Here is a 115,307-nt window from a genome sequence, read left to right as displayed (position 1 = left end):
AAATTTATATATAATATGATTGACACAAGTACAAATTATATACAAGTTTAATTAGCACATTTTCGTCATTGTAAGACAGCAAAGTACATAATACACTTTCTTAAATTTTTTTATAACAAAGCATTAAGTAAAATATCAGTTGTTTTGAACATCACTTTTTGAAAACATTATAAAAATTTAAAGAATATCAGACGATTTTCTCGAAATATCAAGCTCTATGTTTGCAAGCAATAAAATTTAAAATGGGGAATGTGTCAAAGAGCATAAAGCAGACAACAGCCAAAGGCCACCAATGGGTCTTCAATGTAGCAAGACAAACTCCCACACCCTTAGGTGTCCTTCTGCTGGCCCTTAAACAAATATGTATACATGTACTAGTTTAGTGATAATGGACGTCATACTAAACTTTGAATTATACACAAGAAACTAAAATTAAAAATTGCACAAGACTAACAAAGGCCAGAGGCTCCTGACTTGGGACAGTCAGTTTGTATTTTTGGTTATATAATGAAGTGCTGTTCTCTTTGACTAGATGTTCACAAAATACCATATAGTCTTTTTGTATAAAATTAAAAAAAATGAAATTCTATATACCCGGTACATAACTGTAGCATAAAGATATTATTAAAATAATGATAGAGATAGGCATAACCAAAGACAGTATGCTTATAATTTGCTTATTATCTTATCCATTTATGTAAAGAGGTTCACAGAAAACTGACAACTTGTACAAAAGGTCTGTACAACCACAACTGTAACATATTCAACAGGTGGTTTAAGCATTTAAAAACCAAATAACACCATCCTCAACTGCTGTGACAATAGGATTGCTGATATCCTTCAAAAGACATAATTTTGAAGTCAATGTTACATTCTCTGCAAACCAAAAAGATCCACTTGCCTCTGGTAAAGGAAATACATCTAGTCGTACCCAAGTAAAAACATTGTCCATGAAACAGTGTTGGTATATCTGCTTGATCTTTCCAAACAGCATTGTTGGATGTCTTACACATACAATATAGTCACATGATCTTGAGACTGACTGATATAAATAAGTAGTGAAATACACCTCTCTCTTGCGGTCTTCGTCATATCTAAACACTGTATTTTTCTTCTCTACTGTGGGATCTACATCAAATTGTTCAAATTGTAAGTTTGGAAAAATTTCTTTGTATCTACGATGTAGATCTTTAATGTCCTCCCGTTGTAATAAGCTGTTGGATAGTATACTATTGACACTGGTAACAGGATATTCCTCACTTGGCAAAACTTTCTCTGCAACTTTATGGAGTGCATTCTTCCTGCTACTGTCAGATTTGACTGTTCCATTGAGCAAATTGAAAACACTCCAGTCATATATCTGGAAAAAAAGACAAGACAATAAAACAAAATTGTAATATATTATCTAAATTGTACGACTGAGGACATAACTTATTATCAAAATCCTATTTTTTGGGGTTGGGGGGTTGGGGGGAGGGGGGGAGCTCTTCAATACATATTTGATAAGTGGAGATACTGGGTACTGTAACCCAACCCATTTTTTTATTAAAGTTAATCTTAAAAAAATATGTCTTTTTTTCATATATTGTGCAGACCTGCCAAATTTGTAAAATCTTTACAGGGGATTTAGTGCAATTTTTGTGGCGTTTCAGTATGCAATATCCTTTACTCTTGAAATGGTCTCATTTTCTTATTTTTCCTTTTGGTATTCTGATGATAAGCTAAGGAGCCAAACTTGTGTTGAAGGCCGTTCATTGACCTATAATGGTTTACTTTTATAAATTGTGATTTGGATGGAGAGTTGTCTCATTGGCACTCACACAGCATCTTCCTATATCTAAGGAGCCTTGATTTCTTGATATGTATGATTCTTGTTCTAATTAGTTGGCAATATAACTGGTCTAATTGTATCGCTGAATAATATTTTTTATATGTATGTCATGAACATGATTTTTTTGAAATAAATATGTTTGAAGTTAAAATATCCCAATCCATTAAACCCAATTATAGTTTCCTAATTTTAAGCTCAAGTTAAACTTCATAGAAACCCAACATACTTTTGCAAGCTACACACTTGCACCTCACATATTCGCCCCCAAGTCTGTTCACACACTACAGGTTCACACCCAATTTGTTTTCGAACTTCAGTTGAATTATGAGATATTTTTTGATTTTTTATATGCCCATATGAACAATTTGAGAAAGTATCATCAGGTGCTTTTATTTTTTATATGATCAGTAATTATTAACTTTAAATTTTTTGAAAGATTACTGGTAATTGGTATTTATATACCATGTGTACATCCTAATGGATGTTTTTTTTTTAAGTGTTTTAAAATCATGATTGTTGTTTTTTGTTTTTTTTGGTGAACCTGAAATTTAAGGCCAAAAATGGCCCTTACCTTCTCCAGAAGGGTCAAAATGGTCTAAATGTATTTCTTCAACAGTTTCATTTCTGAAATTTTGATGGTTATTTTAAAACAATGACACAAAAAGCACTAATTTTGTGGTTGAGTAAATTTTTTTTGAGCTTCCTAAAATGACGACAGAATGGCAGTCAAATTGAAACTAAGGGCTTATGTTTATTTCACTAAATGAAATTAAGATGTTGAATTTACAACCTATTCAAGTATGTCTTATGTCAAAAATTTGAATTTTATTTTTCCTAATTCATTGAAAAAATTGCACTCATTTACAAATTAAGGTGGCACCCAACACTTTCACCTTTCACAAAAAATTAATTTATCTTGTATAATTTTCAAAAAATTTTGTCAAAGTATTTACTTTGACACTTAAACAAAAATATTAAATAATTAAAAATTTTATCTAACCGTTTTGTCAGAAAAATTATACTGGTTATATAGCAGTTTGACAAACATCAATTTTGATCACTGAGAAGCTTAATATTCCCTTTACAACACAACGTAATTAAAACATTTATCTGTCTTTATAGAGTTATCTCCCTGCAGTGTTAGCTAGGCATCATATGGATAAAAAAAAAATCCTTAAATTAAAAATTTGTACTACTTTAAATTTTATGCATCTTTCTGAACAGTGATCATGGTGATATTTAACCTTTAAAAGAATAAGTATATTGACATCTCGAGACACTTATGAAAAATCAAGCAATGCAAAACAAAATCACTTCTTTGGTATCCTATTAATCAAGTGTACCTAGAACTAGCTGAAACTCTGTTCTGAACAAAGTGCCATTTTATTATTGGGATGTACAAGTGCCCTGTCCCATCCACTCTATTATTTTTGTTATGTTTATAAATTCTATTTGTATCCATCTCATGAGTTAAGCCTTTTTCATCTGACATGTCTGGTTTTATAAGGCCTTTTTATTACCATTGTCCCAGTTAAGTGATGTTGGGGCTTTTCACAGCTGACTATGTAATATGGGCTATGCTCGTTGTTGAAGGATGTACAGTGACCTGTAGCTGTAAATATCTCCATCATAAGGTCTCTTGTTGAGATGTTTCATTTGTAATCATACCACATCTTCTTAATATATATCAATGAGATACTTAGCCACCATAATAAGGTTGAGGCAAACTTAAGTTGGAGAAGGGAAAAAAAGAAATATGAATTATTTAATTATATGTATTAAATTATTATTAGTAAAGGAAGCATAATTGTAGAACAGTTAAATTCAAACCTGATCTGTATTATTGGTTATAAGCATCTACAATACTTAAATAACGAGGCCCAATTTGTCAGCCTTCATCACATCAAAACGATGAATCAAAGAATTTAGCTTTAACTAATAGTAAATTATATAGTATATTATATATCATGATATATAGTAAAAATATAGGAAGTACCCCAGGTATGATTTCAGAGTTTGATTATTTAACAAAAAACAATTAGTGTTTATCTTTTATAACAAAAAAGTTATGTCTTTCTTTCGAAAAAGAAATTATGGCCACAAATCTGAATTTTGGGCAAATATAAAAAATTTTGACCGTTTAATTTTACTCAAAAAGTAGCACATGAAGGTATGTTTTTTATTACATATTTGATTTAATCAGGTAAACTATAGCCCAATCTCAAATGTTCACAAAGTTGTAAATACAGGATCAAAACTGTATCGTATGCCCTTTAGGCAGCAAACATTTGTTTTTCTGGAGCGGCTATGTTTTTTTTTTTTAAAGTTTTTTTCCAGGTTTTGGTGAGAAAAAAAAATTTTGTTTTGGACCCTGAGAAAAAAAATATGTTTGTTTCACCCTCAGCTGTCACGTATGTAATGCTAAAATTGAAATAAAAAAATTATATTCGGTTTGTCGCTAAAAAAATAGCTAGTTTTTCGCCGAAGGCCAAAAAAAAAAGTTTCCAAAGAAAAAAACCCATAGCCCCCCTCAGAAAATCAAATGGTTGCTGCCTAAGAGGGTCCTGCTTCAGTAATTCCCCATATATATAAGCAACCAAATTTTTCATACTTTTGTTGTTTGACAAATGTGGGTACTTACATTTAATTTTGACTCTGCAGAGCAAATATGATACTTGGCTGTACATGTTAATTAAGTTTATGGTTAAAAATTTATAATGTTGCTAAAACAATAGGCTTGTGTTAAGGGAGGTAAGTCCGGAGAGAACAATATCTTTTATGAAGGGGGACTAGATAAAAACAGTACTGCAAATGGGGTTCATGCATAAACATGTCAAGCTTTCTGGCAATTTTAAATTATTCACATGTGGATCTTTAACCGTGTAAATATAATTATTAGCACTTATTCATAGTTCAATTGGTTTAACAAACATTCAGTAGTAAAGATGTTTGTATTAAACTATAAAAAGTAGCGACATCCTCTTACATTGCATAAGGGGCCGCATTGAATCATATTAGTGTATCCAATAAAGGACAAATATGACATGCAACAAATTTTGTAAAATAGATTCCATGGATAAGGTGACAAGGTCTAAAGTAGGAATTATTCATTTTAATCCACATATTCCTTTGTGGTGATCAAACTTACGTTATTTCTAGTATATTTTATATGTTCATATTTCATAAGAAAATTCTAGTGGAAATAAAAAAGTAATGTTCTTTGGAAAAATGGAAATCCTGTCCAAAAGATAAAGAGAGTGTGGAAAGGTGGAGGGGGTCTGTTATTCTGTAAACATTTAATTTTCACCCCTTTATTCTCTAATCTTCCAAAAATTTACCTTTTTTCTCTAATCTTCAAAAATTAACCCCTTTTTTTCTCTAATCTTACTTTTTTTGGCCCGTTATTCTCTAATCTTCATTTTTTAAGGGCATTTAACTCTTTTATTATTTGACCCCATCCAAACCCTCTAGTATAACTATGCTTAGTCTGTGCAAATATGTTTGTTTTTTACTATTGGTAATCAGGGGCTGATTTAGGCAGGGGCGGGCTCCCCTCCCCTAAAATTTGCAAAGCATAGGTTAACTTCAACATATTTAAGTATCAGAAGAGAACATTCAATCTTTTTTAACATGACAAATTGAAGTATATAAAACAGTCAGTTTAACAGAATCAACATGATTTCAGCTTGAAACATTCATTTATCGCTAATTTTACCACACAATAGTTCAAAATATCTACATTTCACCCCTTTAGAAGAATATGTCAATAGTTAGAATGTGTCAATAGTTATACCTAAAACAACCTCCAAATTGTGCCCCCCCCCCCCCCCCCCCTAACTGAAAATCCTGGATCCGCCCCTGGTAATTTGAACAATGCTAATTTTAAACTGTTTGATAACCTGGTAAAGTGTTATCTCACATGGTGCAAATCAATTCACTTCATTTAGTTAGCATGTTAAATCATGTTTGTATCACATTGTTTTTATAAAAATTATTTCAAATCTTACATAAATATGCCTTCTGTGATAGCCCAAACATTCCATATACATTTTGTAGCATCAATTGTCAATTGATCCCATGTAAAAAAAGTGACATTATCCAATCAAAATAATGGTTACAAACTTTGTTGCATTAGAAAACTGCTTAGCAGTCATTAATCATATCTGGATATACTTGTGAGGCCCCTCATGTGGGGGTCCTAGTAATCACATAATCACCATTTTTTTGCCAATATAATCACATAATCATTAAATATTTGCTTATCTTTAGTAATCAAATAATCATAAACTAAAAATACAGTCCTAGGTAATCAAATAATCATGAAATATTTGGCTTAATAATCAAATAATCATTAAAAAAACGGCCAAGTAATCACATAATCAAAAACCCCATGAGGGCCCTCACTTGTCAAACATAAAAAAAGAGATTTGGTAAGATTGTCAATTATGAGACAACTATCCAACAAAATTAAAATGAAGTGAATGTAAGTATTCATTAACAACCATTCAGTCTTCCTCAAAGAGAAAATGCCATATCCAATGGTCAATGATAATAGGCTAAATACATGTTTATAAAAGGAATGAAAAAAAAAATGAAATTATTCCACTCAGAAAACTTAACGACCTAAGCTACTGTTCATGTAGGTATTAAAAAGATGTGATATGATTGCAAATGAGACAACTCTCCACATTAGCGTCCAAGTTCACAGAAATTGACAGCTATAGGTCACTGCACGACCTTCAACAATGAGGAAAGGCCATACGATTTCACATAAATAGGTGTAAATGGCCCTCGAAATATCATTGTAAAATAAACGAGAAAACTTTAAGCCTAATCTTTGTACAGAAAACAAATATGTAGTTCATTATTAACAAACAACAAAAACTGTATAACAGTCTCCTGACAAACACATATATACAGAATGTGGAAGGGTTAGTCTTGTATTACAATTTATTGATACTTTACAGAAATTCTCAATTGAGCTTTATGTATCAGTTTGACGATTAAAAACTTAGTGAATAAATTTAATTGAATTTTTGCTTGTTACAAATCATTTAGGGGTGTTAAAGCATACCACTAACTTAAAGTAACCATAACATTAAAGATTGTTCTAACTTTCCATTTTGCAGATGAACCATGATTCATTAATATGGTAGACAGTGATTTTTTTTAAGGAGTTTTAAATAACACTTCTATTATGTTTTAACATGCTATGCCAACATCTTATTTAGGGCCTGTTGTTTTCAGTTTTTTAAGTATATATGATAATACTGAATACTTTTAAATACATTTATTTTAGTTATGATCATTCCATAATGGCAGTAACACAATATTGAAATTTTGATCAATTTTTATATTAATTTAGACTGTTGGTTTTCCATTTAAATGCTTTTACACTATAATCATGTGTGATGCCCTTCATGGCTTGCTGTTTGGTGTGAGTGAAGGCACCAAGTTGAAGAGCTTAGTTTGACCCATAATGGTTTAAATGCTTTTAACCAAAATTTGCAGACATATTCAAATGTTGGCAATATGTCATTTAACATTATAGAGTAACACCCCTTATTAAACTGGCCAGAGCCGGATTTATAGGGTTTTTCTGGGGGTCGCCTCCCCCTCTTTTTGGAAAAAAAATGGTTGATTATATAGAGTCATTCAAGCATGATTGGAGTGGGCCCCTCTTTGGCAGTCGGTGGGCCCGACCCCTGTATGAAAATTTCTGGATCTGCCTGTTTATAGGACTAATTGGGGAAAAAAAATTGATACTGCACTGCGTAGCTGAAGTTTTTCTCAACCAAATTATAATGAAAGCATACAATTACCTTAAAACACAAAATGGAGACTTACAGTTCAAGTTAAGGTTGTGAGTCATTTATCATCTGTAAGTTTTGCCCCCTTTTAAATTTGAAAATTAGCAAATAATGAGCAAGGGCATTTGTGTTCTCAGACTCATTCGTTTTGTGACAATTAAGCACAGTTTAAGGTTAGACTTCAGTTCTAAATAATCTTTAATGGCTTTAAGTGTTCATTTATTGAAGATTTTGGACTTTAAAGTATAATTTTCAATCTTCTTGTTGATAATCATTATGCCTGCAGATATTCAGGGCAGGCAATAAGAATAAGAATTATTGTCTTAGTTTTTATGAAATGTCATAAAAATTCATCATAAAACCATGAAAACTGAAATTTTCTATTTTGATTTATACTAAAAAAAAAATTTTTTAAAAATCAAAATATTTGGCTCGTGAAATGCAAACATATGAAACAATTTCAAAAATAGAATTTAGAATGGATATGGGGAATATGTCACAGAGACCAGTGTTGGATCCATAAATGTTTTTAAAAAGGGGAGTTCTTACACAGGAAAAGGGGAACTGGCTATCAGACTATGTTCCCATTCAAATGCATTGATTGTCCCAAAAAAGGGGGGGGGTTACAACCCTGGAGACTACAACCAGACCAAAGAGCAGATAACAACTGAAACACATTCATTGAAGGAAATTAAATAACAAAAGTATAATAAAAGTAGTAAATTGATATATATAAATGTTAATATTGAAATTTTGAATACTATTTCTCTTAAAGCTTTATTAAGATCATAAAGACTATATATGTATTATATTAAGTTTACAGGGTCAGGAACGTATAACTAACATAACTAATATACGTCCTTGACAGGGTGCATTTCTGCCAGAGTTTTTCAACATCTTTTTATCTTAGGATGTAGTGGATTTCTTAAATATTAGCTTATTGCATTTAATAAATTTCCAGTACTATTTACATGTCTGTAAAAAATCTACTGTCTGGGCATCCTTAACCCTAAAAATTATATTTGAAATTTATTCAAACATAATTTGTAATAGTTTCCAATCGATATTAAGGTATTACAAAAAGAAAAAAGAACTGATTAAACTGTTTTGTTACATTTGTTCATAAATGATTAAAACAATATTCCCTATCAAAAGTTTTATTTATTCTTCCACATTTATTAAATTGCTTTTTTAATAATTTTTTCCTTACAAATTTTAATTTTATCCTTGTGACTTTTACTCTGTTAACCTAAGATATATGTCCAAGGGGAAAGAATGCATAACAAAAACCATAAGATATAAAGTTTCTTATACCATTTTGTACATGTTTAATATAATACAATATAATTGTATTATATGTATTATATGTTCTCTATGTGGATAGGATTAAGTTAAGACAAATTTTTTGACCTTTTAGTCTATTCAGAGACAAATATATACATATATATCTCTTGTCTATTGAAATAAAACAAGCTTTAAAATTTACTTACCCACACAATTATTTCACATCTTTCACATCTTTTTTAAATTGAACATGCACAAATAAAATCAACAAAATAAAATAAGTCATTGGAAAAACTACTTCAAGATTATGAAAAATTACACAGGTGATTTTATTATATATAACCCTTAAAGGTGAAATATACTGACTCCACCCACTTAAATGGACCACAGCTTTTCATTAGCAGTTGGAATATTTTTATTGCTCAGGTTCAAATTGATTGGCTGAAACAAAACTGATGATGCAGAGAGACAGTTAAGATTTAATTAAAGCAGATTAAAAAAGTAAATAATATATATTTATTTTATCAAATGTTAACAGAATATATATAAAGAGAAATATAAATTTACTCAAGATTTATTATAATGTAGTTTCTTTTCATTATGACTTTTATTATAAATTTTGTTTTAATTTCAATTTCTTCAAAAATTTATATACAGAAAGAGCATACATGCAATTATAAATGTGGTGCAGTTATTAAAGATGTGTAGTTTTGAAATAAGACTGAATGTGTTGATAAATATAAGAAACCTGAGCAGTTCTCAAAATTAGTGATCTTTTTCCAAAATATTTAAACTAATTTTGAAAGCTATTCATATACATGATCATGTTTTCATTGCATAATGTGCATCAAAAATCTTTGGAAATTTTATCCATCATTCAAATATTAAAGATGGGATTGAAAATATTTAGAATGGATATTTAGAAACTTTTCAACACCAATTGAAACTCAGGTATAAATCTACGTGAACAATTGATTCTAGTTGATAATGCATCAACTGTAACAGTTGTTTTATTGTAAATTTTTGAAATTTAAATATGAATAATAGCAACTATGAAATAAATTTTGAAAATGCCACCCTTGATTTATGAAATCAAGGATTTTTGTTATTAAATAATTCTCATAGCTTTCCTACTTCTATATAAAGCTAAAATGTAAAATGAAAAAGGTTGCTGAACTTTGTTGTCAAGTTTAAGACATGAGATAAAAGAAATACTTAACAAGATTTAATTACCTCAGTATTTTTTACAGGTAAAAAGAAAATCCTCTTTTTCCTTAAACTCGTGTATTACTTTTCTAGCTTATTCAAAGGGCCTTGCAATTTAAGTTTTACAACATGTTCTGTAAACCCTATCCAGACCCTTTTGAGGGCATACAGTCCTACGTCCAGTTTTGATCCCATATTTAACTTAACTAAACAGGTTTTGAACTCTTACAATTTTTGTTGAGCCTTCGACTTTAGTCGAAAAAGCGAGACTAAGCGATCCTGCATTCCGACGTCGTCGTCGGCGGCGTCAACAAATATTCACTCTGTGGTTAAAGTTTTTGAAATTTTAATAACTTTCTTAAACTATACTGGATTTCTACCAAACTTGGACAGAAGCTTGTTTATGATCATAAGATAGTATCCAGAAGTAAATTTTGTAAGAATAAAATTCCATTTGTTCCGTATTTTACTTTTAAATGGACTTAGTTTTTTCTGCGGAGAAACATAACATTCACTCGGTGGTTAAAGTTTTTAGAATTTTATTAACTTTCTTAAACTATCCTGGATTTGTACCAAACTTGGATAGAAGATTGTTTATGATCATAGGATAGTATCTAGAAGTAAATTTTGTAAAAAAATAAATACATTTTTTCTGTATTTTACTTTTAAATGGACTTAGTTTTTCTGCGGGGATACATTACATTCACTCTGTGGTTAAAGTTTTTAAAATTTTATAGCTTTCTTAAAATATCCTGGGTTTGTACCAAACTTGGACAGAAGCTTATTTATGATCATAAGATAGTATCCAGAAGTAAATTTTGTAAAAAGATAACTCCATTTTTTCTGAATTTTACTTTTTAATGGACTTAGATTTTCTTCCAGTTAACATTACATACAGTCTGCAGTTAAAGTTTTCAAAACATTTATAAGATTCATTAGCTATCCTAGATTTTTATCAAACTTGGACAGAAGCTTCTTACAATCATAAGATAGTATCAAGAAGAATATTTTTATTGATTTTTTTCCTCATTTTGTTTGAGCCTGCGATTTACAGCAAAAGTAGGCGAGACACTGGGTTCCGCGGAACCCTTACAATTTTTTTTATAATGTAATAATTTGGAGTATATTTTAAGAATACTAAGTAAGAACTGTTTAGAATCTACAGTACAACTTGTATACATTTAAGTTTTAAAATTAGATTTTTCAGCGTATAAATATAGGTAAACGGACAGAAAGTCACAGGACAAAAAGTCACAGGACATAAAGTCAATATATATAGGAATTTATTTGTCAAATATATTTTGAGGGGGGGGGGGGGGAGAATACACAATTAGGAAGAGTTGGGTATTGATTTTTCCTTGTGCAATTTGTGTAAAACATGTATATATACGCTTTTAAAATCTATTTATTTCAATTGTTTTTATGTTTACCTTCTGATATAAATTTAGTTTTAAAAAAGAATAATCTTTTATATACTTTCCAATGACCAAAGTCAAATCGCCGAAATTTTTAAAAGTGTCTAACATGTCTCATAACTGAATGGATTAGTACTTTTGCACCATTTTTTGTAGTGAATAAAACTGATAAATTTAAATAAATGCAGAAAATAATCTATAAATTAAATTTCATGTTTAGATTATTAACTGTTTATTTTAAAGAAAGTTCTTTTTTAAATATGAAATTGAAAATATGTTGTGAGGTAAACATTTTTGTCAGTATTTTATAGGTGTGTGTGTTAAATACACAATATATTATAGGTGTGTGTGTACAACACACAATGTCAAATCATTTCTCTATTCATAAATATATATATATGTATATAAACTGAAAATCATTTCCATTCTCTTCTTATTCCCTTGTTGTGCTAATTCTGGGTAAAGCAATCAACAACAATTAATTCATTCTCTGTAATAAATATCATGTATATATATTCATTTCATATAAAAACACAATATTACATACGTTTCAGCCAATATGTGTGTATGAATGTATGTGTGTGTGTATATAAACAATGTATATAAACTGAATGTCATTTCCATTCTCTTCAATAAATATCATGTATATGTATGTATATATTTAACATAAACACAAAATATTCCGTACTTTCAGCCAAAAAGTGTGTATGTATGTGTGTGTGTATAATATTTAAACAATGTCTATTCCATTCTCTATTTAGTATATATTATACTAGTATACACTATTTATCAAAATATTTTTGATATTCAAAAAAGATATATGTCTATTGATAAATTAATCTGTCATTAACATACTTTTAATTCTTGAAATGTGGGAGATATTTACATGCATGTTTATAAATTTATATGATAAAGAACATGTTACTGCCAGAAATATCACTCTGTGTATTACTTTAATAGTATAGCTTTTACATATTACATGTATTATGTATATATTTGCTTTTCATCAAATCCTACATATTAATGACATTTTAATTTCTGCATTACATTCATGTATTTTTGTTAAAATATCTTGTATAATAAAATCATTATTTATTTGAAAATGTTTTGTTTTTACTTATGATTAAGGTATGACATTTTTTGATGCAAAGGGATGTAACTCAATTTAAAATAATTTAAGTAATTTTTAATTTATATTAGTAAACAGTTAAAATTAATATAAGTAGGGTTTTGTGGTCGAGTATGGTTCAGACTGGTCGAGTATTGTTCAGACTTTGGTCGAGTATGGTTCAGACCTTTGGTCGAGTATGGTTCAGACCTTTGGTCGAGTATGGTTCAGACTGAAAAAAAAGGGTCGAGTACAGGTCGAGAATGGGTTCAGACTGTTTCAGACTGGTCGAGTACAAGATCAGACTGTTTTCAATGGCAAAAATAAGGGTTTAGTACAAATCAGTACAGTTAAGTATGGTTGAGACTGTGGTCGAGTACTTTCAAGTACAATTCAGACCAATTCAGACTAGTCGAGTAAAAATCAGTACAGTCGAGTACAGAAATAGGCCATTTCAGACTTTACTGGTTTGTAGTGTATTCTTCCGTTATATATGACCTTATCTTTTCGTGTTGTTAAAGTGGCGTAAAAAATGAAGATTGAAATTTTGAAATTTCATATTTTTCAAGCGAAACATATGATAGATAATTATTAAGTTTAATATGTGTTTGTATCAGTGATTTGAAATAGTTAATGAACAATTTTTAAACTATAAGTCATTTTATTTTTTCATTATTCGCAGAAATTAACATGACTATACAGCAATTAAAAGCATCTTGAATACAGGATTTCACTTGATATTTGAAGACAAACACATTTCAAGTCGGGAATATCAACATATTATTATTAGATTTCATTGAATAAACGCATACTGTGGAGTCATCTCTTTTCGTGAATACTAATTATTTTGGTTGGAGTAAAACTTGCATATTCGTGGGTATTTAATTTCGTGGTTTCGGCAAAGTCTGTATGTATTCTTTTGTAATTCGTTGAAGATTTGAATTCGTGGTTCTCCTGTATTCACAAAATCCACGAACATTGGTATCCAACGAATATTAATGTATCCACAGTATGATTTGATAAATTAGCCATACTAAACCTACTTTCATATACATGTATAGGTAATGGTACACAGTAGTAATCCTTTCCATTTGGCATACATGTCTGATTTAGTTCACAATGATTACCATTGCATTGACCAGCTAGTTTCTGCAATGTAGATATACCAAACTTATATGAAAATGAAACTTAAATCTTAAATGTATGCAAGTTTATGTCACACTAATTTCAGTGCCGTATTTCATACTCTGATGTTCTATTGAACTAAGTGTTTATAGGTTTTAATATATGCCGTAAATCATACTTGATATTAACCATAAGGTATATCTAACGTGTTTGGTATTGATTTATCAATTATTAAATGGAAATATACCAAAGCATTCAATAAGCACATCTTTTTCTGCAAAAATAACAACTAACTGGTTAAACTCATTTAAGATTAATTGAGAAATGGTTCTGCTTCTTACGTCAAAATGTAAATTACAATACACACTTAACCTCAAACAATATTACCGAAATAAAATATGTATTTAAGCTTACTGACATGTTTGAACAGCAACCTTTACAGTTAGTTACTAGATTTTTAATAGTTAAGATACATGTCAAACATTTTGTTTTGTTATGACTTCGATAGAGGAATATCTCATGGCACTCATATTAAATTCTCTTACAATGTATATCTTATAACTATTTTAAAGCATACAAAATAAGAGATCATAATTTGTGTGCGTTTTCATTAATACCCTACAATTTCCCCCCCCCCCCCCCCCAATAATTACGTATGAAAAACTACTTATCTAAATGGCTACAATAACTTAAAAAAGTTCAAAGTTTTAAATATATATCTCTGAACAATCTTAGGCTTAGCTTCCTGTTTCTAGAGAACAATATGGGAAAAAAATAATTATACATTTTTTCATGTTTTTTTTTTAAATATTTCAATAAAGTTTTTCGAACTTTTTTATTTTACCTGTGATAAAGTCGACGCAACAAAGCTGTTTCCAACACTCTCACGGAGTTCGCAATCATCAATTCCGTGTTCAGCATCATTTATCTGACAAGTTTTATTCAAAGATATAAAGTTGATAGACTTGCATACTTTAACTCTCGAGCAGTACTGAGCACATATAGACCACATCGGCATTTCTACTTCAAACAGAACATGACCTGTATAAATTCTGTCCTTTTGTTTCTTTATAACAACTATTTCACATAAAGCCCAAACAGAAACGATAACTAGGACACATGTCAAGCGGTACATGTTAATCAATTGAATCATCACAAAAGGTAGTTATGTTTTTTTCCTTTTCCGACAAGCGTTGCATGTAACTTGTTAACAGTATTCATTACATAGCACTAACAAAATAGGTTCTATACTTTAAACAAGTCGTTTGAATGTTTATACGCACGTGAATGTTTCAGTTAATTGTGCAATTAAAATCAAATAGATTTCATATCCTGATTAAATGATTCTTAATGGAATATTCACAATTTTCATATTAAATGACTTTTATACTGTTTCAAAACTATCAAGCGGATGGTTTAACATAGCAGAAATACAGCAAGAATAGTCATACGTATAGCAGGTGATTGTTCATGAATGCCTTTGTCACAGAATTTAACCACAGTTTAGTTTTAAAAGTTTAACATATTCGGGTACATGTTTTTTTTTTCAAAACTTATTATTTATAATTTGATTTGATTTTTGGTGTTATAACGTCACTTTTAAGCACCGCATTTGGGCTATTTCGTGGCGGTCAGTCTTTATTGGCGGAGGAAGCTGGAAAGCTTGGAGAAAACCACCGAACTTTGATAGAAAAACTGACAATCCTAGTCAATTAAGATTGCAGTCGAGTGAACCCGCACGAGCCGGATCCGAACTCACAACCTCAGTGTTGACTGGCTAGTAATTACAGTAGTAACTACTTAGACCAGTCGCCAACCAAGGCCCCTAAATAAAAGTTTTCTGTAGGAGAAAACATGCACGTGTAATGTTCTTAATTATAAGTCTGGTGTCTTTGACATGTTTTATGCGTTTCTTCAACGTTAATAAAAGTATAAGGAATAAGGTTCCTACAATGTTCGTTAAAACTAACTTTGACCTGTTATCATTCAGCCAGTATTTAAAAAAAAAATACCAAAAGATTATTTTATGAATAAATCGAAAACTCATCAGCTTTAAATGTAACGAACAAATTTACTGTCTTACACATTATTGTACAACATATTCAACCATTTCTTCAAGATTATATTATAGGTTTCACCAAACATATATTATAAATGTTGTGTTCATTTTAACAAAAATGAGTATACTTAGCAGAATTATTTAAGACCTAATTTTTATTCTTATCTTAGTTTTTAACTAAAAATTATCCCAAACATTAAGTGTTTACGAGCTCAAAGTCAAACATTTGAAACTAAAGATACATGTAGGTAAGTACCTAAAATTGCTGAAGAGCTATATGTCAAAAATACCTAAAATAAATAGCCAAACTCATCTGAAGCCAACTTTGCATGAGGGAGTTGAAACCTTAGTTTCAAAATAATTTCAAAATTTATTAACGGACAATTTTTGTAAAGTTGATGATACCCTCGGGGACTGATAGTCCACCATCAGAGATGGAATTGAGATGACAAGATTGCAGCAGTCACTCAATTAACTCTATGCATGCCATTTTGATATATATATTTTGATAAGGCAGTAGGTAATCAGCTAAATGTTGTTTCAGTTTTCAGGAAATTTTCCAAATGAGATAGAAATAAATGTAAATAATTATATATGGTGTTTTATTTTAGATTCTATCAAAACAATTAAGCAACGTAGATTGAATCTAAATTTATTCAATGTAACACACCATACAAAAACAACACCTCACATTAAAATGGATAACTAATATACAATGCATGAACATGCTTAAAACAGTGATACTTTTAAATTAAAATAAACGTTCCTTGGCATTGCAAAAACTAATAGTTAAAATTAACAAAATCAAAACAAAACAGGGCAACAAATTGAAAAACGAATATAAAACGAATAAGGAATTAGTTACGAATATGGAACAAATAAGTAATGAGAAATGCGTATCGAATAAGAAATAATTGAAATAGCTGGTAACTAGTTGAGGAACATATTTTTGCATTACAGATCTTTTCCACTGAAATTTAATTGTCTTAATATATAATATCTTACTTACACACAAATATACTAGTATTTATGATAACTATCAACCAAAATTTAATGATTAATATTATCATTATTTATGATCTAAAATATCATTGTTTTTTAAAGGGGGTTGAGGGGGTGTATTTCAACTCAACCCCCCCCCCCCCCCCCCCCCCCTGACTAAAAAAATTCATTTAAATTTTTTTTCAATGTGAAACTATTACATGAATCACGAGTAAAATTACCTATCTTTTGACAAACAGCCAGTTTCTTGTTTCAACAGATTTACTTAGTCTAGCTTTTTGTTTATCTTTTGTACATTGTGTATAAAAAAGTTTCTGTTTTTTTTTGTTTTTTTTTTTTTTTTAAATCAATTAAAATAGAAGGTAATTTTTGTTAGTGTAAATAACAGGCATTTCAAAATTGTAGTATTTAATGCCATAAAAGCTGCAACACACCAAAAAGAACATCTATATGGATGTGGGTTATCTTAACAGTATGAATGTGAGAGAGAATGATTGTGTAAATGATTGTGCAAATGTAGTTTATTTAAGTTTATTTCATTGTATTACATTGTTTTGCTTGCTCTTGTGTATAGACAAAAATATTGTATCTCAAGTCAATATAACATAATGGATAATCATATAAAAATGTTGTCAATGAATGTTAGGGGTCTTTTCTCTAGTGCTAAGAAAAGATCTGATGTCTTTAACTGGGCGAAATCAAAAAATTGTTCGATTGTGTGTTTTCAAGAGACACACAGTACAAAAGATATTGAAACTTTATGGGGGGATGAATGGGGTCATCAGTGTTACTTCAGTCATGGTGATAGTAGAAGTGCTGGAGTTTGTGTCATGTTCAGGGGTGGTTATGATTACGAGGTTCATGAGTCTCTTATAGACCAACATGGACGATACATCATATTAGATTTGACTCTATACGACCAAAGGTTAACTTTGGTATGTTTATATGGGTATAACACAGATAAACCAGATTTTTTCTGTGATATCCTACAGAAAACTATGATATTTTCGAATACAAGTTTCATCTTCTTGGGTGACTGGAATGTAGTACAGGATAAGAATGATGATACTTATAATGTAATACATGACAGAAACCCTAACACCAGGAGAAAGATTGATGAAATTAAGGACACACTTTTACTGTTAGATCCTTGGAGGACTTGTTATCCTAGTGATAGAAAATTTACATGGCGTCAGAAATCTCCCATTAAACAGAGCCGTCTTGATTATTATCTTGTATCTGAGGACATTTTTACATTGATGGAATCAACAAAAATTATTCCTGGATACAGGACAGATCACTCTGCCATTATATTTACTTTTGCAGCATCCTTAGCTAAGCGGGGCAAAGGATACTGGAAATTTAATTCTCAGCTTTTAAGAGATCCTGCATATGGAGATTTAGTTATAAACTGCATCAGAGACACTGTTTCTGAGTATTTCTCTGGGGGTGATTTCGAAGATTTTCTTCATGTTCAGTTATCTTGTAGTGATCAGCTATTTTTAGAGGTTCTAAAAGTGAAGATTCATAGTCTTACTATCACCTATTGTATTAAAAAATCAAGGGAAGAAAAAGATGTTTTCAAGGGACTGGAGTTAGAAATCCAGTCTTTAGAAAACAGTGTAAATCTAAACCCTTGCGAAATTAATATGACGTCACTTAATCAGAAAAAGTGTGAATTAGAGAAGCGACGACAGACATTAGTTGAGGGCCTCATTCTCCGTTCTCGTGTCAACTGGCATGAGAATGGAGAAAGATGCACTAACTATTTTTGTAAGTTAGAAAAGAAAGCCTTCTTAAATAAAACCATGACTGAACTCATTGATGACCAAGGTAATCAAATTTCTGACCAATCTAAAATATTGTTTGAACAGGAGAAGTTTTATAGGACACTTTATACGGCTAAGTCATTCAGTAGTGATGACAATCAATTTTTTAATCATGACATAAAACTCAGTGCAGAACAAAAACTTCTTTGTGAGGGAAACTTATCTTTTAGGGAATGTGGGGAAGCTTTAAAACAGATGCAAAATGGCAAGTCTCCTGGATCTGATGGATTTACAGTGGATTTTTTCAAATTTTTTTGGAAAGATATTGGTCCATTTGTCTTTAGATCTCTGCAATTTGGATATGAGTTGGGCCATTTTTCAGATTTTCAATACCAAAGTATTATTACTTGTATTCCTAAGGAAGGGAAAGATAGGAGGTACATGGGTAACTGGCGACCCATCAGTTTGATGAACACAGATATGAAAATTGCATCTGCAGTTCTTGCTTGTAGAGCTAAAAAGGTACTGTTCGCCATTATTAGTGACACACAAAAGGGCTTTATGAAAGGGAGATTCATAGGAGAGAACACTAGACTTCTATATGATTTAATGCACTATTTAGAAAAAAATGATATAGAAGGATTGCTATTACTAGTAGATTTTGAAAAAAGCCTTTGATTCTATAGAATGGGATTTTTTAAAGCAGGCTTTGATTAGTTTTAATTTTGGTCCTTCTTTTTGTAAATGGTTTGATGTGCTTTATGCAGATGCTAAGAGCTGTGTCATTAATAATGGTAATATGTCCCAATTTTTCAACCTTGAGAGAGGCTGTCGCCAGGGGGACACGTTGTCTCCCTATTTGTTTATTATTGGGGTGGAATTACTTGCCATACAGCTAAAAGGGAATCCAAAAATAAAAGGGGTGAATATAAATGGGAATCTGCCACTCATTAGTCAGTATGCAGATGATACGTTTCTTACACTGGATGGAAGTGAAGATTCATTAAAGGAGACCCTTTCTTGTTTTGAAAAATTTCACAAAGTCTCAGGATTAAAGATAAATACAACTAAAACAAAAGTTGTGTGGATTGGAAGTAAGAGATATTCTGACTTGGTTTTGTGTCCTGAAAAAAATCTAAGCTGGTCCTGTTCAAACTTTAAGGTTTTAGGATTAAATTTCTCTTTAGATCTAGAGTGTATGCCCAGTTTGAATTTCAGAGCAAAAATCATTGATATTTCAAAATTGTTGAAAAGTTGGCAGCATAGGAAGCTTACACTACTTGGCAAGATTACTGTTATTAAGACTCTTGCACTTCCGAAATTGATTCATTTGCTTACGTCTTTACCCAATATAGGTCAATCCATGTTGAATGAAATCAACAGATTATTCTTTAATTTTATATGGGATGGAAAAACAGAAAAAATCAAACGTTATACACTGATTGCAGATAAAAAGGAGGGAGGTTTGAAAATGATTCATTTACAATCTTTCAACTTTTATCTTAAAGTCGGTTGGGTGAAAAGATATTTTGCAAATTTGAATGGGGACTGGCAAAATATTCTTAAGTTGATATTGAAAAAATTTGGAGGTGCAAGATCTTTTTCTTTACAAAACTTCAAGCTTTTGGAGATTGGAAATCAACTCAGCAATCCTTTTTGGAAAGATGTCTTTCAAGCTTTACACTCATCAAAACCACATGTTAAAACTGATGTCAAGGAGTGTCTCTCGCTTGATATCTTGAATTTTGTGAAAACAGAAGATTTCCCATTATATAACAGATGGGGAGTTGCTGGTGTGCAAAACCTCTGTCACATTTTTGATAATCAAAGGAGAGATTTTTTCACATTTGATCAGAATAAACAAAAAGTACAGACAAATAATTATATGCACTATTACAGTTTGATATCAAATATCCCTATGGAGGTAAAACAGTGTATTAGGGAAAACACTGACACTGACTTAGAAAATTTTACTCCACAGGATATTTTTTTAGAGAAAATTACTAGGAGTAAAAATATCAAAATCATATATAATAATCTTATTGTAAAATGTGCACATCCTCCAGATGTAAAATTTTCAAAATGGGAGGATGAGCTGCATTCTAACATTGAAGACTGGAAGAAATACTTTTGTATACTTCAGAAAGGTTGTAGAGATACATATTTGTATAATTTCCAATATAAGTTTTTACATAGGACTATTCCTACAAATACATTTTTATATAAGATTAAAATCAAAGATACAAAGTTATGTTCTTTTTGTAGATGTGAAGATGAAACTATTGGACATTTATTTTATGATTGTCAAGTGACATCAAATTTTTTATATTTGTTTTGTGCTTGTCTGAAAAATTTCTATGTTAACATTGAATTTAACAAAAAAAACTTTTTTCTTGGTTTTGTAGAAGAAAGCTTATTTTTAAATTTTCTTGTAATTTTTGCCAAAAAATACATTTATAAATGTAAGCTAGACAAAAAACTTCCAAATGCAATTGAATTAAGAAATAGACTGAAAAACTTTTATAACTTAGAGTTATATACAGCAAGAAAATACAACAAAGTTCTTGAACTTGAAAAACTTTGGGCCCCTATGCTTATTATTTATCCTGAATGGTAATCTTAAACAACAAAATTTATATCAATATATATCTTTTTCACCTATTTATGGAACAGAGCAAACAACATGTAATGTATGCATAGCACATGTAAACTTTTTTTTTCTATTATATAATGTAGATATTTCTATATGAAGAGATTGTGAAAAAAGAGAGAAAGAGTCTCAGAAAGAGAGAGACCGAGAGAGCGAGAGAGTGAAAGAGAGAGAGGGAAAAAAAAAAGAGATTTTCACAAAAAATATATTTTTGATTGTTTTAATCTTGATAAAACAATAGTCCTATGTTGTTATATATTTGAAACCCTGTACAACCTTAGTCAGGTGGTGCTGTAAGGGTGATGTTAAATCCTGACTATTGAAAAAATAAATAAAAAATAAAAAAAAAGAAATAAGGAGTCAGTAACGCATAAAGAACAAGAAATACTTAATGAACAGGTAACGAATAAGGAATAAGTAAAGAAACTGTAATGTATAAGGAATAAATAATAAGTAACGAGGAATCAGTAATCAACAAGAGGACCCTGTTGTTGTCTCCCTTTTTAATTATTTTACTTTTTGTCATGTCGGGGCTTTTTAACTAACAATACGGTATTGGTTTTGTTCATTGTTGAAGTCCGTTTGCTGACCTATATTTGCTTACATTCACACAATTTTATCTTAATTTGATAGTTGTCTCATTAGAAATCTCATACCACATCTGCTTTTATCAAATTGAGAGGAACAATTCAGATACAAAAAGTTTGAATACGTATAGGTCAAGAATCATTCCTTTCAATTAAGTTTCAATTTGGTTAATTTTATCCGCCTGGACTAAAAAAAATGGGAAATCTCGCACATTTTTTACTTATATTTATCGTCTTATGCTGATCTGCAAATAAATGCTATAAAATGGTATCAAAAAGGCGTTTATTTGGCGGTTTAAAAAATAAAAAAAGTCTTGTATCGTATAACATCAAAATTCATCATAAATGGTATTGGTTCATTTGTTTAATAACGACTGGTATCAACTGATATCCGCGTACTTTAAAACTTATACATGTATACCATTTATACAAACAAACAGGATGTAAGGTGTAGTCAAATATTGATTGATTTTAGATAAGGACTTTACTTTATGTGCAATACTTAATCAGTGGTTATAAATATACAATTGAATTTAATAAACATTTTTAATGCTATACAAATGTCTATGAAACCATCAGCTACTAATGCATGTTATGTTGCCTTCTGTTTTCACATCTTTCTATATCCATTTATATTGTTGAATTTATTAAAACTCCTTGTATTCTTCTGAAGTTTTGTTTTATTTAATTATGACATATTCTGAATAATGTCAGATATAGATGGTTATTTTAAAATGTAGAGAAATTAATCCACACTTTCATACCCTAATTTGTTTAAAAAAACATTATTATAATTGATCGTAACTAATACTGTAAAATTAAGATACATTAAACATGTATCTTGATTTTACATTACTCGTTCCACATGCGGGTGTCGGATTGTTTTTGCTGCATAGAGGACACATTGGTGTCCGTTAGCTGTTATATGCTGTTTGCACGGATTTTTGTATCGCTGACATTTTCCCAATGTCTTTTCTCATTGTTATGTAATAGTCGACGACGCAGCAATACTTTATTAATTGGTCATAAGAATAAAATACCCCATTAAAGTCGTAAGCCAAATTTGGTAAATATAATCTACATATAGATGTTATGCTAAATTCACAATTATCGCACCATAGCTTTTAACATAACTTAACACTACCTGGATAAATAGGATAACATATTTTCTTTTTATACACAATTGAATATGAAATCAATATGATCTATCAATGCCAAAATAAAGAAGCCATATGGCATTCATGACAGGTTCCGCATTCAATTTCAAGTAAGGGTCAAATTATTCAACGATGTTCTCTGGTTCTTTAAGTGGGACATGGGACATATAAAGAAACAAGGCATTAAACTAACAAATATATAGTAATCATTTGCACCATACATATTCATACAATCATGCCTGACATCTACATCTACTTTTTTTCAATGATCACCTTGAGCTTGAGATCAAGGATACAACAGATACCGTTAAGTCTACCTCAGATCCTGACTTACACATAGATATTGCCAATAAGGTAAAAGTGAGAATTAAAATGGGGAATGTGTGAAAGTGACAAAAAGCTATTAAACCTTGATTTTTGAATAATGATGTTGAAATCATCGCTTTAGACATTTTTTACGACATTATCATGAGTTTGTTAACAGTTATGGAATATTTGCTTCACAAATGACGACACATATTTTCCAATTGTCGTTGCTACAAAATTGTCTCATTTTCCCCGAACGTGACATATTGCATTAGACGATTCACTTTGTTTGTACAGTCAAACACAACAGAAGGGGTGCCACATCTTGACCAATGTCTGCTCACCCTTCCGGAGCACCAACATTTTGTGGTGATATTTGTCTTGCTTAATCTTTGGTTTCTATCAGTTTTGTTTAAACTGAATGCTGGATAAACTTGAATGTGTCAAAGTGAAAACAATCCGACCAAAGTGCGGTAAACAGATGAAGGTCACCAATGAGTCTTCAATACAGCAAGAAAATCCCACACCCTTTGGCGTTCTTAGCTGGCTCCTAACCAAAATCGTGTATTAGTTCAGTACAATGAACGTCATACTTAACTCCGAAATACTGTATAGGAACTTATTTTCGGTAAAACCTTATTTCGCATTGATCCTTTTCTAGTCCATGTCGCGGCGATTTAATTTCGCCATCCTAAAATCTAACTAATATAATTAATTAAGAAATAATCTAAGTTTTACATATTTGCGATATTTTTCTATATAAATAAACTCATCATAATATCTATAAAATACAAAAATTACAATTTATTTAACAAAAACAGTATGTGTTTATCTTTCAAAAAAAAATATGTGTTTCTTCGAAACGGGAAAATACGGCCAAAAATCCGAATTTTGAGCAAATATACAAAATTTTGACCTCATTTACCTCAAAGAGTAGCACATGAAGGTATGTTTTTTATTACATTTTTGATTTAATCAGGCAAAAAATAGGCAATATGGAAATTTTCATCAACCTTTAAATACGGGATCAAAATTGATCGTATGCCCTTAAGCCATTCTGTGTAAATCAAACTTAATTAAACTACACATAGGCGGTTGCCTCTTACGCTAAATGAGATCGCGTATAACGATTCATTCTCTGTGTTTTTTTTAAAACTTTTTTAAGCACCTTTATTTGTACATTCGTGTACTGTTCGTTGTGAAAAAGCCTATAAATAGGAATACGTATGGCACGGCGTGACATACTTGCTAAGGTTATTTAAGCGAATTCGAAAAATTTTAAAGGGAGATTTTCCATAGAAATAAGTTATTTTCTTATCTGATATCTCACAAAAAGATAAACCTATTTCTCTATGACGCATGAAAAACGATCTAATATACCATTTGTATAATACTGTTATTGGTTCCGGAATTTATATTTAGTTGGCAGGTTACTTTCTCCTCTGGTAGGACATCCTGGTTTCCGGTCATGCAAGAGCTATGTTCAATAATGTAACTAAAAAAATTCAAGATTTCATTCGTTTCACTTTTGAAGGAAAAGTTAACTTTCTAATGCTTTCTATACATGCCTCAATCATCAAAAAACAGTCAACGTCACCTCCACATTGCAGATATGTATTGTTCATATTTTTTTTGTTTGTTGCATGTTCATACAAATGAGAGGTTTAGCGCTATAAAATTAAGATAAATGCCTGTACGAAGTCAGGAAAATGACAGTTGTTGACCATTCGTTTGGTGTGCTTTAACATTTGATTTTGTCATTTGATTAGGGACTTTCCGCTTTGGATTTTCCTCGGAGTTCAGTATTTTTGTAACTTTACTTTTGGCTCATTGACCAGGATGTCCTACCAGAGAACATGTTTTAAACAGGTCAAAAAATTTATATAACCCGGAGTTGAAAGTTGGTTATTGAAATGGTCTATTTAGAACTTCCTATTGTGTAACTGTTCGGCTATCAACATTATTTTCTTATGTATATTTCGTTTGATAATTAAAAGTATAACATATTGTCTAATGATTTGCAATGTGGTACATATATATCAATATTTTCGTACTGTTTTGATCAAATGTACGTAATGCTCTCTCTTTTTCCAGTAAGTTAAATATCAATAAACAACATGCTGATTTACAATGTGTTGCATGCATATTTTTTTTTTATTTTTTTCATATTGTTTAAATGAAATATACTTTATGATCTTAATGGAGAAAGAAAAGAAAAAAAAGGTTTCTGAAAAGCCAATGAAAAAATTCAATGTACATTGTAGCTTTTTCCTTCTTCCGTATACGCAAATAATTATCTTGCTGTAACATATGCTAACTAAAAAACATCTGTACATATGTATATATAAGCAGAATAATCTTTAACTATTTTACTTAAAGAATTATAAGTCATTCGTCTATATCAGATTGGAGTCAATTTCACTTTTCTATTATCTTGCACAGGAACCGTAAGTAAATAACAATTTTGTATTTATAATTATGTACTTTGCTATACATTAATTAATACACAGCTATATTATACAATATTCAGTTGATATCCTAATTTCTCTAATTCTAAAAATATCGTAAATTAAACCAAAGAAGGCAAAACTTGTTTAAGACTGCCTTCATGTTTTTGCATTATTTTTCAAAACCCGAGTTTAACAAGTAATTTACTTATTTGGCAACAGGTTTATTTGTCCTTTTGTGTTGGTTTTAAATTGTATTCCTTTGTAGATGCCCCTATTTTTAAACAAATATAGTATGTATTACTGATTATAAGGGCACATTTAAGCAATCACTTCTGTAAATGGTTGTCGAGGGGTTGTTAATAATAGATAGAATACCTATTTCAAACGTTCTAATTTCTTTGGAGATCGCAAAACTGTTGTTGGTTGTTCCATTTAACCCTTTTTTTGTTTACTGCAAACAGACGCTGTAAATGTTATACTTCAAAAAAAAATCTATTTAAAATCATAATTTGTAAAAATAAAACTACAATTTTTTAGTACGCAAAACTAAAATTGATTAAGGTATGATCATCGAATTAGATGTCAGTCCAATATCTGAAAGGACATGGTATGATTATTAGCCAAGTTGACGGGTGCCGCATGAAGAGCAGGATCTGCTTACCCTTCCGGAGCACCTGAGATCACCCCTAGTTTTTGGTGGGGTTCGTGTTGTTTATTCTTTAGTTTTCTATGTTGTGTCATGTGTACTATTGTTTTTCTGTTTGTCTTTTTCATTTTTAGCCATGGCGTTGTCAGTTTGTTTTAGATTTATGAGTTTGACTGTCCCTTTGGTATCTTTCGTCCCTCTTTTTTTGAACCAATAATAAAATGTATTTCATACTGTCCTGTATAACATCATTAAATGATGAATCTGCATACTTTATTATAACAGTTTTTGGTAAAAATACCCTTATTATTAGTTATACAGCTGCGGAGTCATCGTTAATTATATTACATTGCAAAATAACGAAATTATGCCAAATGTGGCTGATCATCTTTATGGAAAGTGTTCGTATATGCACCTAGAATATCAAATTATGGAAACTTTTCTAAATTTACTCTGCTAGTTTAAGATTTGTAACAGGATTTATGATACTTAAACTTTTCTATATAAACATTGTCAATTGAACTATACTCATATAGAGTCTGCGGTGATCATCATAGAGTCTGCGGTGATCATCATAGAGTCTGCGGTGATCATCATAGAGTCTGCGGTGATCATCATCTTTCTTGTATTTACAGCATTGATAATGAGTAAAATCACAAAAAATACTAAACTAAGAAAAATAAAAAAAACGGAAAGTCCCTCATCAAATGGCAAAATCAAATGATAAAACACATCAAAGGAATTGACAACAACTGTTATATTCCTGGCTTAATACAGGCCTTTTCAAATGTAGAAAATGGTCGATTGATCCTGGTATTATGGAAATAATCCTCTCACTTGTATGACAGTCGCATCAATAGCATCATATTGACAACTATGCGTGAACAAAACAGACATAAAAGGTAGAATTGTCAAAATAAGGGTGCAACAGTCATTACCCTGTCACAATCTCAATAAGAAATAAAACAAACAAATATTTAACAAAGTAGCACAACAAAAGTATCCATCATAATTAACAACCACATTCATTGCTTACTTATATATGTATTTTAAATCAATCAATAAAGGATTGAAATAGTTCTGTGACTGAATGGCAAGGTTTACATCAACTCTAGTGTAGAGTCGCGTGTTTACGTCAGAATGTAAGTTTACGTCAGAATGTAAACGTAACGCAGGAAGAGATATACAATAGTTTGTTGAACAAAGTACTTTTAAAAATTATAATAGAATAGTAAAAAAATGGCATTATAATAGAACAGTAAAAAAATGGCATTATAAGAGAACAATTACATAATTGTGGGATGCTTTTAAAAGAACAAGGCAAGTCACATGTACCAAAGAAACACAAAAAGTCAGGTTTGTTTTCCTTTTCCAGTAAGAAAGGACAGTTTTTCATTTGTTGAAACCTGACATATACTGCAACGATTCTAGTTGTTTTGCTCGCGAAGGAGTAAGCATCACTAGATTATTTAGACATTGTAAGAGGGGGGAGGGGACAATAGCTTTTGAAGTTTACCTGTTTTTGCCATTTTCAAGGTGTTGTTAACTGTTATTTATCTGAGATAAATTTAATCTGTTGACTGTTTGCAACTCATTGTGTTAACTGTTATCAACATTTATGCATTTTTTTTTAGCCAAATCGACGTGTTATTAACATGTTAACGAACCCCATATTCCCCCCTACTAAAAATCGACATATTTCGGGAATAAGTCCTATTCGGTCCAACTTGATTTTTAACTAAACTGTGACATAAAGATATAAAGAGTTCTAATGACACCATTAATGCAATACTGCAGTGGGTTATTGTGAAATCCTCACCTATTATAAATTCTTGTATGTCCCCATTACATGGATCATTTCATGTCCCTAACCCTAAGTGCTAGTTTACCTCTCTTTGTACTTCTTTCAGATACGGCTTAATAAACTACATGTAGCTCTTATTTAAAAAGAATAATACACAGTGCCATTTATACAGATACAAATGACAGTTCCATTCAATTTATCCAAAATTTACATCCGAAGCACTATTTGACATATTCGCTGCATGAATTGCCAAGAATCTGAACAATTCTATACACAGGAGAATATACAATCGATTTAAGTTTAGCCTCGATATGACCTTTTTCCCCTAGATGGACAATTAGTACACTTAAAATGCTTCTATTATGACCCAATCTTGCCTCACTCCATTAACAGTACAAACTCAACCAGGCAATTCCCATATTTATAGATTATGTTTTGAGAAATAACCAAGGGATATATACGATATTTAGGGAATTACACAGCATAAAGGCCAAATATTTCATTTTAAAATTTGAAGACAAATACAAAAGAACTAAAGTGAGGTGCATTTTATACAAGATACTAGAAATTCATATGGGAATCCTAGAATTAAGTTTTATATTAGAACTTCGAGTCTTCAATTTGATTTATTATGATGACTCAGCACTTTTCCGAACACAGCAATGAGTTAAGTGAAATAATTCTATTCATGGTGATAAAAAATAAAATGTTTATATCAGAAACTTCTAAATAGTGTGATATACATTTGTGATTGAAGTCTGATTGATTTTGATTTCCCTTACTATCTTCAGAACAGGTAAAACGGTATTATTCATTCTGCCATAGGAGACAATACTTACATTTTCTAAATGTACTACTTTTTACAATGTATATAAAAAACTGGACAAAACAGTAATGTGTGGTATTAGTACTTTATTATTCTGTTTTAAAAACTGAAGCAAAATAGTATCTTGACCAACTTCCAGAGAATAATTCTCTAAAAAATATTTCAATGGGTTTCAAAATTTATATTGTAAATATACACACTACAGTTACAGTGGAGATCAGTTCTAACCTCTCATTAGAACTGTCAGAATAATCTGTCATAGAACTGTTCTAACCTGTCCTAGAACAGTTCTAGCTAGAACAGTTCTAGCTAGAACAGTTCTACCCTAGAACTGTTCTAGGTAGAACTGTCAGGATCAGTTCTAGGTAGAACTGACTAAATCAGTTCTAGGTAGAACTGTCAGGATCAGTTCTAGGGTAGAACTGTCTAAAACTGTTCTAGGTAGAACTGACCAAATCAGTTCTAACTGTAGAACTGTCAGCAGAACTGACCAAATCAGTCAGGACTGAAGAACAGTTCTAAATGACGTCACTGCAGAAAGGGCACTTTAGAATTTAGAAGAAAAAATCAGCTCCAATTACTTTACTATATATAATACAGGATTTTTTCTATATTTTTACCGATCAAAATTTACATGTACAAATATCGAAGTGGATAGGAGGTTATCCAACTCATCGGAGAAATATTTTTATAAGATTGCAAATGAAACATCATTGTTTACGTTTCTTCGTTCCCCGTCTTTATCAGTCTCTTCATAAATATAACTCTGCATTTAATTCATGGAAATTTAATCTTAATTTACCTTGTTTGCCTTGGATTTACATTCATGATTTAGGATTCTGTTTTGACAAATGTTCAAACGAAAATTGTACAGTGGATGGATTATGGGATTAATGAAATCAGTGTTGTTAAACGTAAAAAAAACTATGTACATTTGCATAAGCTCGTTGCCAAACTTATACATAACGATTATGAATAATATATGGGAGTCCTGAAAGTCTGAAAATATACTCGATCTGAACATAAATGAAATATTTGCCACTGGACGTTAGGCTACAAACAAAATCAATCATTGGCCTTCTTCAAATTATATATTAACAGTATAGTCAGAATACTATTCCAAGAAGAGAACTTCTCATACATGATACATACATGTACTTTTCATTTTAAAATAAAGTATATGAATCAGTCTTGTGAGTGTTGGATTATGCTATGAAATAGTTTTGTTTAAAAAAACCATCATGAACTACTGACTTAAAAAGTCACTTATGTGACGGTTCAATATTTAATAATTTAAGTTTGGATGTAACGGGTCTTCTGACGTTATTTTGTTATCAACACCCATAGACATAAGTTAGTCATGTGAAAGTAACATCATCAACGTTTTTTTATAGATTGCCAAGGGTTAAACGTTTTGTTAAAATGAAATTTAGAATTAAATTATAAGAAATGACTGTAATATTTTTCTGTCTATTCGAAATAATGTAAAAAATGTGGTGCACACTGTTAAAAAACCCGCTACGCGCATTTATCAGTGTGCACCAAATTTTTTATGTTATTTCTTCATAGACAGAAAAAATATTACAGTCATTCCTTAAATAGTAATATCGATACAGAGAGGAAATAATGGCGCTCTAAAATGATGTGGATAAAATTTGGTGTCCTCTTTATCATACAATATCTGTCCTGACTAAGAAATATTATTGGTTTACAATGAAGCCATATACATGATATATATTTACATGATAAAGAATATATAGATATAGGAAGATCATGAAGATGTGGTGTGAGTGCCAATGAGACAACTCTCCATCCAAATAACAATTTAAAAATAAGTAAACCATTATAGGTCAATGTACGCCCTTCAACACTGAGCCTTGGCTCACACTGAACAACAAACTATAAAAGGTCCCATATGTTCAGTTTTGGTTGATGCGGTCAAATAATTTTGTTATTAAAACGACTCAGTCTGATATATCGAAACTTCTGAAATTTGATAACAATTCAATATTTTGAATAAAAAGAGGACAGGCTGTCATTTGAATTATACAATCCATCGTGATCGGTTTTTGTCTGCTCTATGGTTGGGTTGTTGTTGCCCAGACACATATTTTTGTTCCATGAGTCAGTCTGAGGTATGAAAACTAGCTGATGTTTGTTTCTGATGCAATATTTTGAATAAAAGTAGGAAATGATGGCACTCTCAATCAATGCAATTTTTTTTTGTGGTTGTTGATTTCCAATATTGCAGTTATTTATAAACTACAGTCCCTCTCGACCTAATATTATAACTGATGTACTGTCCAACTATATAGACTTGCATAAAAAAAAAAAAGATGGTCATTTTTGGTTGATGCGGTCAAACGATTTTATTACACGACTCAGTCTGAAGTATGAAAACTACTGATATTTGTTTACGATTCAATACTTTGAATAAAAAGAGGATATGCTGGCTCTATCAATTCATGCGAACAAAATTTTGAAGTCATTGTTTTCCAATATTGCTGTAACTTGTATATCATAGTCCATCTTGACCTAAAATTATAACTGAATTACTGTGCAGCTATATACTAAGCAGATTTGTAGAAAGAAAGAGCAAATAAGGTCAGTTTAGATTGGTGCGGTCAAAATATTTTATTACACGACTCAGTCTGAAGTATGAAAACTACTGATATTTGTTTACGTTTCAATACTTTGAATAAAAAGAGGTCATGCTAGCACTTTAAATTCATGTGAACAAAATTTTGAGGTCATTGTTTTCCAATATTGCTGTAACTTGTATATTACAGTCCCTCTTGACCTAATTTTATAACTGAATTACTGTGCAGCTATATAGATTTGCAGGAAGAAAGAGCAAATAAGGTCAGTTTAGATTGATGCGGTCAAAAGATTTTTGTATAACAAGTCCGTCCGAGGTATGAAAACTACTTGTAAAAAGATATCACATTTGTTTACAATTCAATATTTAAAATAAAAAGAGGACATGCTAGTACTATAAATTGAGTGCAAATAAAATTTTGAAATCATTAATGTTTTCCAATATAATTGGTATCCTTGCCTAACTGGATTCCTGCAGTTTGCAGCTAAATGTATATAGATTTATATGATGAAATCAAATATGATCAGTTTAAGTTAATAGTGGCTCAATGGCAGATCCAGAGCGGTGGGGGGACCCCCTTTTTTGACGATCAATGCATTTGAATGAGGACATTTAGTTGGACCCCCCCCCCCCCCTCCCCTTTAAAACTGCTGGATCCGTCCCTGGTGGTTTGGGCCAGAATAACATATTACACAAAGATTAAGGTCAGATAATTTTTTTATGTAAAATGAGCCATCCTGACTCCCCAAATGACAAATGTAAAACAATTGAAATAAAAATGCCCCCCCCCTTTTCCCAATATTAACGGCTTAATCTATGTTCAAAAATGAAAGAAAAACAAATAACTTGTGTTACACATCAACAAAAGAAAATCACTGAATAACAGGCTCCAGGCTTGGAACAGTCACATACATGCAGAATATGACGGGGTTAAACATGTTCTCTTGCCGACGAAAAATTTGAAATAAAACCGGCAAAATAGCAAAACTCTTTATAATATTAATCGCTATAATAGCCTATTTTGCCGAAGCCTTTATATTTAGACAAAGAGTTCTTAAAACTTATAAATCAAATCTAGCCGTAGAATTTATAAATCAATTCTAGCCGTAGAATTTATAAATCAATTCTAGCCGTAGAATTTATAAATCAATTCTAGCCGTAGAATTTGTAATCAGAACTGTTCTAGAAGTAGAACTGACTAAAACTGTTCTAGAGTTCAGTTCAGTTTCTTGTATATTCCTCCATTAAATGTGGAGCACTACCCAAAGGGTATAGTTTGAGCAACTATTTACACCTTAAAACATAGGGAAACAATTAATTAAATTATATACAGAGATACAGTAGAACTGTCAGGATCAGTTCTAGGTAGAACTGTCCAAATCAGTTCTAGGGTAGAACTGTCAGGATCAGTTCTAGGTAGAACTGTCCAAATCAGTTCTAGGTAGAACTGACCAAATCAGTTCTAGCTAGAACAGTTCTAACCTAGAACTGACTAAAAGGTGTCAGGCTGACAGTTCTACGTACTGTCCTAGAACAGTTCTCCTGACAGATTCTGACAGATTTAATGAGAGGTTAGAAGTGATCTCCACTGTATTTATAGCTAATTAAAAATATATATATTGAACCCTTAAATCCAATCACAGCGCTCCTAAGGTGACTTCCTTCACCTGCCTTGTGTACACAAAAGGTCAACCTAATGCTGGGAAATGTAATACTACTCTTTCCTCTAAAGTAAAAAAAAAAACAGTAAATAACTACCTAACGCAAAATTAAACACAAAAAATAAAAAATAAACACATGAAACACATGAAACTTTTAAACTCTTTATAATATGCAAAATCTATATAAGGATGTTCTTATCCCAAGCTTAAAAACATAGCCGGTTTTGACACAAACTTTTCAACTTTTGATCTTCAGTGCTGTACAACTTTGTACTTTTTTTCACTTTCGATCTTTTATATCTGGGCGTCACTAGTGAGTCTTGTGTGGACGAGGTGCGTCTTTTGGCGTATTGAATTTTAAACCTGATGCTTTTTTTTATTTATTACTCATGTGGTTCTTTGTCTAATACGTTCTCCTATTTATTTGTATTGTATTCCTGTAATATTATGTTGTCATTTCAATGTTATATTTAACATTGCCATTAAAGTGCGCGGTTTGGCATGGCACAAAACCAGGTTTAACCCACCATTTTCTTTAAAACAGTCCTGTACCAAGTCAGGATATGGCCATTGTTATATTATTTTTCGTTTCTGTGTGTGTTACATTTTAACGTTGCGTCGTTTTTTCTCTCTTATTTTTGAGTGTAAATTCACATTGCGATAAGACTTGTCACGGTACTTGTCTATCCAAAATTCATGTATATGGTTCTGATGTTATATTTGTTATTTTCGTGGGATTTTGTCTGATGCTTGGTCCGTTTCTATGTGTGTTACATTTAGTGTGTTGTGTCGTTGTTCTCCTCTTACTAAATATATTCAATGTGTTTCCCTCGGTTTTAGTGTGTTACCCCGATTTTGTTTTTTGTCCATGGATTTATGAGTTTTGAGCAGCGGTATACTACTGTTGCCTTTATCATGTTTATATATGCCACAAAAACAAAAAAAAGTAAAAATCAAATGGTTTCTAATACTGAAATTTTAAAGAAAATCCAAATGTCATTTTTTTCATTTTAAGAAAAAGGCTGCGATCGGGCAAAATATTTAGATAAAGGTATTAGCTTGCAAAAAAACCCAACGTTTTTAGCCTGCTATTTTGCCGGTCCATGAAATAAAATTGAGAATGGAAATGGAAATGGGGAATGCGTCAAAGAAACAACAATCCGACCATAGAACAGACAACAGCAGACGGTAATGAACAGGTCCTGAATGCAGCGAGAAATTCCCGCACCCGGAGGCGTCCTTCAGCTGGCTTCCAAACAAATATATATACTAGTTCAGTGATAATGAACGCCATACTTAACTCCAAATTGTACACAAGAAACTAAAATTGAAAACATTACAAGACTAACAAAGGCCAGAGTCGTAAACTATAGGCACATTTTTCTTGATTTGTCACTCCACTGATATATTTATGAATGTTCTGCTCCGGCAAACTTACTTTTCGGGTCCATGACAGGCTTATAGAAAACTCGCTAACAATATTAAAATATTCATCATATGACCCGTGCATATTCAAGTGAGCATCTCCGACAAGCTTACATTTTTAGTTTAAATATCATCAATACTAGATTCATTTAAAGACTATTTTCAGCTGCATTTCGAATACATATAAAGAAAACCCAACAACGATGAAAACAGTAATCAACTTTGTGTATTTTGCTGGTTTACCTTGACTTTTTGGACTGAAATTATATATTGAAATACATTTAAAAGTTAATCATCTAGGGTTTGCAATCACAGTATAATTATATACCCTAGATTAGTATCTTCTATTCATTTCAAGGGTACCTGAGGTCATCCAAGAAAAAAATATGCAATGTAAATCATGTTTGCGAATTCCAAATTTAAGATTGAACAAATAAGTGTATTACATCATAATTATATACGTTAGGACTCATTTTGTATCTTTAATTTTTTCAAGGATTTGTCACACATGTCACAGTGTAAATAAAAAATAGAATAATGAGTTTTTAGTTTATTCCACAGGTACTTGAGGACAGGACCCTATAGGAGCCTTGTGATGCCCCCCTCCCCCTTTTTTTTTTTTTTTTTAATCGAGCAAAAATATCATTATTTTCGCTTATATTCAGCTCTCTGTATGCTATTTATCACTTCAAATGCAAGGAATACTATCAAATACCAGTTTCTAAAATTTGGGGTTTCTGATATATGTATAGGCGGATCAGAAACCCCAAATTTTAGAAACTGGTATTTGATAGTATTCCTTGCATTTGAAGTGATAAATAGCATACAGAGAGCTGAATATAAGCGAAAATAATGATATTTTTGCTCGATTAAAAAAAAAAAAAAAAAGGGGGAGGGGGGCATCACAAGGCTCCTATAGGGTCCTGTCCTCAAGTACCTGTGGTTTATTCTAGTTTTAGATCATATTATTACACCGCATATATTTGGGGCATTTTTTGCAAGATACCTCAGGGCCTACACCAGCGGACCTTTCGTTCACCTGCCTTCTGTTGGTCCATTGGTCTCCTTGTGTTATTTGTTCTATTGGTCGGATTGTTGACCCTTTGACACGTTATTGGTTTCCACTCTGAATTTTATTATAAACCAGGTTTTCAATTACATTAGCAACTCGACCATATCGACTGGAGACACATCATGTTAGGTATGATCTGCTTAACCCTCTGGAGGACTTATATCAACTACAGTTTTTGAATTGGTTCAATCGTGTTGCTCAGTTTAGTTTTCGTTGTTTTTTGTTGTTTTTTTTATGTGTACTGTTGTATGTGCTTTGGTCGTTTTATTTTTATTTTGCCATTGCGTTGTTAGATATAGGAAGATGTGGTGTGAGTGCCAATGAGACAACTCTCCATCTAAGTAACAATTTAAAAAGTAAACCATTATAGGTTAAAGTACGGCCTTCAACACGGAGCCTTGGCTCACACCGAACAACAAGCTATAAAGAGCCCCAAAATTACTAGTGTAAAACCATTCAAACGGGAAAACCAACGGTCTAATGCAGTTTTCAACTCATGCGTTCGAATATCTGTTTTTGGTATCTTTCGCCTCTCTTTTATTTTTAAACAATAAAATAATTATTCATATTATGATTTTGAATGGTGCATTTAAATCTCTTGTATGTGTTAAAGTTACAAGTACACCCCGTTTGATCTTTGATCTTACAAAAACGCTTTAAATCATGAATTCTTAAATTTCAAAAACTGTACTTCGTAACCTTGTCTTATATGATGAACTATTATGATAGCTTTGCGTACACTACATAATATCAATTGTCTTTGGTGCACAAATACAATACAACACACTACTTATTATATATGTCCTATGCGTATCAATAATTGTATTATTCAAAATATATTCTGCATTTTAAATCAACTATCGAGCTATCGTTTGTAAAGTACTTATTACGTTGAAATGGGAGATAATAACAAACTATGTAATTGTGGTAAGTTCGTTTGAATTGTAATACGCTTCCATTTATTTATAAAATATTGTATTGACATATACATTATATCGAGATTAATTACAGAATAGACATAACATATGATAAATAAAAACAAATAACAAACATCATGGGGTAACATATTTTTAAAAAGTTTACAACAACACAAAATATATCTCCTGTCGTCAGGTCTACAGTATGCTGAATAAACCCGGAACCCTTATATTTCTATTTTTTCCCATTTATCAGTCTACTCAAAGTTTTATTCTTGTAAATATTAAATGATTTGAGTTTCGATTGAAGTCCTTTTTTCTCTTGGAATTTTAAAATGCCTACGAAAACTCGATTCAATATGTAGTGGCTTAAACTTGATACTAAAAATAGGAGGCAAATCGAAAAGTCCGACATTATAGGAACACGAGACAAGATTGTTTCACTTTCGATAATTGAAAAACTAGTATCAGTGAAAAGAAAAATAACAAAAATACTGAGCACCGAGGAAAATTCAAAACGGAAAGTCTCTAATCAAATGACAATCTTATTAAAATATAGATTTTTGATTTCATTATACTACTCATATGTAATATAACGAAATCAGAGATCTATATTTTAGTTGTAAATTCAGCAATTAATGCGAGGTATTTATTGTTGCAAAAATTGAGACGAGTTGTAAACGCAATAATTAAAACTGGTATTTTAGATTAGTTTAAATATGAATTAAGCAGGATTTGCCCCCAAATCGTTAAAATCAAAATCGCGTTTAAGTCTAAAATGACTAATTCGCAATAATGAATGCACGCAATAATTTCTGAATTTACAGTACTGTCAGTAGATTGATCAAATGACAAAATGAAAAGCTCAAACACGAGTTTATACTTCGATTACATGATTTAATGTTCAATTTATTTATCCGCATGGCTCAGTCAATGACAATTATATGCGGGTTCTCACTTTTCTGATCATCTAAATTAATTACATTTGGCACTAAATTATTTGAACTCGTTGAGTTTGTCTCTATCACTGTACAAGAACCCAAGTTATTGCCTTTTAATAGTGCAGCGGTTGCTTCATTCATTAGGTAACCGATTTGTTCTAAAATGCACTTAACATCGTCTTCATGTGCGATTTCGCGAACTTTAACCTTTTCTCCTTCGTGTTCAAATTTGAATACAGACTCCTGCAGTTGAATATAAACAAATCTATGTCCATCAGTAACAACAGCAAATAATGGACATTTGGCGGTCAAGGGGTCATCAACTCGTAATAAATTCGTCTGCAAGATTACCAATTGCAGCAAAGCCTGCGCAACGGCGCTGTCGTTCAAACTTTTGATACTTTTTGTTTCCACACATCCAATTAGTTTATCATCTTTAGCTATGCAATAATCAAATCTGCAGTTCGGGAGAAAATTGCAATTTATATTTTTATCTACCTCGATGTTTAAGCCTAACGATGCACACAGTGGAATAAGTAACGCGTCTAATACCAGCCTACTTCCGCATTCTGTTACCGTGAGAGACTTTAAATGTGAAATACTTTCCTTATCATTATTTTGCTTGCTTTTGTGTTTTTGCACAGACTTAAAAACTTGAAGTTTTTGAAATAATTCTAATTGAATATTTTCTGACACCTTTTCAGCACCAATGGCAAAATATGTCGGCATTTCAATTTTTCGAACTGATTTATCAAAATCAAAGTATTCTGCAATATTTGGTATAGTCCATTTACTGCATGGTTTATCAATGTCAGATTTTTTTGACTTTGGAATATTTTCATTTCGATCTCGTAAACGATTAATTTCAAAATTTGCCTTAATATGGCAAATATCGTCTGCTGACACTTGTAGTGTGACAGGCCTATTGTCGACCTTATTTTTTGTCGTCCCTTTTCTGTTTTCTACCTGCACCGCTATCACTGTATCTGCTCCTGGTTCTGCTGAGCCATCCATCCCCCCATCTCCCAAAGCTTCCGAAAAGTCTGTTGACTTTTCGATTCTCCGGACTGTATCCCTGTATGAATTATCAATATCTGATTTCATTGATGTTGGATTTGTAACGATATCTATTTTCCGATTAATTTTGACATTTCCCACATGGCTCGACACATTGTCTTGAGACATCGATATTGTGCCAGGTTCGTTATTGTCTAATTTAGTTGCTTCCTTCTCTTGCTCGTATTTTTCATGAACCTCTTTTGAACTTCCTGTTGCTTGTTCTGTTCGGCTCTCCATAGTTTTATCTGCGAATAGTTCCTTTTCAAATTTGATTTTTTTACTTGGACTCAAATCTATTTCATTTAGAATATCAAACCGAGGCTGTGATTTCCAATGGTAACCGAACTTTTCCGAAGGAATTGGTTTTAAAATACTCGGACTCATTTCTTCGTCGGACGACTCACACACTATTGTGTTCGTTGTTTCGAAACTAAGCTTGCGGCAGGCAGAATCAGTATCAGAAATATTATATGGTTCTATATATTTAGATCTTTCTTTTGGCCATGTGTCTGCCCGTGACATGCCCACCTGATCTCTGTCGTTAAAATCCATATTGTGTGGTTGGGTTTTGGATTCTTTAACATTAAAATGTTCATACGCTTCCATTGTATTTTTACTTCCACTAATCTCAATAAATCCGCCTTTCTTCTTTAACAACTTGTTCGCAAATTCATTTGCCAGACATTTTGTATTAATTTTAGAATTTAAACATACATTGTTTGTTTGAAAATTATGCACTCTCTTGATACTAGATAGAAAATGTTTCCACTTTTTTTCGTTTTCAAAAGTACGCTGCTTCTGTTGTTTATCCATTTTCTTTCAATGTTTGCCACCTAGGTAAAACAAATATTAAACGATGAAATGACCTTCACCTAAATAAAAAAAAAAACATCAAGCCAACTAAGGTCTCAGACTTTGTAAAACGTCATCAGTGTCTGAGCAGAAAGTTGATGAATCAGAGGTACGTATGTAAAAGAATGTCTAGTCTTTTTTCTAAAAAAGTTCATCTGAAGGTACCTAGACATTGTTGATAAATTTTCCGTATTAACTTCACAAACAATACAGGATGGTCTTTTTTGCGCCTGTCCCAAGTCATGAGCCTCTGGCATTTGTAAGTCTTGTATGATTTTAAATTTAAGTTTCTTGTGTATAATTCGGAGTTTAGTATGACGTCCATTATCACTGTACTATTATGCATATTTTAGGGGCCAGCTGAAGGACACCTACGGGTGCGGGAATTCTAGCTACATTGAAGACCCATTGGTTGCCTTCGGCTATTGTTTGCTCTATGGTCGGGTGGTTGTCGCTTTGACATATTCACCATTTCCTTTCTCAATTTTATTATAACGTGTTATATTGTTGTTTTTATTGGTCTTTGTTCTATTATAAATATTACTTTTACTGTTTGATTGTTTTCTGTGATATTTATTTAACGTGGCTCGGTACTTTTACATCCCGTCAAAGTGTTTGTATTATCTTACATTTTTGCTTGTGTGTTTTGTATTTGCGACTTTTTGTGTTTCGTTGGTTCTTATAACGTGACTCTGTACTTTAAAAGATTCGGTCAGTATGTTATTGTTCTATTATATGTCATTATGTTATATTACCATTATAAATTAGAAAGTACGTGGAACCACAAACGTCAAAATTATCTAATAACGTAGTGGAATGAACTATATGTGAATTCTTATAAATTCTATGGAACTTTTGGACTATTTCTAACCCTGTATGCTAACATTACCAATGTGAAATTTTAAAGTTGAATGTGCATAAACATTGAACGACAAAAAAATGTGACGTATAAATTTTCAGACACGCGAAACTGTTTCTTTAAAAATTGTAACACGATGACGACTGCTGTACCCATATTTTGACTATTTTATTTATTTTATCTGTTGAGTTCAATGTAAATATAACAGAATTTTATGAAACTGTCGTACAAAGTGAGAGGTATTAGCGCTATAAAACCAGGTTTAATCCACCATTTTCTACATTTGGAAATGCCTGTACCAAGTCAGTTGTTGTCCATTCGTTTTTGATGTGTTTTGTCATTAAATTTTGATTTTACCATGTGATTCTCCGTTTTGATTTTCCTCTGAGTTTAGTATTTTTTGTGATTTTACAAAGGCGCACTTAATTGACGAGTTTTTTTTCCGGTGACGGATGAACTCGAAAGTGGTGTATTCAAACGAGAAACGGAATTAATCATTTAAAAAAAATGAATGAACAACTAAATTATATATGAAACACATAAACAAACAACAACCCCTGAATTACAGGCTCCTGATTTGGGACATGCAAATACGCCACTTTCGTCCTGTCACATTTACACGAATGGCCTGAGCGAATGGCGAAGACCGATTTATACATATTAAATTGAAAATAGTCCTACATTGTATGTTTTTACTTTCGGTTTCGGTTTGAAATATGATTACATGGAATTAACATGAAATTTATTTATAACTTTTTTAAGAAAGAATGCATTGTACGTTCTATCAACTTAGAACACACAAATAAATGCATCAGAAATGATAATATCCAGTTTGTCATGTATAATCTAAGTTTTATTTTTGTGTGTATATGAATATTTGATATATAATTATAAAGAACGACAAAACTTACCATACAAACTGACAGAATATTGTTATCAGTAGGTTTTCCGAACTAATTTTAGAATTCTTTGTGATGACGTTATTTATTTATTAACAATCTCATAAAATGACAGTGAACAACAAACATTTAAATGTCCAGCCGAACATATAGTTATCTAATATTGACCTACCTAGTAGTTCGGAACAGGTTTATCTACATGTTTTTATGTTGTGTAATATAGTATCAAGTATCCGTCATACATCAATAATCTAATCTATTTTACAAGGACGTATTTATATAAACTACTTTGTTGTAATAAAATACGTCCTCTTGTGTTTTTTTTCGTGTTTTAGTCGTTTCTAATGCTGTTATCTACGGAAGCGTATTAGCGCCACACATTTTTTTTTAATTTTTCTTCCTATGTTTGCGTTGTAACGCAAACTTTGTTATAACGCAAACCTTTTGATTTCAATTATTCATTAAGTTGTGTATATATGTCCGTCAGTCATTCATTTTGGGTGTGATTTACTAGAAGATAATAAAGAAACATACATACAAGGCCAACTCATTATAATAATAAAAAAGTCATATTTAAATTGAAAGATCAAAAATAATGTCATACAATTGTCCATGTCAAAATGATCTTTCTGCTTTAAAATGAATTATTAATAAGGAAACATTTTTTAAAATCTCAGAATATGATCAGGATTCTTTGATAGAAAGTCATTGAATTTTCATTTCAATACAATGTAGTATTTTTAAGATGTTTGGGTAGTAATGTGAATAGAGAGAACATAATTTTATTAATATAACATCTTCATTTTATACATTTATTGCCAAAGGGTAGCTTAATTGTTGGAATCTAACCTACTTAACACATTTCTCAAACGAGAGCTTACTTTGGAAGTATATTTATATTCGGTTATAGCTATATTAGCAGTGTTAATCTTTATATCTTAGGTATGATAAACCTCAATTTACTCAATTTTCTTTGTAATATATATACTGGTAGTAACATGAATATCGTTTTTGGGGTCCTTTATAGTTTGTTGTTTTGTGTGAGCAAATGCTCCGTGTTGAAGACCGTAATTCGGCCTTTGATGGTTTACTTTTACGAATAGTGACTTAGATGGAGAGTTTTCTTATTGGCACTCATACCACACCTTCTTATATTATTTTGCTCATTATTAGTCATTGATATGATCTAATTATGCAAGCATTTTACTTTGCAATGACAACAAAGGTGATTAATTTTAATATATACAGCTCCCTCCATTAATAACTACTGCATGTTTCCTTTGAATCTTAAATAAGAAATAAGATAAAACAAATGTTTGCGTTATAACACAAAGGTTTGCGTTGTAACGCAAAAAGGTTTGCGTTATAACGCAAAGGTTTGCATTTTAACACAAACATAGGAAGAAAAAAATAATGTGTGGCGCTAATACGCTTCCGTAGTTATCTGCGGGTGTACCTTGTTTCTCAAATACTTTATTTGAACGGAAACTGCTAAAAGTTGCAATGTTCTGTAGACGGAAGCCTATCTCGATATAATAAATCGAGATAACGACATAATAATCCGAAATCTCGATATAACAATTTCGTTTAATCGAGATAACGATGTATTTTTATAGACATCTCGGTAAACGTGATCTCGAATTAAAAAAAAATAATTTAATTTTAATGTCTGTCCCCTGACGGCTTCCGTAAAGTTCAAAGCGGAAGTTTCATAAAAACCTAAAAAAAAAAAAAAAGGAAAAGGAAAATAGTGATTATTACTGTAAAATGGCTATGTTAAATGTATAGCCAAGACTGCGGCGAGACATTGCGTTACCAAACATATGACAAACATACAATATAACCCAACATACCAGGACTACACTAAGGTGTGACTATAACAAGCGTAAACTGATGAGAATGCAAGTTTTTTTTAACAGATATAATCTTTCGCAATCTAATTAAAATATTGATCTCTGATTACGTTACAATACAAATGAGCAGTAAAACGTAATTAAAGATCAATATTTTAATTAGATTGAATCTTTCGAAAACAAATACTATGATCATACGGTGTCTTCCCGATTGTCCCACTTTTTGAAATTACAGGTAAAAAGGTAATGAAACTTTGTGGGACAATCGGGAATATGTTTGTGGGACAATTGGGAAGTTTAAATGTGGGACAATTGGGAACTGTTTTTATAATGATTAATTTGTTTTTATAGCGTGTTGCAGTTAATCAAAGGTTACTAATCAATGTAACTTATAAAATATGAACAAAATAAGAACAAATAATAATATTTACATATTTTATTTTGCTCATAGTAGGTACAATTGAAGTATCATATAATATTAAATGAAGTCTTTTAAAAAAACAATTTTTTTTAGTCAGTACTGCGAGTACTCTCAGATCTGTACTTAGTGTCTTTATTGTGGTGATGTCCCAAGCCAGGAGCCTGTCAGTCAGTGGTTGTCGTTTGTTGCCGTGTAACATATTTGTTTTTCGTTCATTATTTTGTACATGAATTATGCCATTAGTTTTCTCGTTTTACATTAGTCGTTTTGGGGCCTTTTGAAGCTATGTGGTATGGGATTTGCTCATTGCTGAAGGCCGTATGGTGACCTATAGTTGTTAATTGCTGTGTCATTTGGTCTCTTTGGGAGAGTTGTCTCATTGACAATCATACCACATCTTCTTATTTCTTATGGAAGTTTGGCTCTTCTTTATAATTGGTGAAGAGTCCTGTTGACTGCAAAAACAATTGGAAAATTGGAAAAACAACCTTTAATAGTAATTCTTGGAAAGGCTGATCTGGAAAAATTCTAGACAGCAGCAAATTTAGAGAAAGTAGATGGGGGTACACGAAATGATTTTACCAGAAACATGTGCATCCCATATACAAAAAAAATCTTTCAAAATTTCTCAAATATGTATTTTTTCAATGAATTATAACAAAGAGGTTGAAATAATTATGTCACCCGATCGACAATGTCGGGTGACATATTGCTTTTCCTCTGTTTCTTTTTCTGTATTATTATTATTCTTCCACCTTTTTTGTCCGGCAGTTTTCTCGGAGCCAATGGAACCAATCTTAATGAAAGTTAACTATAATGAGGAACACCGAATTTCGGGTTGCAGTAGGTCTAAGACCATAAAAAATGGCTGCCGTTACCATGGAAACGGAACAATTGTGAAAAATTAAAGTTTTAGGATTTAAAGAATTATTTGGAGTTGCTTTAACTTAGAATCATTATATTTTGATACAATGTAGGTGCCGGGCATATACTGGTTTTTGATGATTTTGGCAATCATTGGAACTATCATGTTGCCATGGAAACTACACCAAAAATTTCCAAAATATCAAAATGCTCCAAATTTTATAAAACTCAACAGGAACGATGAGCAACATTGGTAGATGTGTTTTATGGCGTTGGAATTTCAAAAATGTCTGCCGTTACCATGGAAACAAGTCAAATATGGTCAAATATGCTTCAAAAACCTAAAAGTGGCATTTACTTTCTTAAAATGGTAGGTCAAATCCATTGAAACTCTGATGGTATGTTCCCTCCTATGTACCAATGTGGTATCTGCCATTAAAATTTTGGAAAGGTCTCTGTTACCATAGTAACCAACCAAAATGTCAAAAATTTCCAAAATTTCAAAATGCTCCAAAAAAGATGAAACTTTATATGATTGTTGACTGCCAGGTCTGAATAACATTTTTGAAGTTGGAATTTCCAAAATGGCTACCGTTGCCATGGAAAATGCAGAAATGTCAAATATTTTCAAAATGCTCCAAACTTAATGAAATTTTATATTATTGTTAACTGGCATGTACACATGATACTTTTGACTTTGAAATTTCCAAAATTGCTGCCGTTGCCATGGAAACAGAAGAAATGTGAAACTTTTGAAAATCCTCTAAATGTACTGAAAATGTACAAAAAGATAAATCGCAATTCATAAATCTGTATTCACTGTATAAATTATTTTGAAATGGCTGCCGCTTAGTGGCAATGGGGGAAGGGTGACATCCGCTATTGCTTGCAATGGCAATTCTAGTTAGATTTGTGTTCTAAAAAAAGAGAAAATTCCAAAATTGACAATTTGACAGAATGGTCAATTTGACACAAAAAAGCAATAAAATTTTATAAAACTTTCTTAAATTAACACCTACTTCTAGTGTTTTTTTTTAAGTTAAATCTATTCAGATTGGTCCACTCTATCTTTATTGAAAGTATGAAAAAAAGTAAAGTTTAATTGTGAAACTGTGATTTTTTTTCATGATAATAGCCCCAAAATGGATAACATTTGATGAAAACTGAGAAAATTTTCAGAATTGGGTTCTTTCAAATGGCTGTAGCAAAAATAAGTGCACCACCATCTCATTTTCGTCACCAATTATTTTTCTAGAGTCATATATAAACCCCAAAATCAGGTTCAGAAAAAAAGTTTAATTCAAGACCTTAAAAGATCTTTTTCATCAATCAGAAATATTATATTTTTTTAATCAAAAGTGTATCAATCTAATGATTTAAAAAACATTTTTTTTTATACTTTTATAAAATTAATGTTAAATGTGCAATAATTAATTCTTGTTTATTTAGCAAAACAAACAACAGTTACCTTGTTTATCTAAGAACATTTTACTACATAAAATAATGTGGGACAATCAGAACTTTTCATGTGGGACAATCAGAACTCTAAAATTTTAAAAAGTGGGACAATCGGGAATAAACCGATCATACATGTATATCAGGTCTTTGTTTTGTTTTTGTTTTGCTTTGTTTTTGTTTTGTTTTGTTTTGTTTTCTTGCTTAGTTTTATTTTTATTTTTTGTTGAATTATGTAGCCAAGGCCTAGGGTGTGCGGATTTTGTTAACTTTGTTAAGATAATTATATTATTATTATTATTATTTAAACAAGAGCATAATATTATTCACGCTCAATATGTTTCACACTTAGGGTCATTTCCATGTATCCCAATCTCTACTTTTTATCACAGTATCCTAGTCATATGTGTGTACTTAACAATTTTAACAAGATAATGACTTATTTCTAAACAGAACACAAGATACAAAAAAAGCCCAGAAGACTGCCAAAAATCGTAAATGAGATAAAAGTTGGTGAATTTTGAAAATGTATGTGAGATGGACATCGTTAACCAGAACAAATTATGTTTGAAGTAAAGCTACATCTTGTATGCATTGTCTTTCAGATACAAATTAAATTATTTTAGTTAAAGGGCACTACTTGTCAATTCCATGTGCAACAAATAGACTCAATATAAGCGATATAAACATAAATAAAGATGTAAATAGATAGCAATAATAAAATTGAGAATGGAAATTGGGAATGTGTCAAAGAAACAACAACCCGACATTAGAAAAAAAAAACAACAGCAGAAGGACACCAACAGGTCCTCAATGTAGCAAAAAAAAAATCCGCACTCGGAGGGGTCCTTCATCTGGCCCCTAAACAAATATATACTAGTTCAGTGATAATGAGCGCCATACTAATTTCCAAATTGCACACAAGAAACTAAAATTAAAATAATACAAGACTAACAAAGGCCAGAGGCTTCTGACTTGGGACAGGCGCAAACATGCATACTCGTGCTCTTGGATTTTTCTAGGTCTGTTTAATTTCATGTTATAGATTACATATATATGTTAATCTTCGTTTTTACAGGTATAAGAATGATTTTTTTGGTGGATCGAATCATTCAATTAAATGATTTACCTTACAATCTTGACATTCTTTTCCTTTAAAATAACAGAACACACACAGTCCATGCGTTTTCCATCTCTATCTAAGGGATTATATTAAAATTCGAATGACTAAGGATTCAAGGAGGTTAGATTATTTACACGCACATTGATAATTCATCATAAATGTGTCCTAGCTTATTTTGACAAAATTGAATCATAAAATTGAGAATGGAAATTGGGGATGTGACAAAGAGACAACAACCCAACCATGGATAAGACAACAGCTGAAGGCCATCAAGTGTCGACAATACTGCAAAAAACTCTCGCTCTCGGGGTAGTCCTTCATCTGTCCCCTAAATAAATATTTTACTAGTTCATTGATAATAGACGTCATAGTAAACTCCAAATTATACATAAGAAACAAAAATTAGAAATTTCATACTGGCTGCTTTAAGCGAATTATCATTTTACCTTTTCAATTTTGTTAATGGTTGAATAACAGACAATCATATTCTAGATTTTTATATATCTCGTAGATAGTGCCCCTTTAATATCATATATATTTCGATGCACATTAGTCTTGCCATTCTACGGTCAACATTGAAATACAACAGTTTGAGTAGAATACTTTCCGTTTGGAATACCGATTAAGCTAGCTTATTTTAAACACAGCTTATGTTTGTCGGGGACCAGACTATATTAATAGCAACATTGACCTCAATATAGTGATGCTCATCGTGATATTGAATATATCCATTGAAAATTACAAATCTGCTTCATCGCAAAAATAAAACAGGACATCTTTATATTGCAATTCCAAGCCCTGAATATGCATATGTAATACTTGCCGCTGGATCTTATGCAGTGATCAATCAGATTGACACCAAGAACCAAATTTCAATTGAAAACTTGACTTTTTATGTTCAAAATGTTCTCTCGGACGGTAACAATTTTAAAACCGTAGTCAAACACACATGTAAATGGATTCTACGAATTGTCAAAAAAAAAAGAAAAGGGACAAATGTTGTGTCCCGTGTCATATTGTTAATGCTCCAGCAAACAAGCAGCATACAAACAAGACAAATATTGTGTCACGTGTCATATCGTTTATGCTGCTGGATAAACATGCTGTGTGTGTGTCATATTGTTAATGCTCCAGCAAACAAGCAGCATACACACAAGACAAATGTTGTGTGTGTCATATTGTTAATGCTGCAGCAAACAAGCAGTATACAAACCGGACAAATGTTGTGTGTGTCATATTGTTAATGCTGCAGCAAACAAGCAGTATACAAACCGGACAAATGTTGTGTGTGTCATATTGGTTATATTCCAGTAACAAGCAGAATGCACCCAAGACAGATAATGTGTGTGTCATATTAGTAATACTCCAGGGTACATACAGCATACAAACAGGACATATGTTGTGTGTGTCATATTGGTAATACTCCAGGGTACATACAGCATACAAACAAGACAGATGTTGTGTGTGTCATATTGGTAATACTCCAGGGTACACACAGCATACAAACAAGACAGATGTTGTGTGTGTCATATTGGTAATACTCCAGGGTACATACAGCATACACACAAGACAGATGTTGTGTGTGTCATATTGGTAATACTTCAGGGTAAATACAGCATACACACAAGACAGATGTTGTGTGTGTCATATTGGTAATACTCAAGGGTACATATAGCATACACACAAGACAGATGTTGTGTGTGTCATATTGGTAGTACTCCAGGGTAAATACAGCATACACACAAGACAGATGTTGTGTTTGTCATATTGATAATACTCCAGGGTACATACAGCATACACACAAGACAGATGTTGTGTGTGTCATATTGGTAATACTCCAGGGTACATACAGCATACAAACAAGACAGATGTTGTGTATGTCTTATTGGTAATACTCAAGGGTACATATAGCATACACACAAGACAGATGTTGTGTGTGTCATATTGGTAATACTCCAGGGTACATACAGCATACATACAAGACAGATGTTGTGTGTGTCATATAGGTAATACTCCAGGGTACATACAGCATACACACAAGACAGATGTTGTGTGTGTCATATTGGTAATACTCCAGGGTACATGCATCATACAAACAAGACAGATGTTGTGTGTGTCATATTGGTAATACTCCAGGGTACATACAGCATACACACAAGACAGATGTTGTGTGTGTCATATTGGTAATACTCCAGGGTACATACAGCATACAAACAAGACAGATGTTGTGTGTGTCATATTGGTAATACTCCAGGGTACATACAGCATACATACAAGACAGATGTTGTGTGTGTCATATAGGTAATACTCCAGGGTACATACAGCATACACACAAGACAGATGTTGTGTGTGTCATATTGGTAATACTCCAGGGTACATGCATCATACAAACAAGACAGATGTTGTGTGTGTCATATTGGTAATACTCCAGGGTACATACAGCATACACACAAGACAGATGTTGTGTGTGTCATATTGGTAATACTCCAGGGTACATACAGCATACAAACAAGACAGATGTTGTGTATGTCATATTGGTAATACTCCAGGTTAAATACAGCATACACATAAGACATATGTTGTGTGTGTCATATAGGTAATACTTCAGGGTACATACAGCATACAAACAAGACAGATGTTGTGTGTGTCATATTGGTAATACTCCAGGTTAAATACAGCATACACATAAGACATATGTTGTGTGTGTCATATAGGTAATACTTCAGGGTACATACAGCATATAAACAAGACAGATGTTGTGTGTGTCATGTTGGTAATACTCCAGGGTACATACAGCAAACACACAAGACAAATGTTGTGTGTGTCATATTGCTAATGCTCTAGCATACAAACATCGTCTATGGCTTTTGTGAAACATCTACATGGCCTTTATTTGTGTTGTGTGTGATTTTCATGTTCATTTATATGTTCGGAGTTTAGTATGGTGTCCATTTCGCTTTACTAGTAAAATACATTATTTGTTAATTACGGACCAGTTGTTTAGTAAGGTTAATGTCTCTTTGACAAGTTCGCCGTTTTATTTTTATGGTTTTTTTTACAAATCTTATGTTATATCTTTTTTTCAGCTTCTTGGAAAAGTAAAAATGTTCAGAAATTAATTTTGATATGATAACGTAAGTACACCATATTTAACAAAAATGCGCTGAGATCTTTTAATGTGGTCACTCTCTTACATATAGATAACTTTTGACGGACTTTGCTTCTCAAATAATAATATTATTCAATATCAAATAGAGCCTTAACTCACCTTTACGAATCATTATTTCGAAATTTTTTTAACATTGTAAAATGAATTAATCAAACACGAGGCACTCACAAACCCATATAAACCGTGCAAGGAAACTAAATGCGTCTCGTTATTGATACATCAGTTATAGGAAGTAGATATAAAAACCACATGTGGTATGATTGCCAATGAGACAACTCTCCACAAGAGACCAAAATGTCACACAGAAATAAACAGCATATTACACATTTCTTCAGAAGTTGGTGCAACATTTGTGCAACACAACATATGTTTTACATGAGTTTTGTGTTATCTTAATTTATCACAAGATGTTCTATCAAATTCGTATACCAATGTTTCAAATCTTAACGGGTTGAATATCTATCTCTCACTTACGAATTATTGAAACTCGTATGTCGTATTAACAACATACGGGTATCTAAGTCATCCTTGTTCCAGTGCCAAGCAGTAAACTGGTCCGCCGTTCCATCTATAGTTTTGCACCAAAGGAACGGGTTGGTTCCATTGTCACATGGACATATATTGGACAAGTTTTACAAATTCAACGACTCGCTAATAAAATTTACCAATTATAGTGATAGTTAATTGACCTCAAATGTTAATACTGTGATGCCGCAAAATAAATAAGTATCTGTTAATTAACCACATGGTGGTAGCGCAGATAAATGACCAACGAACGTGTTAACATGTTTTTGGGAAACTGAGTATCTTGTATTCCCTTAAGAACTCAGTAGGGTTATACATGTGTTAATTTCTTGTTTGATTTCCTATCAGTATAACACATAATAAACATAGCACACGATGCACTAGTCTCGTCGAATTATCAAATCCCGCGGTCAGAATTCTGAACACGGGATTCAGGCCATACCTGTTGTCAGTGTAACGATAAGTGAACACAATAGGGGTCCAGTTTATGCCAACAGATGAGGGACAGGAATCCAGTCTATATAAACTATGTCATTCTTAAATGTTCCATTGTTAAGTCAGAGTTACCATGGATACGTGTTATAAACAGTACAATAATATAACTATACTGAATATTTTTCTGCATGCATGTTAAAAGGAAACCTCAAAATGTTGCGTTTTAAATGTTATATATCTTCAGTATCTGATAGAGTTGTTTTTCTATGATATATATTATTTTCTGAATCTTTTTTTGCAATTTTACAATCCATATTTAATTGCAGAAGTTTAATATACAGCATTGCGACTTATTTCTAAATAGGTGAATGATACTAAAGGGATATTAAACCTCAGGAGTTGAAAACAAACTGACAGAGTGCGCGAAACAATTCAAGAGAGGTATCCAAAACCATTAGTCGAAAACATACTGCTAATGTCATGGCGAAAAACGAAAAAAGATTTCAAGACAAATAGAACTAAAGACTAAGCAACACAAATCCACTAAAATCAGTAGGTGATTTCAGGTCATATTTTGTTTTAGGATTTCTTATGTTCAAACTTTAGTATTAGTACTTTGGGTTTTTAATGACTACAAAACTTATTTTATTTCTAGTTGCAGATTAAAGTTAGGATGTCTAGCCTCTGTTGTTATGTTCTGTGGATACATTCCCTTGTTTGTATGGATATATATGAGCAAAAAGTACGAAAATAATATCCATATTAAGATTCCAACTGTCCATAATCAGTCACGTGACAAGCATGTGCGTTCATTTCAAGTGTTTGACAGTTCATATATTAATGTGAAGGATTTTCGGAATACAGAATATAAGTTCGTGCACTATTCTTTGCCCAATATTTCTTATCCTTTTAATTGTACTGGAACATTAGATCTGGAACCTCAAAGTTTTCTTCATAAAATACAGGGACCAGTCGAGGACATTCTTTGCATGGTAAGTGATTTTTTTAATTATGACTCGAATCCCATTTAGGAGTGGGCAATGTTTGTAGTTGTATTTGAATTCCAAACATTCTCGTTCTTTTATATAGATTGGACCATTGGTTTTCCCGTTTAGATGGACTTAAACTAATAATTTTTTAGGCTCTTTATAGCTTGCTATTCAGTATGGGCCAAGGCTGCTTGTTGGGACCGTACTTTGACCTATAATAGTTTACTTTTACAAATTTGACTTGGATGGATATGACATAGAGGATTTTGTTCGGCTTTTTCATTTTGTAATCTTTAATGTTTCGGTTCTTTCTTCAATTTTTTTTTAATCTTAATTCTCTATTCTTTGTATTTTAGCACCTAAATTTGTCGCTTTTCCTTATTTAATTGCATAATTTTCTCTATAACGTATCTTTCGATGCGACTTTATGTAGCCATTGTGCTGTAGATTTATCCAATAATCAAATGATATGTAAACTCCAATGCAGCTCTCATAAACTAAGCATATATACTGCTTGGTGCATTTTTTCAACATAAATACCTCCTTTTTTCATCATATTTTCAATGTTGTCCAACGAATAAGCACCTATGTTAATGGATGACTAGGACATATAAGGGCGTTTTTCAATAAAAGCGTAAATTTCAGACCTAAAAAAAAATGGAAAATTTGTAAACAAAAAGTGCAATCTTAAATATTCTTAAAATTATATTATTTTCCTAAATTGTGTACTGTTTCGAAAAAAAAAGTCCCCTATGAAACTTCTAAACACACATATTTTTTGCAATTTTAGATGTTTCCTATAAACATTCCAGTTTGTTTACTTTAAATACTAGAAAAATATCATTTTTTTTCTGAGTTGGTAAACCATTTTTATTGATAAAGACAGCACTTCAGATATGAAGGTTCAACTCATGTTACGTAGTGGACATTTTGATGCGTTTCGTAGTGGACAAAAAGTTTCGTAGTTGACATCAACCCTATCATATGTTAATAAAAACATAAAAAAAATTACATGAAACTAACCCTTGTTATTTGTTTTGCACGAATATAATTTAAAAGAGATTTACAAAAGACTGTATGGTAGTGGTAGTGTCCACTACGAAACGTTTTTCTCCCCTTCTTGTTTCGTAGGGGACCGTTTCGTAAGGGACGTGTTCGCATGTTTTTTTTCTCCCCACAATCCCTATATTACGACTGATTGTATTCATCAAAGCATTTATCAAGCTGTACACTGATATTTTTTCATAATTTTAAAACCAGATACTGAAAAATATAAAAAAAAAGAAGATATGGTATGATTGCCAATGAGACAACTATCCACAAAAGACCAAAATGACACAAACATTAACAATTATAGGTCACCGTACGGCCTTCAGAAATGGGCAAAGCCCATACCGCATATAGTAAGCTATAAAAGGCCCCGATAAGACAATGTAAAACAATTCAAACGAGAAAACTAACGGCATTATGTATGTAAAAAAAAATGAACGAAAAACAAATATGTAACACATAAACAAACGACAATCACTGAAAAACAGGCTCCTGACTTGGGACAGGCACATACATAAATAATGTGGCGGGGTTAAACATGTTAGCGGGATCCCAACCGAAGGAGATTTGACCCGTTTCCTAGTGGACATTATCAAAAATACGGTATCATTCTGGTCGATTTGATGTGCTCAATTTTTCTTACCAATAATTTTATTGCCGTTATAAAAGCACTACTCCTTTTGTAAGACCCTAATATTTATATCTCTTGCAAACAAAAATTACATTGATTTTATAAAACTGTTTATTGGCAAATTTTAATGACTCCGTTTCGTAGTGGACATTTTGTGATGGACTAATTAGAATACCTATATTGAAAGCTGTTTATTTTAAAAAAGATGTTGGCTCTGAAGATACTTTTGATTTATTAAAGAACGCATGTAAAGTAAAAAAAACATGTTTTTCTTCAATTTTTTACGATATTTTAGAATATGAATGTTGAACAGGCGGTCTAGGGACATGCCAGTTTGGTTGTTTTGGACCATTCAGGAGTCAATATCTTATCAATCCCTCTAAAAATAAACTGTTTTTTTTTGTTTAAAAATGTTAAATCTAATTCAATGTACTGACTGCATAGAAAATTACTAGCAAAGAACAAACACATTTTTTTTTAAAGTGGCTAGGACAAGAAAAATACGTTTTTATTGAAAAACGCCCATAAATATTGTCACTTTTGATCTTCTTCCGATTGGCAGTAAACCTTTGTCAAAGTGAGCCTGCTTAAGTAAGCCGTGTAGGATGTATAAAAACGCAGCCACATTATGTTAGAATAGGGACATCGTGTCAAAGAGTGCCACGTTTTGTGCATTTTTCGTGTTAAAGAGTGCACTTTTCGTGTAAAAGAATTTCACGTTCTGTTCACTTAAAGGACCCTTGCAATTAAACAATAATGATAGCTTTTTTTCTTTTTATCTTAATCAAATAATGAGTACGAAACATGTATCAAAAGGTTTTAATCATCATTATAATTGCTAGATTTTCAAAGGTAACATAAACTATAAATAATTATTGTTACGGTCAGAAATCCCCTTTAAATTGTAGAAAACAAAAGACACAAATCAATAATAATATTTATCAACATTTATTATACAAAATTTTACAAAAGGTATTTACACAAATATTACTGTCAACTTAAATTCTGTCAAAATTTGAATCCAATCTTTTATCTCTATCTGTATCCGGAAATCTTTCGGAATCCAATCTGAATATTACGTTCACTACTAAGGTCACAATCCAGTATGATGTTGTTTGTAGAATAAAAATGTCTATCTAAATGCTGTGAATACTAATGTCTATCGATGTCTTAGTCTAAGTCTGAGAGTTTAACTTTAGTGTCTGTATATATATAGTTGTCACGGAAAATTCTAGAACACTCTAGAATGGAACGTCCTAGAAAGTTACAACTGTAGTTTCTAGTAAAATGTAGAAGTTTATATAACGCATCTTTTATTTAGGATCATTCTAGAATCATTATGTATTTCTGTGATTGTTCCAGTGTTTTCTAAACTGCACAGTTCTAAGAATATTCTGTCAACAACTATCAGGCCACACAACACAAATCAGACCAACATAACTAAATAGAATAATTACAATACCATAACACTATGTGTTTGTCGTATGCATGCAGCTATTCGTGTGTTTCTAGTGCTGTACATTTTTGTTTTATTTTTATTTTTTTGAGCGTTCCAGGTCCTAAAGAAGATAATTTCGAATGTTAAGATTTATAGTGTTAAATATTCATTTTATGTAGTTAAAAAACCCACATTTATAATCGTTTGCAAGACAGTTGAATTAACAAAATATACAAGTCCTTGAACGCACTAACCTTTGTAACCCCGCCACATTCTGTTATGTGCCTGTCCGAAGTTAGAAGACTGTAATTCAGTGGTTGTCGTTTGTTGGTGTATCACATATTTTTGTTTCGTTCAGCTTTTTGTACATAAATAAGGCCGTTAGTTTTCTCGTTTGAATTGTTTTACATTGTTATTTCCGAGTTTTTTATAGAGCATGCGGTATGGGCTTTTCTCAATGGCAAAATCCGTACAGTGACATATAGTTGTTAATTTCTGTGTCATTTGGTCTCTTGTAGAGACATATTTTAAAAGAACATTCGTATCCACTTCAAAGACGGGGAAACATTCTACGACTCTGCATAACACATGCTACAAACGTTTGTATAAATTTAAGGATTTCAAACATATTTGTCCTCAATCATTATACACTGGTCAGTATATACATTCATTTTCGAAATGATAATCTGGTAGAGTACAAAGGGTTAAAGTTCCATTAATGTTATGACAATATTCAAGTTTGTGTGTTAAGAAATTAGTGCAGTCTTTAGAAACCTTGTTATTTTGAAAAAAATAGTAGCTTACACCCTTAAGTGCATCGCTATATATTTGTTATAGAAAAGACCAAGACTTCTGGAGAATTATAAGAATCCGTGTTGGATAGAAGATGGACACCTTCGTTGTCTCCCATACTTTCACATTTTTGGTGTTTGTAAATCAGGAACGACAGATTTATTCCGCCGGTTAATGATACATCACCAGATTATGCCAAATAAAGGATTGATGAAAAAAGAAACTTGGTTCTGGTCATGGAAACGGTATGGTGAACGTACTAAACTGTCATGGAAACAATATGGTAAACGTAAGTTGTCATGGGAACGGTATTGGGAACGTAAGTTGTCATTGCAACGGTATGGTGAACGTGAGTTGTCCAGGAAACGATACAGTGAACGTAAGTTGTCATGGCAACGGTAAGGTGAACGTTAGTTGTCATGGAAACGTTATGGTGAACGTAAGTTGTCATGGGGACGGCCTGTTTAACGTAAGTTGTCATAACAAAGAAATTTCACAAAAGGCCGTTGTTTAAATACACTATATACATGATATATGCGTCTGGCGTATATAATAAAAAAAAAAAAATTAAATTTTTTTTTTATTCATGGATTAACAGGCATTTACATAAATTATCTATAGTGGCACATAATAAAGCAAGCAAGAAAAATAAGCATAATCAAGCAAAAAAGAGTAAACAAAATTAACTAATAATACGATATGATATAAATATGGATGAAGTATAACATTTTCATCAAAAAATATATAGTGATAATGGAAATTACATTTCAGGCACATCTATTTAAAATAATTCACTATTAAATTAATTAATGATTTTATCCCAGGGGTTCCAGTACATGTTATAATCTTTCACAGTCATATTTTTTGAGGAAATATGTTTTTCTAAAATCAAATTTTCTTTGATATAGTTTTTAAGTCCCTCTATATGAGGTTTTTCCTCTCGCATCTTTGATCTGTATATAAAATACTTAACTAGTAAATTATAAATGACTTTATTTTTTATAAAATTTAGTTTATAGTTATCATAAAGACCAAACATGACTATATCTATATTAAGTGGAATTTCAATATGCGTTGTTTCAAAAATCCAGGCATTCAGATGGTGCCAAATGTCTGCTACAATATGACAGCCCCACAATAAGTGTTCTATGGTTTCTGGTTCTTCCTTGCAAAATGTACATAAATTACACTGTACACGGTTCATTTTTAAAAGTAAAGTATTAGTACCTAAAATACGGTGAATAATTCGGTATTGAAACCAACAGAGCTTGGTATTTTTTGAAATTGTAGTGACACAGTTATGAATTTTTTTCCAATCCCCTATATCTTTATTTAATATACCCTACCATTTTCGCTCAGCTGCTATTACAACTGGTATCGCACCTAGATTTAAAATATTATACATGTCTTTTGAACCTTTGTTTGACTTGAAAAAATGTTTATATTAAAAGGTAACAGAGCTTGTTGTTGTTTTTCCCTTTCGGTGTTGATTCCCATAGATTGTAGCCATTGTTTTAATGCTACTTTAATACCATAAAATTGTAAAAATGTGGGTTCAAAAGAATATAGCTTTTCCAAATTTTGATAACTTAGGCAATATATTTCCTTGCTCATCTAGAAGGTCATTTACAGTCCATACCCCGTTTAGTGCCCAACTTCTATAATAAAAACTGACGTTATCAATTTTAATGTTCTCATTATTCCAGATAGATGAAGATATGACTTCCTCAAAATAGCGAGGATGTCGGAATCTCGACAAGTTTTTCCAGGCACGCATAACTTCTTTCCAAAAAACGTTATCTAATTTTTTAGTTGTTCCAAAATAAGCCAACTCTGTAAAATTTATATTTTGTGTAGCAGTAAATAATTTGACCCACTTTGAATTTGAATTAAATAATCTTCTTACCCAGGTCAATTTTAGCCCTTGTATAAAATTTCTTAAATTAAATATTTTTAAGCCACCTCTGCAGTATTCTTGACATAAGAGCTCCCGATTTACCTTGTCAGGTTTACCATCCCAAATGAAAGCATAAATTTTACCATTGAGTTGTTGTAGAACATTTTCATCTGGACTTGGTATGGATAAGAACAGATGATTCAATTTTGATATAATTAAAGATCATATAATAGTTATTTTACCAAACGCAGTAAGCGAGGAGCATAATTTAGATTTAACATTCTATCCAAATCAATACAAAAAGTGATACCCAATAATTTGAAGGTACTGGAACCCCATTTTAATCCCCACTTTACGCATATTTTATCTTGACTTTTTTTTTACTTCCTATCCATATAACATTCGTTTTATCTAAGTTAATTTTCAGTCCTGATATCTCAGCATAGAATTGTAAGATACGGAGAGATGCATCTAAAGAAGAAGGAGATCCATCTTAAATAAGTGATGTATCATCAGCATATTTAGACAATACAAACTCTGTATCATCTATCGTAATACCTTTAATATCATTATTATTTCTGACTAAAATGCCAAGTATTTCTGCACATAGCAAAAAGAGGTGAGGAGACAAAGTATCTCCTTGTCTACAACCTCTTTCCACACGAAAAAAATCTGACAGACAACAGTTTTGAGTTACTGTTGATGAAATATTATTATAAAATGTTTTTATCCAGTTCATGATGGATTCTCCAAAATTAAAATATTTAAGTGTCTCAAATAAAAAAGACCAGGAGATAGGGTCGAATGCTTTTTCAAAATCAATCAAGAGTAATATAACAGGGATGTCATTTTCCTCTGTGAAATGTAAAATATCGTATATAAGTCTACAGTTCTCCCCAATAAATCTCCCCGGAATAAAAACTGTTTGGTCAGAATTAATTAGTCTATTAAGAACCGACTTTATTCTCTCTGCTATACAGTTGAGTTGAGTTGAGTTGAGTTTAAAAGTGTAATTGGACGCCAATTTTTTAAAAACTGTCTTGATTTACCTTCCTTTGGGATACATGTAATAACTCCCTGCTTCTGTGTGACAGACATTTCCCCTATTTCATATGCATCATTTATTGACCTGAAGACAAATTTTCCAATATCTATCCAAAAAACTTAAAAAAATTCTGCTGTGAAGCCATCTGAACCAGGGCTTTTATTATTTTTCATCCTTTTTAATGCTTGTGTTAACACACTAAAGTAATATTACCTGCTAAAGAATCTTTTTCATTATCTCTTAATTTAGGTGTTTGAAATGGTTATTCCTCTGATAGATTGACATCTTTTATACACTCTTGTCTTCTGTAAAGCGTCTCATAAAATAATTTTGTTTACGTCAATATTTCTTTTTGATTTTCTACTACAGTGTTATCATTAATAATAATTTTTTTATTTTTTCTTCAATCCACTGGGTTCTTGACCTAACATATTGACCTTTAATCTTGTTTTGTCGCAAAGTTCTAAGTTCACATTTTTTAATCTCTATTACATTTATATTATCCTCAGTGATTGTGTTTTGTTCTAATTTTTGTATTTCTTCTGTAAGTTTTTTCCCCTGTTTTACCCTTTCCTTTTTTTTTTTTTTTTTTTTTTTTATATATGACGAATAAGAGATAGTCTTACCTCTGATCTCATTGAGAAGTGTTTCAAAAAATAATTGGTCACTGATTGTAAATTGTATATCAAAATTATCAATAATACTGTTTAAGGGGGCTCCTGGGTATAAATGATTTTTTTTTTCTAATATAGGATTTCGCTATATTTTTGAATAAATGAACTTTATCACATACTTAAAAGAAAAAAGAAATAAAAAAATGGGGTCACCGTTCATTTAAGCTAAAATCTGCCTCTGGAAAAAGCATACATTTTTGGTAATGTCCTTTTTTTCTGTTGAACTAATAGGAGAAAAAGAGGAAACATCGAAATAAAAAAATAACCTAATATAAGAAATCGCTTAAATTTTACAATTATTTAGTTTATGTACAGCTTATTTGAAAACAATAATAAAAAATATAGGTCACCGATGAGTTAAAAAAGATATTTCAAATTAAAGGCAAAAAAACGGCATTTTTGCACCAAAGGGAGATAATTTGGAGCTTTTTCAATTTTTAAAGTCATCTGGGGCCAAACCAAATCATTTTTTTGGGTTGCTTTTTGTACCATATCACAAAGTAACAACTAATAGTGTAATAAATAAAACTTGTAAGGAAAAAATAAAGGTTTAATTTTTTGCTAAAATTTTTGTACCCACGAGCCACCTTAAAGCATCTCTGTTATAACCTAGCACAGCATATTGCTCAACTGTGCTAATAATTGTTTTTTTAATTAATTTTACATATTCAGAATCTTGAAGGAGAGAGTTGTTGAATTTCCAGAGGCCCCTGCCTTTTATAAACTCATTTATCTTTAAAGTCAAAATTACTGGTGAATGGTCAGATCTGTAGCTATTGCCAATGTTTATATCACATATGTCATCTATAAGGCTTTCAGAGATCAAAAAGAAATCTAACCGTGATTGTTTAAATGGATTTTTTCTTTCTTCATGTAAATCTTTTAAGATCAGGGTATCTCTCTCTAAATGGATCCACAAAAGTCTTATATTTTATAATTTCTAAAATTTTATCCCTAGATTTTGGATTATTTATATGTTTATAGTTATGGGTATCTAGGTCAAAATTCTGAACAAGATTAAGATCCCCACAAATCAGACACAATTGATTATCATAAAAGTCTATGGTTTCTCTTAGTTTGTCATAGAAGCAAGGATTATCAGTTTTCGGCCCATACACATTTATCAGAGTAAATCTCTTTTCTTCAATATTAATATCCAATCCCAACAAATTGCCATCCTCATCTTTTTTAACTTGGTGTATTTTATATTCAAAATTATTCTTAAACAAGATAGCAACTCCTCGTTGATTAGATGCGTAAGAATTGAAAATAGATTGACCTTTCCACTGGTTTCTTATCAGGGTTTCATCTTGTTCTACAAAGTGTGTGTCTTGAAGACAATATATATCAAAATCTTTTGAATGCAGATAATTAAAAATATCCCTCCTTTTTTCTCTCATTTGAAGTCCTTGACAATTATGAGACATTATTTTAATATTTTTACCCTCCATTACAATAATAAATCTTCAAACGATTGAAAGTGGATAGCTGCCAACACAAAGGAGTGAAAGGTTTAGTTGAGATATCAGGACTGTTTACATATTGCTCTATTTGCTTCAAAAATATACCATATATGTGCCAAGTAACAAAATTCCATATTTTATATAAAATATATACATGAAATAAACTAAAACAAGTTAAAGGGAAGCACATTTAAAAGACTAAGATATTTCATATTCTAATGCAGATTAACACTTGTGGTAAAGGGGAGATAACTTAAATTTGTTTAAGTATATGTAAGCTTTAATGTATATTGATCTACTTCATTATTTGTAATACATGTCATTATCTTGACACCTTTATCATAAATATATATTCAAATTGGTAAACTCTATAATACATTTGAATAATGAACAGGATTAGTATGGCAAAAGAGAAGAGATCACACAAGAAGCACATTACCACAAAATGTCCATTGTTTTGTGCTCTCTCATCTGATCTGGTCAAACTTGCCTAAAATTTATATCACCATCAGTACTGCATTGGGCCATCTGAAATTCACATCTCAATGTAAGCTTACACAAGGCATTATAAAAATAGATAAGAGAGATCTAAGAATCACCAACATATAATATCAGCTCACTTAAACTGACAGTGATTTCCTCTAAAAATGCATGCTTGATGTATAGTTTAAATCCAAAGTTTTTATTTTGAAATGTAGAGTTAAGTGATAATGATACATGAATAAAGGATATAAACTTCATTGTATTTTACATGAAACTATCAATGGTCTGACCGTTACACTGTTGAGATGTGAAAAGATTTATATCTTGCGTCAAAAAATTTGTAATCATGAATTTCAGTAATAATCTTATTGGACTGTTTAAGAAAATTTTGTCTTACATTTCTGTAATTGTGTATGTACAAGCTTTAACCATAATGCTGCCCATTGACTAAGCTATACCTCAAGCATACATTTACTTAAAACAATATGAAACAAGCAAAACTAAATCAACAAATTTAGCATAGAATATTACATATTGTAGCATATCTAAAAGTATCTATAACAAGCTATGACATGCATTTACTAAACCTATGAAAAAGCAAAACTTAAACAGCAGATTAAGCATTCATATAAATGTAGCATATAACTATATATAACAAGCTAAGACATGCATTTATGCGGCAAAAAGAGAAAGCAAAACTAAGATGGCAAAGTAAGCAAATTGAACTATTCTGCTAAAAGTTAAGTAAAGTCAAAAAGCTAAATAAAAAGAAGCAACAAAAGGGAACATAGAAACCTTTTTTTTTCTTTCTTTTCTATACTTACTTCAAATGTTCATATCAAAGCCTGCAAAAAGATATATAACATTACAGCATCATTGATTTACTAAGATTATAGTACTTTTTTCAATAAAGATTAATGTAAGAAAATATACATGATATATGCACTGTAAACACAAAGCTAAATTAATTATTACATTTTGTATGTATAAACTATATTTTTCTGAGTGTATTTGTATATGTTACAGACAAATAAACAGTTATTCCCATAACGCCCAATTTTCTGTGTTGTTTTTACGGGTCTCTAAAGTCATATGGGCCCCTTTTGCTCTAATACGTGTTTGCACTTTGTCCCTTTTTCTAATTGTGAATGCGTTATGAGAAAACAAGAATCTTTCCTCCTTCATAGAAACTGGCAGATCATCTAGTAGGCGAATCTTTGTTCCCTTCAAATTATAGGCTTTGGACATTACAAGTTGTTTATCCCCAAAATGTACAAAACGAGCAAGAATAGGCTTTGGGCCCTTCTTATGTGTTGGAACTCTATGGGCGTTAGCAAGCGGCATGGAATTGGCTTTTGGAGCATCTCTAAGCAACTTTTCAGAGAATAGCTTTCGTGTTGTTGCAAAGACATTTTCCTCTGGATTGCTGTCATCCATACCATAAATAAGTATATTATATTTCCTGTCATGCTTTTCGAGTAAAATCGCCTTTTCTTTAAGCTCATCAATTTGCTGTTGCAACTCAAATTTTTGCTTGAATAGCTTGTCATTTTCTAATTCTTGAAGCTGTAAGTCCATACCTTGGACACCTCTCTCTAGCTCTGTAAAATCATGTCTAAGAGTTTTTATTTCTTTTTGCGACGTTTCAAACTTAACATTGAGGACTTTAGCATCCGCTTTGACCTCATGTATCATACTAGTAAGGTTACGTTCGACTTTAGGTAACTGTTCCGAAAAAACTGTGACCTTCTTATCCACACCCAAAATGAGGGATTTTAATTCCTCAAATTGTTCTAGTGATGCCATATTCGGTTAGAAGCACCTTTTATGTAAATATATTTATAAAATTTATAGATGAAATGTCAACGAATATGATATATAGCGTCCAATCCAGATCACACTATATTGAAACGATAGTTTTGTATATATATACATATAGTTTACAGTTTGTTTTGATATTGGACCAGTATCAACGTTATTGTTCGTTACACTGATAAAATACTGTGTTTAATACAACACAAACTATGATTCTTATAGTGTTAAAGACACAAGAAATGTTAATTCATCATTCAAGATATATGATATATTGACTCTGTAAGTAGCGTTCACCTAATCATCATAATCATTTAGCCGTGTAGTATCGAGACCTTATATTTGTGTGGTTATTATATACAGTCGTTGAAAATAATCATCTCTACATCTTTTGACGACTCTACATTCCCTGAAACTATCAAATATCTCAGTTTATGTTGCTACAAATTTCCATTCATGGGCGAAGCCATTACAGGGGAGATAACCTAGTATATACTAAATTTAGTCCTGGTATCTATCATGTCTATGATGAGTTTATTTGAACTTTGATTGATTGTTGTCTCATTGTAAATCATATACCAGACATCCTTTTATTTGGTTACTTTTTATACGTCTAGATGTGAATATTCCATGCATATCAAAAAAGAGGAAACGCGTTTATTGATGAGATCTATCTTCTAATATTACAGCACTATTGACTACGTAGAACATTTAAGTTGCTAATTTAATTTTTGTTTGGGCTTTAGTTTCTGAATATCCAGAAATAATTGCATTTCAGAAAGGTTAGTATTCGTAAGAGATGTTACCGCAAAATAAACAAACACTTAATTTATGTGTAAATATATCATACACAAGTATGTCAATACTTAATGCGTGTCTTTACTTTCTTTAGGTCTTGAAATGAAGATGGTTTCCAAATCTTCCCCGTCATCAAATTCGGATTTTATATTATTGTTTCTTATATAAGCCACATGTATCACACGATGATGATCAGGAAAGCAACTCTATTTAGATGAAATAAGATTGGTCCAAAGATATAAAAACAGTTCAAACGACAACGAACCACAATGTTATTAAAACGAAAACAAAAAAGGGTAGGAAACTTAACAGGACAAACGAAAATGGAAAAGAATATCTTGACGACACCAGTTTACTTACACATTACCGTTCAACATTAGCATTGATTTCACTGTTTTCAGTTTGCCGTGTACATTTGGAAAATAAACACAAAACTTCGACTTTAATTTCCGCGATTTCGCAGGTGTCTTATTGATATGTATGAAATATAAAGTGGGTTCTTTGTATAAAAAATATTACGTATAATTACAAGTATAACATTACTAAAACGAATTTTCAAGAGTGAACAAATTGGATAACAAGTAAGTTTCACTTCGCTTTTTTCAGATTCAGATGGTCAAATTTCAACACTGAAGAATTTTACCGACCTATTTGATGTATTACCACAACGACTTACATATAGTTATGACATAGATATGTACTATTCACACTTTGTGACAGGTAAAATAATAATTATAACACTACTTCAAGCATTCATTTGAATGTTAAAAACAAAACAAGGAGTAGGTTCAGTAAGACCCTTTTTGGCCCCAATTTTTTTTCTCAAAATTGTAAAAATGTAATCTTTTAGCTATTTATTTAAAAGAAGAATGCTTCTGCTACATAAATATGGGCTGTTTTTGACAATACAATGGACATATATTGGGTACTAGCATTTTAAAGTCATGCTAAATTACTGAAATCTTCAAACTTTTAGCATTTTAGTTAAATTTGAGACGGTTTTCGTCTTAAATCAAAGTGGCCGCATTTGTGTTCATTCATAATATTGAAATGTAAGATGTATTTGATGATTATACATAATATATATAAAGATTGAGGATAAACACGGATGCGGCCACTTTAATTTTTGACAAACCATCTGAAAAGTGACGTTTTTTTGACATATTTAATAGACATTTCATATTTAACATGAATCGAATGACTAAATCAGTAAATATCTTTCACACAGACTAATCGAATCAATTGAAATAGACGCTTAAATGTTTAAAAAGTGTCTTAAATCTTTCGTTAGATGAACCTGAAATTTGAGGCCAAAATCGGCCATTACCGGACCTACTCCGTTAAGAAAATATATCATGTGAAATGGGAAAAAAATCTTATCACCTAGCAATAGTTACATGTATCAAGGTAGCAAGCATATAATTTGATACACAAAACGCTCGTTTCGTCTACATAAGACACATCAGTGACGCTTATATCAAAATAGTTATAAATTTATAAGTATAAAGTTGAAGAGCAATTACATCTAGTATAGTTTTCTCGTTTGAATTGTTTCACATTGTCTTATCGGGGCCTTTTATAGCTGACTATGCGGTATGGGCTTTGCTCATTGTTGAAGGTTACCTATAGTTGTTAATGTTTGTGTCATTTTGATCTTTTGTGGATATTTGTCTCATTGGCAATTAACCACATCTTCTTTTTTATGTAACTTACCAAAAGGGCCATATGTGATCTTAAGCCATCACTTGGCGTTCTTCGTTGTCTGCCGTCGTAAACTATTTCAAAAATCTTTTCCTCTAAAACTACTGGGCCAACTACCTAAATAACTCCTTAGGGTATCTTGTTTATATTAAAATTGTATCCGAAGATTTGATTCATTGAAAATCATAGCCGTCATGGTTAAAAAAAGGACATAGGGGTCAAATGCAGTGTTTTGCTTATACATTATTTAAAAAAAAAACTTTAAGAAAATTTTGACATGGGGTAAACTATTCAGATGGTCAAAATCAATCTTTCATGAAATTTTAAGACGAACACTTTGTTGACCTGCTGTCACTAAATTAATTGTATCCACATTTTTTATCCATCAACAAACATGGCAGCCTTGGCTCAACATAGAACATAGGGGTCAAATGCAGTTTTTGGCTTATATCTCAGAAACTAACCGTTTACAGCAAATCTGACATGGGGTTAACATGTTTAAAAGATTTATCAGTGTCAAATTTCAGACAAAACAAAGCAACCAATAAGTGGGCTGCTGCACTTAATTGTTATTTTAAGGACATTTTGCAGCGTTTAGCTATTATCTTAAATATTATTGAAGATAAAGATAAACTGTAAACAGAAAATGTTCAGCAAAGTAAGAACTACCAAACAAATTGGCCAAAATTGTCAATTGACCCCTTTAAGAGTTATTACCCAATAAGGACAATTTACACAAGTTGTTTATGTTTTTTAACTTTACAAATATTTTCAAATGAATATTGTATAATTTTTTTGATTTATTTCCTTATGCGTCAAGAAACATTGACACAATAGGTTAACTGTATCATAGGGGTAACATGCATTGATTTGCTTTTGAAGAAAATATGACAGATACAGTGAACATTTAAATGGCATTTTTAAGCCAGTCATTAATATATATTAAAAGGCAAAACTAATCACTGATGAAAGATTTAAGCAAACAAATAAGCGATGCAGGCTCTTGAGAGCCTCTTGTTTTAAAAAATAAAATAAAAGTCAAACCAAAAAAGTTTCCATATCTTAAACTATCAACAAAACAATAGTGAAAACTAGTATGTTATGTGTTGCCACGAATGAGAGAAGTTTCAATGTTAAGTATTCATAAAATAGAGGAGGAATAAACCGAAGGTATACTTAAACTTATCACGCAAGAGAATGCCTTGGAAAAAACAACAAATTGACATAAAACAGCATACAAAAACACAAGAACGAAAAGTAAGGACAGAGTAGTATAAACCACACCAATAAAAAAGAAAATGAAGAAAAAAAGAAAGCTTATTCAGTTTATTCATTTTCCCTGTTTTTATTAAGGTCATGGCGATCCAATGGACATCTGGTATCCTTTTGATTGGACATCGATACCGCAAAATAATCCTACATCAGAAGAACCAGTTTATATTACACCGAATCTGATATACCATTTAAATCCAAATATCAGGCTAATTCTGGTTATACGAGACCCAGGTGAAAGGTAATTCTATGAGAAAGAATTTTACATTATTGTCATATTTCTTGGTGGTAAATTATTGGTGGAGGAAGCTTAAAAGAACCCGCAAATTAGCAAGCACAAATAAGAACCTTTCATTTGTTTATATAGATAAGACCGTTGGTTTCCCCGTTTGAATGATTTTTTACAGGTTATTTTTGCGGGCCCTTTATAGCTTGCTGTTCGAGATGACTCTAGTCTACGTGTTAAAGACTGTACCTTGACCTATAATGGTTTACTTTTATAAATTGTGACACGAATGGAGAGTTGTCTCTTTGGCACTCATACCACATATTTATATATCCAATAATTTAATTTATTTCTGGACATAACACTTCAATCATTTCATCTTACCATTTGCGTTATTAAAACGTAGATTTTAGGATGCAAAAATCATTTATTATTTAGTAACTATATGATTGTGTACTTGTCCATGTCAGGATTTCAGTGATTATTGTTGGTTCCGTCTGGCATATTTATATTTTGTATAAATTAGACAGTTCGTTTTTGCAATTGAATTTTTCATGTCGTTTATAGCAAGCTATACAGTATGTGTCATCTAGTTGTTGAAGGCCGTACGGTTGCGGTTTACTGCTTACATTCACTTCATTTAAACTTTTGCTTGACAGTTAGTTCCGTATCATTATATTAATATGTAATAAAAGATACATATAATTAAGGAATGACTGTTATTTTTTTTCTATGAAGAACTAAGTTACACATACAATTTTAGTGCACACTGAATAACCTGCATAGCGTAGTATTTTGAAGTGTGCACCACATTTAGTATGTTCTTTCGAATAGACAGACAAAATATTAGTCATTACCTTTCCATTTTTAACCAGAGTAAATCGTGAAAAAAGCGTTGATAACGTCATGGTCACATTACAAAATTAGTAGGGGAATTTTAGTGTTTCTGGCACAAATCCCTATTGTTCTCTATGTTTCTGGCACAAATCCCTATTGTTTTTCTATTGTTTGTATCTAGTCAAACAGATCCAACCTCAAATTCTTGACATTCTTTTCCATTGTAGTATACTGTATATTCTTTAAATCTGTGTATGTTGATGTAACACTATTATATAAACCTTAACAAATAAACGTTCTCTAAGCTCGTTATATAAACCTTAACAAATGAACGTTCTCTAAGCTTTATTATTCAATGTTTTTAAAAGTTGTTCTTTCATCCCCTGATAACATTCATCAAGAGAGTGCTTACTTATAATAGTCAATATACTCATAATATTCAATGGATAACAACCATAAATTGATTAAGGAAATCTATACTAATCTTTCACACCCAGCAGCATACTCTAGTGCTCAGAAGATTCATCAAGTACTTAAAAACAAAGGAATTAAAACACCAGGACTATACAAAATAAGAAAATGGTTGCAAGATCAAGACGATTACAGCCTACAAAGACCTGTACGTCGAAATTTTAAGAGGGTCAAGGTAATAGTTTCATCTTTAAACGAGCAACTAGATATTGACCTTTTAGACATGCAATCATTATCAAAATATAATAATAAAGTGAAATACTTGCTCATAGCCATTGATGTTTTTTCGCGGTATGCTTATGTAAGAACTTTAAAGGATAAAACAGGAAAACACGTTGAGCAGAATATTGCTGATATACTCACTGAGGTCAATCCTAAGAAAATTAGAACTGATGGAGGAGCTGAATTTTCTAATCGATGGATTAAACAATTATTTAAAAGGAAACATATTTATCACCACATAACATTAAATGAGGTGCATGCTAACTATGTTGAGCGATTTAATAGAACATTCAAAACTATGATATTCAAATATTTAAATAGACAAAAGACATACAAATACATAGATGTCCTTCAAAGTCTAGTTGTAAGCTATAACTCTACTCCACACCGCTCGCTGAACAATATGGCTCCAAAAGATGTGAATAAAAATAACAGCGCAGACTTATGGGCTTATATGTATCTCAAACCAAAGAATACAACAACTACAACTGAAAAAGACCAACATCAGAACTCAATCACAAACAAACGCAGACGACTTTATAAATATAAAATTGGTCAGCTTGTTCGTATCTCACATCAGAGGAAAGTTTTTACTCGCGCCTACAATGAACAGTGGTCTTATGAAGTATTTAAAATAACCAGAAGATTTCAAATGCAGGGTTTGCCGCTATATCGACTTTCGGATCTTTTAAATTTTAAAATCGGTGGCAGCTTTTATCAAAGTGAATTACAGACAGTAAACAAGAATGAGGACGCTGTTTGGGAGATCGAAAAAGTTTTACGGAAGCGAAAACACAATAGACGAATGCAATTGTTTGTGAAGTGGCTAGGATATCCAAATCGTTTTAATTCTTGGATTGATGAGTCTGACATGCAAAAATAATACGAGAAAGATGATAAAAATGTTGAAATACAATAATTTTATTCTATATTTTTATACACATCTATTTATTCACAACTTAATAAAACATTTGTTTAGATTTTGTTATATTCACATAACTATACATCCAAATCAACACTCATGTTTTGTAGGATCCTATAATGCCCATAAGCTAAAGTATCTATCCCCAAATTCAAAACATATCTCTTGTCGTCAAACCCACATAAACCCAATTTGTTTATGTTCACTACATGAAGATTGTGTTTCATACTTCGAATAAGATTCATGTTGCACATAACAGTTTTTTGTTCTAACACACATTTTACATATTGCTCATGTCTCAAATCATTTTTAACAACACATTTTTTAATCCCTTTTGCTCTTTTATGTTCAACATCTCCATATTGCAACGAGTACATCTTACTCCGAAGTCCAGCAAACTCCAAAATTGGTTTTGAAGCTGTTTCGTCCTTAAATAGTCCAGGTATTTTAGCGTTTGTGTCATTATACAGAAAATGGTCTTTTGGATAGTTGGAAAAGTCGAACAGATGTCTGTCTATGTTCATGTCTCTATACAAATCTTCTGTGTTGATGTGATACAATAAACTGTCAGTGTCCGTCAACATAAGTTTCGCCTTATGACCATATTTCAACATTACATAGTTGTAGTGGTGGTCATACATGATACATTTGGACAGTTCTAAAATACTCATTCCAACAGCTATTGGTTTGTTGAGTTTCAATAGTGTTTTTTTACATTGAACGGCAACTAGATCTTTGTTGAAAATCTCACACCTTTCGAATGAGGACTTTGACACCCTTTTTAGAAGTCTCTTTTTATTATGAACAAGAGTAATGTCTACTCTGTTTCTGAGATTCTCCATTGTCTTACCAAACACCGCGTTGTTCATTAACTTAAAAAATGACTTTCTGAACTCTCCACATGCCTCCTGACGACGTTTTGTATTTAGATCTACATATTCTTTTAAAAATGGATATTGGGAAAACTCAAGAATCCTATGTATTTTTTTCAGTTTCAATCCAAGTTTGAGATAAAGTTGTAAATTTCTATAATGACAAACATAGTTGCGTTTATCATCAAGAGTGCATAAAAGTTTGTTTGTTTTCACTCTCACCTTTGCATCTCTTCGTCCCGATTTGCTTTGATTGAGTTTTGACCAGAGATTTTGACTGTGTGGAGACAACATATCATCAGAAACAGATCTTGATTCTGGTGCCAGTGGATAATCGCTGTGGAGGTCATGCAGTTCTTTTGGATAGTCCAAATCAACTTCTAACATAAAACCCTTAGTTGCATCTTTTTCTACGTTTTCAATCTGAAATTGGGTACACTCATCCTGACTTAAGAAACGAAAATCAGAAACGGGGAGTGGGAGAGTCATTGCTTTTCCATAAAGGTTGTTACAATCTTGATAAATTAAAAAGGATGAATCCTTTGCAGAATCATAGGTATCCGGCATATATTTGTTATTTGCCTTAGCGTATCGATTTGATATATGAGAAATTCCACCTCGCAGTCCAGCCTCCATGAACAGATACGCATCTGAAATGTCTTCTGTAATTAATTGTAACTTGCATTTAGATACTTTCAACGCTGCACTCCATGCCAATCCGGGACATGTAAAAAAATGTGCTGGATCAAGGCCATAGTTAGATAAGCATTCATCTCTAAAGTATTCAAAAACATCAGCTAACTGCAGCACGTCGGACTTGAGATATAAATCGTGATACTCTCCCATGTTTGTTAAATTAAACCTATCCCAAACATTTTTGGCATGATCATAATCTAAGTCTGAAATATGACATTTGTTGAGATCATTGAAGAAGGCTTCCTTTGGTGGTAAAACGCTTACCTCAAATTTTTTCGCATTGTCCATCCACGAATATGGATAAACTCCTTTTCTTAATAGTAATGTTCTCTTATCAACAGTGGGGAATTCATTTGCCAATTGTTTAAAATGGTCGGGGTTTTCTTTGACTAAATCATCCACCAACCCTGACAGACTGTTTGATAAACACTGATATGAATCAAGAAATCGAAAACAACCAAGTGAAAAACTGACATACCGCTCAAAATTATTTGCGATAACTGAAATCTTTCTGTCTTTAAATTGTCCAATTGATTGCATTAAAAGATGAGCATCATAGTTACGTAAATTGTGGAAATACACAGGAATGTAAGAAGGATACTTATAGTTTAAGTTACAATTTGAACAAGCAGCCGATCTGAATTTTCCACTTATGTGACAATGATCGCGAACTTTTCCCGACTTCTTAGTGAATGCCTCACCACATATGAAACAATTAGAACTGTTTTGAAATTTTTTTTCATCTTCATCACTCATTTCTAAAGGTTCTATATGCTCTAGAATTTCTTTTATGTATGTTTCCTCTTCCAATAGTGACTCTACGAAATGTTTGCTAGCATCACAACCACGATAAACTACGGGTGGTTTTGAATATCTCTCATCAACACAAACAATCTTATACCCATATCCACATATTGCATAGTCCGCCGTTATATTGGTATTTGATGTGGTTGGATTAGGAAGGCATGTATCCTTTTTTTGCACAAAAGCTTCAAAATCACAATACACAACAAAAGGTACTCTCAACTGTTTTGAATAGTCGTCGAAATCAACTATATCACCGTTTCCTCTTGTTGGGAATTCTACATGTTGTGCATCATGCTGTGAACAGTATATTGTGTGTTTGTTTAAAACCCGTTGTGATGAGAAACCCTGAAGGCAATAACGACAGAATTTATATGCTGTACCTTTACACTTAATTCTCGATAACAATCTATCAAGATTTTTTATGTAGCAATAATGTGCATTATCATTCTTTGTCATATACAAAAGATCAATTTCTACCATTTTGTCTCTGTGTTTACTAATGTATATTGGAAAAAAATTATCATCCTCAAATCCAATTACATTAATTGCTATGTTATTCAGATTTTCAAACTTGGGAATATGTTTGACTTGCACAGGATATGTGATATCCGACATGTTAAAAACATCTTCATAAGGAATATAATTTGACACACGCTGTGGGTTATTTGTTGCAGGATGTGTGTGCGCTAATATTGAATAGAGAAAACATTTTTGGTCTTGGTTTTTTATGTTAATAATTGAATGCGAATCTTTTAACGATTTTGGTAGATCAAAGTAACTGCTACCTCCTAATGGTTTGTATTGTATTGTGTGAACTTCTAAGTGTAAAACTTGCTTCAGTGTCCAACCAGATCCCTGAGCTACATAATCATCAAACGATGAGAACTGTTTTTGAAATGCTTCATTCAAATCATGTTGCGTTAAGTTATCCTTAGAAAGCAAAGTATAAGTGCCACTTTTAAAATATGGTTGGCTGAAATCCCTCTCATCATCGTTTGTCTCTCTCATAAATTCAACGTGAACATTTAAATACCATCTAATATGTTTCACTAACTCACATCGTTTTTTTAAGTGTTGTTGAATTTCATCCTGTATGTTTGAGAAGAAGGTTAGCAGCACATACCTATCACCTTCGAATGGAAATATTTTTAGAACATGAAGTGAATTATCAAAAGCGTCGTCTGTTGTTGTGGTATGTGTTTGATTTGCAATGTTTCCTCCGCTTTGTTGCTGTTGTGGATGTGTCGATTGTATGTGATTAAATAACGACAAGTAATTGTTATGTGTTATTCCACATTCTTTACACTTCAAACGATTGTCTACAGATTTATATCCAATCAGATGACCACGTTCATGTCTTTTTAAATTGTCTTCTCTTTCAAATTTTCTGTCACAAAAGAAACAAGCTAATTTTTTTTTGTGTGAGTCAAGATGTCGTTTCAACAAGGCTCTGTGTTTAAAATATTTATTGCAGATGTCACACATCAGTCTTTCATCTTCCCCCAACGTTCTCTTTAAAGAACGCAATTCTTTTTCAAATTGTCTATTTCCTTCTGGAAATTCGTCAACACTTTTGTTAAGTATAGAGTTTAGATCCATAATGAAACACTCGTTATAAAGTTTATTTAAACATCATCACACAAACCATAAGACTTTTAAGTTCAGAATGCAAATACAAAATAAAATTAAAAACAAAATTCCAACGATAGGTCAAAATTTATATCTCATAATCGTATTTGTTTGATAATAAACACACCGTGACACAATTTTAAAGGTCAACTCTTTGTTGATGCTATAAACAAATCCAACAGAAATCCAATCAGGATTATTCAATATATAAGGATTAAAGATTAAAGATTAATGATCACTTCTTATAGTTCATATACATTATATATTTAAAAAAACAGATTATAAATTAATTGGTGTTAAAGAATAATCACCACTCAAATACATATAATAAAAAATAAAACCATACGAAGAAAAACCACAAAAACTAGATTATAAATAAGTAAATAACAATTGTGGAATAATCACCAGTTCTTAAAACATGTTATAATCGAAAAAATGTTAATAAATACATTGGTATTAGAGAATAATCACCACTCCACTACACATAATAAAACAAAATCATAGGAAGTTACAATAACATATGTTTGTGATATAATAGCTAAAATTTGAATGTCAACCATTTCTGTTTAGATCGTCCACCTCCTTTCTGACGTCTTTTAACAGCATGAATCCGATCAAAAGTTCCAAATGACATTTTAACGAAGGGTTTTTTTACGTCCAACCCGGCACCATTCTGCATTTCAGAATCGGTTCTCTGTTCGACATCATCTTCATTTTCATCTGATTTATTGGTAAGATCAACGTTTGGTGGTGTTCCTTTTTCCTCTGTATAATGTTCTGAGTTTTCTTTTTTAAAATTATCTTCATCAATATTTTTTTGTTCCTTCGATAGTAAATTCTCATATTTCTGCTTCGTTATCAACATCAACTCTCGACTCATAATTCAAGAAAGACTGAATTATGATTGGCAGTATATTACTTATTTTTATTAATTGTTTTTTTCTCACTCTTTGGTTGATCTTGTCTGCAACTACTCTTCGAATGTTTACCTTATTCAGACTTAGTTGCTTTTTACTCCTTCCTGCAATTGCTATGACACCATTCAACAAGTTATAAATAATTTCAACCAATAGTTGTAGTTGTTGTTTTTTAATTACTTGAAGCACTGCCTTTCTTTGTTCGCTGTTACATGAATGTAGAAATAAAAGAAACTGTCTATCTTGTACTTTCAACTTCCTCATCACTTGGGCGATATACTAATGTTCCTTCACCTGGGAATATTCTAGTTCTTAACGAGTACAGTTTGCAAGAATGAGTGCTGACATCAACCAACAAATATCGAAAGGGAACACCAGTCGCCTTTTCAAACGCATCGAAAAAATATTTTGTTTGTTTCGGGAATGCCTGTCTTGCAAACGTCTGAATTTGAAGTTGATCGAGATAGTTTTTAAATAAGACGAAATAGTGCATGTTTAAGCTGAGTGTGCGCATTACCTTTCCTTTGTAAAATAAATTTTGATGAAGAAAAATTAATGACATATTAAAATGATGAGATCCAACGCAAACTAATTGTTCAATAGATCTGTTATCTGCGCTTTGACACATTAAATCATCCATAACGCAAATAAAATGTTTATTATCATGTCGTAGTTCGATCAAATCTGCTCGAGTGGGTAGACCTTCATGAAAATGTATATTTCTAACAGTTTTCATCATTTCATCAAATACAGGTTGCCATACAGATCCATAGCAATATATAATGCATGTTGGAATTTCCTTGAACATTTTATCTGCATTTTCTAACAGTCTTTTTACAAACACAGTCTTACCAGAATTTGTAGGTCCACATACTAAAATTGTTGTAGGCGTTTCAAATTTTATTACAGGAAGTTCATCATCCTGAGACATGATGATGAGTGTGTTTTAATTGTATAACATCATAACTTTACTTCCAGGAGATGCAAACTTGCTCACACCGTTCGGAATGTTTCATACAATATGGGAACGTATTTGTGATATAATCACAAACAAATTCATCATTAATCCTAAAATCATTCGAAAACAAATTAACAGTGGTATCCATAATCACATTTCTACATCTATTCAAAAGATAAAATAGACAATACTGTCCACATACTTTTGACTCATTACTTTGTAATCTTTTTATATTATATTCCAATTTAAACGATTTTGTGTTAAAGAACTCCCTAGGGTGATTAAAGTAATATTCAGGAGGATTTCCAAAGCTGTCAAAAAACTCTCCAGCAGTTCTACTTGAAATATAAAATGCTAACCAATGTCTACCAGGTTGACGTTTGGGGTCTGTGTTGACGATAAAAGCAAATGGAAACGTGTTGATGTTTTGCGGTATTTCATCGGCAGCAAATACACCACAAACATTTTGTGATAAAACAGGATCGCAATCAATAACACATTGCAGACTGCTGGAATTCATAATTCTACCATTCGAAGCGAACGTCTCTACTTTGAGTAATTTCAAAATAACCTTGTCGTTCCGCAAAAACAATACAATTGACTGTGTGAGGAAGCGAACTGGCAAAACTTACATCAATCCTTATATTTCCTTGTTTTTGAAGTGACAGATATTCATTCCCAATAAAATCAGGTTGTGTGTCAAATGCATACAAAGCAAAACCTTGTGGGATGTCTTCTCTAGTTAGGTCTATCCCTGAATCACTCATCCATTTTCTGGTTGTTTCCAACAAACCTGTTAATATCGGTGTGATTGTGTATCCACTACTTGCATTGTAGCTAATCTGTGTGGGACCTCCATTAACCGGTGTTCCATCTATACTCAAACTTATCTGACTTAGGTTATAATTAGCAAAATTCCATGGATTTTTTTTTAGACTCCCCGTCGATGTCGCCTCACTACACACAAAACCCACTATGATCTTATTAGGACAAATGTCCTGAAAGATGTTGTTCCATGTGAAGTTTAGAGTTCCTTTACTAAGTGTCATTGAAGTAATTTCTGTTTTCGTGTATGGATACTTTGCATTGGTTACGTTTAACATGGCATTATGTGCGGTAATTACTGCCGGGTTTACTTGTATTTTGGCTACTCTTAAAATCATCTGTTCAATGTCAATTCTATAATCTTTAGTCTCATTACTTAATAAACAGAATTCTGGTTTTGTTCTGAGAAATTTTACACCTATCCCAACTTGGTTGATTAAGTACCGATTTATTTGAAAAAGATCATGTAAAATTGGACCCTGGAGGTCTAATACTTTTGACTTAGCAATGTAGTTCATTCTAACCACTCCGTTGGTGTTGTCTCCGTTTTCGAAGTCAACATCGTCAAACGCTCCTGCTGTGTCCTTAAGCCATAGCTGTGTACATAATTGCGACTTCTTAGCTTCTGAACCATATTTCAACAAACTCTGGATGTAGGCTTTATAAGGATAAAACCCAGAGTTGGATGATAGCGCCTTTCCTTGGATAGATACGTCTATTTGTGAAAAAAGTGCCTGTAAAAAGAGACACACAGGTGCTACACTTTCATCGTCCGCAAGATCTGTACCATCTTGATGTTTGACTTTCAGTTTAACACACATCTGACTTCTAGACAAATCTAAATACTCCATTCCATTTTGACTGGAAATGTTAAATAGTATTGGTGAATCATTAGAAATAGTGGATGTTGGTAGAATATTCTCCATTTTTATATTCTCAATTCCTGTTTGTGTTGGAGGTAGATCGAAAATGTCCAGTTCTGTAATTTGTCCCTCTGTGAAGAAATCTTTATTAAGCATAGCCATTATTTTGTATCTTTACACACTAATTATTCTTGTTTTGTTTAGTTTTACACACTAAATAAGTCCCTGTTTTTTTTTTATTTTACGCACACTAGATATGTCTTTGTTTTTTACACACTAAATATGTCCTTGTTGTTTATTTTCCTTTGTTTTTTAATATTTTTTTTGTTATTTCTTTTCCCACTTTTTTTTACCTTCTTATTTGGTTTCTTTTTCTTGGTAACCCTCGGCTGCTGTTTTGCTGATTTGATCTTTTTTTGTTGACGTCTCCTTTTAAAGAGTGATTTTGCTGATTTTTTCCGGTCTATTTCACTCCTCGCCTGATCCACTGTTGCTTGTGCAGGGGACACTATTTTGACTGGTATCTCACTTATTTCCATGGGTGTGTGTTTTATTTTTGATTTTTCTATTGGCACGATTTTCCCCCTTACATTACCCACAACTGATCCGCCTCTTTGATTTCCTTTCATGAATTTGTTTTTGTGTTTACTGTTTTTATAATAGTCCATCCATTTTTCAACATTAGGAATATACATCTCAGAAATATCCATTTTACAAGAAAAACGGATATTGACGAAAGTGAAGTGTGATCGTCAGTGGTTTGGTTAAAAATGTCGCTAATCTTAATGAACGGTCGGTTATGTAGATCTCAATATCAAAAATATGAGTCTTATTCACATCCTCATAATACAATTGATGGTATATGTTTGTCCAATTTCCCTTTCTGTTTAGTTCAACGGATCGTAATAAATGTTGCTCTTGTCTACCATTCAATATAGATGTATCAACTATATTACAAAAAACATACAACTGATTCATATAACTAATTTGTTTTGAATCATTGATGTGGATGTCACATAAAGCGATTTTCCATATACCTGATAAGTTCAGAGGTTCGGATAAATGAATTTTGAACTTATGTGCTGTGTTGTTAGGGAAATAATCCAAATTTGTTTTGTCGTCGCTTTGTGCGCGGAAATAAAAATTTGACATTTTCATATTTGAGTTGCAGATTGCTTTCTGATCTCAAACGTATATTCAACGGACTTAAAAGAGTTCTCATGAATCGAATTATCAACCATTCACAGCTTCTGTATTATGTGCTCTTACGTTTTTTGTTGTCTGTGTTATGACTTGTTTTAATGTGTGTTTTTCGTAAAATCCTCTGTCTTTTGTCAGTTTTAATGGGTTTTTTTTTTTGTTTTTTTTTTGTTTTTTTTTGCTATTGTTAATTATCTATGTGTGTGTATTTCGAGGTGTTGCTGTTGATGTGTATTATTGATCTTCGGATTTTACACCTTAAAATTTTGAACGTGTGGTATTGAAAATAAGACTTAATTAATTCAACCAACGTCCAACATTTAACAAGTTTGAAACATGACCTACAACTCAACTGTAGTTGGGTGTATACTAAACGATGTCAGTTGCAACTAGTCAAGAACTTTAAAAATAACTCCTCAACCCAGACTGATGGACACTAGTATTAACACATAAATTAAAACAAATAGAAGATATGATTTTTATTCATATAACAAATTTAAAAGGTTTTTATTCATATAACAAATTTAAAAGGTTTTTATTCATTTAACAAATTAAAAGAAACAATCCTTCCTTAATTTTTGCACTAAGTATACCATGCCGTTAATTATGAGGATAAAATTCCATCAATGGATTAGTATATGTGTTATATTGTACTAAAAAAAATAAAACATACACCAATATCTCTACACTGCAGTGTTCACAAGGAGCGCAATACAATATCATATGTTTGGCATATAAAATTACCAATACAGTAAACGTGCTATATTGTATACAGATTATTTAAAATACACAACGATCCCTCCTTATTGCACTAATTATATCATGCCAGTAGTTACGAGGGTAAAGCTCCATCAACACATCCAAAAATTCCAATTTGTAGTTCCTTAACAAAAACGAAAGTTCCCGAAAAGTTAAATTCCCACCTAATCTTATTAATGAACAACACATATTTTCAAATAGATTACAATTGTCAATTGTTACAACTCTCTGCCATAAAATTTCTTGTACTAAAAAAAGTAAATCTGTCTGTTGAAATTCGCTGATGTCCATCCCCAAACGTTGATAAATCTTAAATAATAAATTTGATGGAAGTTTTATAATGGCGTCTCTTGTTAGTATTGAGCATATTGGTGTACGAAGTAAAATATTGATGGTGTCTGAAATGCATTGCCTGTCCAGGCACACTTCTCTCAATCCCTCTCGTCGTCTGACAGATCCACATAGTCCAGTCTCTTGGCTGGCAGTTTCCTCTTCTTCTGAGGTGGCTGAGTCTTCTCCTCTGAGGTCTGCTGTTCCAGACATCTGAGCGCTTCTTCCTCCTCCTGTACTCTCACACTGTTCTAAATAAAAAAAAAATACAATGAGTTTGGTGTCGTGATGAACTCTTCAGTGAAAACAGAAAAAAATATGACATCTCAATAAAAGACTTTATCTCCGAACATTAAAAGATAATTTGTCGCAAGCACCTATCGTTAGCACCAATTTAGTTAGAATTTCATCGTTATTCATCAAAATATCCTTATTGCAATAGACCTTAAATAATAAACCGCTACTGTCGTTTTTGGTTGCGATAGACCTTAAATAATAAACAGCACTATTCATTTTATCATCGTAAACGACGTTTAGCAAGATATTTTATCATTATTCATCATAATGGCGATGCAAATATTAACCTCATTAAATTGTGACCATCAAATGTTATCTTCATAACATAACTTGTATATATATATATACATAAAAAAAAAACGAAAAAAAAAAGGAATGAGTTGATTCTATAACAACACCACAAAGAGCTTTGTATTTTTTTTTTTTTTTTTTTTATTTTTTAAAGCAGACAAGAAGGACTTCATTGGTATTTTATCCAATAAACATGAATTTCAACAATAATGAATGAAAGTAATGTGCTTACCTGTTTTTCAAAACTTTCATCGAGCGATTTAATTGCCTCGGCATCTACCATCCTCATGAGTTGGATGTATTCTTCCGCCTTAATAGAGAAGCTTTTCTGTTGGCCATTTCTTGCTGTTTGTCTCAAATGGACCCATGTTTTTCCGTTGTGGCTATTTATCCCTACGGTCAAGTTGTCTCCAAACTTCCCCTGTGCTCTAAGAACTGCATCACCGTCTTTGATAGTTACTAAAGTATTCATTTTCGTAGATTTACAAGTTGTACAAGTAGATTTACAAGTTGTACAAGAATTGTACCTTATTTATAGCAGATCTTGTTTAAGGGGAAAATTTTCATTGGACGAATAAACCAATTTTTGAAGAATTATCATACATAACTAAATTAATATTCATCTCTGATTGGTTAAAATTAAAATTTCTTCAACGATTGGTATATCTTTTATAAAATGAAATTTCTGTAAGGATTTGAAATGTATCACGGTTGATTTATTTGAGTTTTGTTTTGTCAGCACCACAAATCAGCAATTATTTCAGGATTATTTTGATTTAAGCTATTATTATTTCAAAATATTAATTTTGTTTTGCTGTCAACACTAATTAAGATGTGTTGCGTATAAGATATTGTTCATTTGTTCATTAGACCACTTCTTGATGGTCATTTAAAATATGTGATTTCATATTAAGTTGGAGCTGTGTTACCACCCGTTGATCAATACAATAAAAGTCTATCTGTAATTCTTTCTATCATGCTATGATGTATTAAACTGCTTTTACAATGATCAAATGTTGTCTCATTAGATTGTTTGTTATTTACCCCCCCCCCCCCTCTTTTTCCCTTAACGTGTTACTACCACTAAACAACTCATCGGTTTGTAAAAAAAATGTCTGAATTTCAGAAAGCAGGAACTTTTGACAATCCAATAGAAATTGTTGATGATATCATTGATGTTGATGATTTAAGTGACGATGATATAAGTGATGATTTCACCATTATTTATGATAGTGAAGATGAGGAAAGTCATATTAATTGTGTATCCAGTGATAATATTCCTATTAATCCACATAGTGACCAAGAATTTGTTGATGATGATGATGATGATGTTCTTTCTTTAGTTTTATCCTCCTCAGATGATGATGATGATGATGTTGATGTTCTTTCTTTAGTTTTATCCTCTTCAGATGATGAATGTGCAGAGCCTATGTTTCCAGGTAGGTTTAATATCATATATTGAAAATTTGTTAAGTTCAGACAGGTGTTAGTTTTAAACAGGTTAGCTTAGCATAAATGGTTTGATTGATGTTTTTTTTTTCAAAGGTTCCCTTTTAAAATCATGTCTGTTTTGTGAGGTTTTTTTTCTCTCTCTATGTTGTTTGTTTTGTTTAAATAATATAGTACTGATCATCTAGAAAAAGGACCTAATCAAATCTCATATTTATTGTAGATTCAACAACCATGGAAAAAGACATTCTGGAACTAAATCACACTAAACAGTAACAACTCTCTGATCTACTCAGATTTTTTTTTTTAGTGTTATTAAACTATCATTTACTCATCCAGTTTTATTTTTTTTCTTAACCATCTGTGACTTGTTCAAATGCAATGCTGGACTTATTTCAAATCAATTTCTGGTTTTCTGTTCTTAATTTTGTGAGTTATATGTTGTGGTATTTCTGTCTCCATGACTATTGTCTTTCAAACTTATTTATGTTGTCTACTTGGGTTTGTCTTAAGGTAACGTTAAATAATCTCATTGTTTTGAATATCATGCAGTGACTCTCAACTGTAATATCAATTTAGATTGTCTTGTGTGCATTTACCTCATATCTTCCATAATGTGTATGTTTCAAACTCGCAAATCAGGAATTTTGAAGAAATAAAAAGATATTAAAGAACTTTTTTTTAATTCAACAAATCAATAGTCTAACATATAGTACAATTTATACATAAAATTAAAAATCATTTATTAATCCAAGATAAATAGTTCATGTGTGATTGTCTCTTTATTTGTTAAAAAATTGTTATCATTTGTTCTTCCTTACTGTTATAGTAATATTATCAATATCAAACAATAATAAAAGCAATCCTTCAAAACAGTGTTTTTCAATTACCAAAGTTTCTGGATTGTTCTAATGATGGAATATTTTTTTTTGAAACACCAAATAATAAAAGTAATCCTTCAAAAAATGTTTTTTCAACTATCAAAATTGGTTGTTTTGATGATGGGATAAATTAAAACACTAAACTAAACTAAACTAAACACAATATATATATATATATATAACATTTGTAAATAAAATCAACATTATAAAAATTTCCAAACAAACAAACATATATGTATATGTTTGTATTTTGCAACATTTAAACATACCTAACAGAAGTTAATAAAATTATCATATTTAACTTTAAAAAAAAAAATCACCATAATAAAACTTTCATAAAAAGGTGTCTTGTACAATAATATGTTCGGAATGTTATGAATGTAAAGAAAAAGTTTGTGAGTATTTTCAATAAGTTGATAATCAACTGAATCAAGTTTGCATATATATCAATGAAAGACTGAACACATATAAAACATTTGCATATAAAATCAGCATTATCAAAAGTTCAAACATATATACATTACTTTGCATTCTGCAACATTTAAACATAAGTAAAATCAACATTATTAACTTTCCACATCCATAAATCATTTGGCATTTGGCAACTTGTGATTAACATTTGGCAACTTGTGATTAACAATCAAAAACACAATGATCTGAAATTGATCTTTAATAGGCATAAATTAAAATACTTTTGTTTTTCTTCATTACAATGAGAGTATTTTCAATAAGTTGATAATCAACTGAATCAAGTTTGCATATATATCAATGAAAGACTGAACACATATAAAACATTTGCATATAAAATCAGCATTATCAAAAGTTCAAACATATATACATTACTTTGCATTCTGCAACATTTAAACATAAGTAAAATCAACATTATTAACTTTCCACATCCATAAATCATTTGGCATTTGGCAACTTGTGATTAACATTTGGCAACTTGTGATTAACAATTCAAAAACACAATGATCTGAAATTGATCTTTAATAGGCATAAATTAAAATACTTTTGTTTTTCTTCATTACAATGATCTGAAATTAATAATCTTTATTGAATTTTGATCTTAATCAATCAAATATGAGGTAGAAGTTGAACTCTCTCTTCAAATAACACCAATATATTGACACTAAAAAAAAAATTGACATAAACATGTACAATGTATGTATAAAATCATTTGAAAGAAAAAAGGTTGACCTGAATTTGTGGAGATATGTGTTTTAATTGTTACAATGTCAAAATTAAAATCACTTTGTAATTTCAAACTATGAGTCATCATTCTTTATGGCAACAAAATCTTTAAAAGTGACTGCATTTGAAATCTTCTGGTTATTTTAAATACTTCATAAGACCACTGTTCATTGTAGGCGCGAGTAAAAACTTTCCTCTGATGTGAGATACGAACAAGCTGACCAATTTTATATTTATAAAGTCGTCTGCGTTTGTTTGTGATTGAGTTCTGATGTTGGTCTTTTTCAGTTGTAGTTGTTGTATTCTTTGGTTTGAGATACATATAAGCCCATAAGTCTGCGCTGTTATTTTTATTCACATCTTTTGGAGCCATATTGTTCAGCGAGCGGTGTGGAGTAGAGTTATAGCTTACAACTAGACTTTGAAGGACATCTATGTATTTGTATGTCTTTTGTCTATTTAAATATTTGAATATCATAGTTTTGAATGTTCTATTAAATCGCTCAACATAGTTAGCATGCACCTCATTTAATGTTATGTGGTGATAAATATGTTTCCTTTTAAATAATTGTTTAATCCATCGATTAGAAAATTCAGCTCCTCCATCAGTTCTAATTTTCTTAGGATTGACCTCAGTGAGTATATCAGCAATATTCTGCTCAACGTGTTTTCCTGTTTTATCCTTTAAAGTTCTTACATAAGCATACCGCGAAAAAACATCAATGGCTATGAGCAAGTATTTCACTTTATTATTATATTTTGATAATGATTGCATGTCTAAAAGGTCAATATCTAGTTGCTCGTTTAAAGATGAAACTATTACCTTGACCCTCTTAAAATTTCGACGTACAGGTCTTTGTAGGCTGTAATCGTCTTGATCTTGCAACCATTTTCTTATTTTGTATAGTCCTGGTGTTTTAATTCCTTTGTTTTTAAGTACTTGATGAATCTTCTGAGCACTAGAGTATGCTGCTGGGTGTGAAAGATTAGTATAGATTTCCTTAATCAATTTATGGTTGTTATCCATTGAATATTATGAGTATATTGACTATTATAAGTAAGCACTCTCTTGATGAATGTTATCAGGGGATGAAAGAACAACTTTTAAAAACATTGAATAATAAAGCTTAGAGAACGTTCATTTGTTAAGGTTTATATAACGAGCTTAGAGAACGTTTATTTGTTAAGGTTTATATAATAGTGTTACATCAACATACACAGATTTAAAGAATATACAGTATACTACAATGGAAAAGAATGTCAAGAATTTGAGGTTGGATCTGTTTGACTAGATACAAACAATAGAAAAACAATAGGGATTTGTGCCAGAAACATAGAGAACAATAGGGATTTGTGCCAGAAACACTAAAATTCCCCTACTAAAATTATGTCTATCAGTTGATAGACAAAACACTGTCAGCCAATCAGAAGACGCGTTTCATCCAAAATTGAATTATTTCATTTTAGACTCTACAGTCATTACCTTCATAAGAATTTGGGGATCAATTTATATCCCAGTGCCAAGGAATTCCATGAAGATGTTCAACATGCTGTTTCTACTTTTGCTAATTGTACCATTAGAAAAAGTCTTCGGGCATGTTTATATGATACAGTTCTATATAAAAGATTACGGGTACGTTTGATTATGATGAAAGATGATAGCAAAAGACATTTTATTCTTGCCATTAAAAAACAACTACATGGTGTTAACTTCAATTATTTTTTTATTTTTATTTATCCCAAATAATCCGGTCGTTATATTCCTATCACTACGATTACTTTGGAGGAGGTGAGAATCGGAGACGGAAAGGGCTTGAATTATTCGAGTTCGTATTCATTAGTAATACATTTTGATTGGCAGATAACAGTCACATGGTGTTTTTAAGAACAAAATATTGCTCCACTTAAAATCAAAAGCCATGCATACACATTACTCTTCATGACACGTTACGACAATATTATACGTACGAACAGCAAAACAAAAAACTTACTATATAATTTTGATTTGATTTGGATTTTTTGTATTTGGCATCATAATCGACTAAAATTCAATTAACAAAAAACAAACGGAATCATAGTGTATAACAAAACAATTTTAGAAGAAACAAATGTAAGGTTAGTGTATTTCCTTATTCATATATCTCTTACAGTAATTCTCGAGGTGAAAATGTCGCATTTTTTTGTCTGTACGCACTATATATGTGTTTATTAGAATTAAAATTATTAATCCCACAACTAAGATAGATAAAACATAGTAAAACTTGAGAACGTTATATATTTTTTATTTTCCATTTGGATCTCAATACCGTTTTTACGTTTCAGGCACCAATATCCTCAGGGTTTTATAGTACTTTTCTGCGTGATTGGTTAAAGGTCTTTGACAAAGATCAGATTATGGTTATACGCAATGAAGACTACCGCCGTAATATAGCCGGAACTCTAATGAAGGTGTTCAAGTTCTTAAATCTAGGTATGTACAATAATCTCTTCCTTAAAAAAATGTTATACACTCCATGGTTTTTGTGTTACCTTTGGCAGAAAATTAAGCAATTCGAATGTTCTAATTGTATATAATGGTGATTTCACTATAACAAATGAAGGGTCATTATATGTACAATAATCTAATCCTTAAAATGAATAGTTAAATTCAATATTTCCACTAACCTGCCTCCTAAACTAATCGCACGTTCTCTCTACTTCCCCGTATGTTTGTCGAGTTTTTCTATTATACATACGATAATACCTCCCTGACGTACATGTAACTTTTCTGTTTCTCCCGGCGACCACAATAGTCTCTGCTGGTGGACATTTTGTCCCCGAGGACATCATCCGCCCAGTAGCAAAACTACCATTGCATCAATTTACGAAGATCAAACAGGAAACTTGCTCGGACGTCGCCCAGTATAAAAAGGTCCGAAACAGACGTCACCATGGACACGGTGTCGTCTGATACGGCAGGTGTCTCCTCATCACCAGACATGACAAATATCTCAAACATGACTAATTCAGATCATCGTCCTAGTGACAATAGCAATATAACACATATACAGCCTTGTTCAGTTCTCTTTAAAGTCATTTTGGTTTTTGATGACACAGTACAACACTGTCGAATTTCGAAATGTGAGACCAAAGGCTGCAAAACTTGTGCAATTTTAATTACAGATGCTGAATTCACTAGCAAATTGACCAAGGAGTCATATTTTACCAGAAGTAACGATGATCGGAATTGTAAATCGATAAATGTCGTCTACGGGTTAGAGTGCAACCTTTGCGGATTGGTATGCGTCGGTGAGCGAAAGTAAGTCTAATCAAACGTATGCGCGGCCATAGATCAGACATTAACCTCAATGGTAACGACATTCTATACCAGCATTTCAATCAGCCCGATCATTCCATCGTTTCTTTGACAGTTCGCATTATCGAAAAGATATACCATAGCTCCAACAATATTAATCTTTCAACGACAATCCGTAGACAAAAAGAAGACTACTGGATTAGACAATTGGGAACTGTGACACTTTATGGTTGCAATGACAAAATTGATGGTATGGGTATTCTATCTAGTCCTTCGTGTAACTCGGTGAATGTGATGAATATTTTCAACTCGACTCCTCGACGTTGACGCAGTCATGGTCATCGTCATTATACATCACCTTCTCTGCATGATGTCTCTAATAATGACTTGCTGCCATTTATACAAAAGCCGTAAGGTATTCATCACATTCGCACGAAACTTTATTCATTACTCCTTTCAAAACTTCATTCTCTGTTCAATTTATGTTTGGAATCCATTGTTACAAACCCTCATTCAAACCAATACAAACTTGAAGCTATAATTTCGTATATTGCAAGTCACAGACTTTTCAAGCCAGTCCGCATTGAAAAAGATGAAAAAGAGAAAATATCTTTCCTTAATCTTTTATTTGCCAACAAAGTCTCGATGGCGTCAACTTAGGCAATATCCTTCATCATAAATTAGTTCAATCGAAAATACCTCCTTATTTCAAAGACCAATCTTTACCAGTCATTTCTTATACCTATACCAAACCTATTGCAACTAAAAATTTTCAATTACAAACACGTTTTGCAGCATCTCGATATTGACGACTTCAAGTCTAAAGCTCCTGATTGCACTTGTGCTAATTCCCAATTCACATATAATCCTGCTGACCACGTTAATACCGGTGACCTCAACATTGTTAATTACACTTCTCTACGAAATGTGTTATCAAAAGGTCCGAAATATCGTGAGCCTAAATCCATCAATTGGAAATACAACTTTAAAATTTTGATGGATTCAGTCGAGGATTATGCCAGGTAATGGGCTACGCGAGAGAAGGAAGACGTAGACACTGTTTCCGAATGAATTAAGGCAGTGAGGTCGTTGATACAAATCAGAGTTAAGCAACTGAATGAGTCCATCAATGCCCATGCTACGTCTATCTCTAAAGACCCAAATGTTGAAAAACACCTATCCGACCTCCATGACAAATAAGGTGTTGTCCCCGCAGACAAAGCCGCAAATAACATTGTTTTTGTGTGTAAAAGTCATTACATAAACTGCTTGATAATCGAATCAGGTATTGACAATGCACTTGGAAACACAACATATACCCTCACGACACTTACCATAGAGGAAATCCTGGATAATCATAGGTCTGTTTTTTGTTTCTTTGGAATTTCACCCAAGGATGAAAAACTGGATCTTCCATCACTTGTTTTGAATACCTAAACTACATAAGTGGCCTTACAACCAAAGGTATATTGCTGGGTATTCCAAGTGCTCCACGAACCTCTTTCTAAAGAATTAACATCTATTTTATCAGCAATCAAAGACGGGCTTCACAGTTATTTTGAAACTGCATATTCTAGAGGTGGCGTGAATCAGATGTGTTTACTTAAACATTCCAAAATACTTTTAGAGTACATACAATCTAACTCTCTTTCATCTTGTAACAGTATTAAAACATTTGACTTTTCTTCTCTTTACACAAGTATTCCACATTCCAAACTAAAAGACAAATTGAAAGAGTTGGTATTTCTTTGCTTCATAAAATTAAATGGCCAACGTAGATACAAGTATCTTGTCTTAGGGAGGAATAAATCCTACTTTGTAAAGGACCACTCTGGTACGAACAAAAAAATGTCTCAAACTGATATTATCAAGATGCTTGATTTCTTGATTGACAACATATTTGTTACGTAAGGAGGACGTGTTTTTCAACAGACTGTCAGCATTCCAATAGAAACAAACTGTGCCCCTCTACTAGCCGACTTATTTCTTTATAACTATGAGGCTGACTTCATGCAGGAACTTCTTAGGAAAAAGATAAGAAGTTAGCAATACCCTTTAACTCTATTTTCCGCTATATAGATGATGTTCTTTCACTAAATAATTCAAAATTTGATTACTATGTGGAACGCATCTATCCCATCGAACTAGAGATAAGGGATACTACAGATACAGTTACGGCTTCATATCTTGACTCACATCTAGAAATTGACAATGAGGGTCGGTTGAAAACAAAACTCTACAACAAGAGGTGATTTCAGCTTTCCATTTCTAAGTAGCAACATTCCAGCATCACCTGCATACGGGGTATATATCTCCCAATTGATACGATATTCCCGTGCTTGCTTTTCCTATCATGATTTTCTTAATAGAGAGTTGCTGTTCACAATGAAGCTATTAAACCAAGAGTTCCAAATGGTGAAGTTGAAATCATCCCTTCGTAAATTTTACGGACGCGATCACGAGTTGATTGATCGGTATGGAATAACCGTTTCAAAAATGATATCGGATATGTTCCTTACGTCGTAACTACAATCCCCTTCCCTTTCATGAATGTGACCTACCGAATAAGACTATTAACCAGATTAGTTATCACATAAGCAACACGACTGGTGCCACTTATGGAGCAGGATCTGCTTACCCTACCGGAGCACCTGAGATCACACCTAGTTTTTGGTGGGGTTCGTGTTGTTTATTCTTTAGTTTTCTATGTTGTGTCATGTGTACTATTGTTTTTCTTTTTGTCTTTACCGTTTTTAGCCATGGCGTTGCTAGTTTGTTTTAGATTTATGAGTTTGACTGTCCCTTTGGTATCTTTCGTCCCTCTCTTTAAAGCACATTGGTTTCTTTCCTCGTACATTTGAATAATAAGAATTTGAATCGTAAAACGAGGAAACTTGAAGATAATTTGAGAAGTGTGTAAGGTGTCCGGACAAGATGAATACTCAAAAGTCAAAAAAGCATCGGAGTTCATTTAAAAAATGAAGGATAAATATATCTAATGGATTCAAAATAATTTACTAATTACATTTTGAGATCAGATTATGTAATCCACGCCATGATAATAATATTTTCTTTATTGATAAATATGCTTTAGTTTATCATAAAAATTCTGCACTTTTTTTTAAAACTTTTTTTTTTAACTATTGGTCCTCGGTCCTCTTCAACTTTGTACTTGTTTTGGCTTTAGAACTTTTTCCATCTGTGCGTCTCTGATTAGTCTTGTGTTGACCAAACATGCCTCTGGCGTATTTAACTTTAAACCTGGTACCTTTTGTGAGCTATTATTCATGTGTTCCTCTGTCCTATATGTTCTCCCATTTATTTGTATTGTAGTCCTATCATGTAATGATGTCATTTAACTGTTATATTTGATATTGCCATAAAAGCGGGAGGTTTGGCATGCCACACAACAAGGTTCAATCCACCATTTTATTTCTTAAAATATATTGTACCAAGTCAGGAAAATACCCATTGTTGTATTATAGTTCGTTTATCATGTTTATGTGTGTGTTACTTTTTAATGACTTGTTTCTGTTGTGTCGTAGTTCTCCTCATATATCTAATGCGTTTCCTTCAGTTTTAGTTTGTAACCCGTATTTGTTTTTTCTCAATCAATTTATGAATTGCGAGCAGTGGTTTACTATAGTCAAATAATGGAAATTCCACAGGAACTAAACATGTACCCCTTATTGTGAGACAAAGTGTATGGACTATTTTACTGAAGCATATTTTCTGTATTAAAAAAAAAAGCAAATTGTTAAAAAAGAACACGAACTGTTAAACTACGTTTTTTAATGCTTTTCATAGTTTCATATCGTGAGACTTGAATATGTGTATATTTTCTAATAAACAGTAGACAAGTACATGGATATTGTCCTGCAAACATATTTTTTTAATCGTTCCAGATTGCATGCGTGTTCGACATCTATTGTACGATACATAATTATACAACCAATAGTTATGTAATTAACTATTGTAAAGCAATGCTTGAAATTGTTTTTACATTTTTCGTTACCGATGTTACGAACTGGAATCTAAGTTTTCGTCAGAGGTACATATTTTAAGTCTTTGTTACGTCATGTATGATGTACTATGTTGTTGTAATACACTGTTAAAAAAACAGAATGGAAATGGGGTATGTGTAAAAGAGGTACGAAAGATACCAGAGAGACAGTCAAACTCATAAATCAAAAATAAACTGATAACTTCTGGCTAAAAAATGAAAAACAAACAGACAAACAATAGAACACATAACACAACATAGAAAACTAAAGATCGAATAAGCAATATGAACCCCACAAAAAACTAGGGGTGATCTCTGGTGCTCCGGAAGGGTAAGCAGAGACAATTATCCGACAAAAGAGTAAAAAAACATCCGACGGCACAATGGCACTTCGACACAACGAGAAAATACCAAAACTGGAGTCCGACGACAGCTGATAACTAAACAAAATAAATACTGTGGATTCATTTATTTTCGTGGGTACCAATTTTCGTGGATGAAGGAAAAATGACATGTTCGTGGGTATTTAATATCGTGGTTTTGCCAAAGTCTGCATACACTCCTATAGAAAATCTGTCATTCGTTGCACATTTAATTTCGTGGTTCACCCGTACCCACGAAATCCACAAAAAATGGTATCCAACGAATAATAATGAATCCACAGTATTAGTTCAAGAACAAATGACGTCATACTAAACTGCGAAAGATATAAAATAAAAAAAACACAAACAAGATTAGCAAAGGCCAGGGTTCCTGACTTGTGACATGCGCAAAAGTGTATATTTTCCTGTTATAGAACATTAATTGAATATATAAAAAAGAAGATGTGGTATGATTGCCAATGAGACAACTATCCACCAAAGACCAAAATGACACAAACATTAACCATTATAGGTCACCGTACGGCCTTCAACAATGAACAAAGTCCATACCGCATATAGTCAGCTATAAAAGGTCCCGATAAGACAATGTAAAACAGCTCAAGCAAGAAAACTCACGACCTTATTTATGTAAAAAAATGAATGTATTTTTTTACAGACGAAGTAGGACCGTATGTACTTGAGAAAATGGCATGTAGAGAGTTGGAGTATAAAACTTATAAAAGGTCGCCAATAATGAACGAAACGAGAAGCCTTTTAGAAACATTTTATTACGACAGCCAGCGCGACATGGACAGTCTTTTGGAAGAATATGGAATAGACCTTTCACATCAGCCACAAGATGAAATGGCCAGTAAAATAAACTGTTCAAGATTTATGGCCAGAAACCCTTTAGTTTCTAAACTTAAAAGAAATAAAGTGAAACGCTATTTTATTAGCAAGAAAAACGCTACGAAATATTTCAGGAATAAATATATACATCGTTAATTTATATTCGATTATAAATTTCATTTTGAAACAACAGTCATATTTATTAATAGATCGAAATAATGAATTTAGTCAGGATGCACATTTATTATAGCTTGTACCTAACCCTCTCTAGAGACTCGTTTCTAGGTTGTAATCTAGGGTCTGGGATGTCAGAGGTTCGATCTGAAGGCGTGGTTTATTATATTGCTTCTCCGCTTAATTATACACTATATTAAGAGTAAGATGTAAACATGGCCGGCTCAGTGTTATTCTTATTGTGGGATTCAATATTTAAAAAAATCAATTCAGCGTGACGGTTTAGTATTAGTCTATTTACCGGATTTGTAATCACATAAGCAACACGACGGGTGCGGCATGTGGAGCAGGATCTGCTTACCCTTCCGGAGCACCTGAGATCACCTCTAGGTTTTGGTGGGGTTCGTGTTGTTTATTCTTTAGTTTTCTATGTTGTGTCATGTGTACTATTGTTTTTCTGTTTGTCATTTTCAATTTTAGCCATGGCGTTGTCAGTTTGTTTTAGATTTATGAGTTTGACTGTCCCTTTTGGTATCTTATGTCCCTCTTATATTACTAAACAGGATTTTGAATACTTACATCCAACATACTTTTGCAAGCAATATATTTTTACGACATCAGCGGATTTTATATATTTCGAAGACCAAAAAAATTGAATATAAAAAAGTTTAATAATTTCTTAATTAATAAGAATAATAGTTCTTGAACGTGAATCGTCGCGAATTCGACTCTCAAGTGCTCTACACCAAATAAAATATTTTCCAAAATTAACATCAATATATAATTCTATCAGCAATCAAATGCAGGCTTTACAGCTTTTGTGAAATTACCTGACTAGAGGCCGCGTGGATCAGATGTGAATATAAAAAAATAATCTTTTAGAGTACATCTAATCTAACACCCTTTCATCTTGTAATGATTTCAACAAGTTATCTTACACCAAAATATATATTACCCAATGTAAACCGAGGATACATTGATAGAGTTGGTTCTGCTTTTTTTCTTAGAAAAGATATGGCTAACATAGCTACAATTATCCTGACGTAGGAAAAATAAATCGTAATTTGTAAAAAAAAAATCATTTTGATTTAATGGAAAATCAGAAACTGACCTTTTCAAGATATTTGAATTCGTTAACTGTTAAAATATATTATACAGTTTATAAGACGAAAAAAAAACCGATTGTCATTTCCATGGGATCCAACGGTGCGCAGTCGTCGACTCGTTTTATTATTCATAAGAGGCTGAGTTACAATGGTTTATTATATTGCTTCTCCTTTTAATCATACACGGTTATTGAGAGTAAGACGAAAAATGGTCGACTCAGTGTCATTCTTCTTGTGGACTGAAACATTGTTAATAAATTAATTCAGCGTGACTGTCTTGAACCATACAGTGTTTTGAATGATTGCTACCAACATACCTGAGCAAGCAATTTTTTCACCGACATAAGCGGATTGAAAATCTTTCTGATAAATAAAACCATCACAAATATAGCAAACTAATGATTTCTTAATCAAATTCATTAATACAAATACAAGTCCTTGAAAATGAAGTGTCGCGAATTCTGCTCTCAAGTGCTCAACACAAAAAAAACATTTTCCAAAATTAACATCAATTTCATCAGCAACCAAATCAGGGTTTCAAAGCTTTTTTGAAACTACCCATTCTAGAGGTCGCGTGAATCAGATGTGAATATAAAAACAAAATCTAAATATGTTAAAGAACATCTAATCTAAACTCTTTCATATTGATATAATGTCAATAAATTAGACTATCCTTCATCATTCACCAAGGGGTTTATGTTCCGCAATCAAAACTAAAGGACACATTGATATAGTTGGTTCATAGAAAATAGTTTATATGTTAAATTGAAGATGACAAGATCGATAGTTATGCCAATGTTAACTATAATCTTAGATATATTCACAACATTGGTACATGTGGTAAGATAACCTATACTTATGAGTCTGTTTGAAAAATGGATGAGCTTACACAATCACAATATTACCATAAACATCATTATGTGAAATACATTTTATACTTCGTTTTCTACAGATACAGCCATATTTACTAATCAAATCTTTGTATCTATGGAATAATTTAGTAAATGTTTGAATGACATTTCCGCTTTTAAAAAGGTTTGTCACAAATCATATAAATATCGAAGTGCTGATTGATGAATTGATGATACTTCTGGAGACAAACCAAATTAAGAAATTGAAAACAAATTAGAAAAAAAACCTCTCCAATTTCTTAATTGAATAGAACGGTGAGGACACAAAGATAGAAAGAAGATAGAGGAAAAAGACTTTGTTGACCGAAAGTTACGAAAATTTAAAACCTGCTATGAAAAATTTGTCCCAATAATTGACAAACAATACAGTGTCTACAAGTTAGAATACTATGTTGCTTTAAGCTTTGATTTCATTGACACACAAACTGTTTTTATGTTTATGACTTAAAAGTCTTTTTTGCAATTTTCATTTTAGTTTTTAAAATTCAGTATATGCGAATTAATGTAATTGCAATATTGTCTAGGTCCAGTTAACATGTTAAAATTGTAAACTCGATTTCACAATAACGGTTTCAAATGAGTTTGATCAAACACAGGTCTAGAAAACCAACTTAGCTGATACCATTCAATATTTTTATTAAGACAGGGAATTTGATCTTAACAAAAATAGTTCAAGCTTTGTTTTTCAATACAAAAATCTTTATTCTAAAACGATATGCTATATAACAGTTATTCAATTTTCTGAGAGAATATGATAAAACTTTGAAATAATGAAACTGTTTTAACATGTTCATGATGTTCAAGGTAATACCACTCGTCATTCAAAATACCATTTCGAAATTAATCTCAAACACCCTCAACCGTATGAACACCAAACTAATTTGAAACAGTGAAAATAAACAGTAAAGACAAACAGACATAAACGAATTCCAATTTTATGAACCTTTTCTTTCGGCAATCTATATACCATATCTTATGAGACTATATGAAATTGGTTAATTTTACTTTTTAAATCAACACGCATCATGGTAGTTAACATCAAAGATAAGTAAATACGACCTTCATAAACAAGATATCTTAACCATAAGATCGTCTATCATATATATTTACCTTTTAGATTTTAAATAAACATGTCTTCCGTTTAAAGTTTTAAAGATCAATGACTTTAAAATAATACTTACGTGTATATTTCAAGTTTGAAGATATGTTTGACATATATTTTTGTGCATGTATTCAAGTATAACATTGATATGATAAGGTTTATTTCACCCAATCAATATGTTTAAACGGTGTCTTACAAATATGACTCAACTTAAAAATTGTTATGTGCTAAAAATTGCAATCATGTCTAATATGTATCTAGATGTCGAGATCATCAATTTAGACAATGTTGACATCATCGAATTTGGCAATGTCGAAACGTTATTGAATCGAACTGTGCTTATGAAATCTATGAAAAACATAGACATACAAGATGTAGATATCGTTAGGTAAAAAAGTAGAAAAAAGAGTTCAATCAAAATATAAACACAGACACAGGAAAAACAAACACACAATCATGGTTCGCCATTTTGAATTATGAAAGTGATAGTGAAATTGATGCATGTGCATGTTGATATACTATTACAAATGAATTTATTATTTCTTAACACATAATGTCAAATGTTTATTACGATCTACAATTCTTTCTTATATTTGTTACACAGACCAAAAAAACATATTTAGTGTATGTGCAATGGTGTACTTGCCCCGCCACATTATTTTTGTATGTGCCTGTCCCAAATCAAGAGCCTGTAATTCAGTGGTTGTCGTTCGTTTATGTGTTACATATTTGTTTTTCGTTCCATTTTTTACATAAATAAGGCCGTTAGTTTTCGCGTTTGAATTGTTTTACATTGTCTTATCGGGACCTTTTATAGCTGACTATGCGGCATTGGCTTTGCTCATTGTTGAAGGCCGTAATATGACATATAGTTGTTACTGTTTGTGTCATTTTGGTCTCTTGTGAACAGTTGTCTCATTGGCAATCATACCACATCTTCTTTTATATATTGTACTTTTTCCGCTTCTAATTTTTCACAAAGTTATCCTAGTTGTTAACTGGAATATATTTAGACTTCCATGTGACATATGCTTTGTTGCATGTTTGGATTAAAAAAAAAATGCTTTTTCATTAGCTTCGATATTCTACGTATATTTTTTGTGTGGATTCACATTGTTAGACTCGTAAAGAACTTCCAGGAGTTTGAGCTTAGTCGGCTGTTTACAAATCTGTTTGTTTTTGTTTCTGTTAATTGTTTTAAACATTAATAAGGCCGTTTGGTTTCACGTTTGATTTCTTTAACAATTTTTTTTTAAGGCTTTTATAGTTTACTACATGTATATAGCATTGGTTTTGTTAAGTTTTAAATGCATGACGGTGACCTATAATTGTTACCTTCAAAGTCATATGGTCTCAGGTACAAAGTCAAAAAACTTCAAACAAAATATTTTGAGAATACAAATTGAAGACTTTTAATTCCAAAATATAGGTATAGCAGAAAGAAATAACAATACCAAAATTGCAATCAAAACATAGATCGATTCAAAAGACAATTAAAACAAAAACATGAAAAAGCAATGAAAAGATTCGAAACAGTTCATAAAGTAAAAAGATTGAAGACTACGTACTTCACTGTTTCGGAATGGTAAGTAGACACACACTGACGTCATTTGTAAAGAAATAAAAACTAAAATTGGAATTTTAATATGAAATAGCTCTGTACAAGATTAATGCATACATTAATAGGATAAGTACGGTCTTTGATCCAATTCATAAATGTTCCGAAACTGTCTTGCAGTTTATAAAGATATGCTCAGTCCAAATAACCTGAATATAATAATAACATACATTCGTTCTTGATTGTATATACTATAAGCATTCCATTATTTTATTGCATTTTTTGTTTTAAATACAATCTTCTGGAAATTCGTATCTACCTGATTAGTATTCCGATTTAAGGAAAATCTCTCTATTGTTTGGGAATTTACAATAATTGAATATCTATAAATATACAACTGATGGTACTTGGTATTTTCACTTAACACAACTGAAATGATCACTATCTTCCTTCATATACAATACAGTTCGAATGAAAATTTGATGACAAGGAAGTATACAATGAGATATGTATTCTATTACTGTACAGGATTGCATATAGACCCTGCTCATTTAGGATAAATGGTTAAATGATAAAGATTGTTTTACATTGAAAAGCTACACATGCTTCGTTCTTCTTGTGAAAAACAGAACAAAACAACAAAAACATATATCTATGTTGTATCTATTAAAACTTATATAATGTTTTTTGCCCAAAATGACTGTACTTGATACATCAGGCAGGTTTGATATGAAAACACCCCTTACATAACGCATTAACACAATATTTAAAAATAAAATAGCTACTACTGTTTAAGACATCATAACCTGTTTTTTGTTTCTTCCATCTACATGATCTATAGATTAAAAAAAACAAAAAAAAGTTAACCTGCTAAATCTACTGCAATGAACTTATTTATTTTCCACTTAAAAACAATCGAACAGATAATGATTTGGAAAAGATTTGGTTAAAGATAAAATTTGTTTCAAAAGAACTCAAGTAATTTCCACCATTTCATTTCCTTTTCTAAATTGACACTTGAAAGATGTTGAAGTGCCTATAAACAGTGTATATTTGGAATATGAAAATTAATGACAATCCTATACATCTTTTTCTTTATGTTTAAAACATATTAATTAACATATTGGACGAGGAAGTGACTGACAAATGTGGTTGTTATCAACGAATTTGTAGGTAAATTTTACTTTTATCCTTTTAAAATTAATCACAATTAGTATTATAAACCAAAACATGATCGTTACAAAATCACTTATACTAAGTGTGACTACTTCTTATAGTCAACACTATCATGCGAACAATGTAAAACATTTCAAATTGTTTGTATGATATTATGGAAATATGAAAGAGTCTAAGACTGTGTTTGTCCTAATTATTATTGACATTTTAACACTTCATACAATTTAGGCTAATTCAAGACTGTAGTTTGTAGCACTCACTTTTATACTTTTAACATGTATGGTTTGAATGAATTTATATAATACTTATATGTAATGTGGGGATATAGAAAATAGAATTAAAAACTAGTTATTTAGAGAACACACGAAGATTCTTTTACCATTGATCATGCATTCAGTGGAATATAGCAAATCTTGTCACTGTTTTAAGCAATACAACATTGTACAATGTTAGCGTATTGTTTTAAGTCGGTAGTAGGTAGAAGTCAGATTAAGAACAAAAGCTTATGAGTACAACAACGGGAACATATCCATAACGCTTTTGGAAGTTGACATGCACTAATGTTCACATACATTATGTGTGCGCTCTTAACATTTAAGGTATACACTTGCACAGTTGACCTAGGAATTACATGGTGTGCCTCGAACGAATTAGAGTAGCCTTCACTGTTCAGTTAAATCTTCAGCAAATTGCTCTAGAGGTTAAGTGGAAAGTATTTTCAAATACATTTATTGTAGATAAAAAAATGAGTTTCGTTTTTAATAAAGGTTTATGATTTACATTCGACAAATGATAAGGTAAAAGATATATTAAATAACATGTATGAAACGACGTCATATGTCGGTATAGTTAACAACATTTACCGAAAAGTAATGCATATTGTCTCTATTTTTTTCAGGAAAAAAGGCCATACGATTTTTATGGCCAGTGTGATATCACCTTTTTCAAAGATTAAAATCGTGCCATATATTTAAAAAAAAAAAAACTTTATATTTGAGGTCTTAATACATATTAGCCGTTTTTTGTTGCTGTTTATTTGAGTCAGCGATTAGAACAATTGATTTTAAGTACTATAAGGAAACAGAAGGCATCTTCCAACCATTAGTAAAACTGACTGTCCGGGTGAATTGAATTGTCCAATTGTTTATTGTTTCTGTTCATCATAAATAAATGAATGCTTGTAACCAATTATCAGTAAAACCCTTTTTCTTCGCCTAAATATTGTATCTCACACTCATTTGTTTAAGTCATCATTCTTTAAATTTACGAGTATAAACTATACATACATCCTTAAATGATAGATTATACTGACCAAGTCAATATACATTTATGATTGGAGTATTCTACAATATACTGTTTTCAAATAAAATTAAAAAATCAATACAAACATTCCCAATTACCGTGCTCTATAAATGGAAACATGACATGTTAATAAGTGTTCTAGGAAAATGAACTGGACTTTGTCTTCCTCTTACTGTGTTGATAACATAACTGATGAAGTTGATATTAAATATCTACGCTGCGAAGTTGACAATTAATATTGAAATGTATTTCTAATGTTGCTATTTGGCAAGAAACATTTGAAATCATTTGTGTCACTTTGTGAAATCTTTCAAATTATGCTGTACAACATTTACAGTAAATATGTTAACATGTAATGAAGTTGGTTTCACATTAAATTTTTTCACATCTATACACCTGGTTTTGTTACCTGTACATCAGTTTTGTTCACATTTAAAAACTATGTCATTTAAATGTTCATTACATATAATCGAATTAAAATTTCTTGGACAACTTGTCTAGCAGTAATGAAGGTCATTTTGATGATTAACACCTATTTTAAAGATGTCTCGAGTACCAGAATTTCGGGAAGACATTTTCAAATGAATTATGCGTTTGGCAATGATAATGCTTTGAGTCCCGATTCAGGGAATTTTTTTTTTCCATAAAAATATTCTGATTCTAAAACGGATGAAACAATTTTCTGGTCAACATGTTCAATGAGGAAAAATATTTCTAAATCCAGACTTTCACCATACCTTATAGTGTTAAATTCTGAACAAAACTATTTTATTGATAGCTTTGATAAAGTAAATAAAAATGTTCGTGCTTTGCGCGAAAAGAATCCGTGTCGAACATATAACCCCCCTTGCCGCATGTAGTTAAATTGATGCTGCCTAATAAGGCTACCTAAAAGGTTTTTTTATATAACAAACCAATTAATATATCAAGGTTAGACAATTAATTCGGTAAAAAACTACATAACTAATTGTATTTAAAAATAAACTTCATTAAATATACAGGGTAAAATGTATGTTGTGAATACCTTGTTCTGTGTACACTTAACCAAAGAAGTGCTTCATTCACTATTGACTACATGTAGACAAAACATGATTTTAACTACATCATGTACATGCACATTTAAACATTGCGTTTTATCAATAGAAACGTAAATGTGTTTAATTTACATGTGAATTACACACACACAACACCGAGTTTGGGTCAATTAGAACAAGGTCTTATGTAAAGAGGGACGAAAGATACCAAAGGGACAATCAAACTCGTAAATCTAAAACAAACTTACAACGCCATGTAACTTGTTGTTGTTTTGTTTCTGCTTGTAAAAGATTGCATGGTATGCTATTTTTACCGTTTACTATATATCGAAGTGCTCTTCCTGTACTGTTTTTGAGAACATCGACTCGTATACCATTTGTTTTTAACTAAAGAGAGTTTTCCATTGTTGAAACAAACATGCATATTTTGTTTCTGTTGGCATATATTACAAGGTTGATTATGACATATCAACATTGTCATCCAAGAACTTTTACTGTATAACCCTTGAATAAGTATGACCACCGGTTGGTAAAATATAACTTATATTAACATTTTCACAGTTAGTCGAAATAGGGACATAACAAACGACCACTTGTGAAACAACTGTCACGTTGTTCATGTGTCAGAGTAAAAATACCATCGAAATCCCACTTCATACGTGTAAGCATTTTCCAAAACACATTTGGGTATTTGAGTTCATGCCAATATATCGTCCTTCATTTTTTAATTAAAGGAGACAGACGAAAACTGTTAACAGCAAAGTTGATACATGAGACAACCTTTGCATATTAACCACCATGATCGATGTCATGGTGGAACTGCGTGTTTGTCTTTAATAATCATCACAACTATTATAAATAGAGAGAAAAAAAAAATAACAAATAAATTCAACAAACAATCACATTGCTTAAAAGTTCATCAACGATTTGACTGATTTGTCAGGTTCTTTTTACGTTAGGCACGGTTGGTTGAGTATTACAATGAAAAATAAAAAATCTTTAGAGACAATATCTACAAAACAAACGGACCAATGTTCAGATGATGTCTTATAAAAAAGCATTGTCATTAAAGGAAAGGCATCCTCAATTGACCTGAATTTCTATAAAGATAAAACAAAATGAAAAGCGACAAATATAATCACCTAGACAAGATCTGAAACGTAACGTAACTATTTAACAATTGTTAACTTTAATACATAAACTTCGGTGATAGTAACGTGTCAATATGTATGTTTTATTTGGGGTAAACTGTTGAAATAACAAGTTTTATTTTAATGCTCAGTCTTTATTTTTTGATTTTTTGTTTAGTACTGTTCTTTGTCTTTAGTTCCTTTACCGTATTTGCCATTGCGTTGTCAATGGTTTTCATTCTAAAGAATTTAAATCACTCCGGGGAGACCTCTTCCATTTCTAATTTAGTCTGTATAAAAGTTACATTTAGTGTATTATATCCTTTCCTGATTTGACTACGCAGCAATGCTTGTTTAGGTTGACACAATGTGAATGCCATCAATTGGCGACCATCCAGAATTTAACTCTACCTTGCTATTTTTTTTAAATCCAAGTTATTTCATTTCAATATTAATAATTAATTAATTAAATATAATTTAGAAGAATATTGTTGATATGCTTCTGTGTTTCCTTTTTCTTTTGCAGAATAATGGTATTTTATAAAATAATATCTGGCGTTATTTTAGCACATTTGATTCAAGCACAGAGTTCGGGTGAGATTTGAAGTTTATTAACACTGATACCCTCTTAAAATACACATGTGTTTTTCGCAAATTTTTATGGATTGCAAAATTTTCACAAATTCGAGCTGTTGAACAAAAATGAAATAAAATGTCTAAAAACGAGTTATAACGCTAAATTAACAGTCAGCACATGCAATGCATTGAAAATCATGGTACATGTTTGCATGGACAGCTATGAGGAATAACTTAGGGCAATTTACTACCTTTTAATAGATTGTTCTGATAATTTAAAAAAAAATATTTGTTCCAAATTGTTGTCATGTGTTACGGATATTTATGATTTCCTAGCTTAAATATATATATCCCCAAATCATAATCAATACCTAAGAATATGTCAAATATACGTATTTATTCATAATACTTGTGACAATACAAAAAAAATTCTGTAATAAGTCGTTACAATTCCGAACGCCAACACTGTGCCATTAAAGCAACAAACAAGCACTCGCATAATCCAGTTGTAATCATTTAACACACCATACATCAACTGTTTACGAGTAGTTTACGGGGCTTACGAATTGGAATGAGTGATTAACGGGAAAAAAAATCAATCCGTTGGCAATAGTATTGATATTTAAAAAATCAAATTCCTCCTTTCCTCGATTACAACGAGTGTCAAAGGTTGTGACAATATAAAAAAGAAAATGTGGTATGATTGCTTATGCAACAACTCTCCACTAGAGACCAACGTGACACAGAAATTAACAACAAGTTATACACGAATTTCAGCAGTAATCAATGGATGGTTCTGATTGACTATGAGTTATTGGTATGTACAGATTAGTCATAATCATCCGGAAGGGGACATATTATTCGTTACATACTTCAATATAGTTTGGTTTTACAAATATCTATTTTAACGTTGTAAACCTTCATTGTTCATTGGTGTAGTGTGCATTGTTCAGTACAAAGCGTTTCCAACGCTGACGTTAATTATTTGTATCGAATGAATGGTGTTTAAATAGAAAGACATCTAGGTTTGAAAGAGATAAAAGAAAAAAACAGCATTGTTTTTCAATTATCATGAAATGATGATGAATATTAAAATTGCCTATCAATCTAACTGTAAAGCCAGTTTTAGTTTTAAATGTAAACATAAAAAAGTGACACAAGTTTTCACGGACTTCAAATTAAAGGAATTCGTTAAACTAACTAAGACAATTGACTGCAGTTATAAATGTTTTAGGTGATGTAAGGTTGGACAATTCAAAAAGGCTTGAAATTTATTATAATGGTGTCTGGGGTACAGTCTGTGATGATGATTTTGATGACAACGACGCTAGAGTGGTCTGTAGACAACTTGGATTTAGGTATATACATACTGCAACTTAAATAATCCGCAAATGTTTTCACTTAGTTGTATACATGATACGCGGTTATATCAAGCATATCATTCTTGTAAAAAGAAAATGATATTAGTTTGAAAAGGAAATCATGTAGATTGTCAAGGAAAAATATACTTAATATTTTAAAGAAGATACGTGGTTCATTGTTCAAGTTAACAAAATTTGAAATTTAATATGTCTGTAGTTATCATTTCATCTTTCTTAAAACATGGTAATTCTATTATAAACTGTCAACGCAAGAAGTTCGTGTCATAGGTAATATATTGCATTCATTCACTTTTGATAGTATTTAAATTGTTTCTCTCTTTACGTACGTTTTGATTTTAATTTTACCTTTTCTCGCTTTTATTAAGAAAAATAATCACCAATATATACACTATCTATAGTTTTAAAGTCATTAGAAGAAACATTCACAAATAACAAAAAAATAAGAAATATCCCACTTTGCACGACGTTGTTGCTTTTTACTCTTGCCGTAAAACTGACAATATATGTCATTCCATCAATAGTGTGTAGCATCGTATTAAACGTTTAAGGAATACAATAATATCTAAAATAAAATAATGGTACATGTATGATTCGTATCATTTTTGACTGAGAAAGACCTTATTTCACTACATCTACTTCTCAATAGTTAAGGTGGATCAAAACCATTTCTGCCATATACAGTTTACATCAATTTTACATTATATACATTTTTATATTTAATAGCAATGGAATTTCATTAGGAAATGCAGTAGATGACGGCAGCGGTACAACATGGCTTGATGACATGAAGTGCACGGGAAGTGAAAGTAAATTAAAGTATTGTTCACATGCAGGTTGGGGAGTAGAAAACTGTGAGCACTCGGAAGATGTTGGGGTTCTTTGCAACAACATTAAAAGTCCAGGTATAGTGATTAATGAATAAAATCATTTAAAATCTAGTGGATAGTGTATAGGGAAATACATTTAAAAGTTACTAATCTAGGGTATACCATCACAGTAGAATTATATACACTAGATTAATATCTACTATTCATTACAAGGGTACCTGAGGTCACCAAAGAAAATAATATGCAATGTCTATCATGTTTGCGAATTCCAAACACTTTAAATCATGAATTCTTAAATTTCCAAAACTGTACTTCGTAACCTTGTCTTATATGATGAACTATTATGATAGCTTTGTGTACATTACATATCAATTGTCTTTGGTGCACAAATACAATACAACACACTGCTTATTATAAATGTTCAATGCGTATCAATAATTGTATTATTTAAAATATATTCTGCATATCAAATCAACTATCGAGCTATCGTTTGTAAAGTACTTATTACGTTGAAATGGGAGATAATAACAAACTATGTAATTGTGGTAAGTTCGTTTGAATTTTAATACACTTCCTCTTTATTTATAAAATTTGTATTGACATATACATTATATCGAGATTAATTACAGAATAGACATAACATATGATAAATATAAACAAATAACAAACATCATGGGGTAACATATCTTTAAAAAGTTTACAACAACACAAAATATATCTCCTGTCGTCAGTTCTACAGTATGCTGAATAAACCCGGAACCCTTATATTTCTATGTTTCCATTTATTAGTCTACTCAAAGTTTTATTCTTGTAAATATTAAATGATTTGAGTTTCGATTGAAGTCCTTTTTTCTCTTGGAATTTTAAAATGCCAACGAAAACTCGATCAATATGTAGTGGCTTAAACTTGATACTAAAAATAGGAGGCAAATCGGATCAAATCGAAAATTCCAACATAATAAGAACACGAGACAAGATTGTTTCACTTTCGATAATTGAAAAACTAGTATCAGTGAAAAGAAAAATAACAAAAATACTGAGCACCGAGGAAAATTCAAAACGGAAAGTCTCTAATCAAATGACAATCTTATTAAAATATAGATTTTTGATTTCATTATACTACTCATATGTAATATAACGAAATCAGAGATCTATATTTTAGTTGTAAATTCAGCAATTAATGCGAGGTATTTATTGTTGCAAAAATTGAGACGAGTTGTAAACGCAATAATTAAAACTGGTATTTTAGATTAGTTTAAATGTGAATTAAGCAGGATTTGCCCCCAAATCGTTAAAATCAAAATCGCGTTTAAGTCTAAAATGACTAATTCGCAATAATGAATGCACGCAATAATTTCTGAATTTACAGTACTGTCAGTAGATTGATCAAATGACAAAATGAAAAGCTCAAACACGAGTTTATACTTCGATTACATGATTTAATGTTCAATTTATTTATCCGCATGGCTCAGTCAATGACAATTATATGCGGGTTCTCACTTTTCTGATCATCTAAATTAATTACATTTGGCACTAAATTATTTGAACTCGTTGAGTTTGTCTCTATCACTGTACAAGAACCCAAGTTATTGCCTTTTAATAGTGCAGCGGTTGCTTCATTCATTAGGTAACCGATTTGTTCTAAAATGCACTTAACATCGTCTTCATGTGCGATTTCGCGAACTTTAACCTTTTCTCCTTCGTGTTCAAATTTGAATACAGACTCCTGCAGTTGAATATAAACAAATCTATGTCCATCAGTAACAACAGCAAATAATGGACATTTGGCGGTCAAGGGGTCATCAACTCGTAATAAATTCGTCTGCAAGATTACCAATTGCAGCAAAGCCTGCGCAACGGCGCTGTCGTTCAAACTTTTGATACTTTTTGTTTCCACACATCCAATTAGTTTATCATCTTTAGCTATGCAATAATCAAATCTGCAGTTCGGGAGAAAATTGCAATTTATATTTTTATCTACCTCGATGTTTAAGCCTAACGATGCACACAGTGGAATAAGTAACGCGTCTAATACCAGCCTACTTCCGCATTCTGTTACCGTGAGAGACTTTAAATGTGAAATACTTTCCTTATCATTATTTTGCTTGCTTTTGTGTTTTTGCACAGACTTAAAAACTTGAAGTTTTTGAAATAATTCTAATTGAATATTTTCTGACACCTTTTCAGCACCAATGGCAAAATATGTCGGCATTTCAATTTTTCGAACTGATTTATCAAAATCAAAGTATTCTGCAATATTTGGTATAGTCCATTTACTGTATGGTTTATCAATGTCAGATTTTTTTGACTTTGGAATATTTTCATTTCGATCTCGTAAACGATTAATTTCAAAATTTGCCTTAATATGGCAAATATCGTCTGCTGACACTTGTAGTGTGACAGGCCTATTGTCGACCTTATTTTTTGTCGTCCCTTTTCTGTTTTCTACCTGCACCGCTATCACTGTATCTGCTCCTGGTTCTGCTGAGCCATCCATCCCCCCATCTCCCAAAGCTTCCGAAAAGTCTGTTGACTTTTCGATTCTCCGGACTGTATCCCTGTATGAATTATCAATATCTGATTTCATTGATGTTGGATTTGTAACGATATCTATTTTCCGATTAATTTTGACATTTCCCACATGGCTCGACACATTGTCTTGAGACATCGATATTGTGCCAGGTTCGTTATTGTCTAATTTAGTTGCTTCCTTCTCTTGCTCGTATTTTTCATGAACCTCTTTTGAACTTCCTGTTGCTTGTTCTGTTCGGCTCTCCATAGTTTTATCTGCGAATAGTTCCTTTTCAAATTTGATTTTTTTACTTGGACTCAAATCTATTTCATTTAGAATATCAAACCGAGGCTGTGATTTCCAATGGTAACCGAACTTTTCCGAAGGAATTGGTTTTAAAATACTCGGACTCATTTCTTCGTCGGACGACTCACAAACTATTGTGTTCGTTGTTTCGAAACTAAGCTTGCGGCAGGCAGAATCAGTATCAGAAATATTATATGGTTCTATATATTTAGATCTTTCTTTTGGCCATGTGTCTGCCCGTGACATGCCCACCTGATCTCTGTCGTTAAAATCCATATTGTGTGGTTGGGTTTTGGATTCTTTAACATTAAAATGTTCATACGCTTCCATTGTATTTTTACTTCCACTAATCTCAATAAATCCGCCTTTCTTCTTTAACAACTTGTTCGCAAATTCATTTGCCAGACATTTTGTATTAATTTTAGAATTTAAACATACATTGTTTGTTTGAAAATTATGCACTCTCTTGATACTAGATAGAAAATGTTTCCACTTTTTTTCGTTTTCAAAAGTACGCTGCTTCTGTTGTTTATCCATTTTCTTTCAATGTTTGCCACCTAGGTAAAACAAATATTAAACGATGAAATGACCTTCACCTAAATAAAAAAAAAAAAACATAAAGCCAACTAAGGTGTCAGACTTTGTAAAACGTCATCAGTGTCTGAGCAGAAAGTTGATGAATCAGAGGTACGTATGTAAAAGAATGTCTAGTCTTTTTTCTAAAAAAGTTCATCTGAAGGTACCAAGACATTGTTGATAAATTTTCCGTATTAACTTCACAAACTAGAGGCTCTAAAGAGCCTGTGTCGCTCACCTTGGTCTATGTGCATATTAAACAAAGGACACAAATGGATTCATGACAAAATTGTATTTTGGTGATGGTGATGTGTTTGAAGTTCTTACTTTACTGAACGATTTTGCTTCTTACAATTATATCTATCATGAACTTTGCCCATTAGTAACAGAGAACTATATTTGGTAAAAATTTACATATATTTACCAAATTAATGAAATTTGTTAAAAATTGACTATAAAGGGCAATAACTCCTTAAGGGGTCAATTGACCATTTAGGTCATGTTGACTTATTTGTAGATCTTACTTTGCTGAACATTATTGCTGTTTACAGTTTATCGCTATCTATAATAGTATTCAAGATAACCAAAAACGGCAAAATTTCTTTAAAAATTACCAATTGGAGGGCAGCAACCCAACAACCAGTTGTCCAATTCATCTGAAAAATTCAGGGCAGATAGATATTGACTTGATTAACAATTTAACTTCTTGTCAGATTTGCTCTAGATGCTTTGGTTTCATAGTTATAAGCCAAAAACTGCATTTTACCCCTATGTTCTATTTTTAGCCGTGGCGGCCATCTTGGTTGAATGGCCAGGTCATCGGACACATTTTTCAAACTAGATACCCCAAAGATGATTGTGGCCTAGTAGTTTCAGTGGAGATTTTGTAAAAGATTACTTAGATTTATGAAAAATGGTTAAAGATTGACTATAAAGGGCAATAACTCCTAAAGGGGTCAACTGACCATTTTGGTCATGTTGACTTATTTGTAGATCTTACTTTGCTGAACATTATTGCTGTTTACAATTTATCTCTATCTATAATAATATTCAAGATAATAACCAAAAACAGCAAAATTTCCTCAAAATTACCAATTCAGGGGCAGCAACCCAACAACCGATTGACCGATTCATCTGAAAATTTCAGGGCAGATAGTTCTTGACCTGATAAACATTTTTATCCCATGTCAGATTTCCTCAAAATGCTTTGGTTTTTGAGTTATAAGCCAAAAACTGCATTTTACCCCTATGTTCTATTTTTAGCGGTGGCGGCCATCTTGGTTAGTTGACCGGGTCACGCCACACATTTTTTAAACTAGATACCCCAAAGATGATTGTGACCAAGTTTGGATTAATTTGGCCAAGTAGTTTCAGAGGAGAAGATTTTTGTAAAAGATTACTTTAATTTACGAAAAATGGTTAAAAATTGACTATAAAGGGCAATAACTCCTAAACGGGTCAACTGACCATTTTGGTCATGTTGACTTATTTGTAGATCTTACTTTGCTGAACATTGTTGCTGTTTACAGTTTATCTCTAACTATAATAATATTCAAGATAATAACCAAAAACAGCAAAATTTCTTCAAAATTACCAATTCAGGGGCAGCAACCCAACAACCGATTGACGGATTCATCTGAAAATTTCAGGGCAGATAGATCTTGACCTGATAAACATTTTAACCCCCATGTCAGATTTCCTCAAAATGCTTTGGTTTTTGAGTTATAAGCCAAAAACTGCATTTTACCCTTTGTTCTATTTTTAGCCATGGCGGCCATCTTGGTTGGTTGACCAGGTCACGCCACACATTTTTTAAACTAGATACCCCAAAGATGATTGTGGCCAAGTTTGGATTAATTTGGCTAAGTAGTTTCAGAGGAGAAGATTTTTGTAAAAGATTACTTTGATTAACGAAAAATGGTTAAAAATTGACTATAAAGGGCAATAACTCCTAAACGGGTCAACTGACCATTTTGGTCATGTTGACTTATTTGTAGATCTTACTTTGCTGAACATTGTTGCTGTTTACAGTTTATCTCTAACTATAATAATATTCAAGATAATAACCAAAAACAGCAAAATTTCTTCAAAATTACCAATTCAGGGGCAGCAACCCAACAACCGATTGACCGATTCATCTGAAAATTTCAGGGCAGATAGATCTTGACCTGATAAACATTTTTACCCCATGTCAGATTTGCTCTAAATGCTTTGGTTTTTGAGTTATAAGCCAAAAACTGCATTTTACCCCTATGTTCTATTTTTAGCCATGGCGGCCATCTTGGTTGGTTGACCGGGTCACGCCACACATTTTTAAAACTAGATACCCCAATGATGATTGTGGCTAAGTTTGGTTTGATTTGGCCCAGTAGTTTCAGAGGAGAAGATTTTTTTTAAAAGTTAACGACGACGGACGACGACGACGACGGACGACGACGGACGACGACGGACGACGGACGCCAAGTGATGAGAAAAGCTCACTTGGCCCTTCGGGCCAGGTGAGCTAACAATACAGGATGGTCTTTTTTGCGCCTGTCCCAAGTCATGAGCCTCTGGCCTTTGTAAGTCTTGTATGATTTTAAATTTAAGTTTCTTGTGTATAATTCGGAGTTTAGTATGACGTCCATTATCACTGTACTATTATGCATATTTTAGGGGCCAGCTGAAGGACACCTACGGGTGCGGGAATTCTCGCTACATTGAAGACCCATTGGTTGCCTTCGGCTGTTGTTTGCTCTATGGTCGGGTGGTTGTCGCTTTGACATATTCACCATTTCCTTTCTCAATTTTATTATAACGTGTTATATTGTTGTTTTTATTGGTCTTTGTTCTATTATAAATATTACTTTTACTGTTTGATTGTTTTCTGTGATATTTATTTAACGTGGCTCGGTACTTTTACATCCCGTCAAAGTGTTTGTATTATCTTACATTTTTGCTTGTGTGTTTTGTATTTGCGACTTTTTGTGTTTCGTTGGTTCTTATAACGTGACTCTGTACTTTAAAAGATTCGGTCAGTATGTTATTGTTCTATTATATGTCATTATGTTATATTACCATTATAAATTAGAAAGTACGTGGAACCACAAACGTCAAAATTATCTAATAACGTAGTGGAATGAACTATATGTGAATTCTTATAAATTCTATGGAACTTTTGGACTATTTCTAACCCTGTATGCTAACATTACCAATGTGAAATTTTAAAGTTGAATGTGCATAAACATTGAACGACAAAAAAATGTCGTATAAATTTTCAGACACGCGAAACTGTTTCTTTAAAAATTGTAACACGATGACGACTGCTGTACCCATATTTTGACTATTTTATTTATTTTATCTGTTGAGTTCAATGTAAATATAACAGAATTTTATGAAACTGTCGTACAAAGTGAGAGGTATTAGCGCTATAAAACCAGGTTTAATCCACCATTTTCTACATTTGGAAATGCCTGTACCAAGTCAGTATTATGACAGTTGTTGTCCATTCGTTTTTGATGTGTTTTGTCATTAAATTTAGATTTTACCATGTGATTCTCCGTTTTGATTTTCCTCTGAGTTTAGTATTTTTTTTGATTTTACAAAGGCGCACCTAATTGACGAGTTTTTTTTTCCGGTGACGGATGAACTCGAAAGTGGTGTATTCAAACGAGAAACGGAATTAATCATTTTAAAAAAATGAATGAACAACTAAATTATATATGAAACACATAAACAAACAACAACCCCTGAATTACAGGCTCCTGATTTGGGACATGCAAATACGCCACTTTCGTCCTGTCACATTTACACGAATGGCCTGAGCGAATGGCGAAGACCGATTTATACATATTAAATTGAAAATAGTCCTACATTGTATGTTTTTCTTTCGGTTTCGGTTTGAAATATGATTACATGGAATTAACATGAAATTTATTTATAACTTTTTTCAATAGACCACTTTCGAGTTCATCCGTCACCGGCAAAAACTCGTCAATTATGCACGCCTTTATGACGTCATTTACCAGATAGAGGGGCTCGCCTGTATCCCTGCACTATTTACGTTCATCAAGCGTCTTAGTGATCGTTTTTGTGCAGGATAAACTAGAAATAATGGTTGCTCTGTAGGTACTTACTGACAATTCCCTAATGACAGCAGTGTTGATTGTCTATTTTTAGAATTCAATTTGCCGAATAATTCGTACAATATAGAATTATAATTTTCCAACCACTCGCTCAACCTTGTAAGGAAGTGACGACGCCCCTAAACGCACAGATGACTGCGATAAAGGCGCGTATAATTGACGAGTTTTTTCCGTTGACGGATGAACTCGAAAGTTGTCTATTGGTTTAAGAAAGAATGCATTGTACGTTCTATCAACTTAGAACACACAAATAAATGCATCAGAAATGATAATATCCAGTTTGTCATGTATAATCTAAGTTTTATTTTTGTGTGTATATGAATATTTGATATATAATTATAAAGAAAGACAAAACTTACCATACAAACTGACAGAATATTGTTATCAGTAGGTTTTCCGAACTAATTTTAGAATTCTTTGTGATGACGTTATTTATTTATTAACAAACTCATAAAATGACAGTGAACAACAAACATTTAAATGTCCAGTCGAACATATAGTTATCTAATATTGACCTACCTAGTAGTTCGGAACAGGTTTATCTACATGTTTTTATGTTGTGTAATATAGTATCAAGTATCCGTCATACATCAATAATCTAATCTATTTTACAAGGACGTATTTATATAAACTACTTTGTTGTAATAAAATACGTCCTCTTGTGGTTTTTTTTCGTGTTTTAGTCGTTTCTAATGCTGTTATCTACGGAAGCGTATTAGCGCCACACATTTTTTTTTTAATTTTTCTTCCTATGTTTGCGTTGTAACGCAAACTTTGTTATAACGCAAACCTTTTGATTTCAATTATTCATTAAGTTGTGTATATATGTCCGTCAGTCATTCATTTTGGGTGTGATTTACTAGAAGATAATAAAGAAACATACATACAAGGCCAACTCATTATAATAATAATAAAGTCATATTTAAATTGAAAGATCAAAAATAATGTCATACAATTGTCCATGTCAAAATGATCTTTCTGCTTTAAAATGAATTATTAATAAGGAAACATTTTTTAAAATCTCAGAATATGATCAGGATTCTTTGATAGAAAGTCATTGAATTTTCATTTCAATACAATGTAGTATTTTTAAGATGTTTGGGTAGCAATGTGAATAGAGAGAACATAATTTTATTAATATAACATCTTCATTTGATACATTTATTGCCAAAGGGTAGCTTGTTGGAATCTAACCTACTTAACACATTTCTCAAACGAGAGCTTACTTTGGAAGTATATTTATATTCGGTTATAGCTATATTAGCAGTGTTAATCTTTATATCTTAGGTATGATAAACCTCAATTTACTCAATTTTCTTTGTAATATATATACTGGTAGTAACATGAATATCGTTTTTGGGGTCCTTTATAGTTTGTTGTTTTGTGTGAGCAAATGCTCCGTGTTGAAGACCGTAATTCGGCCTTCGATGGTTTACTTTTACGAATAGTGACTTAGATGGAGAGTTTTCTTATTGGCACTCATACCACACCTTCTTATATTATTTTGCTCATTATTAGTCATCGATATGATCTAATTATGCAAGCATTTTACTTTGCAATGACAACAAAGGTGATTAATTTTAATATATACAGCCCCCTCCATTAATAACTACTGCATGTTTCCTTTGAATCTTAAATAAGAAATAAGATAAAACAAATGTTTGCGTTATAACACAAAGGTTTGCGTTGTAACGCAAAAAGGTTTGCGTTATAACGCAAAGGTTTGCATTTTAACACAAACATAGGAAGAAAAAAATAATGTGTGGCGCTAATACGCTTCCGTAGTTATCTGCGGGAGTACCTTGTTTCTCAAATACTTTATTTGAACGGAAACTGCTAAAAGTTACAATGTTCTGTAGACGGAAGCCTATCTCGATATAATAAATCGTGATAACGACATAATAATCCGAAATCTCGATATAACAATTTCGTTTAATCGAGATAACGATGTATTTTTATAGACATCTCGGTAAACGTGATCTCGAATTAAAAAAAAAAAATTAATTTTAATGTCTGTCCCCTGACGGCTTCCGTAAAGTTCAAAGCGGAAGTTTCATAAAAACCTAAAAAAAAAAAAAAAAAGGAAAAGGAAAAATTACTGTAAAATGGCTATGTTAAATGTATAGCCAAGACTGCGGCGAGACATTGCGTTACCAAACATATGACAAACATACAATATAACCCAACATACCAGGACTACACTAAGGTGTGACTATAACAAGCGTAAACTGATGAGAATGCAAGTTTTTTTTAACAGATATTATCTTTCGCAATCTAATTAAAATATTGATCTCTGATTACGTTACAATACAAATGAGCAGTAAAACGTAATTAAAGATCAATATTTTAATTAGATTGAATCTTTCGAAAACAAATACTATGATCATACATGTATATCAGGTCTTTGTTTTGTTTTTGTTTTGCTTTGTTTTTGTTTTGTTTTGTTTTGTTTTCTTGCTTAGTTTTATTTTTATTTTTTGTTGAATTATGTAGCCAATGCCTAGGGTGTGCGGATTTTGTTAACTTTGTTAAGATAATTATATTATTATTATTATTATTTAAACAAGAGCATAATATTATTCACGCTCAATATGTTTCACACTTAGGGTCATTTCCATGTATCCCAATCTCTACTTTTTATCACAGTATCCCAGTCTTATGTGTGTACTTAACAATTTTAACAAGATAATGACTTATTTCTAAACAGAACACAAGATACAAAAAAAGCCCAGAAGACTGCCAAAAATCGTAAATGAGATAAAAGTTGGTGAATTTTGAAAATTTATGTGAGATGGACATCGTTAACCAGAACAAATTATGTTCGAAGAAATTTTTAAAGCTGCATCTTGTATGCATTATCTTTCAGATACAAATTAAATTATTTTAGTTAAAGGGCACTCCTTGTCAAATCCATGTGCAACAAATAGACTCAATATAAGCGATATAAACATAAATAAAGATGTAAATATATAGCAACAGTAAAATTGAGAATGGAAATGGGGAATGTGTCAGAGAAACAACAACCCGACATTAGAAAGAAAAACAACAGCAAAAGGTCACCAACAGGTCTTCAGTGTAGCAAAAAAAAAAATCCTCACTCGGAGGGGTCCTTCAGCTGGCCCCTAAACAAATATATACTAGTTCAGT

The 115,307-nt window shown here is 31.7% G+C and overlaps 6 protein-coding genes across 7 annotated transcripts; 3 read left to right on the top strand and 3 right to left on the bottom strand.

Annotated features, from left to right (window-relative positions):
- Nucleotides 1-36,633: 36,633 nt before the first annotated feature.
- LOC134700941 (uncharacterized) lies at nt 36,634-92,520 on the top strand. The gene is made up of 9 exons (XM_063562088.1): nt 36,634-36,719; nt 50,122-50,169; nt 51,820-52,156; nt 56,110-56,320; nt 64,843-64,956; nt 67,291-67,450; nt 85,323-85,488; nt 86,178-86,325; nt 92,192-92,520. The coding sequence occupies exons 2-9, from the start codon at nt 50,162-50,164 to the stop codon at nt 92,518-92,520; spliced, it is 1,473 nt and encodes a 490-aa protein (XP_063418158.1). The 5' UTR covers nt 36,634-36,719; nt 50,122-50,161.
- LOC134700988 (uncharacterized) lies at nt 37,085-41,535 on the bottom strand. The gene is made up of 2 exons (XM_063562132.1): nt 41,332-41,535; nt 37,085-39,542 (listed from the first exon to the last, which is right to left on the bottom strand). Exon 2 carries the CDS (start codon nt 39,520-39,522, stop codon nt 37,636-37,638), a length of 1,887 nt encoding a protein of 628 aa, XP_063418202.1. The 5' UTR covers nt 39,523-39,542; nt 41,332-41,535; the 3' UTR covers nt 37,085-37,635.
- Nucleotides 79,231-81,001, bottom strand: LOC134701002 (uncharacterized). Of its 2 annotated transcripts, none has more exons than XM_063562151.1 (2): nt 80,564-81,001; nt 79,231-79,994 (listed from the first exon to the last, which is right to left on the bottom strand). In XM_063562151.1, the coding sequence occupies exons 1-2, from the start codon at nt 80,801-80,803 to the stop codon at nt 79,845-79,847; spliced, it is 390 nt and encodes a 129-aa protein (XP_063418221.1). In that variant the 5' UTR covers nt 80,804-81,001; the 3' UTR covers nt 79,231-79,844. The 2 variants fall into 2 exon arrangements, with proteins under 2 accessions (XP_063418221.1, XP_063418220.1); XM_063562150.1 differs by having other exon boundaries at nt 79,231-79,989.
- On the top strand, nt 81,419-82,114 carry LOC134701021 (coiled-coil domain-containing protein 1-like). Its single transcript, XM_063562166.1, has 2 exons — nt 81,419-81,770; nt 82,004-82,114. The coding sequence occupies exons 1-2, from the start codon at nt 81,443-81,445 to the stop codon at nt 82,054-82,056; spliced, it is 381 nt and encodes a 126-aa protein (XP_063418236.1). The 5' UTR covers nt 81,419-81,442; the 3' UTR covers nt 82,057-82,114.
- Nucleotides 92,521-98,230: 5,710 nt separating the features above from the next.
- On the top strand, nt 98,231-104,737 carry LOC134700940 (galectin-3-binding protein B-like). The gene is made up of 4 exons (XM_063562087.1): nt 98,231-98,384; nt 102,384-102,451; nt 103,668-103,791; nt 104,539-104,737. The coding sequence occupies exons 1-4, from the start codon at nt 98,362-98,364 to the stop codon at nt 104,735-104,737; spliced, it is 414 nt and encodes a 137-aa protein (XP_063418157.1). The 5' UTR covers nt 98,231-98,361.
- Nucleotides 104,738-105,417: 680 nt separating this feature from the next.
- Nucleotides 105,418-112,716, bottom strand: LOC134701008 (uncharacterized). The gene is made up of 2 exons (XM_063562156.1): nt 112,520-112,716; nt 105,418-108,017 (listed from the first exon to the last, which is right to left on the bottom strand). The coding sequence occupies exon 2, from the start codon at nt 107,995-107,997 to the stop codon at nt 106,111-106,113; it is 1,887 nt and encodes a 628-aa protein (XP_063418226.1). The 5' UTR covers nt 107,998-108,017; nt 112,520-112,716; the 3' UTR covers nt 105,418-106,110.
- Between the last annotated feature and the right edge of the window lie 2,591 nt (nt 112,717-115,307).

The sequence above is a fragment of the Mytilus trossulus genome, unplaced genomic scaffold (assembly GCF_036588685.1).
Source record: "Mytilus trossulus isolate FHL-02 unplaced genomic scaffold, PNRI_Mtr1.1.1.hap1 h1tg000210l__unscaffolded, whole genome shotgun sequence".
Taxonomy (NCBI): domain Eukaryota; kingdom Metazoa; phylum Mollusca; class Bivalvia; order Mytilida; family Mytilidae; genus Mytilus; species Mytilus trossulus.
Note: the sequence above shows the minus strand (reverse complement) of the source record. Positions and strands in the feature narration are given on the sequence as shown.

Bases quoted from the DNA above. Each gene is read 5' to 3' on its own strand.
- LOC134700988 (XM_063562132.1), bottom strand. From the start codon at position 39,522: ATGGATAAACAACAGAAGCAGCGTACTTTTGAAAACGAAAAAAAGTGG.
- LOC134700941 (XM_063562088.1), top strand. The intron at 67,451-85,322 runs GTAATTCTATGA...ATTTCATTTTAG, and splicing joins ATACGAGACCCAGGTGAAAG to ACTCTACAGTCATTACCTTC. The intron at 86,326-92,191 runs GTATGTACAATA...ATTTTTTTACAG, and splicing joins GTTCAAGTTCTTAAATCTAG to ACGAAGTAGGACCGTATGTA.
- LOC134701002 (XM_063562150.1), bottom strand. From the start codon at position 80,803: ATGAATACTTTAGTAACTATCAAAGACGGTGATGCAGTTCTTAGAGCA. The intron at 79,990-80,563 runs GTAAGCACATTA...TATTTAGAACAG, and splicing joins ATGAAAGTTTTGAAAAACAG to TGTGAGAGTACAGGAGGAGG.
- LOC134701021 (XM_063562166.1), top strand. From the start codon at position 81,443: ATGTCTGAATTTCAGAAAGCAGGAACTTTTGACAATCCAATAGAAATT. The intron at 81,771-82,003 runs GTAGGTTTAATA...TATTTATTGTAG, and splicing joins TGCAGAGCCTATGTTTCCAG to ATTCAACAACCATGGAAAAA.
- LOC134700940 (XM_063562087.1), top strand. From the start codon at position 98,362: ATGTGGTTGTTATCAACGAATTT. The intron at 98,385-102,383 runs GTAGGTAAATTT...TTTCTTTTGCAG, and splicing joins TGGTTGTTATCAACGAATTT to AATAATGGTATTTTATAAAA. The intron at 103,792-104,538 runs GTATATACATAC...TATATTTAATAG, and splicing joins TGTAGACAACTTGGATTTAG to CAATGGAATTTCATTAGGAA.
- LOC134701008 (XM_063562156.1), bottom strand. From the start codon at position 107,997: ATGGATAAACAACAGAAGCAGCGTACTTTTGAAAACGAAAAAAAGTGG.